The sequence below is a fragment of the Podarcis erhardii genome, assembly GCF_964252035.2.
Source record: "Podarcis erhardii genome assembly, chromosome: 13".
In the NCBI taxonomy this organism is placed as follows: Eukaryota; Metazoa; Chordata; class Lepidosauria; order Squamata; family Lacertidae; genus Podarcis; species Podarcis erhardii.
In genome coordinates, this window is record NC_138502.1 from 42,895,017 (window position 1) to 43,036,718 (window position 141,702).

Here is a 141,702-nt window from a genome sequence, read left to right on the forward strand (position 1 = left end):
GCAGGTGAAGGACTAGACCATGCGAAAAATGAACATATTTTAGCTGCAGTCCATTCATTTTCAGCTTTGTATTCTTGTTGTAAGACATTCCGTTGTTGCGCCCATAACCTAGGCTCAAGGTGCCCTTTAGCTCCGTGCTTTCCCACCTCAGTTTCTAACACTGCATGCAAGCAGCTCTGTGTTCCTCCCTTGTTTATCATCTGGTCCATCCCCTTAGCATGCCAAAACCCTCCCTCATCCCTGTGCACAAAAGATGACATAAATGCCTCATCCCCAACTCTGAAAAGAATGGTGTGTTTTTTAATAATTTAAGGTTTGTTTTCTACAAAAAACAACAACAGAAAAACAGGGGTGGGGAGCCCAGAAAACATTACGCTTTCTTTTTGAAAAGATATAAACAAATAATGTGGTTGGCGCATGACGGACCTCCAACTCTTTGGAAAATTCCCCCTTTCTCCCCAAACTACTAGCCTCCCGGGGAATCCAGGGCAGGCTGCCAAGATGCTTTCTTACTGCCCATGGCATGTATCATCCCTATTATTTATTCAATTTGTATACTACCCACCACCCGAAGATCACAGGGCGGTTCACAACATAAAAATACAAAAACGAGGGCACAAATGCTCCACAGTTCATAAGTCCAAAAAGCAGAGTCACCAAAGAGGAAATTGTCTGATTTGCAACCTCGCATTGCTCCGAAACAGTGTCCCGGGGTGGCAAAAAACTGCGGTGCAAAATGTCTGTATCCCCCAGAGATGATCTCACACCCCAGTTTCTCAGCGCTTCCTCTTGCTGGTGCGAAGGGCTTTTTTGCGCTTGAGAATCATTTCGTAGAGTTTCTCCAAGCCTTGCTGGAGGCCCTGTCCACTGACAGCGCTGCAGCCCTCGATGTGGTTGGAGGTGGAGGCGCAGAGTTCGGGCAGACCCAGCAACTTCTCCACCTCGGCTACCGAGAGGGCCTGGACCACATCTTGCTTGTTGGCCAACACCAACATGGGGACGCCCTGGTTTTCCGAGGAGCGGACGATCTTGTGCAACTCCACGCGGGCCTCCTCCAGCCGCTCGGCCTCCGAAGAATCCACCACAAACACGACGCCATCCGTGCGGCGCATGTAGGATTTCCAGAGGGGGCGCAGCTTCTCCTGGCCGCCCACATCCCACACCTGGAAAGTGATGGCGCGCGAACCGCCCAGGGGAACCCGGATCTTCTCCATGTTGAAGCCCTTCGTGGGTGCGCTCTTGACAAACTCCTGGAACTTCAAGCGGTACAGCAGCGATGTTTTGCCGGCTGCATCCAGCCCAACCACCACCACATGCAAGGCCTGCAAGTGCGGCATGAATGGGGGCACTGGGGCCAGCTGGTTCCCCATAGCCCTCCGGAGCACAGCCAAACTTTGAAGCGTTGCCGGTGGCCGGATGATTTTTCCGCTCACAGCAGTTGTGGAACTGTGGCAACAAGACACAGAGATACAGTTAATGCAAAATACAAACCCATGCGCACATACTTTGCGTCACTATGGGCAATGCTTGAAGATGAAAGCATTCCGGGGGTGGAATTGTTAAAGACATGCTGATCAAATAAACAGGAGAAATTGGAACATTTACTGTCTTTTGAGTCGATTCTTCAGATGCCAAAGTACCGTAATCCCTCAGCTAAACATCTCAAATTCCTCGATTCAAGCAACACTTTCACAAACCCTAAAGAAACCTCCTTCGCAGAAAAGCTGAATTCACAAAGAGGACAATCGATCCGGAGAAACTGGTTTTCAGAGAAGCTGAATCGTGCCTATTTGCAGATAGCTGGTAACTTTCCTTTCCCTTAGTTTATTTTAAAACATTTACTTGCTACTTTTTCTATGTTCGTTTCAAAAATAGTCAACACACTAAAAAAACACACACTGTAAAATACTACATCAACAACAACACCACAGCCTGTAACAGCAAGGAACAGCACAATGACAACATCTCTATAAAGGACAAGAGAAAGACACTAAGTTTAAAAGACTAAAAAGTTTTTTGTTGTAGAGTGGTGCCCCGCAAGACGAACACCTCGCAAGATGGAAAACTCGCTAGACGAAAGAATTTTCCGTTTTGGAGGTACTTCGCAAAATGAATTTCCTATGGGCTTGCTTCGCAAGACGAAAATGTCTTGCGAGTTCCTGCGGCTTCCCCCCCCTTTTTCTAAGCCGCTAAGCCGCTTATCCGCTAAGCCGCTAAAAGCCGCTAAACCGCTAATAGCGCTAATCCGCTAATAGCCGTGCTTCGCAAGACGAAAAAAACGCTAGACGAAGAGACTCGCGGAACGGATTCTTTTCGTCTTGCGAGGCACCACTGTAGTTTTAAGTAAGAAGTGAGGAAGCTGTAGAGAGGTGGTTTTTTTTGTATGCGTGTTTTTAAAACACTGGGGCCACTACAGAGAAGTCTCCGGCGCTCATGTAGCCTCAAAGTAAGAAGGAATCTGAAGCAGTGATTTTTTAAAAAAATATTATTATTATTATTAGATTTTAAGTGTGGGGAGGGAGCTATCCTCCCCCCTCAAAGACTTACAGTCCTCCCCCTCAATACCTTTGGATTACTGGCCAAGGATAGAAGCAGTATTACTTTAAATAGGCACCATGACTGGTGGCAGACAGCGCCTAAAGAGGTCCTTTGGCCAGGATTTTGTGCTCAAAAACTCTCCGAACATGGGACTCTATTTCAGGAAGAAGCAGCCTCCCAAAATACAACCCTCTCGAATGCTGCAATATCAACTGAATGTTTACTGAAAGGTATACACAAAAAAGTGCTGGGCTGAGCGCAGTTTCTAAACATGAGATTCAGTCGTGCTCAAGTCAAGTTATGGCTGGAGGTTACAGGGGGGAAAGATAATTGAATATATTCTGAGGACTCTTGCATGTTGTCCCTTCTAGACTGGCCTATACCTTGTAAACAGATTTTGGCGCTTGATGCCCTTGAAGGATATATTTATTATTCCTCCAAGTGTGCAGACCACCCTTTCCGCCAACACAATATCAAGAGTTGCTTCCAACAGAACATAAGAAATGTAATAAGCAAAACAAAAATAAAGAAGTATCAAAACAATCCAATTAATAAAACGGTAACAGAGCGACAATATGAGGCGGATGGACCAGAACAGGCAAGCTATTAAGTCACCTTATTTCAACTACCCTGTTTAAAAAAAAGGGGGGGGGCGAGCAAGGGCAGACGGTGTCGAGTCTGTAGAAAGAGAAGCGGGGAAAAGCCACCCTCCGATTCGGAAAGCCGTTTTTTCCCAAGCAAGCGGACGCCCCCGCCCAAATCCTCCAGTCCCGGGAGATTAAAAAATGCACTCTGTACATGCTCAGGGACACCCTCTCCTACCGAGTTGCGCGTCTGCACCGAAAGCGGGCCGAACTGAGAACCGGGGAAGCCTAGAAGGGATCGCAGAGATTCGCGGGAGAGGGAAACGCACTCTGTACATGCTCAGGGTCACCCTCTCCTACCGTGTTCTGCGGCGAAAGCGGGCCGAACTGTGAACCGGGGAGGCCTAGAAGGGATCGCAGATTCCAGAGATCGGGAGAGAGATTACCTTCCATGGGGATTCCGCCGCCGCAGCAACAGCAACAGCAGCACTTTCGCCGAGAAGCCGTGCGCAGCCCGCGCTCTCCACGCGCCCAGCTCGCCCGCGGATGCCTCTCGCCTCCCGGGAGAGGAAAGGCGAGGCCAGCTGGGCGGCGTCAGCGCCCCCGAAGCCAACCAGCGCCCGAGATGCGGCTGCGGGGAAGGCGCGGGGGAGGCTTCCTGGAACGGGCCAATCGGGAGCGCGCCCTCGACAGCGCCGCCTCCGCCTCCGCCTCGGCACTGCAAGCGCTTTCTTCTCCAAAGGCGCGCCGTGCGCTCGCTCCCTGGGCACGGAGTTTTTTGCGCGCGCGAGCTGCGATCCAGGACTTTTCTTTTTTGCAAAAAGGCAGCCGGGCTTGCAGCAATCTGGAGGCATTTTCTTTATTATCATTACAGTATTATGATTTGTTACAGATTTTGCATGCTTCCCGTCCCTGGCGGCTCACGACACAGAGCGCAAAATGCGTGGTGGATAAAACAAGAACGAGCTCGGTCCGTGGACGCCAGACGCTTCATCTCGGCGTCGAGGGCAGAAAGATCCCCGTGTTGCAGAGGGTTGGACTAGGCCAGATGAGCCTCCCTTCCAGCTCTACGATTCTGTGCAAAACAAACCACAAACACGTTGAAAAGGACATGGGATGTCAACCAGCCAAAGGCCGGCTTTGAGTCCTTGTCGGGGGAGGGAAAGGCTGGATATAAATAAATACACATTTCTTGCATGTAGAAAGCAAGGGAGAAGGGGCCGTCTCCTTTACAAGCTAGCTTTCTCCGCGCGGGGACATGCAAAGGCAAAATTCTAATTTTTCCCCGGAGCCTGCTTTTCAGCCCTGCAGCAATGAGATCTTCCCCCACGTTTTTGTTTTTTTGCTTTTTCTACGACTATCGCTCGCGCACAGGATAACTGCAACCAGCCCGCCGCATTTTGCACTGACTTTTGCATTTTGCTTGCAAACTTCCCAGATTCTTGCTTCCCTCCATCCCCGGGCTTTCGTTTGCTGCTTTTCTGGGTCATCGTTTGCCTGCTCTCCCGCTCTTTCTGGGCGAGATCTTGCAAAAAAAAAAAAAAGCTTTCCCCTGCATGGGTGCAGCGCCTGGCACGCACCCCGGGATGCTAAATCAGGCGCGCGCTCCCAGGACGCGCCTCCGCCAGGCAAGGACTGGGAGAAGCAGCGCCTGGTTTCTGCCGCCCCCTGGCGGCCAGGTGCGGCAGCGGGCGGCAGGTGGGGCGCCTCCGGCGGCGTCTTCCCAGTTGCCCGGGCATCGCGGCATTGTGTGACCCGACGAGCCTCGGCGACGGTGCCACCGTGGCTGGCCGCGGCTGCAGGCGGTCCGGCGGGCAGCACAATGGCGGGCGCCTACCACTGGGAAGCGCGGCGCAGGCAGATGCAGCTGGAGCGCAGATGCTGGCAGATGCAGGTACCTGGGCAAGCGAGGCGAGGGGAAACCTAAGGTCCAGGAGAGTCGTTTAAAGGGGGGGGGGGGCAAATAGTTTTCCACTAGAGGGTGGGAAAATGTGGGGCACAGGAGAGAATATGATGGGAGTCACAAAGCGCTGCATTATCTGGTTGGTTGTTGTTGTTCATCTAGTTGCAGGCATGCCAACTTGAATACAGTGGTACCTCGGGTTACATACGCTTCAGGTTACAGACGCTTCAGATGACAGACTCCGCTAACCCAGAAATAGTACCTCAGGTTAAGAACTTTGCTTCAGGATGAGAACAGAAATCGTGCTCCGGCGGCGCGGCAGCAGCCGGAGGCCCCATTAGCTAAAGTGGTGCTTCAGGTTAAGAACAGTTTCAGGTTAAGAACGGACCTCCAGAACGAATTAAGTACGTAACCAGAGGTACCACTACACAGTGGTACCTCCGGTTCAGAACCTGAACCCAAGGTACCTGTTCTTAACCAGAAACTGTTCTTAACCTGAGGTACCACTTTAGCTAATGGGGCCTCCCGCTGCCACCGCACAATTTCTGTTCTCATCCTGAAGCAAAGTTCTTAACCCGAGGTACTATTTCTGGGTTAGCAGAGTCTGTAACCTGAAGCGTCTGTAACCTGAGGTACCACTGTAATTTTTTTTGGGGGGTATTGTAATAATAATAATAATAATAATAATAATAATTATTATTATTATTATTATTTATTATTTATACCCGGGCATCCCCGGCCACTCTGGGTGGCTTCCAACAAAATATTAAAATACAATAGTCCTTCAGATATTAAAAGCTTCCCTAAACAGGGCTGCCTTCAGATGCCTTCTAAAAGTCTGGTAGTTGTTGTTCTGGTGCGAGGGCGCTCCACAGGGCGGTGCCACTACTGAGAAGGCCCTCAGCGCTGGACCTCTGTGTCCGGGCGGAACGATGGGTGTGGAGATGCTCCTTCAGGTAAGCCGAGCCCCACATAATTGATCACAAGACATGGCACATGCACACCATTTGAATGGCAACTTGGGAAAGCGGCCCCCCTCAAATATTTTAGGAATGTGACGAAGGGACCTTGGACCCTAGGAGTTGGATTCTGTGTCTAGTTGTTTTCTCAGATCACCAGCAGCTGCCCAAGATCTGCAAGGCTTTCAGCCTACACAGCCACGTGGTCCTTTCAGTACCTCAAGCACAGACTCCCATATGAACCAGCCCAGACTCTGCAATCACCATCTGAGGCACTTCTTATGTGCCTCCTGCACGAGAGGTCCAGAGGGTGGCAGCATGAGAGCAGGGCCTTTTCTGTGGTGGCTTCCCACTTGTGGGCTGTTCTACCCAGGAAGGTCTGCATTACATTACATATATTTAGGCTCCAGGCAAAAGCATTCCTCTTCTCCCAGGCCTTCGGCCAATTTAACCATCTGTGGCCTTTTAAACTGGGGTGGGTATTGTTTTGTTTGTTATTATGTTATGTATTTTTGTGTTTTTATACTGTAAACTGCCCTGTGATCTTGGATGAATTGCAGTGGATAAATTGAATAAATAACAAAAACAACTAGAGAGGCCAAGGGATTGGCTAGAGGACCTTGTGTCAGGAATTCAGCCTACACTCGAGTAGGACTCTGGCAGAGACACATGCCCAAATGGCATGTCCCCTCCCTCCTGGTCGATCGTTTGGGGGCTTCAAAAGCTTTCTTCAGCCCGAACATCACAGCGACTGATGCCAGCCGACACCGGCACACTTAGGGATCTGCAGAGTTTGTGCAATTTGCTCATGACAGACCTCAGCAACTCAGCATTTTGGCTAATCTACTTTATTTACATATAAACACACACAGAGCACTGCAACATGGCTCCCTCTCTCTCTAGCATCAGACAGCAAAGAGAAAAAGAACAAAGGACAATAGTCCCACTTCATGGAACACAGTAACACAAACATCCTGTCTCCTTCACTTCCCACTCTGTGGAGTCAAAACATACACCGTTGTGTGATAGACAACAATCCTATGACTGCAATCATAGATCAGGAATACTAACACCTTGTGCATGCATGTGAGGGAAAAGTGGGGAGGCCCATAGTTTTGTCTGCAGAGGTTTTTCAGGTCCAATCCTTGAATAGTCTTCAGATCGGACTGCGAATGACTCTCGTCTGAAAACCAGGAGGGCTGCTGCCAGTCAGTGTAGCCTTGGAGCGTGCAAGTGGAGCATAGCAGAAGATGGGAATTGAGGAATAAGGAACTAAATTTGTGGGGTGCAGAAGTCAGAGGGGAAGGGAAGGGGTCGGAAGGACAGGCAAGGGAAATTTTGTCCATATATCAGCAATCGCTGCATAAATCATCAAAACTAAGGCAACATAAAAAGCGGAAGCAGATGAGAAAGCAGAACAGAAAGGGAGCCTTGTATAGAGAAGCTTTTTAATGTTTAATGTTTTATTATTTTTTTATATAATAATAATAATAATAATAATAATAATAATAATAATAATAATAATTTATTTATACCCCGCCCTCCCCAGGGGCAACCAAATTAAATGGGCAGGGTAGAAATTAATAATAATAATAATAATAATAATAATAATAAGAAGAAGAAGAAGAAGAAGAAGAAGAAGAAGACAGGTAAAGGTAAAGGTACCCCTGACCATTAGGCCCAGTCATGACCGACTCTGGGGTTGCAGCGCTCATCTCGCTTTATTGGCCGAGGGAGCCGGCGTACAGCTTCCAGGTCATGTGGCCAGCATGACTAAGCCACTTTTGGCGAACCAGAGCAGCGCACGGAAACGCCGTTTAATTTCCCGCCAGAGCGGTACCTATTTATCTACTTGCACTTTGACGAGCTTTCAAACTGCTAGGTTGGCAGGAGCAGGGACCGAGCAACAGGAGCTCACCCCGTCGCGGGGATTCGAACCGCCAACCTTCTGATCGGCAAGTCCTAGGCTCTGTGGTTTAACCCACAGCGCCACCCAGTCCCCCTTAATTAGACAGTTACCCAGGCTGAAAAGGGAGAAATCCAAAGGGATGTTGCAGAAGGAGAAGGAACAGGAAAATGCACACCTGGTCCAGGATGGGCAGGTATTAGCCAGGGAAAAGTAACATGGCAGTTTTCACTTTGCGTGTCTGTGGTTGCATGCAGGCGAGAGGCTCCTATGGAGGACAGCAGCCTGACCATGTTTTGAGGGATATCCAAGCAAAATGCTCAATCCCGCCGCCCTCTAACACCGTGTCTCAGACTCCAGTCTCCCAAGGTAAGGGGAAGGGTGGGAAGCTGTTACAAGAGAAGGGGGTGTTCAGAGATGCCTTGTCCATGAACATCACCTACCTAGGCTGGCCCCTGGACCCAGTCTCTGGAAAGGAATATCTACGGTATCTCAAACCCTCGGTGAGTTAGGGGCTTCCCCTGCATGCAAAGGCAGGCTCTGGCAAATTGAGCGGACAGGACCAATCGTAGGCCCAAGAAGGTGGTTTCTGTACCTGCTGCAGAGGGAAGTGAGGGACAGGTGAGGCTGGTCAACCTAGGAAGGCAGCCCATCTAGGAGAAGGAAACCTCTCTTTAAAAAATATTTTTTTATTTCATTTTTATAAACACGCAACAAACATCAATTCAAAATCCAAAAACAGATTACTCTGAATCTCCTGACTTCCCCCTATCCCTTCCATGGGTCCTAATGAAAATAATTACAACTGCGTGTCAATATTTATCCAAATATTTTTTGTCCATATTTTCTGTTACTTTACAAATGTGATTGAAATCCTGCCAGTGTTTTAACCTGCTTGCAGTGGTCTCGTATATAAATTATAAACTTTTCCCATTTTTTAAAAAAAGTTCTTGATTTCTGAGCTTCCCAGTTAATTTTGCCATTTTGGCATAGTCTATCATCTTGAAGCGGCTTAGTCATGCTGGCCACATGACCCGGAAATTGTACGCTGGCTCCCTCAGCCAGTAAAGCAAGATGAGCGCCATAACCCCAGAGTCGTCCATGACTGGACCTAACGGTCAGGGGTCCCTTTACCTTTTTATAACAGAAGTAGGAATGTGATTCTTATATTAAAAGGTCCTAAACTCACTTTGCCATGTGGCCTACTGCAGCACACTTCGAATGTGTTTGGGGTGTGTAAATTAGCGCCTTAATTTGGGTACTCTTCTGCCACGGGAAAGAATTAGTCAGTGCCTTCCATCTGATAACCATTCTTCAAAGAATACAGTTCATTCTGCCCGACATTAACCCCTTATGCCTTTCCTTACTTTGAAACTAACCTGGCTTCCACACACAGAAGATGAGCTGTTAACAGATCCTCAGCCCCATTGCGACTGAGCTTGAGCTTTGAAATATTCATGCACTGAAGGTATTGGAAAATCAGGTGTAAGCTAACCTAGCCGTGTACCCTCCTTTGAAAAACACGGGTCAAATTACAAAGGTTTGTCGCGCTAGAAAACAGGCGTTCAGTGGGACTTGCGCAAGCAAGTGTGCCCAGGATTGCAGCATGGGCGGTCTCCACAGGTCCGGCTACAATTTCAACATGATTCGGGGGATGAGGGCACTCAATCAAGTTCCACTAGAAGCACTGCTTGTGGTTTAGGGATGGCAGCTTCTTCTGCAAATTCATATGTTGCCAAGCGAAACCAACAAAATATCTCGTAAACAAAACAAGCTCTTCCTGCAAACATCCGACCTGTCGGAGCTAAAGCGAGATGCCAAAATGGGTTGGGACAGTGGCTCCCAAACTCATTTCCCCACGGAACTTGCCGTACATCTTGGAAGACCAATTACAGATTTTTCTGCCTGTTGTAGCAATTGTAATGGACAATGCCAAATGCTGTATGGTTTTTAATTGTATTGCCAGTGCTGTTTTTCCCAGGGGGGAAAACAAAGTGTGACACTTACTTTAACAACTTCATGGTGAGTATCGGCACCTATTTTTCTAGAAAAAAAAGCACTGGGTATTGTTATTGCTTATTTTATTCATTATGTACTGTATTTAGCTGTATTACAACTTGAATTTTATGAAATTCAACTTGTAAAAAAATCCATAAAATTCAAGTTGTAATACAACACAGTACAATACCAGAAGCAGTAAAAATACAAATAAAATTCAGTATCACTATTTACCACCTTCCATCTTTAGCCACAAATCCAGACATGCCGTGGACCGTCTGAACGAAGCTTGTGGACCATGGGCATGATACCTTGGTTTGAGAGTAGACTGAAATTAAAAGTGTGCGAGTCGTACCAAACTCATCAGGTGCAGGTACCTTGTGCGAGACGTCCTTAAATCAAGAGTAGAGAGCTTGTGGGCCTCCTGGTGGTGGACTACAGTTCCCGTTAACCCTGACCATTGGTCCTTCTGGGTGGAGCTGATGGGAAATGGAGTCCAACATCATAAGATCTGCAGGCTTCCCATCACTGCTTTAAATCTCGGAAGGTATTGCAAGACAACCTTGCCATTTATAGGTTTCAGGTGCCCAAAGTGCTTCCTGCAGACATTCATAAGATCATAGAATTGTAGAACTGGAAGGGAACCCAAGAGTCATCTATAACAACAACAACAATTTATAAATTATATCCCGCCCATCTGGCTGGGTTTCCCCAGCCACTCTGGGCGGCTTCCAACAAAATATTAAAATACAGTAGTCCTTCAGATATTAAAAGCTTCCCTAAACAGGGCGTCTCCTAAAAGTCTGCTAGTTGATTTTTCCTTTGATATCTGATGGGAGGGCATTCCGCAGGGTGGGCGTCACCACCGAGAAGGCCCTCTGGCTGGTTCCCTGTAACTTGGCTTCTTGCAGTGAGGGAACCGCCAGAAGGCCCTCGGTGCTGGACCTCAGTGTCCTGGCTGAACAATGGGAGTTGATACCTGAACGCTTCTTCAGGTATCTAGTTAAACTCCCTGCAGTGTTTGAATCCTGCCCACAGCCATCCTTGGGTGGGCTTGAACCACCAACCTTTTGTTTAGTAGCCAGATGCACAGGCCCATTGCATGGTTCTTTACAACAGCCCTGTGAGGTAGGTGTCATCACTTTATGGAATAAAGGGAAGCTGATCTGAGTATGCAGTTGCTAGGTCTTTCTTCCTAAGAGAGGCTCAAACTTGGCTGCAATCCAGAATGCCTTCCTTCCACCCTAACCAGCTTGTGGTTGCTCGGTCCTGAGAGATTGGGAGTCTGTGCCGTCATAACATGTCTCAGAGCTTGGGCCCTGGATCCTATTAAGTTCCTCCAAATGTATACAACTTGGTTTTCTCCTTTTAATTTCTCACAGGGGTCCAGGCTGACTGTTGCCTGTGCAGAACAGACCATGTGCCAAATCAGAGTGGCAAGCTGTTGAAAAGATACTCGGTGAGTCAAAAAGGGAAAAGCGGGGAGTTAGGAATCAGTGGGGACGCGGGTGGCGCTGTGGGTTAAACCACAGAGCCTAGGACTTGCTGATCAGAAGGTTGGCGGTTCGAATCCCCGTGACGGGGTGAGCTCCCGTTGCTGAGTCCCTGCTCCTGCCAACCTAGCAGTTCAAAAGCACGTCAGAGTGCAAGTAGATAAATAGGTACCGCTCCGGCGGGAAGGTAAACAGCGTTTCTGTGCGCTGCTCTGGTTCGCCAGGAGCAGCTTAGTCATGCTGGCCACATGACCCGGCTTCCTCGGCCAATAAAGTGAGATGAGCGCTGCAACCCCAGAGTCGGTCACGACTGGACCTAATGGTCAGGGGTCCCTTTACCTTTTATGAATCAGTGACCTCTTGGCTGCAACCTTTGGGCAGGGCAGCCTGTTTTGAGTGCAGCTGGCAGTGAACCTCTCTGTTACTCACGTTGTTCTGCTCACTGAACTTTGTGGTCTTTTCTATGCCTTGAATGGCCGTTCTCGTTCTGCTCATTCCCATCCTCGCTCCCCCTTCAGATATCTCTTTCCTAATGGTTTTAACACTGGCATATTAGCAATGAATTCCTCAACTACATAGATTTAAATAAAACATGCATTCTACATAGAATCATTGAGCTGGAAGGGCGCCTGAAGATCACAGGCGATCCAATCTGCAACCTTGGCATTATCAGCACCAACTGATAGAACCGGACAATGAAGTTCTCAAATGTTTTGCCAGAACCAGCCTGTTGGAATGGAGGAGGAAACATTGTGAAATGCGTGGCTTTGTTGTTGTTGCATTCGATCCAATACTGATGTCCTCTCTTTTCTCTTTTAGACTACAGAGTATATACAGCAGTGGTAACAACTGAGCAGCTGGCAGCAGCAGGGAGAAAAGCTTCCTCTGCAACTTGGACCTGGAAGGAAAAATGGTGTCCATTGTATGTGCTGTAAAAGCACTTTTTCCGGGGCAAAACACAGAGTTTAGTGGTTGCACCCATGGGTTCTCCCACCCTCCCTAACCATAAAATGAAAGCTTTCCAGAGTCATAGACCGAAACCACACTCCTTTATGTAGAACTGAGCATAACTAAAGTTATTGCAGAGGGTTGGACTAGATCACCCAGGGATCTCTTCTACATTTCTGTTGTTCTATGGCAGGCATAGGGCCATAGGCAAACTCTGGCCCTCCAGATGTTTGGGACTACAATTCCCATCATCCCTAGCTAACAGGACCAGTGGTCAGGGATGATGGGAATTGTAGTCCCAATAATAAAATAAAATAAAAATAATTTATTTATACCCCACCCATCTGGCTGGGTCTCCCCAGCCACCCTGGGCAGCTTCCAACAAAGTATTAAAATACAGAGGTCTGTTAAACATTAAAAGCTTCCCTAAACAGGCCTGCCTTCAGATGTCTTCTAAAAGTCTGGTAGTTGTTCTCTTTGACATCTGGTGGGAGGGCGTTCCACAGGGTGGGTGCCACTACCAAGAAGGCCCTCTGCCTGGTTCCCTGTAACTTGGCTTCTCGCAGGGAGGGAACCGCCAGAAGGCCCTCAGGCTGGATGGTGGGGGTGGAGATGCTCCTTCAGGTCTACTGGGCCGAGGCCGTTTAGGACTTTAAAGGTCAGCACCAACACTTTGAATTGTGCTCGGAAACGTACTGGGAGCCAAACATCTGAAGGGCTGGAGTTTGCCTATGCCTGTTCCATGGCTTTCTCAAAAACGTTTGTTCCTCTTGAAACTTTGAGCCGCTGCACAACCTTAAATTGGGGTGGTGTTGGGTGGATCACAGTATTCCTAAAACTGCAGAGACCACTGCAGCAAGTTGTGGCCAAACAATTGCCCAGCACTATCTGAAAGGAAACTAGATTTAAACAGGGGGAAATATCACTGGCAGAACAAGAGCCAACTGTCCTCCTTCCTTGGGAGGTTTGAAGAAAGGATTAGAGAGGAATCTAGTGGAGACAATTTGGTAGAATGTGGGTGTCGCTGCTTAGGGAAGGAATTTAGGTTGCTTGCATCCACACTAGAGTCCTGCTGAGGCATTGCTTGTCTGTGATTAGATGGCAGTGAATTTGAAATACAGGTTCTGCACATTCCTTAAGGTAATGCTAGTAACCCAGTGATACTCATTCCCCATGACAAGGGTTCTTCTGTATTTACTTACAACTAGTTCCCATTTATGAAAGGTTCTCTGAAGAGTTTCCTGTTGGGAAGCCCTCCTGTTTTAGTTGCTTCTGGTTGATTGAAGCTGGGGGATTAACACTGAATAGTCCCTCAATTCCTCCAGTGTCACTTTTCGTGGTTGGGGGTAGCTTTGATGATTGAGTTCCTCATTTTAACCTTAAAAAATAGCCTCATTTTGGTGTTAAAAGAATCACCCCACTTTCAGCCACAGGAGCAGAAACAGACATTGGGGGCATTAAGAGGCTATTCTTCACTAATCCTGCAGCCTTGATCAACCAGAAGCAATAAAACACGTAAAGGTAAAAGGTAAAGGGACCCCTGACCATTAGGTCCAGTCGTGACCAAATCTGAGGTTGCGGCACTCATCTCGCTTTATTGGCCGAAGGAGCCGGCGTACAGCTTCTGGGTCATGTGGCCAGCATGACTAAGCCGCTTCTGGCGAACCAGAGCAGCGCATGGAAACGCCGTTTACCTTCCCGCCGGAGCAGTACCTATTTATCTACTAGCACTTTTGACGTGCTTTCGAACTGCTAGGTTGGCAGGAGCAGGGACCGAGCAGAATCATAGAATCATAGACTTGGAAGAGACTACAAGGGCCATCGAGTCCAACCCCCTGCCAAGCAGGAAACACCATCAGAGCACTCCTGACATATGGTTGTCAAGCCTCTGCTTAAAGACCTCCAAAGAAGGAGACTCCACCACACTCCTTGGCAGCAAATTCCACTGTCAAACAGCTCTTACTGTCAGGAAGTTGTTCCTAATATTTAGGTGGAATCTTCTTTCTTGTAGTTTGGATTCATTGCTCCGTGTTCGCTTCTCTGGAGCAGCAGAAAACAACCTTTCTCCCTCCTCTATGTGACATCCTTTTATATATTTGAACATGGCTATCATATCACCCCTTAACCTCCTCTTCTCCAGGCTAAACATGCCCAGCTCCCTTAGCCGTTCCTCATAAGGCATCGTTTCCAGGCCTTTGACCATTTTGGTTGCCCTCCTCTGGACACGTTCCAGTTTGTCAGTGTCCTTCTTGACAGTTTGTCAGTGTCCTTCTTGAGCAACAGCTCACCCCGTCGCGGGGATTCGAACCGCCGATCTTCTGATCAGCAAGTCCTAGGCTCTGTGGTTTAACCCACAGCGCCACCCACATCCCTTTAATAAAACACGTAGGACCTGCAAAAAGGGAAACTTTTAATTTAAAGCGTAAGAGCCCCCCCCCCAAAGCTTCCTCAAATCTTTGCCACTCCACATAGGACAGTGCTGCAGTTGCACATTTTATTGCAAAAGTAAATAGAATCTGTTGCGAATCATGGCTAAAAAACATACAAACACAGGGTTGCAGAGATTTGCACCTCTGGACTCTCTGTAAAATGTAACATAGCAAAAGTCATTTCACAGAAAAGGGCTGGTGTGGAAGAAAGCTTACTTAGGGCATGTACACGTGGCAGTTTAAAGTGGACTCAGGCCATCCCATGTATGCAAACTTCCATACCATCCATGTATCGTCCTCGTTCAAGTGGCTAACCTGCACTTTCCGCTCCAACTAATTTGGATTTCTCCAATCTGGATAATTCGGTGAAAGAAAACAATCCAACGTAAAATGACTTGCTACTTGAACGGGGATGCACCAAAGCAACATGTGTGGGGACTTGCCACACTAAGTGCACTCTTAGGACAAAATGCCCACTTCTGTTTTGCTCATCAGCTGAGCACAGCCCTGGCCATTTCCCCACCAGCTCACAGTAAAGGCTCCAGGGTGTCTACCTCCATCCGTCGCTGCTGAAGGCACGTTTGCAGTATTTGTTGTTTTCAAAACGCTCATTCAAAAAACCACGATGTATTAAAATAAAAATGGCCTTTGCAGGCACAGGAGGCAGGTAAGGAAAAGTGGGCGGCGGGGGGGGGGGGGCGGGGCGGGGCGGACAGGCTTGCACAAATCACTTTCTCTGTCCCGCCTTAGTGTGTTGTGCTTGTGTGTTAAATGCACAGTTTTAGGCTCTTCTCTGAGCTGACTCACAGCACTCTGTATTGGGAGGGTTTGCAGATCGGGGGCACCAGTACTTCCACCTGCCTGGCCGTTATTAGGCCTCATAAGGTGGTGGGCTGCTGGTTCTCTACCTCAAAAAACACTTTTCGAGGGATGGGAGAGCTGCTATCATGCACAAATCTGGTGGAACAAAAAAACAACTTGTATTTCAAAAAACATTAAAATTAAAATCTGGCTCGTTTGCTACGAAACATCGGCTAGGGTGGAAGTTTGTTGCCATGCAATTAGAGGCAAAACAGGTAAACAAATACCTGCACACACACCTACAATGGGTCTCAGATTTCCAGAACTTGCAGGAATCAGGAAAGTTCCAATTGAAGGGAGGAGGCAACACCACACAGCACAAATGCATCCAGTCAAGCTCTGCCCAGTGCGGAAGGGAAACACAGATTTAAATTTGTGGGCAAAAGTGCACACAAAAAAAGCACACTGAAAAATCAGATCTATGCAACTCACATGCACATTAATGCCCTGGTGCAGGCATAGGCAAACTCGGCCCACCAGATGTTTTGGGACTACAGCTCCCATCATCCCTAGCTAACAGGACCAGTGGTCAGGGATGATGGGAGTTGTAGTCCCAAAACATATGGAGGGCCAGGTTTGCCTATGCCTGCCCTGGTGTGCACACAGCCTTAAGAGTATCAGACATCTTTCTTCCTCATCTACAAAGTTCTCTTGTGCAATAATTTCAACTCGCCACCAGGCAGCACTGCACACACACAGCCAAAAAATTCTTCCATCACAATGTGTAAGTAAAGAAGCAACAGCACACCGCCTCCAATAACAATGCATGAGACTATTTATTCTGGAGTACTTTTTTTGAGAATTGTGCAATCTGACAGAAAATGGAGGTCAGCATGATTTTATTATCTCCCCGACTCTGCCCAGAAGAGAGAGGGGTGCATTTAGAAAGACAGGATTTGAACATGGAATAATACATTTGTGACTTCCAAAACCTTTGTGTACTCTTCCTCCGCCTCCGCCTCCGCCACACATTGCAAAGGGCTGATCCAATGGTCAGGAGGAGGCCAGTGGGATGAGAGATGAGTAAACATACAGCCTCATTTAGAAGCAGTGTTTGCCTGTGCAAGTAAAGAGTGCAAAGTCCATAGTTCTCTGCTGCTTAGCGAGGGAAAATTGTTTTGAACACGACAACATCAAAGGTAAACTTCAGCCTTCCCATAAAGCACACACTTGGCACTTCTTCAGGCCAGAAAACATTTGTAGAAGATCAATCCAATCTGGCCAGTCGGTGTTGGACGCGCACAGCCCAAAGCTATGCAAATTCCAGCGCAAAATCCCAAAGCTCCAGCATGCTTTTCTTGGATTCTATCTTCCACAATCAGATGCATTTCTGCTGGTCCCTCAAGATATATGCTGTTAAACAGCATCACCCAAATCTCTATATCCTGATGAGGCTGCCCCTCGTCTTAGCAGCAGAACTAGCAACACTGAATGAAACACCTTTCCCTTCCTGACCCCACAGTTTACAGGAGGGATGAAAATGTTGCTGCTGCTGCTGCTGCGATTTCATTGCAGAGGGCGGAAGATGTGGCAGACAGTTTCTCCTCCGGGAGTTCACAGCAGCTATGGGGAACAGGAGGAGCCGGACATCCCAGGAAGCATGACATTACCTCTGCAGTCCACATACTGGTAGTTTTCAAAGGCCAACTGCTCCGAATGAGCAAGGTATGAGCAAGTCACAGTACCCCTGGAGAGGGAGAGAAAGACCAGCTCAAAATGTTTGCAAATTGACAGCCGTTATGACTTCCCCAAGTCTAGTTCCCAACCTGACGCAACCCACCACCTCCATCTTTCCAACCACAGCTTAATTCAAGTCTAGAGTTCAGGCCCAGGACTGTACAAGATACAGAAATGATTCCAGCCTTTGCCCTTTGGGCTTATACAGTGGTGCCTCGCAAGACGAAAAGAATCCGTTCCGCGAGTCTCTTCGTCTAGCGGTATTTTCGTCTTGCGAAGCAAGCCCATTGACGGCTTAGCGGATTAGCACTATTAGCGGCTTTTATCGGCTTAGCGGATAAGCAGATAAGCGGCTTAGAAAAAGGGGGGAAGGAAAAAAACCCCGCAGGAACTCGCAATACATTTTCGACTTGCGAAGCAAGCCCATAGGGAAATTCGTTTTGCGAAGCACCTCCAAAACGGAAAACCCTTTCGTCTAGCGGGTTTTCCGTCTTGCGAGGCATTCGTCTTGCGGGGCACCACTGTATTCTACATTAGATAAGCAAGGAAGAGATGGGAGTCGGATGCAAGAGACTGACAATGAGCAGTAAGGGGGAAAGCCAGCCGGCAGGCAACACAAGAGCAAGCAAGGGGGTAGATAGGTTGGTTCTGGGAAGAGGAGAGTCGGGGACGGGGCTGGCCTTCAAGCTCAAGGGGGTCCTCAAACAGTGCTGGATCAACGGGCAGATTAAGTGGGAGGAGCTGCAATTTTTTTTCCACTTTGGGCTGAAAGGCACAGTATAAATACTTTAAAATGAACAAAACGGGGGCCCGATGGCCAAGGGGCTGGAGTGCAGCAAACGGGGTTTGTGTTAGGATAGTTCCATTCCACCTTAAAGGGTCAGGCATGATTGTTGTGTATCACATGCCTGTTTACTTCCAGTTCTGGCTGGGAACTTCCGTTTTGTATATAGCTTTTGTTCCGGCTGTTTTCCTGGACACGGAAGCAAGCAGTCATGTTTTTCCTTTGTTCTGATCTACGTTGAATAAAGCTATAAATATGCTCTCCTGTCTGCATCTTTCGTTGTGGAGACTCTGCTGAAAGGGTGTGAACGGGTCTTGGAATGTCTGTGAGGCTCGTGTCGTTAATTGACTGATGCTATTCCACGGGAGACTGGTGATCGTCCGGAGACGACTGGGGGCCTGCCTGATGCCTCCGTCTCCCTGGCAGTATCCCAACAACAGGTTATGGGCCCAGATTCACAGAGAGTAAGACTGTTGAAGACTGCGAGAGGTATGTGGAAAAGCGAGGCTGTGGAACGCCCTCCCATCAGATGTCAAAGCGATAAATAACTACCTGACATTCAGAAGACATCTTAAGGCAGCCCTGTTCAGGGAAGTTTTTAATCTGTGATATTTTAGTGTATTTTTGGTTTCTATGGAAGCCGCCCAGAGTGGCTGGGGAAACCCAGCCAGATGGGCGGGGTACAAATAATAAATTATTATTATTATTATTATTATTATTATTATTATTATTATTATTATGGTGGGATTGAAAAGAGGGGGAGAAGAATGAATCAGGGTGCCAAGGAGGAGAATGTTAAAAGACTGAAAGCTGGTAGAGCCAGTGCAAGGACTTCTGGGGAAGGGTGACATGATCTTGGGACCGAGAGGGAGAAAGTGGAGCTTAAAAGATGTAATGAATTGACTGGTGGCGGGAAGAAAATGCCCAGCCAGGTGAAGGGGACTGTCATGGGGAAATCTATGCTACTGGCCGGAGGAAAGCACGGAGGCTGGAGCAGGGAGCAGGGCGGGAGAGGGAGAGCAGAAACTCGTCAGATTACTGTCAAGGAAATGACGCTTACTGTATGTGCAGGAGAACATTGTGAACTTTTATTTTGGACCACGTGCAAATGTTGCTGAAAGAGAAGGGAAGATAATTAGTTTCCGGCTGCTTATGCCAACGCTTTGCATGCAGAACTTAATGGGGATGGGTTTTTCTGTCTCTTGTCACAAACAGGCCCATATCCTGCATGCTGAATTTCACAGGTCCAGTCCTCAGCAAACAGGTGGTTGGAAAGAAATACTGACACCCCAAAGCTAAATCCACGTGGTATTGATTGGAAATGTGGCAAGAACAACGCAGGAGGCAGCAGTTAAACGTTGCTGGTCTCTGCAGACGCTGTGACTCTCCAGTGGTTAGACTTCATCCCTGGAGGCACACTCCATTGTGTCTTGAGACGGGCAGATGCCAACCAACAGTCCTCAGCATCCCCAGTTTAAAAATATATTAGGAAGTAGGAGCTGCTGCCAGTCAGGGCTGGACTGGATGTATTCGCTATAAAGGTAACACAAGTGTGATTGAAGTTCCCAGAGTCCCTCGCAATGGTCTGTCTCCAGGTTGACACTAAAAGTCAGTCCCTCGATTACTGCATAAAACTACAACTCAAGTTCTGAAGCTGGGATATTTCTATAATTGAGAAGCACACTCAGCAACACAGACAAGCGATAGATGCATAGTTCTTTGCCGTTCTAATTTTCTGCCTTAGCTCCCCCCTCTCCCATATGCACTACACAGTTAAAGCAGTGATTCAACAATCAATTCCTCTCTCCAAGGAGCTCTGGGTCTGTGAGGGGAACTGGGGGTCTCCTCGCAACTCTCAGCAGCACCCTTAACAAACTACAGTTCCCAGGATTCTCTGGGAGAAGCCGTGACTCTTTGAAATAGTATGATATGGCTTTAAATGCATAATGCAGGCGGGATCTTAAGTGTGTCCTTTGTAGCTTCTCTAACAACTATCCTAGCTCTCTTATTATAGATAGAGATATACCGTATTTTTCGCTCTATAGGACGCACTTTTTCCCCTCCAAAAATGAAGGGGAAATGTGTGTGCGCCCTATGGAGCGAATGCAGGCTCCTTGGCTTCAGCAAAAGCAACGCGAAGCCTCCAAAGCGCAGAGGGAGCGCTCCCTCCACGCTCTGGAGGCTACAATGTTGCTTTCGCTGAAGCCTGGAGAGCGAGAGGGGTCAGTGAATTTTTTTTCTCTTGTTCTCCTCCTCTAAAACAAGGTGCGTCCTATGGTCGGGTGCATCCTATAGAGCCAAAAATATGGTAGATATAGATATAGATACCTAAGCATCTACTTAGTGCCTCTTCCTTCACTGTAACCCACTAAACAGATACTAAGCCATCTGTCTGGATCTTGGGCATTACTGACAGGCTTCAACTGGCTTAATTTGAAAGTCCATTTTAGCTGTGCTGCATTACTGTAATGGGGACACTATGCATTATATAACTCAACAACAAAAAAATTGAAACATTTGTTTAAGAAATTGTAAGTTATTCACACTTAAAAAGCAGTCAATTTGTTCAATGATTTTTTTTAACAAAGGGATCTCCTTTAGGTCTGAAACATATAAATTTGCCAGCCACAATTGGTTAAAGTCATTATAAAAAAATTTCCATCAATTGACAGCATAACTTGAATTGAGATTCCCCCCCCCCAAAAGTGCAGGGATAGATTTCACAGACATACTTACTAAGTGTTATTATCCATGATTTTGCTCGAGACGCTGTAATGCATCTACAAATAAATAAGAAAGAGCGAATTAATTTGGGCTGCTTGTCTACTGCTTCACAGTTACACACACTTTAGCACGGTCCTCACCTGAGCCCCATGTAAAGGTCTGATGTCCAGCTGTGTCGTCACAGTGTTTTTCCCAATCACCAGTGCCTTGTGCAAGACTTCGAGAGCAAGCTGAGACACATGCACAGTGTAAAAGTTGTTGTTTGTCACATTCAGCATATTCTAGAGAGAGGAGGACAGGTAGGCAGTATGAGTTATGTGGGATGAGTTGACATCATGGTACATGTGTGTCCATCTGTTCCGCGACTGGATATTTATCCCATAATTAGCACCCTGCTGCTGTTGCTGCTGCCCTATCCAAATATATGATGCCATAGGAAAAGCCGAATGCCCAGTCTGTACATTAGATAAACACACAGGGGCAGAGAAGGAGAATTGAGGCCTGGAGCAAAGGGACGTCTGGATGAAATATGACTAAGGAATGGAGGAGGGCTTTCACAATGGATCCAGAAAGTATTTTGGACACATTGAAAAGGAAGATGCTAAAGATCAGGTGACCCATCTGATATGGTCTCACCTGTTCCGTGAGACCAGGGGTCAGCAAACTTTTTCAGCATGGGGCTGGTCCACTGTTCCTCAGACCTTGTGGGGGTGGTGGACTATATTTGGGGGGAGAATAAACAAATTCCTATACCCCACAAATAACCCAGAGATGCATTTTAAAGAAAAGGACACATTCTACTCATGTAAAAACATGCTGATTTCCGGATCATCCACAGGCTGAATTTGGAAGGCGATTGGGCCGGATCCGGCCCCCGGGCCTTAGTTTGCCTACCCATGCATGAGACCAACATGAACCAGCTCTGCGCAGTACAAAGCTCTGTACAGAACATGGAACTGGCCTTGATATTTGGACTAGGTTAAGCCCAGTAGAAGATTCCTGTTAGGTACTACTTGAGACCCTATCCCCGATCCTAAGGAATGACTGGCAGGAGGGAGAGTCAATGAAAAGACTAGATCAGAAACAGTTTCAGGTGTAATAAACTTCACTCTTTTTGTATAAACCAATCTGGTGCCCTCTGGGTCTCTTGTACTCATCCAGCACAGATTGATACAAGAAAAAATGGAAATGCGTTTGCCCATAGGATGTTGCTTGCTGCTGCCCACGTCTGTATGGTGTGCCATGTGCGTTTGAGTGTCATGTGCTGAGTACAGTATAAGAACTAGACCATGGGTAGGCAAACTAAAGCCCAGGGGCCGGATCCGGCCCAATCGCCTTCTAAATCTGGCCCACGGACGGTCCGGGAATCGGCATGTTTTGTGGGGCATAGGAATTTGTTCGTTTTTCTTCTTCAAAATATAGTCCAGCCGCCCCCCCCCAAGGTCTGAGGGACAGTGGACCGGCCCCCTGCTGAAAAAGTTTGCTGACCCCTGGACTAGACAAAAAGGCGGTTTTAATTTTTCCTAATCTCATTTACAACAGGCTCCTTTAGTCACCTGCTTCTTTGTTCCATAGATAAAGCCTTAAATTAAGGGCAAAGTTGAGTCCCACAACCTGCTTTGAACGTCACTTCTCTGCCTTGGAACATGTGCGGTGATAAAGGATGCCTCTTTTCATAGGCATAATGGATTTTTCCTCTGCAGTTACAACCAAGCTGTTGAGATCCGTGATCAAGAAGCCCCTCTAACTCAAGAAGATGCATCTTCCAGGCAGCTCTGAGCCCAGTAATTGTATTAACAACAGCAACAACAACCCCATAACAACCCACGCATTACATTAATCACAATCTCAATTTAAGAAGAAAATAGAGAGATTTTGTGACATCAGTGCAATCCAACCCCCAGGGACTCACAGTCATATTAAGGGTGATGCTGTAAGTGGAATTGTCAAAGGATATAGATGAGAAATTCAGTCCGGCAGGGACCACCGCAATGGAGCGTGGAAACAGAAAATACATCATGAGGCCTGTCATCAGCAGGCAGATGGCCACTGTGAGACATACGTACAGCTTCCTGAAAAAACAGGAGAAAGGCAGATTAGCAGTAGCTGAACCGCCACAAAAGAATCAGATTGCTGGCAGCAAAGTTAGGAAAGAGACGGCGGGAAGAAGGGCAGGGAGCACCATCAACAAAGACACAGTGAACTTACGTTCGCCTGGGCTTGAGACGCTGGTCTCCATATGGAATGAGGGCCACCAGCTGCTGTTCCTGCTCTGGAATGGGAGTGAAGGAGGAAGGGAGAGAGAGAGAGAATAAGCAAAGGTCTGGAAAACACCACTCAATGCAGGGGAGCACAAATCTGGTCTCCAATGAAGAGAACCGTACAGTGGTGCCTCGCAAGACGAAATTAATCCGTTCTGCGAGTCTCTTCGTCTAGCGGTTTTTTCGTCTTGCGAAGCAAGCCCATTGATGGCTTAGCGGATTAGCGCTATTAGCGGCTTTTAGCAGCTTAGCGGATAAGCAGATAAGCGGCTTAGAAAAGGGGGGGGGAGGAAAAAACCCCCGCAGGAACTCGCAAGACATTTTCGTCTTGCGAAGCAAGCCCATAGGAAATTCGTTTTGCGAAGCACCTCCAAAACGGAAAACTCTTTCGTCTAGCGAGTTTTCCGTCTTGTGAGGCATTCCGTCTTGCGGGGCACCACTGTATGTCTGGATCAGCTAGTTGTACAGGGTGGTGCCTTCAAGAGCTGCTTGTTGGCTTCTGGGAAAGATCTGGCCGGTCAGTCTCGGAAACAGGATCCAGCGGGGCTCTTCTTACATTAGCTTTGGAAGAACCTGGGCAACACAAGGTCTGGAGCTGAAACTTACCCCGGGGGATCCTCCCGGTGCCCTGGCACGTCGGGCAGGTGACGGAGCCACGGCTGGCAGCGCCAACACAAGGAGCGCAGGACGCCTCTGCAGCATTGCCTCCGTTGATTGTACCATAGTAGGGTGCTTCATCCTCATCACCTGAACTTTTCTCCCGTAGCGAGTCGCGCTCTCCTTTTTCTTCTTCGGCCTCTTCCTTGCCGCAGAGTTTCCTCAGCCACGAGAGGACTCTGTCCATTGTTCAGGGATGCTGTCTGACAAAGAGACTTTAATAAATGAAGATCTGGGGGTCTTGTGCAGGGGTCAGCAAACTTTTTCAGCAGGCGGCCAGTCCACTGTCCCTCAGACCTTGTGGGGGCTGGACTATATTTTTTTTTTGGGGGGGGGGGAATGAACAAATTCCTATGCCCCACAAATAACCCAGAGATGCATTTTAAATAAAAGGACACATTCTACTCATGTAAAAACACGCTGATTCCTGGACTGTCCGTGGGCCAGATTTAGAAGGTGATTGAGCCGGGACTTCCGGGTTGGCGCCATTGCCGAATGGCGGACTCCCTCCGAGCTCCGGAGGGAGCCTGCTCGGCAGGGGCTGGGTCCTACCGCGCCGGCGACGCGGGGACCCTTAAAAACCATGGGTGCTGAAACCCATGGACATGGTGACTCGGCTGGCACCTTTTGAGCCCCCCCGAACCGCGAAGGAGCCTTTTTAAAGGCTGCGGAACGGGTGACAGGGGGGGTGGTGCTTTGAGTCCTCCGCTTCCCCTGCCGAGCGAAGCCGCATGCCATTCGACGGAGAGCGCTGACTTCTTCTATTGGAAATTTGGACTTAAAAGCATAACCCGTGAGTAATCGGAACTTGGATTAAAAAAGGCGAGAAATTTTTAAAGAATTCGGAACGAGCGGGGGAGGCGTAAAAAGGAAGTCAGCCCCCCCGCCCCTGTTGTAGAGCAGCTAAAGTAAAGGACTTAACATCTAAGATTGAGCGCAACCCTATTTTGATAAAGTTATGAAATTTCGCGATGGAAAATTATAAGATTGAGCTGGAGGAGAAAAGTGGAATTTAATCAAAAAGCAAACCCCCCCCCCCCGGAACCTGGGAGCGCTTTAGTTAGAGCGGCGGGAGAAGACAAGGAGAGGTTTTGACAGCTGTCAAAGAGCTGTCAAAGCAGAAGAACAAAAATGAGAACTTTGTTACGAGGACTTTGCCGGTTATATTTGTTACAAATTGGATACAAAATGTTTAAAACAAGGAATATTAAGTTACTTTGACTGGTGGACGTGATCTGGAAGGGAACTGAGTTATTACAATCCACCTAGAGGAGCCGAGGGATATTACAAGTTGTTGGCATCGAATTTGACTGAACTTTTTATCTCCTGGGAAACTGCAGAAATGGAACACTATTTTGGCTACAGAGGTTTTCACACTAAAGTAGACAATAGACTTATCTATTGAAGAATGGAAGGGACTTGGCATCATGTTTCGTTCCTGAATAACAGAGCCTCTGCAGTGAAACTTAGAAGCTTTTGGAATTAGAACATTTGTGCAGGAAAACAGGAAAAGAAAGAGGAGAGAGATTAACAAGAACAACAAGAATAATAAGAATTGGACAAAGTTGGAAGTGGGAACATTTGGGACATCCAGATTTGAAAGGTTTAAGAAATAAAATTGGAGTTTTTACTCCCAAGTATATAAAAATCTGGATGGAAAAAATGGGCCTTTTTGAGATAGACTCCTTCCAAGATTGGACATTTAAAATTAAAGAAGACTGGTAAAGGACTATGGTTTAAATAAATGTGGGAGTTCCAGGAAGACATCAGATGTTGATTAATATGGGGAACGCAACCAGGAAAAGGGGGAGGGAAATTTGGAATCCAAAGGGTGTAAAATCATATTTTATTTTATTATATTTTAATCTATTATGTATATTAAAGGGGGGAACGCGTGGAAGGGAATAGGTTGATCTTAGGAGATGGGAAAATATTTTTAAATTGGGTTAATGATAATAAGGTTAAAATTTGGGATAATAAATTGCTGAATTTATTTGTAAGAATTGGAATATAAGAGGGGGAGGGGAGGGGAAGTCCTGGAAAGATGTTACGGAAAATAAGATCTTAAATTTGGATGTTTTGTTTTTTTTATATTGTTATAATTGGAAACTTTTAATAAATATTATTAAAAAAAAAAAAAAAGAAGGTGATTGGGCCGGATCCGGCCCCCGGGTCTTAGTTTGCCTACCCATGGTCTTGTGGGTCCCCAAAGGCAGTACTTGATTTCTTAAATGAGCCTAAGGATCAAGAACATGTGGAAGGCATACACAAATTACATTCCCCAGCAATACCTTTCCCTCTTTATGACTACTACTACTAATTTTATTATTTATGCCCCACCCACTCTGGGCAGCTTTCAACACATAATAAAATGTCAAATGTTAAAACTTCCCGATAGAAGGTTGCCTTCAGATGTCTTCTAAAAGTTGTATAGTTATTTATCTCCTTGACATCTGCTGGGAGGGCGTTTCAAAGGGAGGACGGCACTGCCGGAAAGGCCCTCTGCCTGGTTCCCTGTAGCTTCACTTCCTCTCAGGGAGAGAACTTCCAGAAGGCCCTACTCCTGGAATGGTTTACCTCAGGGATGGGGAACCTGTGCTCCTTCAGGTGTTGTTGGACTCCCAACTCCCACCAGTTCCAGCTAGCTTAGTCAGGGGTCAGGGATGATGAGAGCTGTGGTCTAGCCATGTCTAAAGGGCCACACATTCCCCATCACTGATATACATTCAAACATGTTTGGCTCTTTTGGTTACCATATTTGAACTGCTGCTGTTGTTAATATTTATTTATTTATTTATTTGATTTATAGACCAAAGATCCCAGGGAGGTGTGGCTGAGGCAACCCGGGACTCAGCTAAATTGGTAAAGAAAAAGTGTTTTGCATGTGTTGTATATGCGATATAACACTGTGACACCAGATGGCGGTGTAGAGTCCCATTTCCCCCCCTACCCGATTTCCCTGTATGAGTTTACAACGTGTTTAACTGAATCACCTCTTAGACATGTCTAGATCCAGCCTCAGTCAGATGGGTGGGTATAAATAATAAAAGTATTATTATTATTACAACCTTAAGAACGTGATTCACGCAGCATAACAATCAAAACATAATACACATAATGATAATAAAATAACCACAACAACAGCCCCCCCTGCCCCTATTTAGTAGATTATTTAATGGCCAAAGGCTTGGGTAAAGAGGAATATATTAACAGTTGCATTTTCCCTCTGTGCCATTTTAGGAGGGTGAAAATTGCAATTTTTTTTTTCAGTGAGGGGGTCTTAAACATAAGTTTTTGGGAGTGAGGCACTTGAACCTGCTATTATTTTTGTGAATGGACAACAGTTAAATTTGCAAGTCTACATTTGATGAAGAAGCACATAAAGTTCTTTGGGAAAACCAAATAATTATAATTTCACCTTCTGAAAATGTCAGGTTATGCTAAATAACAACAACAACAACAACAACAACAACAACAACAATATATAACTGGAAGTACTTGGCAATCATTTTAACAATTTTCTATGCAATTTCGCACACATTTCACTCACCAAGCAAAACTGAATTATATTAATTTAACCAAAATACACCTTGAATTCCCATGTCATGTTACAACTTTTGAGCACCCCTCATTTTTGGAATTTGAAAAATTCAACATGCCCTACTCTGTCATATTCAAACTCATCTCCTTCTGCCATTCAAACTTGTCTCCTCCTTATCTCCCATTTCCTTCAGACTTGTAAGTTCAAAAGCAATGCTTCAGAGAACTGAAAGCAGTTTGAAACCAGAGCCGTAGTTAGGTGATCTTGCGCCCCTGAAAGAACCGTCCAGATTGCGCCCCCTAGACACAGACAAATGAGCTCTTATTTCTGCCTCTCCTCCAACCCTCCATCCATTAAATTCAGCCTCTATTTAGTGCAAGAGGCAATATTATAGTTCATGTTCCAGTGATGGAGAAACACTTAAGGAGGGTGAGAAGCAGGGCCAATAGGGGGTGTGGCCTGGGGAGAATCTCAAGGGCCAGAGAGGAAGTCTTAGAGGGCCACATTTGGCCAATGGGCCTGAGGCTCCCCACCCCTAGGGCATAGACTCATGCCACATTTGCCTCTAGTTAGATACAGCATCACAGAATTGCAGAGTTGGAAGGGACATCCAACGGTCACTAGTCCAAACCCCTGCAATGCAGGAATCTTTTGCCCAACGTGGAGCGTTCCTGTTCAGGGTGCTAGCCAGCCAGCCAGCCAGGTAGCCAACCCTTCCTTCAGGAAACCATAAACTGTAAGAAGTTCAAGCAGGGCTTCCACAATCTTCTGTTTTTCTTCTTCAGCTGACATTTAACGTTTCGTTGCGACTGAGTATGCTCAGTCTTCATGTTAGGCTTTTTAAAAACTTTTTTTTTTTTGGTAGTTCTGCAAACACAGAGGTTCCCCCTAAAGCATGCTAATTCATCCCTCTTGTTTCTCAATTTCTGTCAGTGCTTGCCACCTGAGTTTGCAGAGAGGCACTTATTATTTATTGTTATTGTTATTTATAAAATTTGTATACCACCCTTCATCCATAGATCTCAGAGCATAAAAAACACAAGGTTAAAAAACAACATATGTAATAAAAGCACTAACAAAACAAGCCAATAACCAATAGTTGTTTTCAGCAGCAAATTCTGGAGATATGGCTTAAAAACAGCTGGCTTCATGGGCATAGCCAGGAATTTTAAGGGCGCGGGACAGGACTATGTTGGGGGGCAGAACTGATGTGATTGATATTTGTATTGTTTTACTTGATAAGGAGGGGCAGCTGTCCCCTCCCTGCTGCCCCATTGGCTAAACCCATGGCTGGTTTCTTTCAGCAACTGTGTGAAGGGATAATCAACCTAACTTATTGGAAGGAGCTTGAGGCGGGCAAAGTTCTTACCTGGGAGATGGGGAGCCAGAAGCAAGGAAAAATCACTCCCAGAAGTCCCTACTTAGGACAAGTATCAGAGGTAAATACTAGCAGACTCCCAGAACAGGCCCCAACCAGTGTCAGATGTTTAACATTTCCTCTAAGGAAGTCCTTTCAATGCCACGAATCATATCTAGGGGAGGCAAAGTAGGAATGATTGGGGGAGGAGGAGAAAAGAAAATTGGGTTGCACGGGGAGAGAAAGGGGAGATACAAATTTGAGAAATCATTTATCACCAGGTTTCAAACACTGCTGTTGAATTCCCACCTACCCTCAGAAGAGGAATCGTGGTACCAAATAGTATGGGAAACAGCCCTACTAGAAAAATTAATCAATAAACTGAAACTTCTGACATGGGGACAAATAGAAGAAGACACCTTCACCCCGGTATGGCTCCCCTTTATCACATACACAGCCCAACAAGACAAGGACAAAAATTCAAAATTTCAAAAGACAAGGACAAAAACTCAAATTTACCAACAAAATAAACATATATTCTACTGATTCAAATATTTTACAAACATTCCCAATCATGGAGGCTACTAGATACACAGTGTTGGAAACTACAAAGTGTTGACTTTTGACTTAGTGAACTATAACTTTTGACCTTAACATTAATTAGCAGTGTTTATCTTTCATAGCTGTTACAACTTCAGATATTAAACTGTTAATCTGATTTTGACCTGGGCTGATTGAAGCATTTGCTTTGAATCAGGTTCAGTGATAACAAGGCTTAGACAAGATAGAGTTCTGCTCCATAACCTAGCCGACCTGTGGTTTCCTCAGCCTTCTATAAAGAACGAAAAGGAAAAACTGCAGACTCAATATGAGCCACAGCTCACAAAACGTCACAGTTCAGAAAAGTATCTCTCAACCTATGCAAAGCTTTCCCCCAGTTCCAAACTTGTGCCTATCTATTCTATTTTAAAAGTGTGGATTCTCAATACCTCTGCCTAGCTGAGAGCAGGGTTTAGTACTGCATATCTGGGATTAGAAAAGGAGCAATTCTAGATAAACACACACTTTTTATAAACTGACTACAGGAGAGATTCAGCTCTTTTAAAAGGGGTAGGCTTCATTCACACACAAAGGAGACTTATCCCCTTCTTTGTGTTTTAATGGGCTGAGCTGTTTCTTCTATTCAAAACTCAAGATCACCTAGAAAGGTAACCCAGAAATACAGGTTGCACATACCTCACAGGATGAGCACTGAAAGCAGCATTGAAGGCTTGGGAGTAGTGCTGCCAACTCTTCAGTCAACCTCTGTCACTGTGCCTTTAACAAACAGATTAACGAAACATTAGCAGGTGGCAACACTTCATCCTCAAATTGAGAAGAGTTTTAACTACTGATTTCACTACAATTTAGATTAGCTGCTGTAAATAAAGCCCAGGAACATCCCAGGCTGATGAATTGGCAACCCTACTTGGGAAGATATATACCAGGCATGTCCAACAGGTTGATCGCGGGACCCATAATAGGAGGTGTGGCCCGTTGACGTTTATTTCCTCCCCAGCAAGGAGGCCAAAGAGATGGGCTCATTTTTCTACTGGCTGCTGTAGCACTGTGTGCTATTGTCAGCGGTGGACAACTCTGGTCAACCCTCCCCCCCAAAAATGCCAAAGGGTAGATCACTGCCTTTTCTATATACTGGGAGTAGATGGCGGGGAGCTAAACGTGGACAGAAAAGCAAAGAGTGACCAAGTCTGAAGCTTGTTTGGAAAGATTAAGGAGTTTTGACTGGCAAAAGTAGCTTTAGATGGGGCCGAGATTACCTTCCTGCCTGTAGTAGTATAAAACCATAGAAATGTACAGTGGTACCTCAGGTTAAGAACTTAATTCGTTCCGGAGGTCCGTTCTTAACCTGAAACTGTTCTTAACCTGAGATACCACTTTAGCTAATGGGGCCTCCTGCCGCCGCCGCACCACAGGAGCACGATTTCTGTTCTCATCCTGAAGCAAAGTTCTTAACCCGAGGTACTATTTTTGGGTTAGCAGAGTCTGTAACCTGAAGCATCTGTAACCCGAAGTACCACTGTAGTTGGAAGGGACTCCAACCCCCTGTAATGCAGGAATCTCAACTGGCTGAAGCCCCACTCAGGAGACCAACACCCAAATAAAGAAGGCTGGCTTACTACATTTTGAAGTATTGCACAGTACCCTGTAAAAGAGAAGGCCTAGGGCTCCATAACACCGATGATGATGATGATGATGATAATAATAATAATAAATCCAACCCATTTGACTGAGTTGCCCCAGCCACTCTGTGGGTCTTCCAACAATGAGGGAACCGCCAGAAGGCCCTCAGAGCTGGACCTCAGTGTCTGGGCTGAACGATGGGGGTGGAGACACTCCTTCGGGTATATTGGGCCGCGGTCGTTTAGGACTTCAAAGGTCAGTACCAACACTTTGAATTGTGCTCGGAAACGTAAAAAGGTAAAGGTAAAGGACCCCTGACAGTTAAGTCCAGTTGCTGACAACTCTGGGGTTGCGGCGCTCATCTCGCTTTACAGGCTGAGGGTAGCCGGTGTTTGTCCGCATACAGTTTTTCTGGGTCATGTGGCCAGCATGACTAAGCCGCTTCTGGCGCAACCAGAGCAGCAAACGGAAACACCGTTTACCTTCCTGCCGGAGCGGTACCTATTAATCTACTTGCACTTTTGGCGTGCTTTCGAACTGCTAGGTTGGCTGGAGCTGGGACTGAGCAGCGAGAGCTTACCCCTCGCGGGGATTTGAACCGCCGACCTTCTGACTGGCAAGCCTGAGAGGCTCAGTGGTTTTTTAGACCACAGCGCCACTCTTGTCCCTCTCGGAAACATCTTTCAAGACTGGTGTTATGTGGTCTTGGTGGCTGCTCCTAGTTACCAGTCTAGCTGCCGCATTCTGCATTACTTGTAGTTTCTGGGTCACCTTCAAAGCTAGCCTTGCAGTAGTCCATGAGGGAGATAACCAGAGCATGCACCTCTCTGGCGAGACAGTGCGCGGGCAGGTAGGGTCCCAGCCTACGTACCAGATGAAGCTGGTTGACAGCTGCCCTGGACATAGAATTGACCTGCGCCTCCATGGACAGCTTTGAGCACAAAATGACTCCCAGGCTCATAGCTGTCAACCTTTCCTTTTTTTGCGGGAAATTCCCTTATTCCAGCACCGTTTCCCGCTGCTATCCTGGATTGTTAGATGTCCTGTAGACTGTCCCTGGGACAGGTGAGGCTGCTGATCCCTTATTTTCGAGGCTGCTGATCCCTTATTTTCAAATCTGAAAGTTGACAGATATGCCCAGGCTGCGCACCTGGTCCTTCTGGGGCACAGTTGCCCCATTCATGACCAGGTAGTCCCCCAAGCCCAGAAACAATCCTTCTGTCTTGTCAGGATTCAACCTCAATCTGTGACCCGCCATCCATCCTCCAACCGCATCCAGACAAGCACCTTCCCTGCTCCACTCCCTGCTTGGTTTCCCATTTGGCTCAACCAGGCCATCTTGTTGCCAGTTCAGAACTTTGCAAAATGGCCCTTGTTCCTCTTCCTCGCAAAATGCCACCTTAGGGGCCAAGGAAGGGCGAGCCCGACCTGCGCTTCCCCGGCGAGCCAAGACTGTGCTGCAGGGAAGGGGGCTCTTGGGTGCCTGTTTGGGGAGGGATCGGGATCCTTTCCCCAGACCCGCCAGGCAGGCGCTTTCAAGGGTTGAAATTTGACGCTCCGGTTGCTGAGGCGCGGAGAAAGAGGAAATGGCAGGGCAGTCGCAGCAAAGAAGAAGAGGAGAAAGTGGCAGCAGCAGCAGGGGAAGGGGGCGAGGGGCGAGGGGCGAGGGGCCGGGGGTCGCACGCGGCCCCTCAGAGGAGACCCAAGGGGGACACCTGCTCACCGCGCCCCGCCTGCAGCGTCCGGCCGACTCCGGAACGAAACGAAAGCGAAAAGCGGCGGCGCCTCGCCCTCCTCCGGCCACCGAGCGGCTCCACCCCCGGCGGGCATTTCCCGCCCGAGAAGGGGGCGATGGCGGCGGTCCGCTCTCGGCTTTCCCCCCCCCCCACCTCAGCGACTGATTTTAGCCGGTGCTTAATTTCAAATAGATTGGGACGGGGGGGTGGGGGGCCGAGCTCGGACCCGGCCCGAAGCCGCGCGCCCCGAAAAAAAAAGCATGGCTAGTCCGGCCGTCTTGAAGCGCCACGCCGCTGGCATTTACTCGCGAGTAAGCGTGGGGAGTGGGGCTCTCGGCGCCCTTTACTCGGAAGTAAAGCCTCCCGCAAAAGGCGTCATAGCGTTATATTCTCTCCCGGTCCATCAATGGCGACGGCCGCAGCTTCGTGGGTGAACCGCCCCACGGCTTCGAATAAGTCGGGGTTCGAAGATGCGTGTTGTTGCCCTTTCCCACGTCATGGTTGGTCAGCATCTGCTAGCGGCCCTAGGCTGCGTGAAGGTTGGCGCGTTTCGAAAATGCCTATACTCGGTTTTTAAACCGTCTTTTGCATTTGAGGTTCGCTTCTCAACTTGTAACTGAGGTAATGGCCTGAAGTGTTCCAGGTTTAGTTTTTCACTCGCTCCCCCCCCCCCCCACTTTGCTACTATTTATTTTTGCGCTCAATTCAGGACATAAAACCCCTTTCCTCGCTCCATTTATGCTCCTTCCAAAGTCCTCTTTTTCACCTGGTGGGCAGCCATGACAACTGGGCAAAGCCGTCCTTCCAGTTGCTCTCACTGCTCTGAGAGGAAATTGAGCAATCCAGACTTTTCCATGGAATTTCCTCATTATGTCTGCGCCTCCTCAGCCACAAACCAAGATCCCCATTGTTCTCCCTATGGTGAAAAAAGCACAACCTGTTTCCCATGACCATGCCACTGAAGCACAGTTTTACAATATCTAGATTTAAGGCGATGAAACACCAGTAGCCCAACTTTCCACCAAAGATCCCTTCCGCCAACAGAACATAGTGAAATTGGTCATCGACTTATTGAGAAATCCTACTTTGTCGAATTGGGGTTACGCCCAGGACAGTGTGCCAAGGACGGTAGCTCTATTTGTGTTTATTATTATTATTATTATTCTGTGCATGCCTTGCAAAAAGATATATATATATAGAAATGCAATCAAGGAGTACAAAAATTGGAAAGGTTTGCCAAGGAGGACATGGTTTCCTTCACCACATCCATAACATTCATGCGGTACTTTTACTTTTTCATACCATAAATAAGTGTGCCAACCAAAAATATTATCATGACCTAAGTCTAGAATATATGAATTCTCCAATATCATCCATTCTTTCAAACAACAAAGACAAGATGCTTCGTAATATAATCTCATATCTGGCAGGGAGAAACCTCTCTCTTTTGCATCTCTCAATGTTTTATATTTTATTCTTGGTTTTTCCCCCATGCCAAATATATTTAGAAATACCTTTTTGCCATGTATTGAAACACCTTGCCAATCACCGCAATTGTTTGAAAGAAAAATAACATTCTAAATAATACATTTATTTTTATGGTCGACAGACTCGATACTGCCTAATAGTGAAAGATTCATTCTGTTTCAAATAACTTTCCAGCTTTTTAAATACTTATACAGATTTATATTATTTGCTGTTACCCATACGCCTAAATACTTAGCCTTCCTTTCAATCTTTAATCCAGACGCACCTGGATTTATTTTTACTCTCGTCATTCATATTCTTAACCAAGAGTTTGGTTTTATCTTTATCAATCTTAAGACCTGTTATCTCACCAAAATTTTTTATCCCTTGTAATACTTTCGTGATTGACTCTATTGGTTCTTCTTCTGATATCACCACATCATCTGCAAATGCTTTTAATTTATATTGTCTCTGTCCCACTCATCTACCTTTAAAATCTTGATTACATCTTGTTCTTTGTGCCAATACTTCTAAAACCACTGTAAACAATATTCATTTAGACACAAGCTAGGTGGGAGAAATTGCAGGGCATGCTATGGCAGAGAAGTCCCCAAACCTGTCCGCTCCTGATCTTGGGAAGCAAATTCATCTCACCAGACACGAATGCTTATGAGAATTGCTTGTTCTGACAATTGCCCAAGTCCAGGCTATTGAGGGCTTTCAAAGGTCAAAACAGCACCCAATTATGTTTTGTAATTTTATTACAAGTAAATAATAATGACAAAAAAAAGGTACCCCACCCGGCTCCTGAAAATAATAATGCAAGAGTTAATAACATTTTGCCCAAAGATTACTATGTGTGCCTGGCAGTTGTAAACTAGGCTTACCAATAAACATGTACCAAATCTCAATAAAATAATTGCTTTTGTTGTCCCTTTGAAGCCTGCGTTCGTTTGGCAAGTTTCTCCATCGGAGCAATGGACCAAATTAATCGTTTCTATTGGTAAACTGCCCAAGCTCTTCCAGTTGTGTGCATCTGGTTCCCTCGCTGCCACCGACAGAAATATAAGAAGCTCTTTTATGTGGTTAAGTCTCTGTTCTCCCCATCAAAAAGCCAGGTAATTATTAAACACTTGTGCTATAAAAATTGTCCCTTGGTTTGCTTAAGACAGTCAGGCATGGCCGCCAAACTTTCTGAAGAAAAGGAAATACGAATTGGCCCTGCCATGTAGCTTGACCAAATGCAGCTAGGAGCTAGGTAAAGTCGTAGATAAAAAAATTGTAGACTCGCCCATGCTGGCCAGCTTCTATTTTGATTTGAAATGTTTGTTTTTGGGACTTCTTAGAAGGAGAATTGGGGATGTGTGTGCCAGTCCTCAATGGCACCCACCGGAGAGGTGCCAGAAATGTGTCCCAGCTGAAAAAAAGCACTAGGCCTACTGCCATTGAATATAAACAAGTGTGCCTCACTCGAGAAGCCCTGCCACCCCAATTTTACTTGCAATTTTTCATTTCAGTGGAAGTTACTTTTCTCGAAATAAGGTTAAGAATGGTTTCCCTCATAAACCCCACCCAGCAAGGAATGTTTGGTGAGCTAGTTTTATTTTCATAAACGCAAGGATGCTTATTTAATGTATACTTTATTTTAACATTTGTCACACCCCAAAGACTGTTCAAAGTGTTTATTCTAAGCAATATACAAAGATCTTAATATTTGCACTTTTTAAAATTATCATCCATGCACCCCTCTCATAAAATATATGAAGCCAACAAAAGAAAAGTTCAGCTTTTATGAAACCTAAAAAGAAATATCTCTCTACCAGGGTTAACAAGAGGTTTGCCAATAGGATTGGTAGCAATAGAACTAATTCAAGTCAAACAATATGATCTACCTAGGAATACCAAGATTCTCACCCATCAACCCAAAGCAAAATAAGTCCTAATCTGGAGATCTCTGATCAGAGATATGTAGCTTTCCATGCACAAGTTAAATGAGGGTGGGGAAAGGCAGTGCACTGCAGAAGTAGGTGTTTTGTTTCGTTTTCCCTCTTCTAAAGCAAAAAGGGGTCTGAATCGCTTCCATCATTTCTGAATTTTCCCTCCCAATCATATTAGCCCACAGTTGCAGGAAAAAACAGGCCTGTGTTTACCCCAACACACAAAAAACAGGTATGGGTTCAGCCACATCTCCAAGGGTAGGTGTGTCTTTTTTTAAACGATAGCAGCCATTCTTTTTATATTGTTTGAAAAGTCAAAGGAGCACCTGAGAGCTAAATAATCCAGTTGGAATGGGCACACATCCTGTTTATTCAATGGGGTTTGGGCAGAACTTCCTTCTGTCTCTTTTCCCTGATGGGATGGGTGAAACTTCCTCCCTTAATGCCATCTCTGATCCAACATTTCCTCATGTTCTTTTATGCTCAATATTATGCAAATGCATATTTAAGGGCTTTATTAGCATGTTTAAATTGAATCGTTTGTTAAAAACTGTGCATTCCCCCCCCCCAAAAAAATTGGTCCACTGGCTGGGCAGGGTGGGTCAGAAATCTTGGATGTGAGAGTCTAGTCATCTAAACAAGAGGGATGGGTCTACAAAAATAGTTTTGTGTCGTTTCCCCCACCAAGCATGTCTTGACCATGTGTCAATCAAATACTTAAGTTATAATAGCTATTAATAATACCTCTAAAGATTTTCACAAGAGGAGCAACTGCTCTTTGTTTTGGTATTTTTATGGCGAACCACCCACCCAGTCTTGCTACCGACTTTGCTCCTTTCATAGTCCATTTCACTCCCAGTAACTAACAGCAAACAGCAGCATTTAGGTTTTGATGGGATTGGCTAAGAATGCCAACAGCTAGACTATGACGAATGCATTTTAAGGTAGCATCTGCAAAACACAACATGAAAATGCTGGTGGAATTATTGCTCCAACAAAATGCAGGATGATTCCAAAACTAGAGGACAAACGGCTCCACCACCGCCTTCATGAGAGGACAGAATCTGGAAGAGCTGGTCTTTAGTTTAGCTCCACCGCTGCCACCACCAGATGGGCAGGAACAATACAGGAAGGCCCCTCAAGTCTCTGGTTCTTGCTTGCTTGCTGCTCATGAACGAAAGCCCTAAAATTCTTAGGAACACAGCTCACTTGTATTTCGTGTGTACATTCACCTCTTTTTACTACAACAAAATTTGGTATTATGCCAGTTTGGGGAAGGAACAACCCTTAGTGTTTTAAAGAAATCCTAGCGCCCGAGTCATTGGATACTGGTGGTAGTGGTGGTGATGAACCATGATGCAATGGGAAACCGAAGCCAAGCCATCTCTGCTGTGCTGGAACAGAAGGGAGCTGGGAGCTGCTGGTGCCATTTACTGCTCAGGTTTTAATGAGCACGGTGAGGGAAAAGGTTCAATACTGGTTTTCGTACCAATCGCTGTGACTCAGTTGCAGCAACTCAGTGACAACTTGGGACATATCACAGTTGTGTTTCCGTAGCAGCCTGAGGTTAAGGTGCCTGTCGCAGAAGCCCATCTCGCTCAGGTTGGCTAGGAAGGGGTTCATTTGCTCCTCGGTGGCCACAGGAAGAGCCTTGAAGGATGGAAGGAGGAGAACGATCAAAACCAGGAAATGTGCATGCTTACATCTAGGGTTCACTGCCAATGCTTTTCCCAATCTGTATGCATGAAATAAATCCCCACCTTCCACAGGAGAGGATGTTATCTTGGCAATTATTAATTATATTCATATCCCACCTTTCCTTCAGGAAACCCATTTTCCCCCATTATTTTATCTTCACAATGGACAAAATACTCTTCCCACTCACTCCACAGTCAGCAGCATTTCAATAACAGAAGGCTTTCACATCACTCTGGTGGGTGAAGCTACCACCCCTATTTTGATCCTGCCTATTTCTGCAGCACTATGAGGGACGCGGGTGGCGCTGTGGTCTAAACCACTGAGCCTCTTGGGCTTGCTGATCAGAAGGTTGGCAGTTCGAATCCCTGTGATGGGGTGAGTTCCTGTTGCTCGGTCCCAGCTCCTGCCAGCCTAGCAGTTCAAAAGCACGCCAAAAAGTGCAATTAGATAAATAGGTACCACTCTGGCGGGAAGGTAAATGGCGTTTCTGTGCGCTGCTCTGGTTTCAGTGTTCCGTTGTGCCAGATGTGGCTTAGTCATGCTGGCCACATGACCCGGAAAAACCGTCGGCAGACAAATGCCGGCTCCCTCGGCCTGTAAAGCGAGACGAGCGCCGCAACCCCAGAGCCGTCTGCCACTGGACTTAACTGTCAGGGGTCCTTTACCTTTGCGATTTAAGGGATTTCTGGAATCCTTGCTGCCCTCCCCATCTCCCCTCCTCTCTGACTGCATAGAGCGGGTGGGAAGGTAGCTCCACCTTTGCTCACACAGCCAAGTTCCTTTCCCAATCGCTATCTATTAATTTTTAACAGGACGGAGGACTGCGTGTGCTTGCTTCTCCCACTGCCCAGCTGTCGTCAAAGGGAAGAGAGAGCACCTGTCAACCAGAATGCAATGGGAGCGAGTAAAGTTTTCCACTCTTGTTCTGGAGAATGGTGAGACACAGGAGGCTAGTGGCAACCAGTCCAAAGAACAAAGCAGCTCATGGCTGCAGTCTGACAGAACAAGGCAGGTGACTGTCCCAATGAAATGATACAGCACCAACTTTCTGGAGCCAAGGGCCATCTGTGTGATGCTGCAGGTCTTCTGAAACCATTTCAAAATGGCTTCTCCAGATGGGCAAGGCGCATGTGAGCATTCAAGGGAGCGCAAGATCCCAATCCTTGTTTTAGGAAGCTACCCTCCTCCTTGCTTTTCCTGATAGCCCATGGTTTCCAAGGAATCCACAACTACAAGGTTGAGCTTTCAACGTTCTGGAGATCAGAGCATCAAACCCTTCTGAGCCATCCAGTGCTGATTTGAGACACCAGCAATTGACCTCTTTGCCGACCTGCCCAACTACAAACTTCCCTATTTTCTGTCCAGGTTTCAATCAGAGGAAGTCTAATCTGACTATGGGGACATACTCCTTCTTGTCATCCCAGTAACATTTAAACGTGAAATATTTATCTGGTGGCCAGTATCCTGCTTCTGGACATAGCAATCCCTGGTGCCACATGTTCTCAAGTTCATTTTGCAACCACAAAAGCTAGAACCCTGTTTTCACGTGCACGTAACACCAAATTTGTACTTGCAGTGCGACCATGGAGAGACAAAATACGCAAACTCTGCTCCGATCCCTTTCTTGCCCATTCCAGAGGGAGCATTATGAACCTAAGGAGCTGCCTACCTGCTCCACGGTGGGTGGTCCAGCAAACAGCGCCTTGTAAGCAGAGGCAGCCACTGACAAGGCCCCTTTCACGAGGTCACCAGCAAGGCTGTTCCCATGGGTGTGCCTGCAGAGTTAAATTGCAAGTAAAGGACATAAATAACAAAAGAAAAAGAACTGAGCGGGGTGTCTTAACGGGGCACATGCTAGTGTTTGGCTTAACGGTTAGGAAAATGGGATGCACTGCTTGGGCCAAACCTTTCAGGAAAAGAGAATGCTAAAAGGGAGGATTTCTGTCTTCTGTGCCTGAGCCAAAATAAATAAATAAAAATTCTGTACCAAGAAAACCACGATCCTGTCACTTGACCAACAACTGACAATGTGTTATACCAAATAAGCCTACTGGCCCATCTAAAGGTAAAGGTGAAGCTACCCCTGACCATTAGGTCCAGTCGCAAACGATTCTGGGGTTGCGGTGCTCATCTTGCTTTATTGGCTGAGGGAGCCGGCACAGCTTCCGGGTCATGTGGCCAGCGTGACTAAGCCGCTTCTGGCAAACCAGAGCAGCGCATGGAAACACTGTTTACCTTCCCGCCAGGAAGGTAAACTATTTATCTACTTGCATTTTGACGTGCTTTCAAATTGCTAGGTGGGCAGGTGGTTCATCTAGATCAATATAATCTACAGTCATACCTCATGTTTGCGTACACTTCAGGTTACGTGTTTTTGTGTTGCGTCCCGCGGCAACCCAGAAGTACCGGAACAGGTTATTTCTGGGTTTTGCCGCTCGTGCAGAAGCGCTAAATCATGCTGTGCACATGCACAGACACAGCTCTTCGGCTTGCGTCAGTTCCGTGTTACAGACGGGCCTCTGGAACGGATCCCGTCCGTAACACGAGGTTCCATTGTACTTAGAATGGCAGCAGATCTCCAACCCTGATACTAGAGCCTTTTACAAGGAGATTCCACAGAATGAATACAATACAGAAAGCTTGCTGATGGTTTTATGTCTGGATGGAACAAGTGCCCAGGAACCCTTTGCATGCCAGATTCAAAGTTCTAGAGAAAAGGGGTTGGGTATTAAATGAAAAGAAGTAATCGTCCTCTCTGAGATTTCACAAGGCATTTCCCATTCATTTTCATGCCCATCCTAGCAGCCATATTAGCTAGAAGCTTGCCCCTTATTAAAAAAAAACAAAAACTATTGTGTTCAAGTTGCTGAATTCCCACTATGGGCCAAATTTTTGTTAAATTTCAATCCTGCCTTTCTACCAAAATGGTGTTCCGGGGAGACTAACCACAATAATACAAATACAACAAAACAGCAATAAGATGCAATGAAAGAAACAAGGCAGGTAAAACCAAAAAAGATAGTCAGATAATACCAATCTATTTGCTACTGGTACAAGTCCACTTATGAACAACAGTCATCTCTCATAAAAATGTCACTGCCAGCCTACGTACTTGCACAGTGCAGTTTGCAACTCAATGAGCACACCTTGCCTAGCATAAATGAAGTTTACACAGCTGTCAGTAGGCATTTTGGGTAGGAGTGGGAGGCGATCTCAAAGCATACAGAAACAGACACTTATTTTTCAGTGAGAAATAGGACAAATAGGACAGATACCACTTGCCAACTAGATCACAACAAAATCCCAGCCTGACCCAGCTTCTGTTACCTGGAGAACTCTGGACATGTTGGTGTGCTATTTACATTCCCTGCAGGCGGAGGTTCAGGAACATCTGCTCCTTGGACCACTAGAAGAGAAATATTTGGGAGCTTGAGAGCAGGAACTGGCAGGAAAGAACCAAATAGCGACTATCAGAGAAATTTAACGGGAACAGCATTACCCTTCATTGAATCTATTTAATGAAAGCAGCACCTTTCATTGATTTGCCACCACCCACCTTGAGGCTCTGGAAGAGTTAAGAGCAGTTGCTTAACAGCTCTGGAAGAGTTAAGAGCAGTTGCTAACCAATTATCAGCCTGTAAATCATAGCACAGTACCTTCTCTGGTTTGGTCTGGAACCCACCAAGAGGCATCCTCTCCACTGGGAACACTTGTTTCTTGGGAGCTGTTGCTTTGGGGTGGGGCCAGAGATCTATTGTTAAAAAATGGAAGAAAAGCAGGCATGTGGGAAGGTGTAGTAGCCAGAAACTGTAGAAAAAGCACACCCACCAAGCCTGAGCTACGCTACACATTCAAGCCATTTCCCTAGTAACACACCCTACTTAGTTTCGCCTGAGTTTTGATTTTTGTGCTTTGGTTGGCTGGCACACTAGGCCCAAACTCAGCAGCCGACCCCTTTTATATCTCCTTCTGAAGGTTGCTTATGACTACACAGATAAAGAAGTCTTAGCACACTTTGGCTCCGGGTCCACTTGGTACCTTGCAGGCTGTGGTTCCAGGATCTGAGGGGTCAGAGGCACCTCGTCCAGTGTCTGCGAGGTGGTTAGCATGTCGTTGATACTGTGAGCTGAGGGTTGGTTCTCTCCCGCAGGACTTGCCGAGGCCTCGGCCACTTTTTCCAAGCTGGGCTGAGAGAGCGCAGAACTGTACATAGACTCGCCTAGAGGGCGGCTGGTGTCAAAACACTCAGGGAGGATGATGATGTAATCCTCAGAGGAGGTAGAGGATGCTTGGCTACAGACTTCATCCTTGGCATCATCCTCGGCCTCTCCATCACTCGATTCCGCCCCGTCTTGCAGCAGGAGTTCCTCTAGGAGAAGCAGCGGAACAATTTGATTACAAAGACTACTGCAGCCCCTTTCTATTGATCCAACCCCCTGCAATGCAGGAATCTTTTCCTCAATGTAATTTGTTTTGCCCTATTGGGCACCATAAAACTAAGATATTCTCCACAAAAGCCTTTTTGTGTGACTGAAAAACAGTCCTGTCGCCTATAGCTCACTTCCATAGATCAGCCTAAGCAATGCGCAGCTGCAAACAGAAGCTGGGAGAAATAAAATAATAATAATAATAATAATAATAATAATAATAATAATAATATTTTATTTATATGCCACCCTCCCCAGCTGAAGCTGGGCTCAGAGTGGCTAACAACAGTAAAATAATACAGCATTCTAAAATCAATTCATTATAAAATCAGTTCAAATGAAATTAATGGCAATCATTGGGCTAGAGTTCTGTGAGGATTACTAAAGGAGGGGGTCAGGTTGTGCCCTGGCCAAAGGCTTGGTGGAACAGCTCTGTCTTGCAGGCCCTGCGGAAAGATGTCAAGTCCCGCAGGGCCCTAGTCTCTTGTGACAGAGCGTTCCACCAGATCAGAGCCACAGCCGAAAAAGCCCTGGCTCTGGTTGAGGCCAGCCTAACCTCCCTGTGGCCCGGGACCTCCAATATGTTTTTGTTTGAAGACCGTAAGGTCCTCCATGGGACATACCAGGAGAGGCGGTCCCATAGGTATGAGGGTCCTAGGCCGTATAGGGCTTTAAAGGTTAAAACCAGCACCTTAAACCTGATTCAGGTTTAATGGAAGAGCTCTTAATCTTGGCTCCTAAGAAAGGTTTCACCACCCCCACTATCATGCTCTGCTTTGAACTTATTCCAGCTTGAATTTATCCTTCTTGAGCATGGGGATCTATTATAAGTTTTTTCCTCCCATGGGGCAGAGAGACTGATACTGTCAGTCCTGGTCTCTCTTTCAAAGAAGCAAACTCTAGCCACTTCTCCTTACCAAACTCAGGTTCTTGGGCCACCTCCATGCCTTGATTCTTGGACTCTGGTTCCTGTAGTGTTGGAGAAGGAACATTTTCTATCCTAACAGGGTCCTTGTCCTGTAGTGCTTGTAGAGAACCTAAATCAACAAAAACACAGGAGCCGATCAAAATGCGAGGTCGGCTTAAGCTTTTTCTGTACATGTAATGCGCTCAGCAAGGTGACAATTTAAACACTCACTCTGCAACGATTCCTTCCTCTGTGGGGGACTGTGGTCAGGCGCAGCATCCAAGGTGAGAGAACGAATTACTGTTTCACAAACAAACTGGGTCCCACTCATGTCTTCCTCTCCTTCCTCGGAGTTAGCCGGATTCTCAGCTTTCCCTTTCCCTGCCTGGGCATCTGTAGGATGCAATGTTCTCATTAGCACTCGCCGCAAGTTTTAGAACTCAAGCAGCCCTAGAAGCTGGGGGCTTGATCTTCATCCTCAGTAACCAACCCAAATTATTATACAGAGACTTGAAACAATGGGAGCCCAATGCAGTTCAGATCACCAGATAATTGGGAAGGTCCATTATTTCAAAATAACATATGAAGGCAACTAAGCAAGGGCACAATTTATTACTGGGTGCGGATGTCAGCATTCTAAGAATCTCAGCTTTCATTTTTGAAAAATACATATGCTCTTAGGACTTATGGAAGAGCTGAAATAGGCTTCAAATTACTTGAGCCTGGTGAAATCTCAGAGACACAAGACAGGCTAAGTAAGACCTTCTAGTCTGGCAGTGCATGAAGCGTAGCTTATTGTCCCTTCCTGTAACCAGAAGAAATGTAACACGCCATTTCAGGCTTCAAATTTACATGTTCTCCCCCTGCTCTCTTCCTCTATCTGGTCCCGCCCAGCCTTCTCCAGCAAGGAACTACTGTCATGGGGCAGCAGTGACATGCACCAAGTCATGTCTGGAAGAGCAAGATGCCACCTGAAGGAACAGGATTCCCAAAACTATTTTTGTGGACTGCCTCAAGTGTTGTGAAGGTGCAGGAACTAAAACCTGCCTGAAACTGTTCCAAATAGGCTGAAAGTGCTAGGGGTGTCCTTTAATTACTTATTGGCAAAAGAAATGCACCACACATGCGCGGTATGGCAACACAGCTCAGATTGAAGCTAGAAGGGGTTACAAATTCATCGCCTTTGGGCGCCCATGATTCGACTGGCCGGCAGTCTCGGACAGAACTATAAAAACCCTAAATGGTATCTGCTCAGGCAAAGCAATCAGGGAGTCCAAGGCAAGCAAATGATGGCCAAAATCAGGGTACAGTCCTCAGCACAGCTTCAAAGCAGCACAGACGACCTCAGACGCAGCTGTGGCAATACAAGAGGGAATTGCCAAAAGAACCTGCCCTGGTCTGCAGAGGAGTTAGTGCCAGTTCCAGGATGGTGGAAGCTTGGGACCTATTGGTGAAAAGCTCTGAGTGGACCAGCCTTGTCTGCCTCTTCTCTACCACTGAAAGGGGCAGGTAACAAGCAAGAACCGCAAGGAGGAGGAGCAGAACCAGGAGTCTCTGGAGACTGACAGAGGGGTCCCTACTGAAGCACGGGTCCCGACAGGTGCCCAACGATGTCAGCTCCTCCTCCTGGCCCTGGATGGAGTGCTAGACCCGCATCTCTAGGGGAGACGGGGCAAAGATGTGGCCATCACAACAACCACCCAAAGACCTCCTGGGGTTGGAGTGATGTTTACCTCCAGGAGTGTTGTGTGGAACCTGCTCCAGTTCCTGCACTATGTTAATGTCCAGCAGTTCAAAGGAGAGCAAATCCTAGAAGGGAGGGAGGAAACGAAAGCATTCAAGTTAGGGGATAAAAGGAGAGCAACAGTCCATCTCTCTGCCACGCCTAGTCAGCTAGACACCAAGTTTTATTAAGTTTAAGAGAAAACAGCCTTGCCTCTCTGCAGAATCTTTGGTGTTGAAGGGCAGAACAAATGCGGAATTCATAGATTTTCTGTGAACCCTCCCTGGCTCTAAGCTTGGCTTGCACCTGACATTTTACCTGAGCTGTGAGCAGGTCGACAGACGGGATGTAGAACTCTCTAGCGCTGAGGATGCTCTTCAGCTTTGGTGGAGCAGCCCGACCAGCCACACCTCCCGTCATGGCACCATCAGCAGTTTGCAGAGTTTGCCCCTTGAACTTTGAGGGTCTTTCCTACAAGGAGAAAGAGAAACAGTGAAAGGACCACGGAGGTGACTCTTAAGGCGAACAGCCTCATCCTAACTTAGGGCAACTCCATCTTTTTACTGTGCCATCAACATACATGACAGTTTCTTGGGCACTAGAGTTCCATTTTGTTGCTTATGCTTCCTGGGGAAAAGGGTGTAGAGGGAAAAAAAAGAAGAAAATGCTTAATTATGGGCTGTGCCAAGAGACCAAAGGAATCACAGGGACTAACGACCTTCCTCTCAATTCTCTATAGCTGACCGCACAGAATGTTTGCAGGGTCTTGTAAAATCCTGCTGGTGGAATGAATACCATATAGAAAGCAAGATACAGAGTTTTGTTCTTTTCCCACAGAAAAAGATGCATCTTTCCCATCTGTTCAATTACATTCATGCTCCACTTAGGAACACGGGAAGCTGTCTAACTACCGCAGTGCTGCCTACAAAGACAGGCATCAGGGTTTGCAATAGAAATCATTCCCAGCCCCACCAGGAGGCAACAGGAACAAAACCTTGTGGGGCCAGTGCACACCACTGTTATCTACTCTTTGCTCAAAGAGAATGTTTTTTAATTCAATGAAGAAGGGAGACCAAGAAAAAGCAACACAGACATGTATATGTATGAACACAGTTACTACATGGATGTCACAAGCCATATCTCTGCTGCTTGGGAGGCCCAACTTGCCATTGGCTAAACTGCTATGACATCACTGACTTGACTCAGACTTTCTAATCTTATTTTCCATATACAGTGGTACCTCGGGTTAAGAACTTAATTCATTCCAGAGGTCCGTTCTTAACCTGAAACGGTTCTTAACCTGAGGCGTGCTTTTGCTAATGTGGCCTCCTGCTGATTTCTGTTCTTATCATGGGGCAAAGTTCTTAACCTGGAGCAACCACTTCCTGGTTAGCAGAATTTGTAACCCGAAGCGCCTGTAACCCGAGGTACCACTGTATTCAATAAATATTTTTCCACTCTTCTTTAAATATATGAAGTATGGAAGGAGAAGAAGGGAAGTCATTGGATATTTTAAAGTTTGTAAAAGTTTAATTTGAAATGAGAGAGAGAGAGTGGGGGGGGGAACAGGGGTGCCTGGAGGCATGGTGGCTGAAGGAAGGTAGTTACATGAAAGTTTATGATATACACAGCAGCACCTACATTATATTGCACCACATACTATTATTAGTGCAAATACAAATGCAGTGTATTGCAGTGTATTTCAGCAGTGATTTGTTGGCAATAATTCAAAAAGTCTTAAGAGGAAAGTAAGCTAATTTAGCCGAGGAACTTGAATAAACCTTGTTGCTGAAGGAAGGAGAGGGGAAATATATATGCAGAAAGCAGAGAAGCAGAGGCCTGAGGAGAAAGATCTAAGGGAAGGTAGTAAGCAGAAAGCAGAGCTGGGGGGAAACAACAACTGACACAGGCTCAGGGATATAAAATAAGGGCCTCACCTCTTTCTTACAATGGGAACTGCCCTTCTGGAAGAAACTGGACACCAGTTTGCTACTTTCTGGACAGTCTGTGTTGCAGGAGGAGTCTACAACAATGCTGCACCAGATCCGGGGCCCAAACTGCTCCCCTCTGTGCGATAACCGCCAATGAGACGTGTAGGTTCCTTCCATTGGAGGAGCTACAAACTCCACAGAGACAACCCCCTCTTGCCCAGGCAGCAAGGAGGGCACAAGGACATCCTTCTTGTCTGAGGACACCAGAGTTAAGTTCCCCCACATGAATTTCAGCTGAAAATGGAGACAGAGAACAAAACAAAAGGCCATTAACTTCTTCCTCGTCCCAACCAAGCATGTGAAGGGAGCCTCATTCACCGCAAGTATCTTTCGGCAACAAAAAAGCTTTTTTTTTTTTTTAACTTAGCTTCCCCCCAGATTCTGTTCTAAGGAATTAACTAGACAGCTTTGGAGACAAAAAATCCTAAAGGCTAGCAAACTAAGGTGGCAGAGGGACTAAGGCTGTTCCCATATTGTTTTGGGTTAACTTGCTAAATGAGGGTGGGCAAATATCTTTTAAAATAATGCGTGTCCCAACCTAGGGCAGGTTAAGTTTGGAGTTCAGAAGCAATGTGTGCACTGTGGGGCAGTTAGAGCAATTTTATCTGACAGACACATGGTCTCCTACTGCGCCTTCCACACACACACACAAAAAAAACAAAAAATCTGCTTGTCAATGCTTTCACCGTGTTTCTTAAATCAATCCTGTGGCTTTGGATTTGCTCAGCAGCAAAAATGAACAACTACGACAGGGATGGGAAAACTGTAGCTGTTAGGCTATAACTCCCTCCAGCCCCAGCCATAATGGCCAATGGTCAAGGATGATAGGAGTTGTAGTCCAGCAACATCGGGGGGGGGGGGAAAGGATGGACAAAGGCACTTTGGCTTTGCACCTTTAGGAGTCTGCCCAATGCCCCATGTCGGTTGTTGGCTGGCTGAGAATCTAAACCAAGTCCTCACCCAAATAATTTACAGGCAGTGATAGGCAAAGGATGGCAACAGAGCTCTGTACTGAAGCCTGTGAAATAATAAGAAAGCAGTACAGTGGACCCTTGGGTTACGCTACCTTTGAGTTACGTAACTTTCGGGTTGCGAAGGCAGCAAACCCAGAAGGGTATACTTTCCGGTTTCGCTGCGCGCGCATGCGCAAAAGCGCTCTGCACACCTTGTGCAGAAGCACTCTGTGCGCCGTGTGCATGCGCAGAAGCGGCGCCTCATGTTGCCGACTTTCTGGGGTACGTATAGACCCCCGGAATGAATTAAGTTCGTATCCGGAGGGTCCACTGTATGTTGTGCTTCTGCAGGGTGTCTTTCTGTTGATGCTGAGTAACCAAAAACAGCACCTACAAATCTGGGCTGAAGAAACTGTGGGGACTAGGGCATCGCTTGCAGGCAGATCTCAGCTCCAGCACATACCTTAAGCACTGGAACGCACCTTAGTGTCAGAGCTCCACTCCATGTTGCCAGTGTTCCTCATGCGCCAATGTTTGATGAAGGTCGTCCTTGGGTGCAGGCGAGTTCCGTCAGGAAGGTTCTCATCCACAAAGGCAGCGCTCAGCGTTGGGACAATGACTGGGCAGCCCTGGAGGGGACTGCAAAGAGAGGGGAAAGTCAGTACAGTTGCTTATCTCTGAGAGAAGGAAAGTTCACTCCCTCCGCTTATGGGAGGCAGATCTACAGTAAAGTTTAAAGGATCTGCATTTAACAGAAGTTCTCAGCGGCAATCTACCGCTCTCTCAAGCGGAGTGTTCTGAAGGAGCGTCTCCACCCCCATCGTTCTGCCCGGACGCTGAGGTCCAGCGCCAAGGGCCTTCTGGCGGTTCCCTCATTGCGAGAAGCAAAGCTACAGGGAACCAGGCAGAGGGCCTTCTCGGTAGACCTACATTGGCTCCCAGTACGTTTCCGAGCACAATTCAAAGTGTTGGTGCTGACCTTTAAAGCCCTAAACGGCCTCGGTCCAGTATACCTGAAGGAGCATCTCCACCCCCATCATTCTGCCCGGACGCTGAGGTCCAGCGCCAAGGACCTTCTGGTGGTTCCCTCATTGCGAGAAGCAAAGCTACAGGGAACTAGGCAGAGGGCCTTCTCAGTAGTGGCGCCCGCCCTGTGGAACGCCCTCCCATCAGATGTCAAAGCAATAAATAACTACCTGACATTCAGAAGACATCTTAAGGCAGCCCTGTTCAGGGAAGCTTTTAATCTGTGATATTTTAGTGTATTTTGGGTTTCTATGGAAGCCGCCCAGAGTGGCTGGGGAAACCCAGCCAGATGGGTGGGCTACAAACAATAAATTATTATATTATTATTATTCTGGAGAGGTAGGTCTAAGAAGGGACTGGGGATCTTGAACAAAGGATCCTCAGCAGCCCAACTTATAAATCCCAGGGGCGCTATCCAATGCATCTGCTCCGCAAGTGCAAGCAACTTGTGCTAGTGGAATGTACTGTATTTTTCGCTCCATAAGACACACCCTTTTCCTCCTAAAAAGTAAGGGGAAATGTCTGTGCGTCTTATGGAGCGAATGCACTGGTTGGCAGAGGGATACCTCGGCTACTGCTGCAGTTGCGAGTTAAGGGATGCCTCCGCAGCTGGAGCCATGGCTCCCGTCCATCGCTGTGAAGCCAGCAGAGCAAGAGCCGCTGCACAGCTATCGTTCTTGCTCTGCTGGCTTCAGCAAGAGCTGCACAGCGCTTCTTGCTCTGTTGCCTTCACAGCGAAGCGGGAGGAGGGACGGATGGGAGCAAGCAAAGCGAGAGCCGCTTACATGGCTTCTGTCCCGCTTTGCACAGCTCTCACTTTGCTTGCCCATCCCTCCTCCCGCCTCACTGTAAAGCAAGCAAAGCACCTGTCCCAGTGTCTCCTCCTCCTCTTGCTCGCCGCGCTTTACAGTGAAGCGGGAGGAGGGATAGGCAAGCAAAATGAGAGCTGCGCAAAGCGGGACAGAAGCCATGTAAGCGGCTCTCACTTTGCTTGCTTTAAAGCAAGAAAAGGGAGAGCCGCTTACATGCTCTGCGCAGAATATATTTTTTTCTTGCTTTCCCCCTCTAAAAACCTATGGAGCGAAAAATACAGTAACTTTCCCCTCCTCTCTGCTGTAGCCCCATGAGTGCCTTGAAGATCAGCTCCACAAGACTGGGGCAGGGGGTTGGGGGAAGGAGAGGAAACAAGAAACACCACTGTGCTAGCAGACCTCTGCCGGCTCTGGCTTTGCATATAACCCCAGGGTTCAGGGAGTCAAATAAGTTACAAGTGTTGGAAATGTTGCAGAGATTCACAATAGCCCATAGCTTGGCTAGGGCGCAGCACCCCCTAGAAGTGCTCCAAACATGCAGATAAAATTGCCTCCCCCATGCGGCCCAGTCCTCAGATTGCTTACAGAAGTGTGTTGGGCTGCAGGCTCTCCGATTTGGCAGCTGTCAAGCCAGCATTTTCCAGAGCATGGACAGAGTTCCACAGATGGATCTTCCGGTGCAGCTTCAGCTGCTTCTTGAGTTCCCGCACCTCAGCTTTGCGTTGCTTCTTCTCTGCTCGCAAGCGCTGCTTCTCTGCCTTCAGAAAGCGCTTGTCCATCTGTTTCTGAAGCCTGTGCAGGTCGAAAGCGGAGACTGGTTTGCTTACAGCAGGATCTGCACACCTAAAGCCAGACCCAGGCTGTTGGGGGGGGGGCAGGCGATGGCTGTCAAGGCCATTTCCTTCAGCTGGGCTAAGCGTGACATCCAAAAGTCCCCCGGGTGCCAGTGGGGCATCTGACTGCAAATTCTACGCAAAAGGTAAGGAACCTGTGGTGGCCCTTGAGATGTTTGTAGGACTTCAGCTCCCATCAGCCCCAGCCAGCAAGGCCTGTGATTAGGGACAATGAGAGTTGGGAGCCCAATAATCTCTGGAGGGCTACAGGTTTACCATGCCTGCTCTACACAGTAGGCTCCTGGGTGCCTACTGGACAGAGGAAGAGTAAGAACTGCTGGGCCTCTCCAAACACTCTGTTGTAATACCAGCTCCATCAGGCTCCTACCCTCAACTTAGCAGCCATTTCATCAGGAAATGCTGGAAGACAAGCAACGTTTGGTTCCCCCTCTCAGTTAAAAATCTCTCAATTCCAGCTGATTGTTCTGCATCCTCCTGCCTCCCTATTCCTTTTGTGCTGGGCAGTTTGGACTGCAAGTCTGAAGACAGGAATTGTCTTTGTCACTGACATTTCTAAGTTGTTCTGGGAGCCTTAAAAAAAACCAACACGTTGCATTCCTTGCATATTGTACACAGGTAGGCAAATGAAGCTTGAAGACAAAAAAGCCACAGAACACAGGATGCCAGGTGGAAACAAAAATTTACATTGAACTCAGAACCAAATCCTTTTCTGCAGGTCTCTGGGTATCCCTCTATTGGTTTTCTTGTGTGCTTATCCACTACCAGCACACACCCCAAATATGTAGGCAGATCCAAGGTTTGCACAACATGTTTGCACATGGTTTGCAGAACATGGGCTACTTACCTGGCTTGTTCCAGAGTGGCGAAGCGAGGAGCGAACTGCCCAAGATTATATGTCTCTGAGATACACAATACTGGCTTCCTCAGCTTCAAAAGTACATGGTTAGGGTCGTGGGCATATGTCCCCATTTCACATGATTCACAGATGCTATAGGATGGGCACACACTGTCAAGAGAGGAAAGGCTATGAGATACCCAACAGCTTTTTCATCTTTTACTAACTGAACTGGTTAAATCAATTTGTGTTAAGATGTGATTACAAATGTGAGAAAAGCCTGAAATAAAACAAAATAAATTTTAATTCTGTTAGCATGCAGGCTAAAAGATTTCACTTCTCATAAAATGTTACCTTGCTTGTGAGCTATTCCACCATCCTTCCCGCCCCCAATTGGCTGAGCTTTTGTACTGCCATGACATGTTCACAAACATTCTAACGGCTTAGTGTGAAGGTGCCAGCGACAGGATTCTGAAAACACTGCAGCTTTTGAAAGGGAACTGAAATAGAAGTTTGGATGGGAGGCTGGTGGCTGGGAAACTGAGTGGGTAAAGGACCCAGAAAGTTGAAGAGAAACTGACCCCTGAAGGATAACCAATTTTACTACCAGACGATGGTGGTGGAGGTAAACAGCAAAGCTCTTGACTTTTAGTAGCCCTGCAGTTGAGATCCGTTGTTGTCTACATCTCCCTTTCATGGTTGCCAAAATGAAGAAGCATCAGGAAAAGACAGACAGCAGTAAGAGAATTCCTCAACTTGCTGATGTAGCTTGATTTGCCTTTCTTAATGCAGATTTTTTAAAAAAGTATAAAAAACTAAGAAAGGCAAATAGGTGAAGACAACAAATTTTTAAAAAGGGCAGAAGTGCCAATGAAAAATGGGATTTAAAGGTCACTGGATTCCCCTCCCAATCTATAGAACATGCTTCCAATATTTATCTTGGATAATTTGGTCATAAGGACTAGAACTCTGACTTTTTACATAACTACACACACACACCCTTCCTTCCTTGCCCCTTGGAGTCTCTGGGTGCCAATTTCGGACATTCTGGACACAAACAACCAACACAGCTGTACAATTAGCATTTTCACCCTTCTGCCCAAGTCCTACCTGCACTGGTAGCGAATACCCACGATAGAGGCCTGACAGTTACTGCAGGAGAGAAGCCAGTCAAAGGGGTTTCCTTGCACAGAGGGGCTTGCAGGGGTGTGGGGCGTGGCGCTGCTCAAGGAGCTGGGGAGCTGGCCAGAAAGGAGGAGCTTCTCACTCAGCTTCTGTTCAAGCATTTCAACGGTCTCTTGAACCACTTGCTCCCGGAACTGGAAAGGGGAAAAGGTGCGCCATAAGCAAAGTCTCCTAGATTTTCTCTAAAAGGTACTTCTGCTCCACTCCCCTGTCCCAGAACAGGTGCATGGAGAGATACGCTAGGACTGGGAAGCCATACGAAGGCTGATGACAACAAAATAGTATTGGCCACAAACACATACATTGTTATGGAATCCAGGACAATCGCCATATTATTAATAATAATAATAATAATAATAATAATAATAATAATAATAATATATTTATACCCCGCCCACTCTGGGCGGCTTCCATAGAAACCAAAAATACAGTAAAATCACACGTTAAAAACTTCCCTGAACAGGGCTGCCTTAAGATGTCTTCTGAATGTCAGGTAGTTGTTTATCGCTTTGACATCTGCTGGCAGGGCGTTCCACAGGGCGGGCGCCACTACCGAGAAGGCCCTCTGCCTGGTTCCCTGTAGCTTTGCTTCTCGCAATGAGGGAACCGCCAGAAGGCCCTCGGCGCTGGACCTCAGCGTCCGGGCAGAATGATGGGGGTGGAGATGCTCCTTCAGGTATACTGGACCAAGGCCGTTTAGGGCTTTAAAGGTCAGCACCAACACTTTGAATTGTGCTCGGAAACGTACTGGGAGCCAATGTAGGTCTTTCAAGACCGGTGTTATATGGTCTCGGCGGCCGCCCCCAGTCACCAGTCTAGCTGCCGCATTCTGGATTAGTTGTAGTTTCCGAGTCACCTTCAAAGGTAGCCCTACGTAGAGTGCATTGCAGTAGTCCAAGCAGGAGATAACCAGAGCGTGCACCACTCTGGCGAGGCAGTCCGCAGGCAGATAGGGACTCAGCCTACGTACCAGATGGAGCTGGTAAACAGGTATATGCTTTTGATTACCACATGCACTAAGTTTGGGAGTTGGATCTGCCAGCATTCCCCACAAAACTCCTCCACCCATTACAACACTTAAGATCAACTAAGTGCCCTCTTAACAATATGAGCCAAGCATTGGATATTTATCCAGACTGCAATTTGATGTAGTGTGGTGTCAAATTTCAACTTGTGGGCCAAGCTCCATTATGTTAAGGAAGCACAAGTGTGTGTTTGCGTGTGGAAATCTGTGGTTCTCATGGTCTGCTTGAGAAACCCTCCAATGACCCCTTCCCCAAGGTCTGAAAAGACAAATAGAAATCTAAGAGCGGATAGGAACTCACCCTTTCCAAATAACTGGTGAACCACTCAGGAGGGGCCTCACTGGGATGCTGCTCACTCTGGGGACACAAAAGGGGGGGGGGAATGCAGCCACACAACTTATCACACAACTTCTTTGTACACAGTTCATAATTATTTTGAGACTGAGCAAACAGCGACATGCATTCTTTGAAGCAGGACAGAGTGTTTTTCCTCCAAAAGAAAGATGCACACCAACTCCCTGTTAGGAATAGGAGTTTCATTCTTCTGGCAAAGCAGAATGTAAGCAGCACCTTTCTACTTGTGGAGAGCAGTTCCTGAGCATTTGTCACATTTGTTCAGTTGCCTTAGCTGCGGAAAAGCCAGAGGCAAGCAAGCATCTCCCACTACTTCTCAACACCACAGCTTTGAGTTTACAGAAAGCAGAATATCTGCTTGCCACTGCTGGCGAGGGTGCAATGTGGAGCTGTGTTATAACTATCTGTTGGAAGCGCATAACATGTTGATATGCTTCTAGCGCATCAGGTAAACAGGATGGCTCCAGGGGCCCAAGGGACACACATCTTTTGTTCCTACCTGTCTCCTCTCATTCTCTCTTCCAGTATCTCTGTCCTGAGCCAAGGTCCGAGCAAGCATGGAATAGTGGGCAAGGGGCTTCCTCTCATTTCTGGGGCTCTGGGTTTTCTCAGCCTTCTCGGGGGCTTGCTGTGTAGGCATGCCCAGAGGAGCGCTTATTTGATAAACATTCATCTGTAGCCGATTGCCTTGTTTCACTGCAATCTAAAGAAAGAGCTTGCAATAAATATACTTTTACATGCACTCACACTCTCCCATGAATCCTGTGCAGGGCTTTCTTAAAGAGGCAAAGCCAAAAATGAAAATCACATGCGAACCTTGAATCAGTCAATCTTATTGTTCAGGGGAAACACAGCTGTTTGGAGTTAGAATAAAATGCACAAGCACACAACCTCAGAAACAGAGCAAACAAGAAGTTCTGAATCTGAGGCTGAGGAATGCTGCCTTGGTTTCTTTCCAAAGGTAGCTGGTAAAGTCAACATGTAGAAATGAACCCTAGGAACAGTGTCAGGAAATGAAAAATATCCATCAAAAGCAGGGGCCAGGATCAAACTAAGGTTAACTTCTAGAAGAGAAAGGCAAAATTCAGACAGCGCACCCACAAGACCGCAAGTCTCTTTATGGGGCAAATTGACAAGCCAACAATTCTGCCTTGATGCACATCGCCTTGGCCAATTCACTTTTCTCGGCTTTAATTCTGCCAGCCTGTAAAATGGAAACAGTAAAAAGGATCTCTCACACAGGGTGGCCTGGAGGGTAAAACACCCACCCACAAAAAATTAGCTTCAATGTATTCTGCAAATCCAAGTGCTATAGGTAAGAGAGAGGCCTTGAACCTTGAAGCACGACAGGCAACCCGCATAAGAATGTCGGGAAAGGTGATGTGATCAGAGTTATATGAGAAAAAGAGGAGCTTAGCGGATATGTCCTGAGCCAACTGGAGAGCCAACTGGGAGTGGAGTTACAGCACTCCAGCAAAGAGGAGATCAGTGCACAGACAAGTGATCACGAAAGTGTAGTGTGGATTCGCAAGAACTTTACAGCACCCTGGAATGCACCAGTGTGTGTTAAGTGTAGCCGCTTTTACCTACACTGAAGTACAAGTAACATCGTGACTCAAGCACCATCTTCTCAAGCATGCTTAATATTACAGGAACAGTCCTGCGAGGCTTAACATGACAGACACAGAGCAAATATTTGATCTACAAAATTGGGGGGGGGGTTATATGCAACCTTCAGTGCAAGGACTTTTGGCTGTCCCTGCCTCCTCCTCCTTTGCTAAATTTGTTGGTGCAAACAGAAATCCTTGTGCCAAAAAAATGAGTGCACTAGATGTCACGCTGGGTCCCACCCCCTGCAGATTTCATGCAAGGTAGGCCTATTAGCATTACACTAAGCTTTGGCTAGAAAAAGAGTGTCTCACAAGCAGAAGTACCAGTGAAGGAGGCCTTCAAACTTTGCCCCCGCCTCCATTCTGCTTCAGATATGAAATTTATGTGGGAGCAATGCTCCTACAACCGAGAAATAACAACATCACTCCCAATGAGCTTAAGGCACAGGGTGTTAATAGAACCACTAGTAAAACCTGACAACCCTGAGAAATGTGGAAGGAAGAGATTTCCACAGATTCTTCCCACACCAAAGAATGCCCAGGATTTTGTAGCTGTACTGTTTCAAAAATAGCCATAAATGCTGATCACATCCGTTACCTTAAGAGCTTCTTCGTATTCCTCTGTAAAGAGAGAGAAAGCCACAGTGAGTTCTGTTGTATTCAGACTTGCAATAAAAGTCACCTTTGCACATTTTATAAATCAACATCTACATTAATCCTATGCTACGTGAATGTATTGTATGCTACTCACTAGGTTTCCTTCTGGCCGCTGGGTTAAACCCCGTTTCCCCCCAATTCAAGGCCCATTCAAGGATGTGAAAGGGAAATTCCTACATTCATTCTGCAATGCATGAACTTAGGGACTTATTTAATGCTGACTGCTATCAATGAAACCACAACCCATGTCCTGAGTTTCAAATCTTATATGCAAAAAAGTTTCTAACTTGAAAAGAAAATAACCATTGCAGTGTCCTGGATTGTGTGAGTACAACATGTTTCAGCTTTCCTCCAGTCTGGGAAGTATTCAGGTTTTATAGCCTCTGAGTCAGTGAGGCCCAAATATTTATTATTGCATGCCACCCCTATTTCAGCCAAACGATGCATGAGACTTCAGGGGTTCCAGGAGCTTAACCAAGGTCCATGTTTCCTTTTGAGAATAAGACACAGTGCCGTCTGGGGTGTCTTTATGATACATGGTTTGTTTACGCATACATACAAGCTGGAGTCTACAATGGAGGAAGTTCGCAGCAGCAAAACATGCCAGGTTATTCCATAGCAGCAGCAGCAACAATATACCCTTCGATGCTTTAAACTGGCAGCCAGTAGAATTAGACGTTTCAATTAACACTTGTTGATTGTGTATCAGGACAGTAATCCTAGCCAACTTCATAAATCTGCCTAATTTAATTAGTGTTTACCTATGCTAACTACTGGTGCTTGTAAGCGAGTACGTCACACCTCCCACGATTGCTAATACATACTTGGGTCTGGCCATTTCCGGTCTCCAGCTCTAATTCAATTCTAATGTTTATTAAAAGCCAAGCATTTGGCACTATCAGACCTTGAACAGTGTAAATACTTGAGCCTAACTGACTCACAAGGGCATAAAAAATGTTATAGGATGCTAAGAGACTAAACAAAAAACCTGACACTTGCCTATTGCCTGCAAGTCCTGGTCTCATTTGCTACTGGCTGTGCTGCTGTGATGTCATTGAACAGAAAGGAATCAACTGTTTTGTATGAGCGGAGTGGAGTCAGAGATGCAAAGTCAGCAAGGAAGGGTATAGGAAAGACAGGCAGTAAAAAAAAAGGCTGTGTGGAGAGCCCAAAGTAGTAGAGCAGGAACTGGATGACATTTTAATTTGAGCAAGCCAGTTAAATCTTTGGTTGCTAGTCTTAAGTATAATTACATAAAGGGAACCAGGAACACTGCAGTGAGAAAGGCTACTTCCTATGTGTACAGAAGAACTGCTAGGAAAACCCTACAACTTCACTAAATGCAGACTTCTTTATGTGGTGAAAGTGAGGCATGTTCTCCTGTGCATAAAAAGTGCAATACTATTTGTACCCAAATTTCCCCCTACAGGATATAAAAATGCAGGCTTTATTCAGAGAAATGTATACCTGATAATCCTCATCAGATGTTAAAAGCAAGCAACAGAAACTCACCTGCGGTATTGACAGACACCTGTGAAAAGAAATCAAGCACAAATGAAGGCTTATTCCCTGTTGCTGGTCACATTCACCACCCTAAAATTAAAAGGGGATTTCTCATCCAGGATTTCAGAGCAGTTGCCTGGCTTCTGTCACCACTCACATTGTTTCTAGCCACTCTCCTTCATATCACTAGCTTGCTTCCCTTCTCCTTACCACCCTACAAAGTAGGTTCATATTTTAAGGCACTGTTCAGCCCAGTAACTCCACCCAGGCTATGATTCAGGAGATTAGACCCAGGGCAACAGATACACACCAGACAGACTTTATTCAAGTTTTATACGCTGCAAATCTCCCACTAACCCAACACAGAAAAGCTTTTCATAATCCACAACACTCTTCTTGGGCAGGACTGTTACAGACTTCACTTCTGAAGTTCTCTGCACAATGACAATGACACCAATTAGCTTAATAACTTACAAGAGGAGACCCAGCCTCTCCTCAGCCCAGCAAGATTTCCTCATTTTGGAATTTTGCATGTCAGTTCTCAGCAACGGAGAAATGTGGAGAGGCAGGTACCAGAATGCACTGAACACAAACAGACTGACTTCCGGTAAAAATGAAGAACTCATCTCCCTTCTCCTGGGATAAGCAAGACCAGGCCTATTGGCATTAGAGGGTGGTGTTCGGTTTGTGACGTGCAACTGATCCAATGTAGACAGAAAATGTCATACAGTGGAAAAGAGCCAGTACACCTTATGCAACAGGAATATCACAGCAGATGTTTTAAGACTACAACTCTCATCATCCCCAACCACTGGACATTATGTTCTAGGGCTGAAGGAGCGTTGTGGTTCAACTGCACCTGGAGAGCTACATGTTCCCCAGTCCTGTTGTAGGCAAATTTTGTTTCAGGATAATTATTCTCAGACTCCTTTGAATCCCCATTCTGTTAAAACAGGCTTCACGACTGAGAAAACCCAAAGACTAAATATTACCCAATACAGAACAAGCGTGCACTGATGAGAAAGGAAGCTATTTTGTAAGAGATGAAAGTTTCTTTATAGGGAATTGATGGTGTCAGACTCCGTAAACCTTCCTCCCCAAACTTTCACATTTAAAACAGACCCTACACAGGAACTGTGGAGATAATGTACCTCGTCTTGATCCTCATCTAGGTACTTGATCTGGATATCATTCAGTTCAAATGAGACTTTCACCTGCAAGAGAATGGAAGTGCAGTGAACTAAGCTGCTATGCCTGGGGTCAGCAAATTTTTTCAGACCTTGTGGGGGGGGGGAGTGAACGAATTCCTACGCACACTGGGAAGAATGGGGCTGGGGAAGGGCAGGCATAATAAAATTAAATAGTGTGCATTAAAGCGGGGTGGGGAAGGCTCCTCAACAAACAAGCTCACACACCACCAAGCTGCTCATCCTTCAGCCACCCCCCAACACACACACACACACACAGACCCACAATCGCCCCATGGAGAAAAGGGCAGCAAGTTCAATATGCAGAGAACGGCCGATGGCGGCTCTAGAGAAGCAGCACCGGGGGGGGGGGACTGGAAGAAGAGGCGAGGGGGGAAAGTAGTCGTCCTCCCCACCCCCCTTCTCGGTTTGCCGCCTGCCTCATTTGCCGAAGGGCTGGCACCGGTGGTGTGAAACAGGCTTCCTCCCTGCCTAGACAAAGAGCCGTCACCGCTTTTCGTTAAGCGGGTAGGCAGAGCGAACATGTCTGCTCTGCTCTCCCGCCCACAGCGGCACCAGGGCGGCGGTGGCGGGAGGAAGATTATTATTACAACTATTTCGCCAATGGCCTGGCTTGGAGGGAGAACAAGAGGAGAAATGTTGGTGGGAAAGGAGAGAGAAAGAGAGGGAAGAGGATTTTTGTCCTTCCACCAGCTACCTCCACGTGCGCGCTCAGCTTCTGGGGGCACAAAACAATACAAACACTAATAATACTATGACTAATAATAATATTTACGGGGTAAGCAAGCAAGCAAAGGTGTGTGGAGGTGTGTCGCTGGAGCCGCCCTGGTGGTACAGGGCTGCATGGCAGTGGCAGTGCCAGCCAGCTTGGCTGCCTGGACGGAGCTTCTGCAGGCGATGGGAGGAAGAGCTGACCACTGGACAGTTTGCTTAGCAGCCCATCCTCCCTGCCCCCAGTGCCCAGGATTTCATCAGATGCTGCTCACATGCTTTTAAGTCTATCCTTGCAGCCATTAGGGCTAGAAGCAAGGCAGTAGAAATAATAGTAGATTCTCAAGAGTGCTTAATTCTGCACCCAGTATGAAATTCCAGAGAATCTGAGGACTAAGTAATATTCCAAAAATATTTGCCAGACTCTCCAGAGAAAATGTACCTTGCACCAATCATGTAATGCTCCACGCACTGCAAGCCAGTAGTGTACAAGCAAGGTAAACACCTGTGTACAAAGGGCAAAGCAAGCTCACGATAAAATCCAGCCAAACTATCCTTCGGCCAAGAGGCAGAGTAAGTGGGCAATTATTTTACTTTGTGGCAGACAGCAACACTGGGTTTACATTCAGCCAGGCTTCTCTTTCAGCAGTAGAACTGCAGAGATCTGTGCACTTCCTGCCATTTTCAGTACTAGTTGCTCATCTACAGTGGTACTTTGGTTTATGAACTTAATCCGTTCTGGAAGTCCGTTCCTAAACCAAGGCGTGCTTTCCCATAGCAGCGGGGGACTCAATTTACAAATGGAACACACTCAACAGGAAGCGGAACGTGTTCTGCTTCCGAGGCAAAATTCACAAAACAAAACACCTACTTCCGGGTTTGCAGCATTCTTTAACCCAAGTTGTTCATAAACTAAGCTGTTCTTAAACCAAGGTAGCACTGTATTTCAAGCAGATCTGAGCAATGAGCTCTGCTTTCTAGCAGGTTCTCCCTTCAAATAAAAGTCCATCCTGTTGGATTGCAGCTCAATCCTCATCTAGCTCCTGATGAAGCTACTACCAAGTTCCTGTGTGCCAGGCCTCATTTGTTTGTTCCCATGGAGCTTACAGAACACAAATGACATTCAGAAATGGGAACTCAACTTACACTTATGGCTACCATCACCAGGGACTCACCATCTTTGGCAAACCTTGGTAAGCAAGCTGAAAGTGGTGTTGCCCCTTCCTTGTCACTGAGTCTCCACACAAGGTCAGGGACAATCTGATACATTAGGTTTGAAATGGGAAAGTTTTGATGAGGGGTTGCTGGGTTGGCCACTGTGTGGCTGAGGCACTTCAGCCATGTCAGCAGGGCAGCAGCCAAACAGCCTTTAGTATTCTTTCCTATCTCAAGAGTTGGTAAGCGGTGGGAATCAAAAGCCAGACAATTCTCACTCACCTCTGCAGATCCTAATTGGGAAGAAGGGTCTGGGGTTTATCATGCTTGCCAGAAGGCAGTGGCAAGCTTATCATGGCTAGGGGTGGGTGATATCTGGTTTTCAATATCACTATATATCACCAGCTAAACATTGTGATATACCAACATATCACAATGTCTAAAATAAGGATGGAGCCATGTAGAAGCACCGGCTAGCTTCACAGTTTTTCCCCACTTAATTTTGCATAGCAGACACACACAACATGATTTGCAATATATTGCCAGGTCAAAAATATGAACCCAATATAATGATATGGATTTCAAACCAGTTTTGGATGCTACGTCAATATAATCATCCAACCCTAATCATGGCAAGCAAAAATGTGGAAGTCTGATAACCAGAGTTAACTTTCATTCTATATATAAACTTTGAAAATTCATCTACTTTTTTGCCTGCGTTGTTCAGTGTATTTCAACCATCAAAGATCCAACTCACCATGGCTTCCACATCAGCCCATGTGGTATTAGATGAATCTGACACAAGGAAGCTCTGTGTGTCACCTTGGAAGGTCACACTGAGATTTACCTGTGGATCCATGCCGCAGGACTACGGAAAGAAAATGAAAGCAATTAAAATCTAAACTGCTTGGATGCTTTGAAGTGAATGCAACTACCCCCAGAAAAAGAGGTGCTGGGGCTCTGGTTTACTTGAATGTTTTTCTTACTGCTCCTGAAGCCCTCCCAGTTCCACCCTGTCCCCCCTGCCAGCCAGCCAAGCACCATGATTCCCCAGTGCTTAGGCAATAACACTTGTATCTGCTCATAGCTTCTCTTTTAATATTACAACAGTGAACTTTGACTGGGTTGATTTACTTGTAAATAACTTTTGAAAAGTTGTATGTAGTGTAAAATAATAAAGTAACACACTTATTCTGTCTCAAGTGAGGCTATCAAGAGAAAAAGTTGGTTTTACACCAAGCTATTTGGTTTTAAACAGCCCAGTATTTAGGTATTGCCACTCACTCAATTTATTTTCTTTTTTTACAGACACCGCCCAGATTCATTCTAGATAATCTCTCAACAGCTGTTTGCATGATTTAGTGCTTCCAGTCACCTGACTCTAATTTTCCTAACGTCATAAACAAACTAGACCATATACAGTAGTTTACTAAACACCACCCACTAACATTTCTTACTCCTGTAATCATGTCCACCCAGTACCTCATCTTATTTAAAAATAAACAAATCCAACTACACTTTTAAGAAATTCAGATTAATTACAACTGAAAAACAGGGATTTCAACAACAAGAGCCGTGTCTTGCTAATGCAAATAATGAACATTTTGTAAAATACTACTGTGTTATGCCAACTGTTTCCAAGATCAGAAATGCCTTTTACTCCAGCCATCAACCCACTATTTAAACACTTTCTAACACCAGATTTCATTGGGGTTTATGTACATCTACCTCTGTTGACGTTCTTGCTATTGTTTTTCTCTTCATATCATCTGTTTCGACAATGGCCCTCTCCTTTGCCCTCCCCTCAACCCTGTTGAGCACAGACTGTACTACTTAGTTCATACACAACCCAATTACAGGTTATATGACCCACAGACTGAAGCCCAACCTGTTAAACAAATGACACAGCTAAGATAAAAGGGGTGGAGAGAAGTCCTGCAATAGCTGAAATACAGATACAACAATGCAGGTACAGATGATGTTTTAACTGGAACACTACAAAGATTCCCGAGGGGGAACCATCTTGGGAGTAAATCCCTGGGCACAGGAAATTGCATTCTTACAGGGAGCATACCGGAAACTCGGCTACCCAACTGACCTAGTTGCCTGTGTTGGCGAGAGATTGCCCTGAAGCGAAAACAACACCAACAACCCTGAGTTTAAAGGCCGCAACTGCCACACACTATACAGTACTTGCCTGATGGGAGAAAACTCCAAGACCATAACTGAGACAAGCAGTGCTTGGGGGCATTAGGATCAAGCAGCATTAGCCACGTATTAGGAAATGGGAGATATATTTTTTGGGTGTGTGTGTGTGTGTGTGTGTATATATATATATATATATATATATATATATGTATATGTGTATATGTACATATATGTATGTATATGTATATATATATACACAGACACATATTCATATATATATATATATATATATATATATATATATATATACACATACATACACACACATATATATATGTATATGAATATATATATATACGCACACATATTCATTCATATATATATATATATATATATATATATATATATATACACACACATATGTACACATATACATACATCACACACACACACACACACATATATCTATATCTATATCCAGTGGCGTAGCGTGGGGGGTGCAGGGGGGGCCGGCCGCACCGGGCGCAACATCTGGGGTTAGGGCAAATCCATGGGTTAGGGGGCGCAAATTACTTGCCTTGCCCCGGGTGCTGACAACCCACGCTACGCCACTGTCTATATCTATATCTATATCGAGCCTACCACCACTAAACATCCCTTTCGGCTTCCATGGTGTTTCTGGGCTGCATTTGAACTAGGTTGGCAGGCAGCAGGAGAGGCGATGCTAGAATACTCACCCAGCTGTGAAATTTTATTAATAATAATAATAATAATAATAATATCTAAAATCGTATACTGCCCTTCGTCCGTAGATCTCGGGGTGGTTCACAGAATAAAAACACGATACCGAAACACAAAATAAAAACACAAAGTAACTCTCCCCCCCCCCCAAGAACATATTTAAAAGGTGCAGAAATGAAGGCAGGGAAGCAACTTGGGCTCCCCCCCCCCCACCGTCGCCTCAGAGAGACAATCTTTTTTACTCGCCACCGGGCACGAGAGAGAAACTAACCCCATCATAACCACAAAGACCATAGTGTGGGGGTTGTTGTTGTTTACAGAAGGGGGGGGGGAGTATGGACTGCTCTCCCCTCCGCAGTCCCCAGCCCACCGAAGCGACCCTGCCTCCTTCGAGTCGCGCCGCCGCCTCACGACAGAGCGGCCCTTACCGTCGCGCCGCCGGGTCCCCTGGGAGCTGCGCCCGCAGCTGTCTCGACAGCGAACGCTCCGGCGGCCCCTTCTCTCCGCACCTCCTCGCGCCCGCCCCGCGCTGTGACGTGGGGGAAAAACATGGCGGCTCCAGCCGAGGCTGAGGCCCTCGCAACAGCGGCTGCCGGGAGGTGATTGGACGCCGCCCAGCGCCGCTCACGCCGCTCTCTTCATTCCATTGGGCGGCCCGGGTAGGCGGGGTTGGTGGGCAGGGGGAGGGCCTGGGAACCACAACAGCGGCGGCGGCGGCGGCGGCCGAAGGGGGCGTGACGCATTCGATCGCCCCGAGATGGCATTTCCGGGTTTGCGAGGGAAGATGCCATTTTGCTTTCCACCCCCCCCCCCGCCGCCTTGCCCGCGCGCCTTCAAGTGCGTTTCCGGGGGGTGACGTAAAAGCGGCCTGGAGCCCTTAGGGAAGAAGGCGGGGCTAATAGCAATAACAACAACAAGAAATATTATTAATTATTTAATTATTATTTGTATTAATTATTATATTATAATAATAATTATAATTATTATAATATTTATTATAATAAATTATAATAATAATTATAATAATTATAATTATAAAGAAGGAGGAGTCTCCCTCTTTGGAGGTCTTTAAGCAGAGGCTTGACAACCATATGTCAGGAGTGCTCTGATGGTGTTTCCTGCTTGGCAGGGGGTTGGACTCGATGGCCCTTGTGGTCTCTTCCAACTCTATGATTCTATGATTCTATAAAATATTTATTATTGTTGTTATTAATAATAATAATAATAATAATAATAATAATAATTTATTATTTATTATTTATACCCCGCCCATTAAACATTAAAAGCTTCCCTAAACAGGGCTGCCTTGAGATGTCTTCTAAATGTCAGGTATTGTTTATTTCCTTGACATCTGATGGGAGGGCGTTCCAAAGGGCGGGCGCCACGACCTAGAAGGCCCTCTGCCTGGTTCCCTGCAACCTCACTTCTCCCAATGAGGGAACCGCCAGAAGGCCCTCGGAGCTGGACCTCAGTGTCCGGGCTGAACGATGCGGGTGGAGACGCACCTTCAGAAAGAAACTGACTTCCCACCACCACTTCCACAGTGTTTTCACGGGAGTTTCCTTTCCTTTTCGTAGTTCAACTAAGTCAGGCTACACAGACAGAACGGGCAGACAATACCAACAAGTGGGTTATATTCCTGCATTACAGCGGGTTGGACTAGACTAGATGACCCACAGGATCCCTTCCAACGCGACGCTTCTGTAAGGGAGGCGTCTATTTCCCGTCCCAACAATGAGGGATGGGCATCATGGGAGTTGTAAGGTAAAGGTACCCCTGCCCGTACGGGCCAGTCGTGTCCGACTCTAGGGTTGCGTGCTCATCTCGCTCTAGAGGCCGTGAGCCAGCGCTGTTCGAAGACACTTTCGGGTCACGTGGCCAGCGTGACGAAGCTGCTCTGGCGAGCCAGCACCAGCGCAGCACACGGAAACGCCGTTTACCTTCCCGCTACAAAGCGGTACCTATTTATCTACTTGCACTTAAGAGTGCTTTCGAACTGCTAGGTGGGCAGGAGCTGGGACCAAATGACGGGAGCTCACCCTGCTGCGGGGATTCGAACTGCCGACCATACGATCGGCAAGTCCTAGACACTGAGGTTTTACCCACAGCGCCACCCGCATCCCTTCATGGGAGTTGTAGTCTCGCCCAAAGAGCCGGAAGTGACAGCTTGTTCCTCGCATCCTCTTAAAACTTAACACCCCGAAGGTGGACGAAGAATTAATAGGGGTGAACCAGAAATAAGTTTCCCGCTTTTTTTGGCGGGGGGGAGGGGGAGGAAAGCTTATACCAGTGCTCCCTCTCGGCCTCCATTCAAATCGTAAACATTAATAATAATAAGTAAAAACAAAACAAATTCCTTCCAGTAGCACCTTAAAGACCAACTAAGTCAGTTCTTGGTATGAGCTTTCGTGTGCATGCACACTTCTTCAGATACACTCCAGTGTATCTGAAGAAGTGTGCATGCACACGAAAGCTCATACCAAGAACTGACTTAGTTGGTCTTTAAGGTGCTACTGGAAGGAATTTGTTTTGTTTTGACTATGGCAGACCAACACGGCTACCTATCTGTAACTAATAATAAGTAAAAATAAATATGCCTGTTGTCTTTGTCCATGAAGTTTTCTTGGCAAGGATACGGCTGAGAGAGCGGCTGCCAGTCCGTGTAGACCATGGGTAGGCAAACCAAGGTCTGGGGGGCCGGATCCAGCCCAATCGCCTTCTAAATCTGGCCCACGGACGGTCCTGGAATCAGTGTGTTTTTACATGAGTAGAATGTGTGCTTTTATTTAAAAGGCATCTGTGGGTTATTTGTGGGGCATAAGAATTTGTTAAAATATTAAAAGAGAAGCTATGAGTAGATACAAGTGTTATTGCCTAAGCACTGGGGAATCATGGTGCTTGGCTGGCTGGCAGGGGGGACAGGGTGGAATTGGGAGGGCTTCAGGAGCAGTAAGAAAAACATTCAAGTAAACCAGAGCCCCAGCACCTCTTTTTCTGGGGGTGGTTGCATTCACTTTAAAGCATCCAAGCAGTTTAGATTTTAATTGCTTTCATTTTCTTTCCGTAGTCCTGCGGCATGGATCCACAGGTAAATCTCAGTGTGACCTTCCAAGGTGACACACAGAGCTTACTTGTGTCAGATTCATCTAATACCACATGGGCTGATGTGGAAGCCATGGTGAGTTGGATCTTTGATGGTTGAAATACACTGAACAACGCAGAAAAAAAAGTAGATGAATTTTCAAAGTTTATATATAGAATGAAAGTTAACTCTGGTTATCAGACTTCCACATTTTTGCTTGCCATGATTAGGGCTGGATGATTATATCGATGCAGCATCCAAAACCGGTTTGAAATCCATATCATTATATTGGGTTCCTATTTTTGACCTGGCAGTATATTGCAAATCATGTTATGTGTGTCTGCTATGCAAAAAAATATAGTCCGGCCCCTCCACAAGGTCTGAGGGACAGTGGACCAGCCCCCTGCTGAAAAAGTTTGCTGACGCCTGGTGTAGACAGTACTGAGCCGATAAAGCAGCTTAGCCTCCCTTAATCGTTGCTCAGAAATTGAGGTTAAACACAGCGCGATTCCCTCTGCTGTCATTCCCCGCGCGGCCAATTGGGGAGAGAGTGATAGAGTGGGTGAGTGGGAAGAGTGGCGTTCTGGTTCACGTGATCGCGACGGATGCGGAAGCGAGGAGATGATTGGTTGGCGAACAGGTTGCCTAGGGGACGGTTCTGAAAGAAGGCGCGAAAAAAGGGCCAGAGAGACGGTTAGAGGACGAGAGCGCGCGCGCGCGTGACGACTGACTGAGGGGACATTAAGCGTGAGGGAAGAGAGCGAAACGGGGTTTGGCGTTTCTCTTGAGGTAACTTTAAATGGGGGTTTTTTAGGGGGGGGGGAAGCGGCGGCGAGAGAAGGCTAACAGCGTCCGGGTAGCCGGCGGGGGAAATTCCTTTCGGGGCGCAGTTAGTCAACGTGGCTTGAAAAAGAGAGTTATCTGAGCGGACGGGGAAAGCTTGTGAAATGGGAAGGGCGAGTTGCGGGTCTTGTGTGTCTTGAAGACTCGGAATTGCGCCCAGTTTTTAAAAGAAGGTCGGGGGCCCAGCGGTGTTTTCCTAAATTAAAACCAAGGACTCGCTTCATGAAGCAATGTCGGTCAAATGGCGGCTATTTTATTTATTTTAAAACGTGTTTCTTTTTTTGGGTGGGTTGTTATTGGGTTGCTGTTTTTTATTTTGATTATTTTGTGTTTGTACATTCTGATTTTTTTAAAAAATGATATTTTATTAAGTTTTACAATAAAAACACTACATATACAACAAATAACAAAACACAAAAATACAAACAACATACAGCGAAAAAGAATGGAAAAAAAGAACATAGAAAAAAAAGAAAAAGATTAAAAGGTTAACATGTAAAAACAACAACCTCTTTTCAAATTCTTACCATTCATAAACTTATTTTCCAGACTTCCTCACACCTTCCTTTCTTGTATTCCAAATTAAAATTAATTAGCAAATTCATTCTTATTAGTTTTATCCTTAAATAACTCCTTTCTCATATTATACTTTCCCGATTTTCGTCTAATATCAATCCCTTCTTTCATATTATTGTTTAACCTTTTTTTACTAGAACCCCTTCATCTCATTTCAATGTCTCAACATTCAAAAATTTTGCAATGTTTTTGTAAATAAATTTTCAATTTCTTCCAATCTTCTTCCACCAACTCTTCTCCTTGATCTCGTATTCTGCCAGTCATTTCCGCCATTTCCATATAGTCCATCACTTGCATCTGCCAGTCTTCCAAGGTAGGTAGATCTTGCGTCTTCCAATGCTTTGCAATAAGTATTCTTGCTGCTGCTGTAGCATACATAAAGAAAGTCCTATCCTTCTTTTGCACCAATTGGCCGACTATGCCCAGGAGAAAGGCCTCTGGTTTCTTCAGGAAAGTATACTTAAAAGACCTTTTTCATTTCATTCTAGATCATCTCCCAAAAAGCCTTAATCCTTGGGCATGTCCACCAAAGGTGAAAGAATTGTACATTCTGATTTTGTTCTGTGAATCGCCCTGAGACCTTCGGGTATAGGGCGGTATATAAACTGAATAAATAAATAATAGATTTTTATTTATAACTTTTGTTAGCCGCTTTATCTCGCCTGGGGCAACAAAACAAACCAACATTAAAGCCCAGGGGTTGGAGGGGGGGAGAAGTGTATTAACCATAGAATTGTAGAGTTTGGGAAGGGACCCCCGAGGGTCATCTAGTGCAACCCCTTGCAGTGCATTAAAAACATCCCACCCACTCCTAAAAGGCCACGGAGAGTTAAAGGTTAAAAAGGAAAGTCTTTGCCTGGTGCTTAAAGCTAAATGAAGGCGACAGGCAAGCAATAGATTTCCGAATCAGTGGGTGTTTACTTCTCTTCTGTTTATGGTGGGTAGCCAAGTTTTTCTTGCTTCGGTTTTCTCCAATAGGTGAGACAGGGTGGGGTCTGGGGCGCATAGTTTCTTCCGGCCAGCATTCATGCCTTTTCCATTACCCTGCAACTGGTTAGGTGTATTTGTGACCTTTCTCAGGCTTTCCTGCTGCATCCTTAAAGGTAAAGGGACCCCCTGACCATCATGGGTAGGCAAATTAAGGCCTGGGGGCCGGATCCGGCCCAGTCGCCTTCTAAATCCAGCCCGCGGACGATCCAGGAATCAGCATGTTTTTAGATGAGTAGAATGTGTCCTTTTATTTAAAATGCATCTCTGGGTTATTTGTGGGGCCTGCCTGGTGTTTTTACATGAGTAGAATGTGTCCTTTTATTTAAAATGCATCTCTGGGTTATTTGTGGCACAGGAATTCGTTCATTTTTTCCCTTCAAAATATAGTCTGGCCCCCCACAAGGTCTGAGGGACGGTGGACCGGCCCCCTGCTGAAAAAGTTTGCTGACCCCTGCTTAAAATGATGCCATTGCCCCACCCCTTCATCCATTTATAAGAGAAAGGGGTGTTAGTTACAAGGAAAAAGAAGAGTAGTCTGTAGTGCAACACACTTCTATTGAAGATGAATATTTCAGTGCTACACGGTTTCTACTATATAGGAACAAATGTATATGTTTATTATCATTCATTTAATCATGATATTAAAAGTTATTAGTAACATTCAGGGTATGTTGATAGCAACAATAATCCTTCTGTGAGAAAAAGTGTCCAGTGATCCTGCTGATCCTCGTTTGTTCACCATATATCTACATAGCAAGTAATTATGCTGTGAGTGAAACATACATATGATCAGGTTGTAAGGTTGCAGTTGTCTGTCTACTTAGCAGAGAGTAACTTTAAACAAAAAGTAGCCAATGGGTTGAACTGAAATGTTACTGGATTTGCAGAATAAAAGTCAATCTTACTGGTTCATCTGCACACTTACTGTGGGTGTAAAAGTCCTCTGAACTCAATAGGCCTTATTTCCAAGTCAGTCTGGGCTACCCATTTAATAGAACCTTAGGTCTGAAACTGTAGTTTAGGCCTAGAATGCTAGCCTATTTTAACATGAAGCATTTTAATTTTTGAAGGTGTAGAAGACATTATGGATTCCTCCATTCCAAGCATTGCAGAGGTTCGTGGTATATTGCTGGCTATGCAGAAGAACTTGGAATGCCCAATATGGTATGGAAAAAAAATTAGTGTCCCCTTGGTTTCTGATTCAAAATACAATATCTAAAGACTATCATTAGAGCTACTGTTCTTTGAAACATGGGTGTCACAGGGAACTATGGTTAGTTTAACATCTAAAGCAGAAGCTTTCAATCTTGTGAAAGAGGACTGGGAAAATGAGAGAATGTGAACTTCATGATTTCCTGTTAGGTTTCAACTGAGCCTGTATCTTTCAGATTCTTTTTTCTCAATTACTCTTTATTAGTTTTATATATGACATCCAAACACCACAAAAAACACAGTAAGCCTTCTGCCAGTTGCAAATGAGTAAGAAGCAGGGAAGGAACATCTCCATTGCCCAATCAAGCTTTTTATCTTGAAAGTTTATAGTATGTGTGAAGTGCTTTTTCATAGAATGCTCCTGCCAGCTTGCTGTATTTGTGCCACATTGTTCAAAATTGACCTTATATGAATGTGTTCCTCCTTTGGCTTATTTCAGTCTCTGACCTCCTGTATCTCCTTATGGCACATTTGCAGTATTGGTTTGAACCAGCTGAATTGTCGTAGGAGTCCTCTGAGGATTGCTGTAAATATCACTGAAGATGCTAGGAATTTTTTTATTGGAGATCTCTAATTGCTTTAAAGAATTACTAGGATTCATTGCATGGGAATTTGCAGCAGTTAAATAAGCTTGAAAATCATTTAGGATTCTAGTATAGATGTGTTATAGCAGGCTTTGGTCAGGTAGAATATAAAGCTATGGTTAAATACTATATGCATTCATAGTGATGTGCATAGCTAAGAGTTGGGTTTGCTATTTTTGCATTGTAGAATGGTGTCTGGGTCTGGTGATTTCCTCTCCCCCCCCCCCCACTGCTTTGAGTTTGAGTGGGTCAGCTTGCATGATGCTTGAGTCCCTTGCAATTGCTAGGGGCCTGGACCCAGCAAGGCTTAAAATCTAATGGGGGATTTGATTGTTAAGTAGCCAGACCAGCTTCTTGGTGAGTGAATGGGCCTAAGCATGGTTGTTAAGTGTAACAAAGGAAGTGGCTTTGTACCAGAGGACAAATGAGTGAGCCCTCTCCTTTACCTGGCTGGTGATGAGAGGGACAATTGCCAGAGTGGTATATGAGAGAACAGCAGCTAGAGAGAGTCATGCTTGATTTCTGCTTGAGTCCAAGGTTGTGACTGGGAGAAGCAATAGCTCTTGGAGTGTTAATGCTGTGAGCCCCTCAATCTTGGGCTCAGGTTGCATGTGTGTAAATAATCCATATGTCACAAAGACACTACAGTCTCCACCATCCCTCATTCCAAGGAAACTAAATCCTAGGAACCCTGGCATCTCACACTGCTGGGAAATTGGGGTGACATGCAACACTACGCTGGTGCTAAATACTTGTTGTCACGGCAGCAAACACTTGGGGGCACCAAAATCAAGGACATAAGTGTTACACTAGAAAATGCAGTCCTAGCATCAGACCACTCTAATATGCTTCATGCTTGTTTTATTATGTGTATTGTATTCTCATGGGATCTTTGAATGAAGATCGTTTTGGTCCAGAATGTTTTATAAAACCAAGCAGATACTTGTCATCCTGACAAGACAGAAGTACCGTCATGCGGGCACGGGGGAGAGCGGGTGTGGAGGACTCCCTGGTCCTGAATGGGGTAACTGTGCCCCTGAAGGACTAGGGGTCATTTTGGACTCACAGCTGTCCATGGAGGTGCAGGTCAATTCTGTGTCCAGGGCAGTTGTCTACCAGCTCCATCTGGTGTGCAGCTGAGACCCTACCTGCCGTGGACTGTCTTGCCAGAGTGGTGCATGCTCTAGTTATCTCCCACTTGGACTACTGCAATGCACTCTACGTGGGGCTACCTTTGAAGGTGAGCCGGAAACTGCAGCTAATCCAGAATACGGCAGCTAGACTGGTGACTAGGAGTGGCTGCCGAGACCATATAACACCGGTCCTGAAAGACCTACATTGGCTCTCAGTATGTTTCCGAGCACAATTCAAAGTATTGGTGTTGACCTTTAAAACCCTAAATGGCCTCGGCCCAGTGTACCTGAAGGAGCATCTCCACCCCGATCATTCAGCCTGGACACTGAGGTCCAGCTCCGAGGGCCTTCTGGCAGTTCCCTCCCTGAGAGAAGTGAGGTTACAGGCAGAGGGCCTTCTTGGTTGTGGCACCCACCCTGTGGAACGCGCTCCCATCAGATGTCAAGGAAATAAACAACTACCTGACTTTTAGAAGACATCTGAAGGCAGCCCTGTTTAGGGAGGTTTCTAATGTTTGATGGTTTATTGTGCTTTTAGTACTGTCGGGAGCTGCCCAGAGTGGCTGGGGAAACCCAGCCAGATGGGCGGGGTATAAATAATAAATTATTGTTATTATATTATTATGATTTTGAGAATCAACGCAGCTTGTCAAAGATGTTCAATTAAGCTCAGTTCAGATGTTGTGGACAAACCAAAGACTGAGCATCAGACTGAGGTGTGGTAAACCTGGTCACTTCCTGATTTGCAACAACCAGTTTTCCATGATCTTCAAATCAAGCAGACTGTGGTCACTGATAACCAGAGTTATCTCCAAGTCAGAATTCAAAAACTGGTTTGAAGTTAATGTGTCAAATTCTGGTTATTGCAGTTACATCACAGTAAATGCTAGATAATGCAAAACATGAAATGGAAGAGGAAATTGGTATATGCAAGGAGAGGATGGGCACATGACCTTCTAGCACATTCCTGATGGCCAAATTATGTTATGTCACAATTGAGCCATACCCTTGATTTTTATATCAAAGCAAGAAGACATTCTGTTATCCTTTATCAGACAACTGCAAAAAGATATAATTCAATACAGTACCAAAAATACAGCAGTAGTACCAAATTGGGAATTTGTAAGTATGACCTGGAAGTGTGTGGGATGTCTGTGTTAAGCATTTTGCTAAAAGAGCAGATGGTTCCTGAAATGGATATTTATTATTAAAGCTGGGTTGTTTCAAAAGAGCGAAAAATCATCATGGGCAGTGTTTCCAATATCTTTCTTAAGAGCCTGAAGTAATAGTTAATTCTGAACCAACTGTGATGGGGTGGTGGGGGTTGTCCACAGATGTATTACACTTACAAGCTCCCTTAAAGGAATAACCTTATGGCACTTTAAATATTAACAGATATGAACTTTTGTGGACTTCAGCCCACTTCATCAGGTGTTTAGTTAGCAGAAGTATATACAGTGGTACCTTGTATTACAGACGCTTCAGGTTACAGTCTCTGCTAACCCAGAAATAGTACCTCGGGTTAAGAACTTTGCTTCAGGATGAGAATTGAAATCATGCTGCGGCAGTGGGAGGCCCCATTAGCCAAAGTGGTGTCCCAGGTTAAGAACAGTTTCAGGTTAAGAACGGACCTTGAGTATGAATTAATTTCTTAACCCATGGTACCAGTGTACATAAATGGTTATAGGAGGTGGGGGCAGGCAAACAGTGGGCCCAAAAGGTCATGAAATGCAAAAAAAAAAAATACAGCCTGTGAAATAATAATAATAATAATAATAATAATGATGATGATGATGATGATGATGATGATGTATTATTTGTACCCCGCCCATCTGGCCGGGTTTCCCCAGCCACTCTGGTTGGCTTCCAACAAAGATTTAAAATACATTAAAATGTCACACATTAAAAACTTCTCTAAATAGGGCTGCCTTCAGATGTCTTCTAAATGTCAGGTAGTTGTTTATCTCTTTGACATCTATTCAAAGCTCAAACATATATACAAGATAAACAGAGTGACTTCAATAGCAATATGTGGCATAAAACTCAATCTAAATTTGCTCTACTGATTTCCTAATGTAGCGGGAGAGAGAGAACCTTAACTTCAGTTGTGTTCTAAATGGCTAGAATCAAACTTGCTGACAGACGTTCAGAAGTTTCATGCTGGCTTTTTTTGTTTGTTTGTTAAAGAACTGACTTTCAAGACAGTATCAGAGTGGCCTAGGAGAGGGGTTCCTAATTGGTGGTCTGCAGACCCTAAGGGGTCCACATAACCCACATAGGTAGTGCTAGAAACTTAAAGAACAAATCTCAGAGTGATTTACAACACAGTAAAACATCAAATAAAACAATCTAGACTAAAGCAAATGCAAGCTTCAAGAAAAATATACCAGATGCTTCTCTAAGTGACATTTTGCTTTCTCCAGTCACCAACGTGGCATCCAGGAATGTACAGTATTGTTGGCAGGTAATGGCATGTTTCATGATCGTTTTGTGTTGTTTAGTTTTTGAATTTATGAGCTTCTGCCAGTAGACTGTTGCCTGAGTAAATATGGGGACAGAATTGGCATCTAGATTTGTTGCAGGGCCTAATCCCAGGGTTGTATCACATGATAGTTCTACTCGGAGTACAGCCGTTGAAGTTAGTTGGTCTTAGTTGGATACAATCCCATGGTTAATGTCTCTGTTAATGAGTTTAGGTTAGGTGAGTTATGAGTTATGAGGTTAGGTGGCTATCTCTATGCAAGGACAGCTCTGTCAACTGAGGGTACAATTCATGCATCTGTTATGTTTTAAGGTGCTGCAAGATTCTTCTTTTGTGTTTGCAGAGAACCGATTCCATGTTAATATGATAGAGCAGTCTGTTCCTATACAGACATTGCATTGAGGATGCCATATTTGAAATGGGTAGTTTGGGTGCTTTATTTTTTTACTCTGCTTAATCAAATGCAAAAATATACTATGGCTTTACATTTTATTTTTTAAAACAAAATATTAATACAGTAATTTTACATGTTTGGCTTGTGTAGAAGTATACAATTACAATAAAGAAAAAGTGTTTTGTGGTTTGTATATTATTTTGATGCCTATCATTCTAAAAAATTAGAAATGACCATTGTTCTAAAACCTTGTTTGGTTGTTCATTATAAACTCATCTAAAGCACTTCATTTTAATCATAGTTATACTTGACTAGATTATGTTAAATCAGTATACTATTGATGAAGAGTTGCTTTTATTCCATTTTTTGCAACAAAATGGCTGTCAACAAATTCAGTCCTGTTTCTTGGCCCTATAGATATGTTGAAATCAGAGATTTAGGGATATATAATGAGTATCCTGTAATTTTATTGGTTGCAATGTGAATTATATTCCAAAATGACTGTTTTTGGTCTTTCCCAAAACATCTACATAAAATCTGATTTTGAGGCTTTGCATCTCCAGCAATTATTGTGAGTTGTTACTTACATTTTGAATTGTGTGTACATATATGTATTTATGTAGTGCTGGGTAACATTGATATTGGATATTAAAAGCAATTTCTTTAGAATCCACTGATATTAGTTTAGGTGGCATTTTAGTTCATAGGCATCTCTATTAATCTCTTTCTGGTTCCTGGCCTATATCTCTCCCTCATTTCCTTATAAATGTGCCAGATTTATCTTTGAAACCTGCTATTATTCTATAAAATTTGCCTATTGGCCCTTTTATTATTTGAGGACATAAAGAGAATTGTATTTGTTTTCTAGTTTTGATTCTTTATATATATTTTTTACTAGCCTGGAGGTAATGAAGGAGCCAGTCTCAACAAACTGTGCCCACATCTTCTGCAGGTAAGCCCTTTTTTCAGATTTTGTATGTAGAAGTTTCAAGAAATAGTTGTATGGAAATTACTAGAACCATGTTGCTTACATGGTACAAATGTATTTGGCAACATACTTTCCTCCTAGAAAGGTTAAGTCATTAAACATGCTTATCTAAAAGTTGAGTCAAGCCAGATTCCTTTCACTCCGTGTGGTACTTTGATCTCTTCCAATAATATAATAATCATTCCTCCTCTCCCCAACTTATACAAACCACTTCCTCTCCAAAAATCATTTTGGAACAATCTTAGTGATTTGTAAGCTTGTTATATCTTAATCTCAGCTACCATACTGGAAAAATTCTTGTTGTTATTTCTGATTCATACTACCTATAATTCACTGTGACTCCTTGTTATGTTTATGTTGTGCCTGTAAATTACTGCACAAACTTTGAATAGTAATATTTTTTTAAAAAGCCATAGAATCATTTCTACAGTAATTCCTGATGGAAGGACTTGAGATAAACAAAAGCTAAGAAATTATGTAAAGGAGGCAACATTTTGCTACACTGGTAAGCATGGAGAGCTGGTATATTGATTCTTTTCCTTCCTTGGGGTCCAGTTGAGGCAGAGTATGGAGGATCACATGCCTCTGAAACTGTTGTGAGTAAGCAGTTTGTTTTGGTTCAAACTGGCAAAAGAAAGCAGTGGTGGTAACTGAGCTTGACAGAGGTGTGTGTACATGGTGGTCAAGCCAACAAGAGCTTAGTAGGGTGCCCCACACTTCAGATAAAGACCAGTATTCACACCTAGACTTCCTTTTTCTTTTCTAGTTTCTGCATGTTTAAGCTCCTTAAACAGAAGAAGGGTGCGGTACGGTGTCCACTTTGCAATGCCAAAGTCACCAAAAGGTAAGTTCCTCATGACAAAATTTAATTAGAATAGGATGAAACAACTATGCAACTAAGCACACTGCGGTGCAGACCCAGGATAACAGTTTCAACAATAGGCAGATAACTAGAGCCTTCTGCAATGAGAACACACCTGTGGAAGAACTTTTTTTATATATAAATATTTATTAGTTTCAAAATTAATACATTATAACAGAAAAGAAAAGAAAAGAAAAAAACAGGAATACAAAAATACAAAAATTAAAAACAATTTAGGAACAAGAAAAAACAAAAAAACCCCATATGAATTCCATTTACATATTTTCTTTTACCTTACTTTCCAGACCTCCTCATACCACCCTTTCTTATATTCCAATTCAGATTGTTTGTTGAGCAAATCCTTTCCATTAGGTCTTACTTATTTCAAATCCTTATTTTCTATCTCTTAAGCATTACAGCTGAAAACCACTTAGTTACTTTCCAACATCTCTCTAACATTCCTTAATTTTACAGTGTTTCTGCAAATAGTCTTTAAACTTCTTCCACTCTTCTTCCACCGACTCTTTTCCCTGGTCTCGGATTCTGCCGGTCATTTCTGCCAAACCCATGTAATCAATCATCTTCATCTGCCATTCTTCCAGAGTGGGTAGATCTTGTGTCTTCCACACCTGTGGAAGAACTTTCAATGCCTGAAGAGAGGCACAGCTATGGTTATCTCCCCAACCCATGGCAATTAAGCTCAAAAACTGCTCCTGTACATTTTTCAAATCTAATTAGTGCCGTTGTGAGTGTATAAATACCTTGGTGAATGAGTCTTGTTAATGTGTGGGGGAGTGTGGATAAACAGGGTGGCCCTCCCCATTTTTGCATTGGCTCCACCCACCAGCTACACGTGTCTCTTGGGCTGAAAACAGTTCTGCATCTCTACCTAAATTTTGATCAGGACCCTGTTGTTTTTATTATGGCTTGCTGTTTTTACACCAAAGGACTCTTGGAGTAAATGGGTATGAAACAGCAAGTGCAATACCTACTGTCTCTTGGGTTATTATAAAGTGAGTAATTCTTTAATTAGACAAAAGCCTGCAGCATCTTAGAAATTCAAGGATCTACTGCTTGGAAACCTTTCTTATTACTTATTCCACTTCCCCAATCCAGTCCCCTGAGCCCTGTCTCAGGTGACTGTAGATAAAAACGTCTATTTCATCTTCTTGACTACATATCTTTGTTGTCTTTATTTTTTTCAGAAGTCTATGGGAAGATGTCCGATTTAAGCAAGTAATCAAAGTGGTGCTGGAAGCCATCCGTGCTTTTGAACATGATACAGGGCTCAAGTGTAGGTATTATGTATCTCCATGAACTACTGAGACTTGCTAGGCTGGGGGAGGGCAAGCTGGGTCAGTTAGAATTCCGCCCCCCCCCCCGTCTTCTTGTGGTGCAGAACTGCACAACTGATTTTCTGCATCCTTAAATAAATCCCAAGATGATAGTTTTGCCTTATAAAGTTCTAAATGATTTGGTCTATACTAGTTCATCTTCTGGCATCCTATCTCAACCTCTAAGACAGGTGGGGAAACTGTCTCAACTTGAATTCCCATCAGCCCTGCCAGCAAGGCAAATGGTCAGGGATGATGGGAGTTGTAGTCCCAACAACATTTAGAGGGCCACTCCCTGCTCTAAGGTGTCAAACAGTACCCTTTGAAATGCATATTTCTTACCTTGGCTTCATAGAACCAGATTGAATACAGGACGTGGCCATTTTAGGTGTGTCCAATTGACACACAATTGCTGACACATGAGTCCTTGTGGACCTGGAAGAAGGCAGAACGGGGGCAGGGTGTACTTATATGTTCTCCGCTGACATGTACAGGGGCCGGGAATAGAACCCCCATGTGAAATGGTTGCTGCTTGTTGTGGGAGAAGAAGACATTAGTCTACAACCTTGGAGCCCTTCCTCTTGAAGTAGAGCAAAGTTTGAGCCTGGGTGCCTTCCAGAGATGATATACAGTGGTACCTCGGGTTAAGAACTTAATTCGTTCCGGAGGTCTGTTCTTAACCTGAAACTGTTCTTAACCTGAAGCACCACTTTAGCTAATGGGGCCTCCTGCTGCCGCCGCGCCACTGGAGCACGATTTCTGTTCTCATCCTGAAGCAAAGTTCTTAACCCAAGGTAATATTTCTGGGTTAGCGGAGTCTGTAACCTGAAGCGTATGTAACCCGAGGTACCACTGACCACTGTAGTACCTTTGTATTTGGACAACTGTATGATAACTAGGAGTGAGTAAGCATTTTGGTTTTGCAGTGTTTTAGAAACAGGAGTCTTTTAAAAATCTATATAAAATTATGGTAAATGAAGCTTGCATTCTGCAAATGTTACATATTGCTTGCCCCCAGTGGAAATGCCCCCCTTCCCCAAATCCAAGTCCAAAGGCAGCAGAATTCCAGAACCATAATGTTTTATATGCAGCTTGGCTTGCTTTGTGCTGCAAAGCTCACCTCTTATTAAGAGGTTGACTTCATGTCCCAGGTTTTTGAGATGAAGGGTTTGCTTCTTGATTATCTTAATCTTCTCAGTTTCAGATGATCTGTGTTTCCCTAAGAAAGCTTTAGAAGATGCTTCTGCTTCTGTTTCATGGAAAGAAAAACAAGTCATTGATTGCAAAGGCTACAGGGACAGACTGAAGAGAGTGAAGGAAGTGAAAAAGAGAAATGCTAGCTTGGTAACAGTGTTTTCTCTCCTTTTGCCTGCTATCCTAATGATATTTAAAGAGCTATCCAACCCCTTGAACCACTATGTTGGAGAAGGTTTGGTGAGATAGAGGTGCCTCTCCGTGGCACTGCTGGTGAGGAATGCCCTGATGTGCCCACCCAAATGGTGGGTATGTGGAAACTATGACTGGCAGTAGCCAGTGGAAACCCCCAGAATGCCTGGCAGTAGCCAGTGGAAACCCCCAGAAACCCCAAATATTGTGCCTGGACTGGCACAATATTTGCTGAATCCTGAGCTGGCTCTGTTGCCATTATGTGATAGCAGCAGACCTGATCCAGTCCTCTTCATTGTGCCAGCCTGATTGCTCATGTAGCAAAGAGGATTTTCCTTTTTTCCCCCCCATCATGTGGCTGAGTGCAGCGTACTTGGGGTTATCAGATGGACTCCCATCTGGGTGTTGACCAAATACAGACCCGCTTAGCTTTAGCAAGATGGCTTCAAATTGATTTGCTTAGACTATAAAATTATAAACAGCACTTGAGTTGGACTCCGAGGCTGTGAAAAGTGCTAGTATATAATCACTCCCTTTAGAATAACTATTTATTTTTTAAAAGCATCTGAATGAAAGCTGTTTTTATTGCTTTGGAGTATTGAAGCTATAATGCATTTTAATTGTCATTGAAATTACCGCTGTGAGGGATATTTTTCCATGCTAATGTGTTTCAGGGAAGCTTCAAAGAGTAACTGTTAAAAAGGGACACTGCAGACTAAAGCAGAGGTTTGTTATAACCGAATGGTTTTGGCATTGCAGTAACCTTCAAGAAACTGGGAGATAAAAGTTAACTGGTCACCACAATTAAATTTCCCTTTTTGTTTTCCCACTCTGCCTTTCTCTGGCTCCTGACCTGCCTTAAAGTCAGATCTTGTTGGTGGCTAATCATGAGTGCCATTGTCTTAAAGGTAGGCACATCAGTTAAAGGGGAGGAACCCAATCCACATCGAGGCAGCTGACCAAGGAAATATAAGAAAATTGCAATGGTTTGAGTAGGCTGATTAGCCCATAACAAAATGAAAGGGAACACTGGTGTAGATGGGTAAGGGAAGTAAAATAGGACAAGTCTGGCAAGCCAAGGGAAGAGTACTCAGGTGAACAGCTGGTCAACTAAATATCCAGTAGAGGTAAGCTTATATTTGAACTTCAGAAAGCTGGCCTAGAATCCTATTAAGACCTGAGAAATAAGTAGAGGAGCTGTGCAAGGTGGAGCCAAAGGATGTCTGAGGCACACTTATTCTCTTTTGGACCTTTGGGCACCAGCAACACTTGACAAGGAGGAAGGAAACTTGGCATGATCTGCTATATTCAGATATCCTCCCATCACCATTATTCAGGTTAAAGTGTTGCCCATAATAAGATACCTCCTATAGATTAAATAGCCTTATTGGATTGATGCAGCTTATTTCCCTCGTGCTGCCAGGCCTAGACCAATTCTGTATTTGTCTAGCCATCTGCAATCCTCTAGTCAAGGAATATTTCGGAGGTCTCACCCAACCAGGCTTGGTAATTTAATATAGCTATTGACCTTAGTATAGATCGCAGTGTTTTTCTTTTTGATGAGTAGAAAATGTTTCTCCCAACCCTAAGGAGGCCAGCACTGGTGTTCTACATTAAAGTTTTCATTCAAGATCTTATACAAACTTGTATCAGTATAACTTGTGTGTGAGAGGGAAACCCTCCTCAAGCATTCACTGCCAAACTTGCAAAGGGGCCTGTGGGAACAGGTGGGGCTCACTCAACTCCTCAGTGATGCCCCATGTGCTGACAGTGCTCCTGCTCAAGTCAGAAGGGGACCTTTTTATGCGTAGAGTAGTAAATGCCTCAAGAGAGCTAGAGTTTCTTCAACATCAGATTTTAAGAGTTCTGTGGTTAAAATAATTATAATTTTGTTATTTGTACCTCACCCATCTGGCTGGGTTCCCCCAGCCACTCTGGGCGGCGTACACCATATATAAAAAATTGTAAAACATCAGTCATTAAAAATTTACTGAAACAGGGCTACCTTCAGATGTCTTCTAGAAGTCAGTTATTTCCTTGACATCTGATGGGAGGGTGTTCCATAGGGCAGGCACCACTACTGAGTAGGCCCTGTAACCTCACTTCTCTCAGGGAGGAAACTGCCAGAAGGCCCTCGGAGCTGGACCTCAGTGTCCAGGCTGAATGATGGGGGTGGAGACGGTCCTTCAGGTACACTGGACTGAGGCTGTTTAGGGCTTTAAAGGTCAATACCAACACTTTGAATTGTGCTCAGAAACGTACTGGGAGCCAATGTAGGTCTTTCAGGACCGGTGTTATATGGTCTCTGTGGCCTCTCCCAGTCACCAGTCTAACTGCCGCATTCCGGCTTAGTTGCAGTTTCCGGCTCACCTTCAAAGGTAGCCCCATGTAGAGCACATTGCAGTAGTCTAAGCGAGAGATAACTAGAGCATGCACCACTCTGGTGAGACAGTGCATAGGCAGGTAGGGTCTCAGCTGGCATAACAGATGGAGCTGGTAGACAGCTGCCCTGGACACAGAATTGGCCTGTGCTTCCATGGACAGCTGTGAGTCCAAAAAGACTCCTAGGCTGCACACCTGGTCCTTCAGGGGCACAGTTGCCCCATTCAGGACCAGGGAGTCCCTCACACCTGCCTGTTCTCCCAAAACAGTACTTCTGTCAGTCAAGATTCAACCTCAATCCGTTAGCCTCCAACTGCCTCCAGACACTACCACAGGACATTCACTGCCTTCACTGGTTCTGATTTAAAAGAGAGGTAGAGCTGGGTATCAACCACATACTGGTGACCATCCAGCCCCAACCCCCTGGTGATCTCTCACAGCGGCTTCATATAGATGTTGAAAAGTACAGGGGGGACTCAGTTTTGTGATGAATACAGGGACCTAAAGACTAGACTGCATCTGGATTGCATGTTAATGTCTGTAGGCCCCTAACAGCATCTTCTGTGCTTCCCTTAGGAAGGTGAGACCTCCAACTTGCCATTAGATGGTGGAACAAGGCGCTCCCTGAGAAAGAAAAGCAATTCCAGTAAAGCTGCTGTGTTTGAAATTGGTAAGTGTTTCAACAAATGGGGTCAGTCAGAATAGCAGGAGTTAGAACAATAATACTTATCTGTTGTCATCTGCTGAAAGTAGCATCTTTGTATCCCTAAACGTGCCTGGTTTTTTTTTGTTTTACTACTTTTTCTTCAATAGTGTCCCCTTTTTTGGTAATTACGACAAGGAATGGTGAATCTTGGTGCGTCCTAAAAGAAGAATTGCTTACTGCTCTAACTTGTCCCAGATCGCCTAGTGGACACAGCTGAACAGGGTTTGAACTTACTGCAAACATACTGTAAACAAGTATGCTCCTGCATGCTGCTTAATTGCTCCCACACTGGTTGCTTTGCCTGGAGCTGGGGAAAACAGTGAGGCTTGGCATAACAGTATGTGTGAACCGAGACTCATGATTTGTTTCTCTCCAACATCTCTTGAGTGGTAAGCCAAGAACAAACCTTGGCTTCCACTTGTGGTTTGTTTGGGGAGAAACTGAACCATAACCTCTGATGTTCGTTCCTGTTCTAGGCAGGTCTAGTGCAAAGAAGGGTGATGCTTGCTCAGAGCAAGCCATGGTTTATTGCTTATTGTGGCATGCAAGCCACTCTCTGCCTTGGTTTCCCAAGACCAAATCCTGCCCAAACTTAACTTTCTGGGCCCTAATCCAGGTACACTGTTCACATTCCAGTGGACTGCCTGCCAGCATATATTTTTTATTTAAATGTTTCTATGAGCTGTATTGCTGATTCAGTCAACCTGGATTTTACGGAATATTTGAGGGAAAGCATTAGGTTCTGCACAGAGTGGCTACGATCCTGCTAAACCTTAGCCAACAATGCTAATTGTGGTTTTTGAATCCCCTTTTTGTCAAAATTATAATAGTAAACCTTGTTCATTTAAGGATCAGACTCTTCTGAAGATGCATTTAAGAAGACCGATACAATCAGATGGTGAGTAGAGCCATCAATTTAAATTGTCAGTACCTTTTTGTTTACAGTATTCATCCCCCCCCCCCCCGCTGCATCTTGGTGGTACACTACCATGCTTTGCAGATGTTCCTTTAATACTTACTAGTGCTAATGGCCCTCTGGATCTGTGAATTGCAGCTGTGCAGTACAGGTAAGAGGAAAAAACAACTCTCATGCCTTGTTACTCTGTAGCATCCTATGAAGATAAGTGTTCTGCAATGGCTGTTTCTTGGTCTTCTCTCTGATAAGTGCTTACACTTTCTGTGTGGAATGTTTACTGTTCCTCCACCTCCTATTCTCTGGGCTCTTTATCGATATGTGAATGGAAGGAAAGGTGAACAGGGTACAGGGTGGTATTTTTCAGAAAGCTTGGTTCAGCCCAGGGACAACTGGCTATTGACTTCTAGTTTATTTTGAAGACCCAGAACCTGTGAAGTAGATCATTAATAAATTTATTGTTCTAATCTGCACTTATATCTAGGGCTCAGAAGATGGCACTAAGTTAATTATAAATGGCAAAAAAAGAAAAAAATAGATAGCATGTACTTGCTTAATCACAACTACTTGTTCAGTGCAAGATTTTAAACTGTCTTCTGAATCCCTAGTGCAGTGGAGCAGCTCCTGGGGGTGTTTCTGTTTGACCCAATTTAGACATGTTAAAAAATAGTTTGTTTTTATATCAGTGAACCTTGGCCTCACATGAGGGGAGGAGATTTAAAGCTTCCATTTCTTGTTAGGAACAAAGCATAGTTACTGCTTTGGCTCAACTTAAACAAATGCTGATTTGTTCAAGACAGTTTGTCAACAAGGCAGGGTGTTATTTGTGTGATAACTTGCCTTGCTAACAAATTTTGGTTTGAACAAACCACCGTTTTTCATTCAGAGCAAGCAACGAACAATGGTTTGTACTTAACCAGGAACAGAAGCATTAAGTCTTCTCTTACACACAAGTGTGTTATCCTGCTTCCTGTGCTTGCAACAAACTATGGTTTGTTGCAAGTAAATTTGGTCTATTTGTCTGAGATTTTTAAAATTCTCAACAGGGCTCTTTTGGTCAAACTCTTTTAGTCAAACTCATGATAGAACATAAATAGGATTTTGTTTAGTATATGAATGACCCCCCCCCCCACAGTATTCTGGGCCAAGGAAAGCAGACATCTGTTCTCAATATGAATTATGTATCATTTTATATATTTAGTTTTCCATCCAGTTTAGAGCCTTTTGAGGATGAAACTGTGCTGTTTAACCATGCATCTGGTCTTACATATGAAAACTCATGCCATAAGAAATTCACTTTATAATTTTAAGTTTCATGCTGCAAAGCAAAGACCACCACTGGACACACATCTGGGGTTGCTAACAAAGAAAAAATAGGGCCAGTGCAGACCCTGCTGCCCATCAGTTGTTTGTTCCTTGCTCTGCTCGTTCCAGGAGTTGTGGGAAGGTGAGTAAGTAGCTCTCTCTCAACCTACCACCCCCAAACCAAGGGCTGGATCCAGAGTAAGTTAACTGTACTTAGGTTCCCCAGAGTAAGTTAACTGTACTTAGGTTCCATAGATTCAATGGGAACCAAGCACAGCAAGAGAAGAGTCCCTGTGAAAAGGCCACAATTACTACATTTCTTGTTAAGTACAAGGAACAATGGCAGAGATAGCGTATGCAGTGCATTCCAATGTTCCAAACTATAACTCCCATGATCCAGGGAAGTCAAAGGGAAAGTACCAAATACATTATATTTCAGGCCACCATCTTTGAACCATAAATTCTACTCACAATAGTGCAGGAGGGAGAAACCATTTAAAGGCTACCTTAAAAGAGCTCCACACTTGCGGCTGTTCTTCCCTGAATGTAAAATGATTTTCTTACTACTTCTACGGTTTAGTGCAATTTAAACTTTTGTAGGTCTTCCTTGCTTTAATCTGAGGCATAATAGGGTTGCCTTGTCCAGATCTACAAATCTGGGAAGCCTAATTTGCATAGTATGCCTTTTTGCTAAGTATGTAAATGCCCTGCTTTTATGTAAAAATGTGTTTTTAAATTGAATTATAAATATTTAAAATTGCAACATGTTTGCATGCAACTCAATGAAGCACAAGGCTCCTGCAAGCAGTTGAACACTGAATTTGGGCTGGAAGGGGCTCTGAGGAGGTACTGGAACTTGATTGACCTGAGGTGTATCGAGTTGCAACTAACTTTAATTAAATCTCCCTCTGCCTGGACTGATTGTCTAAACAGATAGACCTTTACAGATTTTTTTCGTTGGTGCTTTTCATGGAGCTATTGCTATAGAGGAAGTTTATCTCTTTCCTTTCCCCCTCAGATGCTGAATAGAAATGTAGTGACTATCCCATAATGCAGAGGTACTCAACATGGTGCCCTCCGTAATTTTTAGACTGCAACTCCCATCAGCCCAATAAGCATGGTCAGTGGTCCTGGATCATGGGAGTTATAGTTCGGAACATTGGAATGCACTGCATATGCTATCTCTGCCATCGTTCCTTGTACTTAACAAGAAATGTAGTAATTGTGGCCTTTTCACAGGGACTCTTCTCTTGCTGTGCTTGGTTCCCATTGAATCTATGGAACCTAAGTACAGTTAACTTACTCTGGGGAACCTAAGTACAGTTAACTTACTCTGGATCCAGCCCTTGGTTTGGGGGTGGTAGGTTGAGAGAGAGCTACTTACTCACCTTCCAGGAGTTTATCTGTTATGCAGTGTTTCTCAAACTTGGGTCCCCAGCTGTTGTTGGACTACAACTCCCATCATCTCTAGCTAGCAGGACCAGAGGTGAGGGTTGGTGGGAGTAGTAGTCCAACAACAGCTGGGGATCCAAGTTTGAGAAGCACAGCTTTATAGGCTAAAAAAAAATCAAAATACTATCTCACTGCCACCTGTTATTTGTTTGTGTGGGAATTACTTCTGCATTGGAGAAAGGGTCCAGTGGCAAAATGATGAAAAAAGGGGCACTGAGTTCAGAAACTAGTGCCTGAAGCACAGGTGCTTAGTTGTAGCCGTCACATGTGTGATGATTATCACATTGGGAGAGGCCAACCAGACCACCTCCCGTTGCGACAGTCGCCTGCCAGGCGGCACAGCTTTGGGAGATGTTGCGCAGGGACTTCCCGCCAGACCTCCTCTGCCCCCTCAAAATTATGGGGGCTGAGCCCCATCGCAGCAGACATTGGGGGGGGGGTCTGTAGAAGCCTCAGCCCCATAGAGTTGGTGCACCTGACCTGAAGGAAGATTGGGTGGAGAAGACGGAGGCAAGGAAAAAATGTAGGTGGAACAGGCAGGGAACTGAAAAAGGAGGCAATGGAGCAAGTGGCGATCAGAGAAACTTGTGCACATGGCCAAGGGTTGATTGCCGAAAATAGGCAGGTGATTGGGTGGGAAATTTAGAGTGGCATTGTGAGGACTGAACGTGTCATGCTGATTTGCTCTAACAGGGTCAATTTGTGAAGGATAACAGGACTGCATGTGCTTCTTATGGCTATCTTGCTCCCGTTGAGGATTAAAATTTGACTCTGTTGCTCCCATGGCTTGTGAATAAAGATCAGAGCCACACAAATCCAGTTCTGCAAAGCACAAGTTATTCTACAGTAGCTTGTCTCAATTGTAGCAAGGTCAGACTTTGCAGTTGCAGCTCTAGTCAGTGAGACCTTTGCTACTGTCTCTCCCTGCTGAAGTGTTTCAGTGGATTTTTTACTTTTCTTTTTTGCCACTGTTGTTGGTGCTGTGCATGAATCTTTAACATCTTTTCTTTGACACTCAGTGGGGGTAGTTGCATAGCTATACAAAATTCATAAACATCAGATCAATATATTCCTACGCTACAAAAAATTCTTTTAACAGTCAGGGATGTCAAAGGATAATGCACACTTTAGACCAGGTGTGGTTAACCTGTGGCTGACTATTGGTCATGCTGATTGAGGCTGATGGGAGGAGTAGCCCGATAACCTAGGAGACCCATAGTTTATCCACCTCTGCTTTAGTCACAAATAAACTCTCCCCACTCAAGCAGCCAATATATCAAAATATTGTGGCGTATCATAAAAGCAACCAAATTCACCCTAAAACCAACAAAGCTAAAAGAGAAGGACCAGCCTACAGGACCATTTAGCAGGTACATACAGTTTACTACAGCACAATAGAGCTCTCATACCTCTCAAAAAATAAATTTAAAAAATGGCCCACTGACCACAGTTTAGAAAGAGAGTAGGAAAAAAGGAGATACATTTCTCACTACTTCTCCAAGTAGCATGTTAAAAGGAGCAATGGATTCTGGTGGTAGCTGTTAATTTATAGCTCAGCCTGCAGCATTTATGACACACATCTGAATTGAGAGGGTGAAGGAACTACAGCCTGGGCCACTCACTGGGCTTCAGGCAAGTTGTCTTGTGAGTCAGCTGGTCTTCTCAGATGCAACAGGAGAGATATGCCAGAGCTTGGAACTAGTAGAGTTTCTTTTCCCACTTCTTTGTTCCTGTGCTTAGTTGGCATCTGCCTCAAGACTTCTTTAGATGACCATCATGTAATGGAAGATAGGTCAACTGCATGCTGCCTGGTTCATCCAACAGCTGTATTATTGGAAATTTAAAAGGGATGGGCCAAAGAGAGCAACTCTTGCCAGCTCTTAATTGGTTACAGAAATCCTGGTACCCAGTGGAACAGCTGTAGTTGCTTGGGAGATGCCATATGTCATTCCCACCTTCTGTTGTCCATCTTTCCTCACTTCTGGATTTCCTGAAACAAATTGGAAGAATGGGGCGGGGGTGCGTGCATGAAGTATGGACACAGTATAGAGGCATTGTGATTAAAATTTATTTATTGAATTTTTTACTTGCCCTTCACAAGGTCCTAGGATGCTGTACAGCAATTTAAGACACAACTTTATAATTTAAAACAAATACAATCAAAAGAAAAGGACAGGTTGTAAACTATATATATCTTGAGTGTCAAAGGCTAGGATAGAGAGATGCGTCTTCAGCATGCAATGAAAGCTACATAATGAAGGTGCCAGATTCATATTTGTGGGGAGGGCATTCAATAACTTGGGAACTCTCACAGAGAAAGTCCTCTTCTGCCTCCTCTGATGATCTTAACAAGTGTCTGCAGGGAAGGAAGTGGTCTTTCACATATCTGAGGCCTAATTTTAAGACTTTGGATAATAATGTGAGCACTTTGAAGGGTTCGTTCTTTCCTGTCCTTATTTACCTGAACCCCTGTACTGGGGTTGTAAACCCTAATGGCAGGAACTTGGTTTTAAGAGTTTGTTTGCAGTTCATCATTTGGTCACCTGGGCATTCTTGTTTCATTCTTCTTCTTCACAGTGTGAGTTTAAGACGTAATTATCCAGCTCGAGTTGATGAAGGGTGTGCCAAGAATGAAAGCCCAAGCCCTTTTCACATGGAGTTTTCTGAGCTGAGTGCTGAAGATGAGACACCATTAAATATCCTAGGTATGAGGATTTTCTCTCGATGGCACCTGAAATAAGAATCCAAATGCCTAGGCATCATGCAGGCTTAGTTCACCACTCTGGGGGGTTTTACTTGTGTCTTGTGAAATTCAGCTAGCACGCTTTTCTTGGGCCTGATTTTTACGACTTGCTGCATTCTCACAGGGAGTCCCAGCACCTGATCACAACTCACTTCTCAAAGAAATAGCCTCCCTTCTGGGAAGGGTTAGGGTAGCTCAACAAGGAACTCTGTTCCTAAGAGAGTGGTGACAGGGCTTGGACTAGCTTAATTGGTGGTGAGAAAAGGCAGCAGTTAAGAAAGGTAGCTGGTGTAAGAGGCAAGCCAATTCCATTTCTAAACTTTTGTATTTTCAGGTGTATGTGATTATTTGGAAGAACTTGGAAACACAGAAGGAACTCTAGCCAGCACTCGAAAGTTAGAAATTCCTGAGAAGAATGCTACTGTGGAAAAGAGTCAGGGTTTGTCTTCTCCAGATCCCTGCTTGGGTAAACCTGACAGGAACTCCAATTCCATGCCAGAGGGCAGTTCTTGCTCTTTACTCAATATGGCACAATTGGCTGATGAAGCCACAAAGCCCACTGCAGATAAACAGGCTGGGCATGATGCAGGAAATGTTAATACGGGGCTGCCTTCTGGAAATAAACATGTCCTGTGTGAAAATGAGGAACAGCTACTGCAGTCACAAACTTCCCCTGAACGTCCTCTGAGTCAAGTCTCTGGGAAGAAGCTGATGCGGAGCATCCAGAAAGTCAAAGCATGGCTGTCTAAAAGCAAGGAGGATCTTTCTCCAAGATCCCTGCAAGATACTCACACACAGGAGGTGGATCAAGATCCAGACTTGTCAGATGGAGACTCTCTGGTCTCCCAGAAGACTGAACAGATTGGATACCAGAAAGTCTTCACAGTGGAATGTGAAGGTGATAGGTCTTTGCCCAAACCAGTTACCTCTAAAGCTGAGGATAAACTATTTGGGAGAACGTACAAGAGGAAACGCAAATCAACCCCTCTTTGGAACAAGAGGGAAACAGTTTGTATCCAAGCAAAGGAGGGCGTTGCTAAGAATACAGAATCCTGTGATGCACCTGTAAAAAGATTATCACGAAAGAGGAAGGCCACATCAGAATTGCTACCAGATGACTTCATTAGGAGGCAAGATGTGGAAGTAAATAGTAGGAGGCCTGGTGGAGATGAAGATACTGCTTTGGAAGAAGGTGGCCAAGCTCCTGCTCTTGTAGATAATAGCCCTGTGGCAGATCAAAAGGAAGTTGAGCTGCTGACTGAATTTCCTGTCAAGGAAGGGCTCTCTGTTTTGGAAACTGATTTAAATGCACCATCTCAGAGTATATGCCAGAAATCACCAGAATCAAACCTTAACCATCTAAAGAAGAAAAGTAACACTTTGAGCAAGATACGTAGACAATTAATCAAGCCTGTTGGCGAATTGCAGTTAATGATGGACAGAAGCTCCAGGTCCCCTGAGAAGGCAAAGATACAGACTAATGATCAGTTAAGGGAAGTTGGCACAAGCCAGGTGCAAGTCAGGCGGAGCAGAAGGCTTCAGTTGTCGACAGAAGATGCCTGGAGGAGAAGTGAGCCAGTAAAGCGAGGAAGGAAACAGTTGGATAAGAGAGAAACAAAGAAGCGTAGGTGGTCTTATGAAGAAAACACGCCAACGCCTTCCGTAGCAGAAAATTACCCCAATGTGTTGCAGGGCAGGCTCCAAAAGGGCCTGTCTTTGTCAGATACCAGCCTGATGGACGTGGAGGGGGATGCAAGTAAAGCTTGTGCTAACCCTCCAGCTTCTCCTCAGGTAGGTGTTGAACAAACCACAGAGGGCAGCAGTCCTTGTTGCATTGTTCCCAGTGCAAGTTCCCAGGACAGCTGCTCACTTCTGCATTTTGCTTCTCCGGAGGTGGAGCAAACCACTTCTGAGGACAAACAGCTCACAGTAGCCCACCAGACGGAGAAGAATGTGTTATGTACCCAGAAACCAGAGGGGGATGAGTTTTGCACAGGGGATATGAAGAGAAGCTGTAAACCCCCTGAAACGAATGATGAAGCTGCAGGAACTTTGGAGGTGAACTCAGAAACTGAGGACAGTGAACTGGATACAAACTTCATGCAGAAGATATTCAATGGCTGCAAACGCCAGTCATTCTTGTTGCATCCAGTAAAGGAATCTGCTGCAGAAATTCAAAAAGAGACACACATTGGCTTGGGGGAAGATGGCAAGGTTGACTGTTTGAAGAAATCAACTTGCATCAATAAATTTTGTGAGGAGAAGAGAGGTGCTGCTGCCTGTGAGGTGAACAGCTCTGTCCAAAGACTGGCATCTTGTGCTACTGGTTTCCTTGATCACGAGAGGAGAACTGAGCACCCCCAGCTTGCCTCACAAACTGCGTTCCCAGATCATCCATCCACACCAGATCAATTAGCCACCAAGAATCCTGACAGTCCCCAGCAAAGTCAAAAGCCAGTAACTAAAAAGAGTATGTCCCCTCAAATTAGGGGAGAAGTTGCAAACTCAAATAACAGCAGCAGCAGCAGTGGAAGCCCAAATGTCTGGAGAAATGTCATCATCCACAGCACCAGTTTAAGTGTCATTAATGAGACACGTTCTAGTATAGACAACTCTGAAGAAGCAGAATCTGAAAGCACTAAAAACAAAGGGCTGGCATTAAACTCTCAGCCAGAATTCATGCAGCCATGTCCTGTAATTTGTCAGCTACCACATTCTGAATTCAGTGGTGAAAAGAGTAGCCCCATGGAACAAAAGCAACTGCATAGTGACACAGAAGAAGCAACCAATAATTGCAATACAGGCACTCCTAAGTGCTTGGTTCACAGTAATAATTTGGAACAGTGCGCTGAGGAGGAGTACCATGGCTTTGAGGTGTCCTCGGAGACACCAGAGGGCTTGCTAGGCCCTGTCATCAGAAGCATAGAGGGCTCACCTAACCTTGGGGAAATAGAGAGGAGTGATAGCTTGGCCATATCTCCTGGCACAGACGAGCAAACCCCACTTAAGGGAGACCTGGGTAGTGGCAACAGAAGAAGTTCCAGGCTGAGCCAAAAAGGCCTCGTTCGCACACAGCAGAGATGGGCACGGAAGCTGCCATCCTCGGAGGAAGATTCTAGCGAAGATGAAGAGTTGCCATCTTTTCAGGCACTGATATTTGGTAAATCGGCAAGCACACCGCTAGAACCATTGAAAAAGAAAAAGACATTGGGAGGGATGCCAGCGCTGAAGAGCAGCAACAAATGTAATGTAGAAACCAAAGATGAGCATGTCTGTCCAAGTCAGGATTCGGAGTGCTCTATGAAGCTGTTTTCTTCCCAGTCACACACAGCTGAGGATTTCCGCAGCAGGCCTCATGACTCAAGACACTTAACTCCAGCTCCCACTTCTAGAGAAAATCTGGAAAGTCTTAGCGGGAATAAAAAAGCCACTCAGCCCAGGGATGAAGTCTCAAAAGATGCTGGACAACAGAAAGATGAACAGCAAGAACAAGTGGATTCAGAATTCAATTTAGGTACGAATACATGTTATTTAAAATTTATGCTATTTTGAATCCCCTACCTTCATATTGAATCCTCTCCCTTTTGCCTCTTATTACCAGTTCAGCTGAAAATGAGGTGTTTTTACACTACAGTGTACTGTTTTATGAGTTAGCTTGTGTCTGCAAGCCATAGGCCCATATATAGAAACAGCTAAGGAGGCGATGGTACCTCTTTTGATATATCCAGTTTAAGGAAGAATCCTGTTTCACTTGAAAGTCTTCATACTGCATTTTAAATGCTAACTGAAATGGAGGTTCTTGTCTCCCCCCCCCCCCCGTAAGTGTGTTTACATTACACTATTGCCCCTCTCCTGGGTTTTCTGAATACAGAGAGGGGATGCACATACCAGACATTTTTAATATTCACTACAGCAGTCACCAGTGTACCTATAGTGCTGAATAAAGTATAAATTGGCCCTTAGACCTTTTACAACAGGGATGGGTAAGATGGGGAACCTCTGGCCTGCAGGTGATACTCGCCTATTCAGCCTGTACTTATCACCCTGCTCTCCTGTATTACATTGGTTTTTTAAAAAATCTTCCATTGGTGCCAATAGCATATTTTTTTAAAAGCTTAATTGTTGCATGGAGGGCATGGCGAGCAATTTCCAGTGATGGTTGAAGCTGTTGAGGTAAGGGTTAACCTCCATGTACTGTTCATATATATTCAGTGTTCTCAGTGCCTAACATTGAATAATCCCGGGTGCATAAACATTTGTCCCTGGCACCTAGGAATTTGAAATATTTCTCCAGCCCTGTCACTGTATCTTAACTGCATGCTTTGAGCCCAGGCTGTGATTTTGTAGGAAGCTTTCCTAACCTTCTCCGTTCCTTCTTGTTCTTTTAGCCAAAGCTCCCCTCTTCCTTTCTGGGGGTGGTTTATGTTGGGCACATCTTTGTATCAATAAATAAGAAGCCTTGGCTGGGAATTATCTCCGTATGCTCTCCAATATTTTGTATGAGAAACAGGGTTCTTATCTTTTGAAGGTGAAGAGACCTTGGACTATGACAGTGAAGCTAGCTGCTTGGGAGATTCATGTGGCCTATCTTCCCAGAGTGAGATTCTTACCACACAGGTATGAAATGGTGCAGTTTCAGGCATGGCTGTGAAGGACTAATGCAGACAAGCTGCAGCAAGGGAGGATAAGATCTTGGGAGGAGAGAAGTCTTGGAAAGCTAGTGGTATACAGGAACCACATGTCATACTGGGAACATGGTTGAACCTTTGTCACTGGAGGCCTTTAAGAGCTGCTTGGACCAGCATGGATTAATGAGCTAGAATCAATCCATGTTATTTATTGTTTGTTTCATAACGTCCACTTTTTTTCAAAAAAGCATTCTAAAACAGTTTAAAGCATTTTAAGTTATCATTAGTAACATTATTTCATCCAATGATCTTTGGGTTGCCAGGAATAGTATTTTTCCAGCCACCAAATACATGGTGGATAGGAATGTTTTCAAAGTTAATAATGTTGGAGGTGGGTGCTCCTCACCAGGGTAGGCATTCTACAAATGGGGAACCACTACTGAAAAGGCCCTGTCATAGGTCAGTTTCCAGTAGCGGCACCACCAACAAGGCCTTATCTGCTGATTGTAGGGCCTGAGTTGGTTTATATGGGGGGAGGTGCTCTTTGGGGTACTTGGGCCCCAAGCCATTTCAGGCTTCATAAGCTACTGCTAACACATTGAATTGGGCCTTGTAGCTCACTTGCAGCCAGTGCTGTGCTTAGCAACCACATTCTGCATTGGCAGCAGCCTCTGGATCATCTTCAAGGGCAGCCCACCTTTCAAAATCCCTAGTGCTGCTGTGGGAGGCACCAGAAAGAACTTCTTTGTGGCGTTTGGCTCAGCAGCAGGTGCTTGGGAACCCCGCTGGCTTCCTTCTCTCATGTGGTGGGCAGAAGAGGGGGATGAATCTCCTTCACTGGGCATGAAGCATTGTCCCACTCCTACTCCTGCAGAAGGGAAAGAACGAAGCCAGTGATAGTTGCTACTGCTGGGGGTGTGGGGCGTTGCTAGCAAAAAGCCTGCAATAAAGTTCTTTTACAGAAATATTTCAATAAGATTTCTGCTACCAGCTCCCTTGCAACTGCTGCAGTTGTAATGTATACTTCTGCATGCATTCAGCAAGCTGACTTACGTACAAAAGAGAAATTTCCCAGTGCTGCAAACCTTTCTCCTTCAGCTGAGGAGGGTATCCTTGTGTGGCTTACTCCTCCTGCTAACTCTAGTCAAGGTTTTCGTTCTCATTAAGTTGCCTGCTCTTCTCAAGTAGAAGGAACTCCTCCTAGTCCTAAAACTTCCTGCTCTGATACAACAAGTCTTCATTAAAGCTCTATTCTTATTCTGTTTTTTACCTTAAGCTTCTGAAGGTTCTCTTCTCCCCCCCACCATGCTTTCTGAATTATAATGGTGCAGAAGGAAGTCAGAACATCATAAAACTGGCTGTGCTCCATGCTGCCCTCGTGGATCTTTGGGATCTGTGGTTTGAGTCACAAGAAGGGTGCCTCCTCCAGCCACCACCGGTTCAATGGGAAAAGTCCACTGTGGAGGGGAGGTCTTTATTATAATAAAACAGACATACAAACTTTTGATACCAAGTGGGCCACAAGAGTACTTTGACACGAAACCTATTGGTGGTGGGGGGTGGGGAGAAGAGGCCAAAATTTGATGCACACACTCCCCCAGTACCCTTGCGCTGCCTTCCAGAAACCGGGTAAGTGAGGTGCTGGGCTTTGGGAAGGAAGTATGAGGCTCTGACAGGGTCCTAGAGCCCTCCCACCTCCTCCCCAAAGCTGGGAAAATGCTAACTGCGCTTTGGGAAGGAGGTGGGAGGACCTTAGGACCCTGTCAGAGCCCTCATGCCTCCTTCCCAAAGCCCAGCACCTTGCTTAACTGGCTTTTGGAAGGCGGCACAAGGGCCGTGGGAGAGGGAGGCATCCAGTGTTGCTAGGGATGATGGGAGTTGTAGCCCCAAAACATCTGGAGGGCCAAGTTTGCCCTATGCCTGCTTTAGTGGGTATTGGTGTCCTACTCACCCAGGTATGGTTGTTTCACTGCTTGTGGTCAGGCTGCGAGAGACTCCCAGGGCTTTCAGTCAGAATAAATTGAGCACTGAGGGTGTCCTTTTCTCTTCTTTTCCCCATCGAACTTCTCTGTGCCCTTGCTTACACCTTTGTATTGCACCACAACGTTGCCTTAGATGGGATGCAAGGATACTCTCTCTTCACTGAAAAGAGATAACTTATCATGGGCAAATCCGGTGTTCTGTTCTCTCGTCTGCAGCAAAAAAATGCCATGCAAAACAGCTTAAAGAAACTCCAGCAGAAGATGGCTATTCTTGAAGCAGTTCTCAAACAGGGAAGCCAGAGTGCTGTCCGTGAAGGATCACTGCTTCCTGGTGAGGAAGGTGATTTCACTGGAGGACAGACAAAATCAGCAAGGGGTGAGCAATGTAGTGCCTTCTATTTTTTCTCAGGAAGATTGCCTGGGTATTAAGAATGCTTTCCTACTTCTTATCAAACACCTTGAAATAGACCTGTGTCTTATTTTCTATTTTCAAATATTGCATTATGATTTTCATTGTAAAAGTCATAAGCTACTGACACAAAGAGATGCTAAACCTAAGTTAATTACTCTTGTCAGCAGTTGACTTTGCTAACAAGCTACTTTGAATAGGAGATAACATTGAACTACCAGTGTGTTGTCCAAGTGCACAACAAAACCCTACCTTCATTGTTTTATTCAGTGTTTCCCAACCTTTTTTGGGCAAAGGCACACTTGTTTCATGAAAAAAATCTCGAGGCACACCACCATTAGAAAATGTTTAAAAAATTAACTCTGTGCCTGTATTGACTATATATACAGTGGTGCCCCGCAAGACGAATGCCTCGCAAGACTGAAAACCCGCAAGACGAAAGGGTTTTCCGTTTTTTGAGGCACTTCGCAAGATGAATTTCCCTATGGGCTTGCTTCGCAAGAAGAAAGCCTATAGGGAAATCTCCGAGGACCTCTTTTAAATGCTGGCGGTGGGGAGCAAAGCCCTGGACCTCTTCTGAAGGCGGGTGGGGGGCGAAAGTCTTTGCTCCCCTCTGCCTGCCTTCAAAAGCTGTCCGGGACAGCGGAGAAACACGCTGCGTTTCTCCGCTCTCCCGGGAAGGCAGGCAGGGGGGAGCAAAGACTTTCACCCCCCGCCAGCCTTCAGAAGAGGTCCTGGACCTCTTCTGAAGGCGGGCGGGGGGCAAAAGTCTTTGTCCCCCCTGCCTGCCTTCCCGGGGGCTTTTAAATTGCCCCGGGACAGCGGAGAAGTCCTCCGCTGTCCCGGGGCGATTTTTAAATGCTGGCGGTGCACTTCTTGCAGCCGGGTCCCAGGCCCAAGCTGGGCGGGCGAAACCCCGACGGATGCCGGCCTGAGGCGCGCGTAACCCTGCCCCGCCGCAGGGTTGAGGCCTAGCCCTCCTCCAACTGCCCTGCTCCCCGTGCCCGTTTCCTCCGAGGTAAGTGGCTCCAGTGGAGCTGCCTCCCGCCGCGCGCGGACTGGGCGCCCCGACCGCCCCTCTCCGCCTGCGCTCGCTCCTCAGCCGGGCCAGCGGAGCACCGCCTGCCCAGCGCCCGCCACCCAATCGCGCGTCCTGGCGGCGGGAGGAGGGGGCGGCGTCGGCGCCCGGAGCCTGTGAGCCAAGGCGATGTGGGCCGGGCCTAAGCGCTGCCTCTGCCGTCGTTGCTGCCGCTGCTGCCGCCGCCGCCATAATGCTTGTTTGCTTTCAATGAGTGTGCCCTCCCACGGCACACCAGGCAACGTCTCGCGGCACACTAGTGTGCCGCGGAACACCGGTTGGGAAACACTGGTTTTATTGACTGTTATACATAGTGGCGTAGCGTGGGGGGTGCAGGGGGGGCCGGCCGCACTGGGCGCAACATCTGGGGGGGCGCGCTTGCCGCCTCCGGAGTCGGCGAAGAGCCTCGGGTGCAGGCTGTAGCAGAGCCCCATGTCTTGTGGAACCGACGAGCTGTGCGTGCGTCCGGGCTGAAGGCGTCCGGCAGGCAGCAGCTCTCAGCATGGGCCGCGGAGGGCGCGCCAGGCAGCTGCTCCTCACATCCCCACCGCTGCTGCAGCTGCTGGGACATGTTGCATTTTCCTCGCCTCTCTGCCCTCCAGGCAAGCGGCGTCGTTTGGGCGGCAGCGCCAGCGGCAACTCGCCTCAGATCACCTGACACGGACCCGCCGCCGTGGCTACCTTACCGTAAATACCCCAGCCCAGGCAGCAGCAAGAAGCAGCTGGCAGCGGCGGCAGGTTAGGGGTTAGGGGCGCAAATTACTTGCCTTGCCCCAGGTTAGGGGGCGCAAATTACTTCCCTTGCCCCGGGTTAGGGGGCGCAAATTACTTGCCTTGCCCCAGGTGCTGACAACCTACGCTACGCTGCTGGTTATATAGTTCAAAAAGTGTTGGATTTGCTTCTCCTCCCCTTCCCTGAATTTGTTCTGGGGATGCAGAGCAGATTTGGGTCAGCATAGGGGAGGAGAGGGAACTAATCACATTGTTCTAGAAATGTGCAACTATTTGGTTTAGTGCCACTCTCATGACGGATACCTCTGCATGAAGTACTGGAACTGGGAGTTCTTCTAGCGGAAGGTGAATTGTGCATCTTCCACCAAGGTAAAGCAGTCCTCCATATAGATCCAGCTTTTAGTTAAAAAACCAACTCCGTTTTCACAAGATTCAGGAACCCATCCTTCCTTCTTTCTTCCTATTCTCATCCAACCATGCCCCTTGAACTGGACCAGTTTGCACTGGTCACTGCCAGACCTTCAAGTTTTATATTGTCAGAACCAAGTCCCTGCATCAACACAAGTTCCTCTTTGTGTCCCTTCAATAAATTAGGTCTTGAGAGGGGGCTGTGCCTGGCTTCCTCAGTCAAATGGCCCTGGGAATGTTAGTCCTAGTTCAGTCTTCCAGCAACATTCAGATCCCAGAGAGTATCCTGGCTGACTCTTGTCGGCAGTGCTGTCTTGCTACACGGTTGCTTTCTGAAAGAGAGAGCATTGCTGGAGGAGATATGCCTGGTCATTGGTGCATACCTTTGCAGTTCCAAGTTTGCAGCAAGGCCTACAGCTGACTCTACTTTAATGAGATCAGTTCCATTTGTCACATGGTTCTGCTTCCTGCCACCTTTCCTAGGCTCAAACTTCCCCTCTTCCCAACCCCCAAAGAGGAGGGGTACAAGCCTGACATGCAACAAACACGAATCTATGGTAATCAAACAGCTTAACAGCCTATTAGCTTTCCACAACAAGCAGGAAAGTTTCCAAAGCTAACATAGGTACGTGGAGTAAACCCTGTATCTCTAGCCTACAATGTACAGTGGTGCCTCGCAAGACGAAATAAATCCGTTCCGTGAGTCTCTTTGTATAGTGGTTTTTTCGTCTTGCGAAGCAAGCCCATTGACAGCTTAGCGGATTAGCGCTATTAGCGGTTTAGCAGCTTTTAGCGGCTTTAGCGGCTTTTAGCGGCTTATCAGCTTAGCGGATCAGCTGATAAGCAGCTTAGCGGCTTAGGAAAAGACGGGGGAAAGGGGGAAAAACCCACAGGAACTCGCAAGACATTTTCGTCTTGCGAAGCAAGCCCATAGGGAAATTCGTTTTGCGAAGCACCTCCAAAACGGAAAACCCTTTCGTCTAGCGGGTTTTCTGTCTTGCGAGGCGTTCGTCTTGCGGGGCACCACTGTATAGCACATGGCCCCTCAATGGTCACAGTTCATTCCACAACAGTGATGCGACTTCAGCATGCAGCACAAATGCTCCATTGGAAGAGTTTTAGCAGGGCCACCTGGACCTTGGCCTCTTATTTTGTTAAGCATTACCAGTTCAACACAATTGCTTCTGCTGATGTGGCTTTTGTAAGAATGGTGTCCCTACAGACCCTTTGCCCTTAGACCCTGAGTAGTGAGGGGAAAGACCAGGATATTGGTACAACAGTTGAACATTCCAGTTTAGGTATCTTCCTCCACTAATAGAGAACAGAGCGCTGAACTTACCATGGATATTTCTTCTCATCAGTACGTGGAAGGATATCCAGTTGTACTCAGGCTCACCTTGAAGTTCCCTTGCTGGTCATAGGGTAGATGAGGGGTGATGCATTTGGCTTCCGAGGCATACAGTTCAGCTTGGTTTGAGTCTGGGGGTCCTTTTCTCTCCTTTCCTCCTCTTTCTTCCCCCCTTTTTTCTAGTACTGTAGTGTTTTTACAGTTATGGTGGTTGTTAATGTATTGGCTGTACCATGTCCTGAAACTGAGTTGGGGGTCCTGGTCTCAGCAGAAAGGACAGCACCAAGATTTTCTTAGTTCTTCCTTTGGAATGAGTAAGAGGAGTAATCTCCATTCACAGTTAAGATGAGAAGGAACCTTCTCAGCAAGTCCAGTGTTGTTTGCCCTCTTCTGATCTGTTTATCCTTCCTCTTTAATTCCAGAAACAAATGTTTCTTCTGTCTGTTAAAGCACCACGCTATAGTTTCTGCTGATGATGCAATACAGAGTTAATTTTGCATTTTTACAGAGGAGTTTATGCATCAGGTTGAGCTCTGTTGCCATGGCATTGGTTTTAAAATGCATTCCCATCCCCATATTGTTGTGACAGTGTATCACATTAGCTTGTTTTCTTTAGCTAGATAAAGCCCAGAAGCTACCTTGGCTTTGCAGGGGATGCCCTTCTTTTGGAATTGTGACCTGGTGTACTGATAAAATTTGTAATAGAAATGCTACTCCAAGAAAGTGTACACATTCATTCAGGGCTTTTATTTGCTACTCACTCAAATTGTTCCTCTGGGCAAGGAAGGCCAGTTTAATTGCTGCATCAACAACACACCCGGGTCCCTCTCTTAGACTAACTTCATAACCTTTTGCTGTTGCAGGGTCCCAGGTGCTTAATCTTTTGACACCCTATGGAGGCAAACAAGGGCTATGGCTAGTAGGCATCATTGCCTTCTGCAAAAGGGTGGGCAAGCGAAACAGAGCAATGCTAATCTCCACCAGGCTTCAGGTCAAAGGTTCTCTTGGGAGGTCTGTGGGGGAGCCAGCTGTAAAACACCAGCAGTAGAAAGCAACAGAGCTACTTCCAAGAGGAAGAATGAGGCCCATGCCAAATGAGCAAGATGACCCAGAATTTTAAGGCAGCTGAAACGTTTTTAAAAGTTCAGAGTAACTGTCATCTTAATGAGCTGATTGCCAAAGGGTATTGCGATCTGCATTCGGTGCCAGTGATTCTGTAGAGTATGCTCATCTTTGCACGTCTGATCTATCCACATTTTTCAACCGCCTATTTGCAAATATGGCTCCTTCAGACTTGGTTATACGGCTGTAACAATTAGGGGTGGACAATAGTGATTGCTGAGTTCACTGTCAGTTGACTTCTCAAAAGTCCTTAAGAAGATTTTGCCTCTTTCAGTTCTACCCATACACATAATAGCCAATGAGGACTCAAATCAGGACAAAGATTCAAAACTTGTCATTGCTTTGCTTTGAAAAGGGCATCACACAACAAGAAGCTAACGTTGGGATTGTAGTGGATAGCTTGATGAAGATGTCGATCAAGTGTACAGCAGCTGTGGAAAAAGCAAACTCCATGCTAGGAAGCATTAGGAAAGGAATCGGAAATAAAATGCCAACATCATAATGCTGTTATACAAATTTGTGGTGTGACTGCATTTGGAGTATTGTGCCCAACTCTGGTTGCCTCACATCAAAAAGGATATTACAGAGTTGGAAAGGGTTCAGAAAAGGGCAAGCAAAGTGATCAGGCGGATGGAGTGACCACCATAAAGAAAAGTGGCAGTATTTGGGACTTTTTAATTCAGAGAAAAGGCCTGAAAGAGGTGACATGATTGGGGTTTACAAAATTACGTACAGCATGGAGAAAGTGGAAGTTTTTCTGCCTCTGTCATAACACTAGAACTTGTGGGCGTTCAGTGAAGCTGAACATAGGAAGATTCGGGATAGTTAAAATAAAGTACTTCTTCACACAATGCATAGTTAAACTATGAAAGTCACTCACACAGAAGGCAGTAAAGGCCACCAATGTGGATGGCTTTAAAAGCAGATTGGACAAATTTGTGGAGGAAATTGGGAGTAGGGTGGGCTTTTCCTAATTCTACAATAAGGGAGAAAGTTGATTGATTAATTCCCCACCTACCCCCAGACATTCAACTAGCTCAGGCTTGTAAATGTTAATTTGCCTTTGCACTTAATGGCAAATAAGAATATTTTCCAGCTGACCGGGCATGACTGTATCTGTAAACTGGAGGAGCTGTTCCTTTATCTAATTCATGCTCTTGATATGCAACAAGTGATTATTTTATGTGTGACTAGACATGCTAGTGAAAGTGATGTTTGTGGGCTAGCAGATTTTGTAGATTCATTTTAAGGGAATTTCCCTTAAAACAGGAAAAAGTTTTCAGCTATGAGTTTGAAGGAGCAATTTATGGGATTTACCTTTCAATCTTTGACACAATTGGTGGTGTTCAACTTTTATTCAGAGTAGACCTTAAGTTAATGGACCTCACTTAATCCTATTCATAAATTTCATTGGATGTATGGGTTGTTAGGGGGAGGGTAGTACCTCTGGTGAGGAACACATCATACTCCTCCTGGGGCAGTTTGTCCACCTTTGGTCCCCACCCTGCACTCAGCTCTCGCCTGTGGCTCCTAGAAGCTGTCAACAGGAAATCCTGGGTGAGTTAGGGACTTCCCCTGCATGCAGAGACAGGCTCTGGTGGATTGAGTGGTTGAAACCAATAGTGGGTCCAGTGGTCAGGAAGGCAATTTTTGCACATGCTATAGAGGGGAGTGAGGGGGCAGGTGGGGCTCAGCCTGGGAAGGCAGCCCATCTAGGAGAAGGAAAACTCTGATTTGAAACCTCTGATGTCCTGTGGGGTATCCCCGGGAGAAGAAAACGCTAAGGAGTAAACCCATAAGATTGTTGGCTGGTGCCTTGTACGCCTCCTTTAGCAACTCCTGCAGCCAAGCTGTGCCAAATGTATTGCTCTACTTTCCTTTGGACCACATCAGTGAGACTGAGAGGAGGGACGTTGTCTGGCCAGCCGAAGGACCTTTATACACACCACCCAGGCTTAGCCAAACTAATGAAGAAGTTTGGCTTCACCCCTGGAGGCACACTCCATTTTCTCTCGAGACAGATGGATGTCAAAAAACCCCAACAACAACAACAACAACGCTGAGTAAAACTGAATTGAATACCACCCAGTATCTTTAACATAAATTGCAAAAGCGATTAGCAACTTCTCGAATGGCAGTCATGAATCTGCTGTGCTTTTCGAGTTTATTTTCATCCCAATCCCCCAGTGATTCTAGGGACAGTCTTTCTGGGTTTAGAAGCCCACTGCATTTAGACATAAACAAAACCTTATCTTAGTGTGAGAATAATATGCTGTTCCTGATGGAACTGGTTTGCAGGCGAATGTTTTTGCAGCAATTTCAAATCCAATCAAAGCCAAATCCTTAGATAGCTATAAATAGCACGTTTGAGTTTTAAGTCGGTGAAATCGATTAATTAGCTTCCTCTGGGCTCGGAAACAGACTGAAGACAACTTAATTAACAGAGCCCTTGTTTGGGCTTTCAGGCCAGTATAAAGTATTTTGGGGCGCCTCATAAAAGCTTCAACCTGATTACATTTATTGATGGCTTGATTACAAATTACAGCGTCTCTCCTGGCTATTAAAAAAAAACCTTTTGCCTCTTTCTAATCACTTTCTGGGGAGAAGAGATATATTAAAGCTCTTTTGAGACACCATAAATAAGAAGCTTTAAAAAAAAGTAGTGAAGAGAACGTTGCCTCAGGCCTGTTCTGCTCTTTCCATGTTTCTGCTGTTTTATCATTAGTTCCACCAAACGCATCACTTGACACCTTGTGTTTTTTCCAATGTGATTGAATATTCAAAGTATAATTTGAGTATTGAGTCGGTAGTGTATTATATACTGATGCAGGACTGTGAGTGTTTTATAGACCGTTAAAGATGCAGCTACTCTCCAGAGTCAGGAACTAATACGGTTCTACATTTTATGATGAATATTTCATAATAAATTAGCAAAATACTAAAGCTGCTTTAGAGACTGATGTCACTTCAAGTTACTGGCTGAGAACTGTGTCACTAACATTTTATTTTTTTTCAAACCTGGAGGGTTGAGGCATTGGTCTAGAATCTAGACCAACTCACCTAAAAACAGAGTACCCTATACTAAGTCTATCTCTTATTCACCCTTATACACTTCATAAATAGCTGTGGGATAGTTTCTCAGTAAAAGTTCCAAAGATCTCAGAAGCCTATTCCTCAGTAACTCAGAGCAAGGCTTTCTTTTAGTATGGCTGCCCCTGTTTCTGTGTAATATCTTTCCTGTTAAGATCCAGCAGATGCCCACTATCTGCATTTTCTGGAAACATTTTTGTTCCAACAGACTTTCCTGGCTGGATAAATGGGTTTTTACCAGGGGAGTCTACTTTGTATGGTTTCACTTTTGTTGTTAATGTATTTGTTGTTTTTGTGTGTTTAACTTTCTTCTTTATTCTCAATGTTCATCACCTTGGGAGTGGTTGTCTATAAGGCAATTAAGAAATCAGTGATAATGATAAGTATATAATAGGGTTAAAAACGTGTCCATCAGTGACAGACATGTGCAGGCTCCCTTCCACCCACTCAGCCTTCTGCAGAGCTGCCAAGAATGTTCACAAACATTTTAACTCCTCAAGGGTGAAACTATCAGGAATAGAATGTAGAGAATATACAGTGGTGCCCCGCAAGACGAATGCCTCGCAAGACGAAAAACCCACTAGACGAAAGGGTTTTCCGTTTTTCGAGGCACTTCGCAAGACAAATTTCTCTATGGGCTTGCTTCGCAAGACGAAAACGTCTTGTGAGTCTTCCGATTTTTTTTGCTTTCCCCCCCTTTTTCTAAGCCGCTAATAGCCGCTTTGCCGCTAATAGCCCTAATCCGCTAAGCCGCTAATAGGGTTGCTTCACAAGACGAAAAAACCACTAGACGAAGAGACTCGCGGAACGGATTCTTTTCGTCTTGCGAGGCACCACTGTATTGCTGTTCCTTAAATTACATTTAAGCACATTTATTTTATGAGCCTTTTCTCTAAAGCTTCTTAAGTTTCTGTAAGATAATGTTGAGGTCTACATACTACTTCTGATGACCATATAATAAAGCTTTGCTTGCAGCTCCTCTATAATGCTTGGTATATTTGTGTTTCTTAAAATAAAATGCAGGCACTTATACTCTAAAAATTTCATAAGTACCTAGACAATACAAACTGTCAGCTAATACTGCATGATAATATTTCATATTCTGAAAGCATTGCAGTAAATTTAGGTATGATAAGAAAGGAAGTGTACTTCTGGCATCCATGGGACCTTGGAAGTATGTTAGGCTGATAATGACTGGTCTAAGTGATGGATCTTTAATCCATTCCAAAAATGGAAGGAAATGCTTTTCTAATGGATATATTTTCTTCTTTTTCAGGAAGTAAAGCAGATTTGAGTTCTGAAAGTAAACAAGGCCTCCAAGGTACCTTTTCTACCCCTGTGAGAAACTTGCAAGGGACTCCAGGGTCCTCAATGTCTAAAGAGCAGATTTCCAGCCTTTTGGCCACAGAGACAGCAATGGGGCCTCCTGCTGCCACACATGATGCAGGAAGACAAAGTGCATTGAGGCATAGTGCGCAAGGAAGTCCAGTCTTCCCCTTGTCACGAATCACACATTGTAGCACAAGCAAAGGAAATTCAGAGAGGCCATTTCTGACAAGCAAGAAGAATATGTCTCTGGTGGCCTCGGGTCTGAACCAGGGCGAGTTGGTAAGCACTCCTTCAATGGTAAAATCAGTATGATTCATATTTAGGGCAAGGCTGCAATTCAAATCCTGATCTTTCTCAGTTTCCATCTAAGAAACTACTCAAAACCATGGAAATTTATATCTAGGATCTGGTGCTGAGAGACCATGCAGCCTGCTTTGAGAAATACTATTGACAAACTCTCAGTCCATTCTTATTTTTTAGCAGGTCTGTAAAAAAATTGATAGCTAAAGAAGCCATAATCAAAATATTTCTTAGCCAGCTTTGACAGTACAGAAAAGTTATGTAAAACTTTTAGACTCCAATCTAAAATTGCTGTAGTAAACAGGACTTTTGGGTTTTCTTTCCTTGTTTTAGGGAAGGGAATTGCCACTACTTCTACTATGGAAGAGTAGCATAATACTTTTTATTAGGTCCAACAGAAGTGGCCTACCTGGGAAATGAGAGTGGTAAACTTATGGGAGAGTGTCATTTCCAAGAACCAACTACTGAAAGAGACATTAGTGAGACCTTTATTTTTTAAAGTGCTTAATCTCACTTTATTCAATAATTTCTGGCCAGACTCTAATGTTCCATTCTTCAGCAGCATTCTTGAGAACAGTAGCATCTCAACTTCAGCTTTCCCAGACGGTATGGATTATCTAGATCAGGCTTCCTCAGCCTCGGCCCTCCAGATGTTTTGAGACTACAATTCCCACCATCCTTGACCACTGGTCCTGCTAGCTAGGGATCATGGGAGTTGTAGTCCCAAAACATCTGGAGGGCTGAGGTTGAGGAAGCCTGATCTAGATGCATATCATTCTGACATTAGGGTTCCATCTTGTCCCCTATGCTATTTAACATTGACATGAAACTGCTGGAGATGTTTTGGAAGTGATGTCACCAATATATGGACGGCACTGAATACAGTGGTGCCCCGCAAGACGAACGCCTCGCAAGACGGAAAACCCGCTAGACGAAAGGGTTTTCCGTTTTGGAGGCGCTTCGCAAAATGAATTTCCCTATGGGCTTGCTTCGCAAGACAAAAATGTATTGCGAGTTCCTGCGGGGTTTCCCCCCTTTTCCCCCCCTTTTCCTAAGCCCTAAGCCGCTTATCAGCTGATCCGCTAAAGGCCGCTAAACCACTAATAGCGCTAATCCGCTAAGCTGTCAATGGGCTTGCTTTGCAAGACGAAAAAACCGCTATACGAAGAGCCTCACGGAACGGATTAATTTCATCTTGCGAGGCACCACTGTAGTCTCTCCCTTTCCATTTTCCCCCTCCCCCATTCCACCACATTCCAGGGGGACTGTTGTAGTTACATACCAAGAATGGGTAGACTGTCTCTCCCCAGGTATTGTTGGACTCCGCCCAACAGCCCCATCCAACATGGTCAAGCGTCAGGAATGATGGAAGCTGTTGTCTAACCATACCTGAGGGGTCACAGGTTCCCCAATGCTGTTCTAAACTATGGCCTGTAGTCAGTAATAGGACCGCCTCTCCTGGTATGCCCCGCAGAGGACCTTAAGGTCCATTAATAACCATAGTTTAGAGGTCCCGGGCCCTAAGGAAGTCAGACTATCCTCCACCAGGGCCAGGGCCTTTTCAGTGATGGCTCCAACCTGATGGAATGCTCTGTCCCATGAGACTAGGGCCCTTCAGGATTTAACCTCCTTCTATCGGGCCTGTAAGAGAGAGCTATTCCAACTGGCCTTTAATGTGAATTCAGCCTGATCTTTTATTTCCCTTCTCTTCCCTTCCCCTCCCCTTTTATGAAGATTACCCACTCTGAGACCCCACAGCTAATTCTCCCCTGACCACCTCGCTGGCCCAAGTAGGACTAATTCAGCCAGCTAGCCCTGGTGACTATCTAATGCTTATTAGATGGATTTCCTCCAAATTGATTTTTTTGAACTTTAGATTTTATTGTTATTCATGTTTTTATACTGTATTTTATTCTGCTTCTACAATTAAGTGTTTTAAATTTGTTGTTAGCCGCCCTGAGCCCGGTTTTCTGAACCGGGAAGGGCGGGTATAAATAAAAAATTATTTATCATTTATTTATATGTGAATATGGTTGAGAGAGATACTAATGGAAGCTTAATCCAAACAACAGAGAGGCGACCCTGATCCATAGGACTTCTGATCTGGGAAGAGCAGCTCAATCTCTCTTGAACTGGGTAGCACTCTCCTTGAAAAGTCAGGTTTATAGTGTGAGGGTACTTCTGGATCTGGCCATGAACCTGGTTGCCCAAGTAGCAGTCATGGCGCAGAGTCTAGGTAATCTTAGTTTTAATTATTGTTTTACTGTGGTTGTTTTAATGTTGTAAGCTACCTTGGACATTGTTACGGGAAAAGGAGGGTGTATGTTCTTTTAAAAGTTCTTAGAGGCTCTATTGAGAAGACAGCAATATCTAATGTGTTGATAAAATCAATAATTTCTAACTCCAATATTTGCTTTATTTCTAGCGACTAGTACAGATGTTTGCCAGGAAAAATGAGAGCACGTGGTCTAATAAGATTTCTTATGAAACAACTCATGTAGTAATGAAAACAGGTGAGTTGAGAACCCAGAGGAGAACTTTCCCATCTGCATTGCCACATAAAGTAGATGAATAGGTAGGTATGCCATCAAGACTGCCAGAGTTCAATTTAATAATTGCATGAAGAGAACCAACAACTGTTAATTATGATTACGGTGGTGCCTCGCAAGACGAAAAGAATCCGTTCCGCGATTCTCTTCGTCTAGCGGTTTTTTCGTCTTGTGAAGCAAGCCCATTGACGGTTTAGCGGATTAGCGCTATTAGCAGCTTTTAGCGGCTTAGCGGATCAGCTGATAAGTGGCTTACCGTCTTAGAAAAAGGGGGGGGAGGGGAAAAAACCCGCAGGAACTCTCAAGACATTTTCGTCTTGCAAAGCAAGCCCATAGGGAAATTAGTTTTGCGAAGCGCCTCCAAAACGGAAAACCCTTTCGTCTAGCGGGTTTTCCGTCTTGCGAGGCGTTCGTCTTGTGGGGCACCACTGTACTTATTGAAACTCACAAGCTCAGAGATGGTTTTTTTCTGATTACCAAATACTGAGCTTCCCAGATACATGTGGCTAGCCACTGTTGAACACAGAATGCTGTATTAGATGTCCCCTGGCCTGAGCTAGCACAGCAATGTTGAGGAAGTGTTGAATGGGGCTTTGAACGTTCTGAGTCAAAATCCAAAATTGACCTTTGCTGCTATAGTTTTGTTTCCTGTTCCTTGTAGATAGAGAGGACTGCATACTCTTTGCTTTGGTAATTCAGCTTTTTAGGTGGTGGTTATTATTATTATTAAATGCAAGTTTCTATCCCACGTGGCTTGCAGAGATAAATTGCAAATGCTGACAAGTTATAGGAAACTCATGGATAGGAAAATAAGCTGAGCAGCTTTCTAGTAGTATAGTTTCTTGTCTTATCCTGCGGCTAACAAAATATATTATGTCTCAAAAACAAACACACATGCTGTTTTATTTCTTCATTTTTTTCAGATTGCCAAGGGTAGCTTTCCTTGGTGCATAATTTGGTTTTGTATCACCACTGAGAAGGTGACAGTAATGGATCAACCAGGTAATTCCTGGAAAACAAAAAGAGAGGGAGACTAATGTCCCTCCTCCGCTTTCCAAAAAGCAGTTTAGATCTTGAAAGGTGCTATAGCCTGCTTGATTCATCCTGTGAATCTGCACGACATCCTGGCATGTACCTGGCAGAACTTTCTAAGGGTTGCTTGCCTGTCAGACTACTTGGGCATGATCCAAAGAATTGGGCCCTTGATTCCACATGCCATCTTCCCTCCCTCTGGCACCCTTTCCCCTGTCACCTAGCAGTCTTTTGAAGGTACTACTCAGCATGAGGATCTGCTGTTAAAGGAAGAACCATTTTTTAAAATCCCATTGGACCTACCCCCATGCCCCTTGGGGTGCCCAAATAATTTTATTTGAATGCCACTTTTCCTCAAAGGAGATCCTGCTCAAAACAGCTTACAACAAAGAAAACAGGTGTGCATTTCAAACAAACACTACAAAAACAGTTTCATGATAATATAGCAAAACAATAGCAAATATAATAACATGCCAAACAACCCACCACATTTCAGTACAGTGGTGCCCCGCAAGACGAATGCCTCGCAAGACGGAAAACCGCTAGACGAAAGGGTTTTCCGTTTTGGAGGTGCTTCGCAAAACGAATTTCCTATGGGCTTGCTTCGCAAGACGAAAATGTCTTGCGAGTTCCTGCGTGTTTTTTCCCCTTTCCCCCCCTTTTTCTAAGCCGCTAAGCCGCTTATCAGCTGATCCGCTAAGCCGCTTAACAGCTGATCCGCTAAGCCGCTAAGCCTCTTATCAGCTGATCCGCTAAGCCGCTAATAGCGCTAATCTGCTAATCCGCTAATGGGCTTGCTTCACAAGACGAAAAAACCGCAAGACGAAGAGACTCGCGGAACGGATTCTTTTCGTCTTGCGAGGCACCACTGTACTATAAATAGAACAAGATTACTTAAACAGCATGCAGCATCCACTAGCAAAATTAACAAGGGAGCTTCACAGTTTCACCTTAGTCCTAGAAACACATCTCCCACGGTGTTGCTCACAGTCCCTCTCTTGCAGAAGCTTCTTACAAGGTTTCCAAAGGCAGGGCCGGGCCTAAGCACTAATGGAGATCTCTCTGCTTAATCTTCAGATGAGGATCTGGTTTGCGAGCGGACCCTGAAATACTTCCTAGGTATTGCTGGACGGAAGTGGGTGGTGAGCTACCATTGTAAGTGTGAACATTCATTGAAATATCTCTATTCTCTCCCCTTGCACTCTTGGCAAAGTTCAACGGAATAATCAGGCAGAGGTAACAGGTTCTTGGCCATCAGTCCGCTCAGGACAGGTTGTTCCTCAGCCCGGGTACTGCCACAGGGAATTTAATGTTTAGGATGCAAAAGCCAAACTAGATATTTGGCGATGTCCCACATTTTTGAGGGGTTTTTAAAAGTTCAAAGCGGTCATTGGGAGGCCAGATGGGGGAGCAGCGGCAATCTTTCTCCACACCACAGGAATTGTATTCCTAATCTAAATTTCTGCCCCCCACCCCAGGCTGCTGTTTGCATGATGTGGCCGAGGGAGGGTGGAAACATACAAGTGCCATAAAGCTTCTGGTATCTTTGTGGCCCTCTGAAAATTGTTGGGTTGCCAACTCTTGTCATCCCTGACCATTGGCTGTATCTATGGTGTCCAACAACCTCTGGAGGACTGCATGTTTTGAATTTGCCCACATTTTATCTAGCTTGGCCCCAAAACATAAGCTACCTTTTTGGTGTTTTTAGTCTGTCTGTCTCTTTATGCAAAGTGTAGGCTCTGTATTTCCCACCCCACTTGCATCATCCAAGTGTGGAGTTTGGCACTGGGCAAAGAATTCACCATCCTGAGAATGTCTGCTTTTAGCAGATGTGGTCAGTAAATATGGACAGTGGTGAAATCAAGGAGAAAAGATGCTGGCCACAGTGATCCATGCTTGACTCCAGGCTTGACTCCTGTAATTTGCTCTACACGGGGCTGCCCTTGAAGCTGTCCCAGAAACTCCAGCAGGTGCAGAATGCTGCAGCGAGGCTCCTCACGGGGTCTCTGCCATGGGAGCATATTCACCCAGTGCTTTTCCAGCTGCACTGGCTCCCGGTGGAGTACAGGGTCAGATTTAAGATGTTGCTTTTCACCTTTAAAGCCCTTCACGGCCTAGGACCCTCGTACCTACAGGACCGCCTCTCCCGGTATGCCCCACGAAGAGTCTCAAGGTCCATATATAGCAACACCCTAGAGGTCCCCGGGCCTAAGGAAGTTAGATTGGCTTCAACCAGAGCCAGGGCCTTTTCAACTCTGGCTCCGGCCTGGTGGAGCGCTCTGCCTCATGAGACCAGGGACCTGCAGGATCTGATTTTTTTCCGCAGGGCCTGTAAGACAGGGTTGTTCCGCCTGGCCTTTGGCTTGGAGCCAATTTGATTCCCTCCCTCCCTCTTTCTTTTTTCTTTTCCTTTCTCCTCCTGCGATGAGGCTACATTTTAATATTTTAATGTTTCAATATTTTAATGTTGTATTTTAATTTTGTTTTTAAGTTGTAATCATTCAACTTGTTTTTATTATTGCTTGTTAGCCGCCCTGAGCCCGGCCTTGGCTGGGGAGGGTGGGGTATAAATAAAAATCATTATTATTATTGTTATTATTATTATTATTATTTGTGAAGTTAGGGATTCAGTGCACTTCTCCAAAAGAATGAACTATGGGAAACAAGCAAAGAGATGTAAATTTGATTTAATTTTGCCTAATTCATACAGGTCATTGAATTCTCACCCCCCCCCCACCCTTTGAATTTCTTTAAAGCACCAACCCACCTAGAGTTGCTCTTGGCAGGACCAGCCCTTGTTCTCTGGAAATAAGCCATAAACTGTTTCAGTTAGTTCAGCATTTGTATTCGTGAAGGAAATGGATTTGAAATCTCAAAGGAGTGGGGAGGATAAGGTTTCCAGCAGTGTACAGTAATACTGCCAGCAGGCAGTATTATTTAAACATGGGCTTGCTCTTTTGCACCACATTGATGCAGTATTTATTTATTTATTTTGTATCTTGAGGTAAGAACTGAAGAGTGTGTGGCAGGTGCTAAAAAGAGCTATTTACTGTATCATTATAATTAATAGTTTGCTTCTGCCTGATCTGTCCTAGGGGTTGTACAGTCACTGAAGGAAAGAAGAGTTCTTAATGAGGTATGTCTGGTGTCTGCTCTTTTGCTATTTTTTATATGTGAGCATTTTGCAGAGTACTTAGAATGGGGAAGCAGGAGGAAGGGCCACTACCGAAGGTGGCCTTTTGCCTTCTGTTCACCATATTGTTTGCTCTATAAGACACACCAGACCATAAGACGCACCTATGTTTTGGAGGAGGAAAACAGGAAAAAAAATATTCTGAATCCCAGAAGCCAGAACAGCAAGAGGGATCTGGCTGCTGGGGTAGACTCTTGCTGTTCTGACTTCTGGGATAGCCGCGCAAAGCCTCTTCAGGGCAACGGGATGAAGGCTCCCCCTGCCCCGAAGTGGCTGCCCACGGCTAAGCCAGAAGCCAGGACAGCAAGACGGAAGCCTCAACGCAAAGCCTCCTGAGCGAAGAGGCAGGAGCGCTCCCGCTGCTCTCAAGAGGCTTTGCATGGCTATCCCTGAAGTCAGGAGAACAAGAGGGATCGGTGCGCACCAATCCCTCTTGCTCTCCTGGCTTCAGCGATAGCTGCGCAGCCTGCATTCACTCCATAAGACGCACACACATTTTCCCTTTTTAGGAGGGGGAAAGTGCGTCTTATAGAGCGAAAAATACGTTATTTAAATGCTAATACTTATAAATAATTTATTGGATGCTTTAGCTGAGATTCCTGCATTGCCGGGGGTTGGACTAGATGTCCCTTGGGTCCCTTCCAACTACGATTCTATGGTTCTATGTTGGAAAAGGCATTTCCAACATTATACCTCCAGCATCTGTGTGAATTACACAATGCCTTCCCATAACTTATGCAGGGGTTACATTCCAGGGATTGCACCTGAAGCCAAAATCGCATACAGTGGTGCCTCGCAAGACGAAAAGAATCCGTTCCGCGAGTCTCTTCGTCTTGCGGTTTTTTTGTCTTGTGAAGCAAGCCCATTAGCGGATTAGCGCTATTAGCGGTTTAGCGGATCAGCTGCTAAGCGGCTTAGCGGATCAGCTGTTAAGCGGCTTAGTGGATCAGCTGATAAGCAGCTTAGCGGCTTAGAAAAGGGGGGGGGGAGGAAAAAAACCCCGCAGGAACTCGCAAGACATTTTCATCTTGCAAAGCAAGCCCATAGGAAATTTGTTTTGCGAAGCACCTCCAAAACGGAAAACCCTTTCGTCTAGCGGGTTTTCCGTCTTGCGAGGCATTCATTTTGCGGGGCACCACTGTATAGTGAAAACCCATTGGGTTGAATGGCAAGTAGGGTTCCAAATTCATTCTTCCCTAGAACCCTGCCTCTCCTCCCCTTTTTATTTTTTTGCCGTGCATATAAAGCTGAATGTACAAGTTACAGGGGCTTACTGCACTTGAAACACCAGTTTTTGGTGAATCATTCTCTAATTTGAATCTAAGGAATCATTCTGTCTAGATTCTAAAGCAATTTACAGTTGTTTAGACCTGTGGTTCCCAACATGGGGCTCACGCTCCACAGGAGGGCAATTTGATTTTTAAGGAGGCCAATTCGAGAATGAGTTATTAACAGTTAATGACCTTTTAGGCTTCCTCCATGTGAATAGGAGTTCACTTTTTGAATAATAAGAATTATATGTCACGGGGGGGGGGCGGGGGCATCAGGATTTTAGAGATGCTTAGGTGGGGCATGGCCAAAAAAAGGTTGGGAACCACTTGTTTAGACTGTATAGCATGTTCTGAATTTGTTCCATTCCTCTCTAAGCTCTTGAACTTCTACTTTTCAAGATTCCAGTGAACATTGTAAACAGTTCAGAGTTTCGCTTTCTGTGAAGATCCAGTTATTCATTCCAGTTGTGTCTTACTTTTTTGTGTCTCCTTTTTAAAGGAACATTTATTTGATTTTAAGTGTGCAATGTGAGCTGTTGTCTCTATAGCCCCCACCCTCCAAAAAACCCTCTCCTTCTGTCTTGATTTTCACAGAGAGGGTTCCACCTTCTATAGTGCAAGCATTCCTTTCCTGCCTCAGAACTGGCCAGACCAACCAGAGTTTCATTGTCATTTCATTTCATGTGTTTCGTTTTCCAGGAGGACTTTGAAGTTAGAGGAGACATGATCAATGGGAGAAACCATCAAGGACCCAAAAGAGCAAGGGAATCTCCCGTTGGAAAGGTGTGCATCCATTAACCATTATCATTTATACAAGGGAATATGTATCAGGCCTGCACAGTTCACAGGAATGTCTTGAGACTATGCCTCTCTCCAGCTCCTCCTAAGGTCCTCCCCACCCAGCAGAGCTTTTAGTGTGGTGGCACCCACTCTTTGGAATACAGTGGTGCCTCGTAAGACAAAAAGAATCCGTTCCGCGAGTCTCTTCGTCTAGCGGTTTTTTTGTCTTGCGAAGCAAGCCCATTAGCGGATTAGCGCTATTAGCGGCTTAGCGGATAAGCGGCTTAGCAGCTTAGAAAAGGGGGGGGGAGGGGAAAAAAGTTGGAAAAACTCGCAAGACATTTTCGTCTTGCGAAGCAAGCCCATAGGGAAATTCATCTTGCGAAGCACCTCCAAAACGGAAAACCCTTTCGTCTAGCGGGTTTTTCGTCTTGCGAGGCATTCGTCTTGCGGGGCACCACTGTATCCTCCCTCTGCAGATTAGGATAGTGCCAACAATTTGTTCTTTCAATTTGTACCCCTTTCAATACTTTTTAAAATTCAACAAGGTTTTTCAGGACAGCGTTGTTGGATCTTGACTATGCTAGATTTACATGTGGATTTAACATATTGATTTAATTTAGTGTTTTGTTTTTATTAATTTTTGTACACCGCAACAATATTTTTGAATGGTGGGTGGTTTATAATGATGTAAATAAGGGGGAGAAATATGAAGAATCTATGGCTGTAAGGTAAGTGCAAACAGGTAGATTATACCCTCCTGAGTAACCCTTACAGAAATGCTTAACGGTGCTTGCCTATGAGTGTGTGATTGACACTTTGTAATTCCTGAAAATGAAATACCATTGATAAGCATGTATGGTGGCTCTTATCTTTTTTTAAAAAAATAGTTATATTCAGAACCCTCTGACTATTAAAAACTAATAAGGAAGAGGCTGGCAGAATATAAAAAGTCATGTTGCCCTGTTGCTATAGAGAGAAAGTTAATTTCTAGTTCTTCAAGGAGCGAAGGAGGGTTATAATTAGGAGCTGATGCAAATTGTGTTTACGATCCTGCTGCAAAGCTTTGATTCTGCTTGGCTGAATTGTTTATTTTGCCTCCCACCCCCGACCTGAAGATGTAGTGGCCTGCCAGTTTGGCCTGTATTATTATTTTTTGTTGTTGTTGTTGTTGTTCTGCATTGCCTTGTCACCATAAAGACTGATTGGGATGGAAAGAAAAATGCTGCACTTTTAGATGGAGACAGAGTTTAGTTAAGCGCTCATCTTTTATCTAAATGCCTCGTGTTGTTTTTAACTCGGATCATATTAGCTGTACATACTCAGGTCTGAGCAGACCCCTATAACATAGTTCATACCCATATTGAGCTCCTTAGTTTGGGAGTTCATTGCACACCCCTTCTGACACTTTTGTTTTCCTTTCCAGCTTTTCCAAGGACTAGAAATATGCTGCTATGGGCCATTCACTGACATGCTCCCAGGTGAGGAGATAGCGATAAGGGAGAGAGGTTGATAAGAGCTTGAAAACAACCTAGACGATAGAAGCCACTGAGAATCCTTACTGGGGATGGAGAAGAATTGTGTTTGGTTTACATTTAAGCAAATGGGTCTAATCTGCACTTCTCAGACTAAAATACAGATTGGAAAGTTAATTATCTTTCAGGTGTCACACATATCTGACTGTTTTGATAGTTCTTGTCTCAACAAAAGTACCCAAAGGCATTTTAAAAAGCATTTCAGGATAAAATAATTTTAGAAATATATGCAGTGAGATGAATTCCACATTTAAATATTTATTTTGTGATAAAATACATATTTTAGTACATACAAATTCTGGTATTTTTTTAAAAAAAATTCTACATTAATCCAGAAATGGAATGGAACAAACATGAGTAAACACCTGTAAAATTGATATGGCCCAGAAAAAGACTGATCTGTTAATCCCTCTTCTTGAGTTCCTTTTCGTTGTCCAAAGACAAGGAATCTTGTAAAGTGAAGCAGGATTACTATTATCTTTGATCATGCTCAGTCACCGATGAAATTATCCAATATTGTCGAAAGAGGGACCGGACCATAGCACTCTGAGATTTCCTTGCTTGATCAGTCATTGTTTTGGAACGCTGGGCAAATGTATGCTCTGCTCATATTCTGCCCCAGGAAGAAATGATTTTGTGTCCCGAATAAGTTTTGCAAATTAATCTGCATCTCTTTCCTTATTTTGTATAACTTATTCTGCTTCTGGTTTTATCAGGCGGGGGGTGGGGGGCAGACATGAATTCAAGCAACGCTGCTTATGTGGTTTGAAATCAAACGGGGGGTGGGGGTGGCACAAAGGTAGCTTTTCCTTATGAGACTTGCTGCAAGCAGCATCACTGTAAGCCCTGCTTTAAGCAGGAATTAGCTGCATTACCTGACTGGGAACTCTGTAATGCAGCTGATCCGAAAGGAGCTTGCCATCACCACCAGTCAGCTAATGAGTGCTTACAACAAACCTTGCTAGAGAGGGCACTTTAAGGTTCCTGATTGTTCCTTTGCGGCGAATTGGGGCAAAACTGCCTCACAAGCTAAATTAAGACAGCTGCTGGGCCTGATTTGGCCTGCGGAGGTTCCCCACCACTGTCATAAGGAATGGCAAGATAAGGTGTCACAGCTCACACCTTTCCAGATTCATTTAAGCAGTCACGTCTTTGGAATACAACTCCTGAATCTCCAAAGTTTGATAAAAATAAAATGTCTGTATATCTCCTAACAGATGTGAGGAGTTATTTGGGGCTTGGAGTGTGTGTATGTTGGGGTAACCTGTTCTACCATTGTATATTGATGTTGTGTCTCTCTTTCCCTCTGGGTGGAAATTGCTTAGAACAATTGGAGTGGATGGTAGAGCTGTCCGGTGCCTCTATTGTGAAAGAACCTCGCTTATTCTCACATTCCACAGTAAGTGTGGGTTTAATATTGTGGGTACAGAGAAATGGGCCAATCTGAGTGTGTGTGAGAAACAAGACAGACAGAGGGAGAGCATTTCCATTTGCCCCCTTTAATTCCTTGGAAGCACTGATGAATTTGGCTTGCCTTGTTTTTTATTCAACTTTATCGACCCATGGCCTATGTTGAACACGGGTGTATGTATGGGGTTCTAATTGCATACAGAGTCAGACCAGCAGTTCATCTAGCTCAGTACTGTGCAGAGTATGTGAGAGAGAGAGTTGGGCAGCCGCACCAACTGTGGTCATGCCATACTTTGGCCACACCTGTGCAGCCCCTAAAAGCCTGGTCACAAGGAAATTTAACCCCTGACCTGAAGAAAGCTCCCCACCTTTGCTCCAAACATCAGTCAGATAGCAGTTTGTTTCCTAGCGCTGCTGCCAGGAATGTTTTAATCTGAAACATTGTGTATATCAGGTATGTGTAGTTCAGTGGCAGAATGTGACCTGCTGATTTTTGCTTTTCACAAGTCACACACACCTGACACTATATAGGACCATGACATCTCACTTGCTGTCCAAGCAAAGAGCTATGGACAATTTGATGCTGAGAGGACATGCATTCATGGGCATGTGTTGGGGGAGTGCAATTTTCAGTGTGCCCTTAGACCACCCCTGTGCGACCCTTAGCTTCAAGCCTGGTTTCTCTGGCACTGTCTTAGGCTCCTAACATATTTGCTTAATTTCTGTGTAGTTGGGAAGGTAGGGGGAAGGTTTCTCCTCAACTCCCTGTTGAGTTGGAATGCTGCAGCAAAGTGAAGAACAACCCGTCCCAACAGTATCTCTGGCTGCAGACAGGCAGGCAAATTTGATCCAGTGTATTTGATCCTCTTCCTCATTCTTCTCTTTTATCTTGCAACCCCTAGAACTCTACTGCTGTGGTGGTCGTTCAGCCCGAAGCTTGGAGCGAAGACACTGCCTGCCAAGGTGAGATTATCGTGCTGTCCATGCCTCCCAAGATAAACATAGGTTACAAAGTGTCCAATTGTGTACTGGTTTGGAATAATAAATACCAGCCACGACAGAATAAATGTCTAGAGGAAGCAGAATTAGCTGTGCAAGGCTCTGGATCAGGAGTTCACATTTGTTAGCTTGACTTTACTAGTCGGTAATAAATAATGCCTAACACCAACCCCCCATAGCCCTGTAGCACACACAAAGGGGTTTGGGGAAGAGGTGCTGGCTTCTCTCATTTGCACTAGTATATGCGGAAGGGATGCGCGTGGCGCTGTGGGTTAAACCACAGAGTCTAGGGCTTGTCAATCAGAAGGTCGGCAGTTCGAATCCCCGCGATGGGGTGAGCTCCCGTTACTTGGTCCCTGCTCCTGCCAACCTAGCAGTTCGAAAGCACAAAGTGCAAGTAGATAAATAGGTACCGCTCTGGCAGGAAGGTAAACGGTGTTTCCGTGCGCTGCTCTGGTTTGCCAAAAGTGGCTTAGTCATGCTGGCCACATGACCCAGAAGCTGTATGCCGGCTCCCTCGGCCAATAAAGCGAGGTGAGCGCCGCAACCCCAGAGTCGGCCACGACTGGACCTAAGGGTCAGGGGTCCCTTTACCTTTACCATGGGGAAGGTAAGAAACTGAAGCAGTGCTCCCTCTTGCCACTGGTCAGAAGAGATGCCTGTGTTTTACTTTCTCCAGACTGGGATCTCAAGTAACAGCTCCAGGCAGGGAAAGGGTCTATGTACTGCAGGCATCCTGTTCCCCAGAGAGCTAGAGTCATTTGGTGCCAGTAGGCTGGCAAGCCTATTTGTGGATACTTCCTGGTGCAACTGTAAAGTCTCACATTGATCTTATGTAGTGGTGATAGCTGGTTGTGCCCCCTAGTTTCCCATTTGTTTTCTGCTTGTACTTCCTAAAATGGCTTTGGAGGGAGACACAGCAAGGTTACACGAAGGAGAAGAAAACCTTTCCTCCTTCACTGGCTCACGTATACCTGCCTCTCTTTCCCCAACATGAAGGGCAAAGGATGTGGATTAGTGACTTAGATCAGGTCATGGGCTTGGCCCATGCTTACCCACACATGCACACTATCACTCGAAAGTTGCTTGATAGCTAAACAAATAGCTAACAAGTAATGTCAAGGGATGTTGCAGCAACAGTTCAAACCCGCTCACACGATCTGCCCCTTGTCATTTGCAGTTTTTGTGCGTCTGGCATTTTGAAAGGTCATTCATCAAAGATGCTCTGAAAGAAAGTGCATTCCTGAGCCCTCTGGGTAGAGAGAAGGGGAACAAGAGAGTGTGGACATTAAAATTCTCACAATTGATCTTGTATTGCAGGGATCCCACCGCAATGCAGTGCTACTGTAGTCTCACGAGAGTGGATGCTGGACAGTATTGCATGCTACCAACGCCAGGCATTTGACGAATACATCGTGCAGCAGGTGTGAAAGGATGGCCTTTTGAACACAGAATCTTCAGGAAAGGATTTCTGTGGAACTTTTGTGAAAGGCTTCCTCACAGACACTGTGGTTTCACTTGCGAGATAAATATTTCAGTTGGCATGAAAACACCCCGTCGCCCGCCAAAGGCAGAACTTAAAACTGTGATACTTCTATCTTTGCCGTCGTGAGCCAAGCAATAACGTGCTCTTCTGTGCTGTTGCAGATGCATTATTTACTATCCAATTGCTGCTTTGTTTGGGAGACTTTTCTCTTCATGTCTTGGAGATGTAATCGTTTGAAAGAGTTATATGGATCTGAGAGCTTCAATTAACTCAGGAGGATGGCAGTATTTTATCTGCTTGTTTAATGGGGTAGGGTGTTCACATACAAAGATGCACTTATGCTGGAATACTGGCATAGCAACATCTTCTAATAAGAAGCACAGTCAGACTGGAGATGGCACACACACAAAAACCACTTCAGTGTGCCCCTGCATCATAAGGAAGTATGTCCCAAGTCAAATATTTGTTTTGCTCAAAGGAAATAAATCTAGCATCTCTCTAGCAAGTTAAATGCAAACAGGCTTTGATCATTATATTCCTGGATCCACAGAAGACCCAGCCATTATTTTTGGGTTAGGATATTTGATCAGCCTACTTCTTCCATGTACCATGGGACAAAGCACCCCCTTTTTTAAAAACTTTGCTGGCTTACTTCCCACAAGTATGGAAAAGTGCCTTTGAAACAACAGAATATTTACCACTTCTTATTGTCAAGCAAACTGAGATCCATAAATAAAATTTGCTTGTTTACAGTTAAAAAGAGGGGTAGAACCCATCATGTTATTTTCTTTTTCAATTCCTGCCCCGCCGAGTTAGCTTTGAAAGAGTTACATTGCATAATGCATTTGGAGCAATCTTTCGATGTTCTGCAATTCTAAAAGCAAATAAGTCAGGTGCAGGTTTTGCTCACTCACACACTTCTGTGAGAGTCAGTTCCGACACAGAGCTGTAGTTTTCCCTTTTGGAATTTGTATTTCACCTATACCTACAAATATGGCTTAGTAGGAGAACAAAAAATATTCTAAAACTGTAAAAACAGCACATTGTACAGAGTGCCATAAACCCATGACAAAACAGTGCAGCAAGAAATAAAAAGGGTTCCAGTGGAAGAAAGTAGCAGGATTTTTTTTTATTTTTATGAAAAGTCACCACTCCATTCCTGCACAGGTTTTATCTGGCATGTAAGATCTGTGTAGAGCAGGTCCCCTTCTTGAGAGGAGGGTGGGATTCTTAAAGGTAAAGACACTGCCATGAGATCCAAACATTTGCTTACCCACCCTGTGCAGCAGGAGAAGTCATCTACAGAAAAGACAGCTCCCACTTGCTCAGGTCTAAGCAGAATGAGAGCCCTGCCTTCCCTCCTCCTCCCTAGAAGGGGACAGGACAGTGATGATGGAAGAAAGACTTGGTAGCTGGGTCCTCACCCAAGGGCTTGCTAGCTGACTCTCGTTTCTTTACTTCCACGGATGAGAATGGGCTCGCTCAGAAGCATATTTTACAGCGTGTTGTTTGTTTTAATATTTTAAATATTTCATGGTAGCTTTTTTATTGGCATTCTGTTTTTGCTAAGTTTGCCAGCTACCCTGAGGCTCTGGATCCAGCGGTTTTATGTTTTCAAATAATGTGAGCAAAGGAAGCTTGCATTCTGCCAGCATGGAAGCATGCTTGGGGTTGCTGCTCCCTCCACATCCAAGCCTGAAGAAGCAACACAACGTTTAAGCCTCCTTATAGCAAAAGAGCCTTGGGGCAACCTTACAAAAACACAACGAATCTGCCTGCACTCTACCATTTCAGTATCAATCACTTAGGCCCAAGCATCTTTTTTTAATAGATCTCTTTTTTTAATATTTATTAGGTTTTTATATATAAAAAAAGAAAAAAGAAAATGCACTTAAAAACCAAAAAAAAAAAAAAAAAATGAGACACATGAACCAAAATACACATACAACAAATCAGAAAAACAAAATACACATCAAACAGGTCAGAAAAGCAAGATACAGAAAAAATAAAATTCCTTCCAACAAAAAAAGTAAAAACTAAAAACTCCATCTTTTAAATTCATGATTAATTAACTATCTTTCTTGACTTCCTCACGCCTCCCTTTTTTGTGTTCCTCTTTACCCAATCTGATACAGCAAATCCTTACCCTCTTTCAGAACTCATTTCTAATTATTAAAATCATTCTATTATGTCTCCGATCTTTCCTCCTTGTGTTTAAACACCTTTAACATAATATTTACTTTTGACATAATAGCTTTTGTCTTTCACCCCTTTTATATTACATTTTTGCATATTTTTTCACACTGTATCTCTAATGCCTTATTATTTTCATATCCAACATCCTTTTAACATTCATAAACTTTACAGTGTTTCTGCAGATAGTCCTTAAACTTCTTCCAGTCCTCTTCCACCGATTCTTCTCCCAGGTCTCGGATTCTGCCAGTCATTTCTGCCAATTCCATATAGTCCATTACTTGCATCTGCCATTCTTCCCGGGTGGGCAAATCTTGTGTCTAGATCTCTATGTGCATACACAGAGTAGAGGTGTGGCATTTAATTGATAAACAAGTTTGGTGGAGTGGCTAAAATGGTGCACGTTTTAATTAGGCAGATGGTTGTTTTTTTTAATGTAATTTTTAATGCATGTGTTTATATTTTTAAAAAGTCACATGGCAAGCACTTTTTTTTCTCTGAAGCGGCAGAGTCCACCCAAGGCCTGGGAGGTGGAAGGTCCAGCTAGCCATCTGGGATCAGTGAGGTCATGCCCAATATGATAACTGAAAGCAGAGAGTGTCCATTGTAGACAGATGACTGTAAAGAAGCTCAAATGGAGCCTTAGTTCCAGGTGGCTCCACATCGGCCCTGACTATCCTTCTCATGCTCTAACCTTCGTGGATGAGGTCTGGCAGTCCTTAAAGGGACAGGCCTAGAGCCTGGAGCATATCCCCTTATTGGCTTCTCTCCTAGTTCCTGCCATGTGCTTTCCCTGTACAGGTAAGCAGGCATTGTGGAAGCTGTCTTCTCTCAGGGATGGGGAACCTGTGGTCCTGGAGATACTGTTGGACTATATCGCCTTGACCACTGGCCATGTTGCTTGGGACTGATGGGAGTCGGATACCTGGAGAACTGCAGGTTTCCCATTCCTGTCTTTAAAATATTATGCCTGTTATTGCTTATGTACACTTCTTGCCTCATACGCACATAGATACAGCATTAATTGATCAACTAAGATGGCTGCTCTGTGGACACTTTCTTGGGAGTTAGGTGCCATTGAAGACAACAGATTTGTTTAACTAGATGGTGGCCTTAACATGCAATATGTAGTGGGGCTTAGAATACAAACAGTGATTGGAAAATAATACACAATTACCTTGCAAAAGCTCATTGATTTATTTTTCTCTGTTAATTGCTTTCCTTCTTTAACCATTGCACCACCATTGATTTGAACCACAAACCTTTAAAGAGGTTCCTCACCTGTAGCCCTTCAGATATGGGACTCCCATCAACTCCAGCCAACATAGCCAGCAGTTATTTAAAAGAAATGAAAGTAACCCCCCGCACCAAAGCCACAGTCATGTATCCTGCACCTAGACCAGGTTGGTCCAGAATGTGGCAGCTAGACTGGTGACTGGGGGCGGCCACTGAGACCACATAACACCAGTCTTGAAAGACCTGCACTGGTTCCCAGTATGTTTCCGAGTACAATTCAAAGTGTTGGTGCTGACCTTTAAAGCCCTAAATAGCCTTGGTGCCTGGTGTGCTCTGGTCCATTGGGTCATGAAGAGTCAGACACGACTAAACAACAACAGCCTTGGTCCAGTATACCTGGAGGAGCGTCTCCACCCCCATCGTTCTGCCCGGACACTGAGGTCCAGCTCTGAGGGCCTTCTGGCGGTTCCCTCACTGCGAGAAGTAAGGTTACAGGGAACCAGGCAGAGGGCCTTCTCGGTGGTTGCGCCCGCCCTGTGGAATGCCCTCCCACCAGATGTCAAAGAGAAAAGCAACTACCAGACTTTTAGAAGACATCTGAAGGCAGCCCTGTTTAGGGAAGCTTTTCATGTTTAATAGACTATTGTATTTTAATATTCTGTTGGAAGCTGCCCAGAGTGGCTCGGGAAACCCAGCCAGATGGGCGGGATATAAATAATAAATTATTATTATTATTATTATTATTATTATTATTATTATTATTATTAAATGTGTGGCTGAGGGCTGCATGTGGCCCTCAGTGCCTTTTTGGGTGGCCCTTGGCAACTTTTGACGCCCTCAGGCTGCCTTTTCTGCTGCTCCAGAGAAGCGGACACGGAGCAATGGTTCCAAACTACAAGAAAGAAGATTCCACCTAAACATTAGGAAGAACTTCCTGACAGTAAGAGCTGTTCTACAGTGGAATTTGCTGCCAAGGAGTGTGGTGGAGTCTCCTTCTTTGGAGGTCTTTAAGCAGAGGCTTGACAACCATATGTCAGGAATGCTCTGATGGTGTTTCCTGCTTGGCAGGGGGTTGGACTCGATGGCCCTTGTGGTCTCTTCCAACTCTATGATTCTATGATTCCCAAAGCCAGGTAAGCGAGGCGCTGGGCTTTGGGAAGAAGGAGTGAAGACTCTGACAGAGTCTAGAGTCCTTCCACCTGCTTCCCAAAGCCAGACATCTCTCTTAGGTTCCCCAGCACCCTGCGCATGGAAAGGCAATGTGCAGCCCCTGGGTGCCATGCCAAAGTACTCTTGCAGCCCTTTTGGTATGAAAAACTGCGCTGCGCTGCCCTAGACAGTTCTGTTACGCTTCAGGTTGCAAGTGCAACTGTTCTCCAATGTTTCCTGTGGAAGGAGAAAGAGATGTGAAGTGGCCATTCTGTAAATGTAAAATGGCACTTGCGGTGATGGATTTGTCTGCCATTGGTTCCACTGGAACGAGAAGCAGATGCATCATTGCGTGTTTGACGCCCGCATAATGAAGGCAGATACTGCCTCACAAGAACTCATTAGCAAGCAGCAGAATCCGAAGCCCGATTGAATCAAGATTGTCCCCATCCACTGCCAAGAGCTGCAACAACATTTTTAACTGTCAAGTCAACCTCACCTTCTGACTGACAGCTTGCTTATCTTCAAAGTCCACATTGGCTTTCTGTTATCTGCCTTCCAGGAGATTATAGCTATCTGGGAAATGTTACCCAGGTAACATGAGGAAGCTGCCAGCATGCCCCATAGGAGGCACTGTGAAATTATCTCTCTGGAGAGGTGACTAGGGACGCAACGCCTTTGGAAAGGTAGTTGCAGCCAAGGCTGCGAAGGGGAACAAAAAAAGATCATTGCATGGCACTTCATCATCATCATCATCAAATAATTTTAATTATACCGCGCCCTCCCCGGCCAGGGCCGGGCTCAGGGCGGCTAACACCAAATACAAAATTACAATAAAACATAATAGAAAAAAAACACACAGTTAATTAAAAGACTGCTTAAAATACAACTTAAAATGCAGCCTCATCTTAGTTGTTTGTTGTTGTTTAGTCCTGTCTGACTCTTCGTGACCCCCTGGACCAGAGCACGCCAGGCACTCCTGTCTTCCACTGCCTCCCGCAGTTTGGTCAGAGTCATGTTTGTAGCTTCAAGAACACTGTCCAACCATCTCGTCCTCTGTCGTCCCTTTCTCCTTGTGCCCTCCATCTTTCCCAACATCAGGGTCTTTTCCAGGGAGTCTTCTCATGAGGTGGCCAAAGTCTTGGATCCTCAGCTTCAAGATCTGTCCTTCCAGTGAGCACTCAGGGCTGATTTCCTTCAGAATGGATAGGCTTGAGTAGATATGATGGTCATCTGAACTGAATTTGCCCATTCCCGTCCATTTTAGTTCACTGATGCCCAGGATGTCAGTATTTATTCTTGCCATCTCATCTTAGTAGTAGCCCATAAATCAACACCATAAAGGGAGGAAACATCAGATATTCACCCGAGCCAGCTATCCATGCTGATCCTACATGGGCCAGCAAAAAAGCCAAGGGAAAATTTATATACCAAATCTCATATAGGGGGTCAGAGTGAGTCTAAGCCGAAGGCCAGGAGAAACAGCTCCATCTTGCAGGCCCTGCGGAAAGATGTCAAATCCCGCAGGGCCCTGGTCTCTTGTGACAGAGCGTTCCACCAAGTCGGGGCCAGGGCTGAAAAGGCCCTGGCCCTGGTTGAGACCAGTCCAACCTCCTTGAGGCTCAGGACCTCCAAAGTGTTGTTATTTATGGACCTTAAGGGCCTCCAGGGGGGGGGGCATACCAGGAGAGGCAGTCCTGTAGGTACGAGGGTCCTAGGCCGTGAAGGGCTTTAAAGGTCAAAACCAGCACCTTAAACCTGACCCTGTACTCCACCGGGAGCCAGTGCAGCTGGAAAAGCATTGGGTGAATGTGATCCCGCAGCAAGGACCCCGTAAGGAGCCTCGCCGCTGCATTCTGTACCTGCTGGAGTTTCTGGGTCAGCTTCAAGGGCAGCCCCTACTTGGAATTTAAGCCTTGGCTTTTCTGTAGGAGAGTCATATTAATATCCATTTTCATATTGAAACAAAATTTTAAAAAATCCATCCAGTAGCACCTTAGAGACCAACTAAGTTAGTTATTGGTATGAGCTTTCGTGTGCATGCACACTTCTTCAGATACAGATATCAGAAGAAGTGTGCATGCACACGAAAACTCATACCAATAACAAACTTAGTTGGTCTCTAAGGTGCTACTGGAAGGAATTTTTTTATTTTGTTTCGACTATGGCAGACCAACACAGCTACCTACCTGTAACTAGAACTATGGGTGCAAAGGCTTTCCAAATCCCCAGGATTCATTGACAAGGACTAAACCAGTTTGTCTGTAATACAGGCACTGTTTTAGCTGCTCTGTCACCCAATAAACTACTGTACCAAAGTCACTGTTTGTTGTACAAAACTCACATGTACATGCACAAAACTCACATATTGGTACATTAAGTAACAGATATGACCTCCGCTATTTTTAAGCAGCATTTGAACATGGTTTGGCATGGAGTCTACTAGTTTTGAACACTCACTGTTGATTTTCGGATCCCTGTACCACACTCGAATGAGCTTCTCCATAGTCGTACAGTCTACAGCACGGAGGCGACTTTTGCATATAGCCCACAAATTCTCCATGGGATTTACGTCCGGGGAATTCCCTGACCAATCAAGTACCTGTATTTGCTGCTCTGTCATGAATTTCTTCACCACTTTCGATGTGTGACAGGGGGCTAGGTCCTGCTGCAATATCCCAGTACTGTCAGGACACCTCTTTTCCAGCTCTGGAATAACTCTCTTTCCTAGAACCTCAATATATTGTGGCGAGCGCATCATTCCTTCTATTGGCTGCAGGCTTCCAACATTGTAATAACTGAAACATCCTCAAAACATCATCTTCTGTGGGTGCTTGACAGACTGATCAATGTGGCATAGAAGACTTGCTTTGTTTCAATTAATTTGCACAAGGGTGTATTTACTCCACGGTTTTGCCACTGTTGCCTACTATTGTGAGAGAACCTGTGGTAAACCTTGGCAGAGAAGAAAACAAACCAAAAACAACAACTTATGTTTTCAGTGTGAAACGGTCTTCTTACTGCTTATGCTGGTCACCGCTCCCTGAGACGAGTTTGGGTCTTTAAAAATAGGTTCAGAAGGGAGAACTTGGGACAGTAATTTTCCGCTCCATGCTTGTCTGACAGGAGGATAGCGAAGGGAACATAGGTGCTGGAAATGCAAAGAGGTTGAGGGCACATTCTTTCATATGTGGTGGCCTTGTAAAACAGGGAAAGAGCATTGGGAAATGATACATCATGAATCGGAAAAATGTTCAAAAGTAAACCTCCCCCCCAAAAAAACCCACACACCCTGAGTCCTTTCTGTTGGGGATAATCCAGACTGAAATTCCCAGGTGTCAAAAAAGGTTATTTATGTATGCCACTACTGTGGCTCATGTTTTGTTAGCCCAAAAATGGAAAACGAGCAAGGTCCCAACCAAAGAAGAATGGCAACTTAAGTTGACAGAATATGCGCAGCTAGCGGACTTAACATATAAAATAAGAGAACAAGAAGAACATACTTTTAGAGAAGATTGGAAAACGTTTGTTGAATATATGGGAAATAACTGTGTACAACTGAAAATGCTGGCAGCATTAAGATAAATTCAACAGTGTAAATAAGTTTTGAAGGATGTAATAATGGAATACTGAATGGTATAGTTTTTGTAAAATGTGCAGGGATTTATGATATGCAAAATGAACCATAGAAAGAAGAAGAGAAGTCACCGATAGCTTAAGGATGTGAAAAATGAGTACTTTAAATAAAATTTAATAGAAATTATATATATATATAAAAAGAGAAGGGAACATAGGAGCCAACTCCTAGGGGCCGATACTTCAAACATAAAATATTTGAGGGGGCAACCCCCCCCCCAAAAAAAGTTAATGGGATTGCCATTCAGTTGGTATGTGTGTGCTGTGTCATGTGACTGATTGTGCAGGGTGGGGCTTATCTGCCCCCCCCCATATTTTATTCAAGTTGGCACCCCTGGAAAAGAATGTGTGTAGAAACTAGCCTACAGTACAAATACAAAATTTGCATTTATTGCTCCACCCACTTTCCTCTCTGTCTCCACTCACCACTGGCATGCATCCCTTGGAAAGTTGCTCTGAATCTGAGAGCCCAGAGGGGCCAGTGGGGTGTCTCCAAAAGAGCCTCTCTGCTTCCCCACCCCACCCCACCCCTCCAGGCAAGGCTTTGATGGCTACAGTTTTAAACCTTAGATTAGGGATTTATGGCAGCTCTAAGGAGGAAGAGAGTTAAATCAAGGAGTCAAAGTGACTGATTTCTGTACCAGGGCTTGCATGCTAATCCACGTTGCAGAAGCACGGGCAGTAGGTAGGGGGGAAATCCCTTTTCCTTGGGTCAGATAATGGCCAGGATGCTGGGAGTGTTCATGCCTCCAAAAATTACAGAGCCACAAGAAATTGCTTTGCTGCTTTGAGTAACATACGATGCTACATTGCATAGTAAAGTGGTACCTCGGGTTACATACACTTCAGCTTACATAGGCTTCAGGTTACAGACTCCGCTAACCCAGAAATAGTGCTTCAGGTTAAGAACTTTGCTTCAGGATGAGAACAGAAATTGTCCTCCTGCGGCGCGGCAGCAGCAGGAGGCCCCATTAGCTAAAGTGGTGCTTCAGGTTAAGAACAGTTTCAGGTTAAGAACGGACCTCCGGAATGAATTAAGTACTTAACCTGAGGTACCACTGTATGAGCATCTTGCTCAGGGGTCAGCAGACTTTTTCAGCAGAGGGCCGGTCCACTGTCCCTCAGACCTTGTGGGGGGCCGGACTATATTTTGAAGAGAGAAAGAAATGAACGATTTTCGCCCACCCACAAAGAGGCCTGAAGATGCTTCGCTTTACCTGTCCCAGTTGTCGTCCCAATAGCCGCAGCTGGGCTTCTCCGGTCAGCCAGGCTCTGTGACGGGGTAGGAGGCTGCGTTGGCCGGCGAAGAAGGAAGCAGCAGCCCCAGCGGAGGACCCACGGAGGGAGGGAGGGGAACCGGGGGGGGGTCAACAGAGCTTTTACCCACCTGTGCTGGTCCGGGGGGAAGGTTACCGTTGGTGTAGTCAAAGTCCGGTCCTGGGTCAATCCTGGAAACAGTTCCGAAGGAGCGGGGTGAGGTCCGAAGCAGGAAGCCGGGAGGGGACAGGAACACTGGAGGAAACAGGACTGGATGCTGGCCGAAACAGCTCATCATCGACGTTGCTCCCGCAACCTGGGACCGGGCTGACTGGCCTTTATCTTCTCTGAGGCCAGGGGCGGTCCCGGCCCCCAGGAGACCCGCCTCTCCTGGCCTTAAGGCGAGCACTCCTCCTGGGAGAAACCAGTTCCCTTCGCCTCTCTGCCCTGAGTCTCTGCAGCTCAGGAGAGGCTAAAGGGTTACTGGGCCCAGGGGGAGACTCACCTGCAGGCACTGAGTCCTCAACCACCTCTGGAGCCAGAGTGGATTCACCTGGTTCCTGCTCCAGAGGATCCAGCACAGGTGCAGGCGCTTCAGAATCAAGGCCCTGCCCCAGTTCAGCTGGCCCTGGAGGCGGGGACTCCTGTGCAGGCTGGGATTCCTCTGGTTCAGCCTCTGAATCGGATTCCCAGGCCATCACACCACCACCTGTTGCTGCTGCTGCTTCCCGTGAGGCACCGCAGAGAAGAAGACAGAGTATTAAGAAACCAGAGGCCTTTCTTCTTGGAATAATAGGTTTGGAATTGCCCCACAAAGATTGTTTTTGCATGCCACAACTGCAGCTAGAATTTTGTTAGCTAAGAATTGGAAATCACAAGAAGTCCCAACAGTGGAGGAATGGCAGATGAAGATGATGGACTTTTCGGAGCTAACCGACCTGACTGGAAGAGTCCGCGACTGGAGTACCAGGAGGAATGGATGAAATTCAAAGAATATTTAGTCAAATATGCTAAGATAATTTAATTGGAAAAAACTTGCAAATACCAGATAGGATTAGGATTAAATTATGTGATGTTAGAGAATAGTATGTTTAAAGTCAAAATGAAAACAAAGTAAGATGTTACGTGATTAAGTTAATGTCTTGAGAAAAATGGTTTTGGAAAACTGTTACAATGATATACACTGAAATTCAGCCAGGGGGATTTGAGGAAGTCACTTAACAATGTTACTAAAACTGGATCAAGTACAGTTAAGATGTATGTTTATTTGTTTGTTTAAAATTTTGGAAAACCAATAATTTTTTTTTGAAAAAAAGAGAAGACAGAGCCCCCTGCGAACCCGCAAGCGGTGGTCGCAGCCACCACAACAACCCGCCTGAACACCATGGGAGAAATGAAGGAGGCAGGCAGGCGGGCGGGCGAGCCGACTCCCGGTGTCGACGGCGCCCGCCGTGGCACAAGATTGTGCCGTCCCTGAGGAGAAATGTGCCGCCGTGTGAGGGAACGCATGCTCTGGCGATCCACGCGGCGATTCCCAGACCGTCCGCGGGTGGATCTAGAAGGCAATTGGGCCTGATCTGGCCCACGGGCCTTATTTTGCCGCCCCTGATCTTACTGATGGCAAGTTAGAGGTACTAAATAGCATAGCCTTGGGTACTTGGCTTGGGAAAACACCTAGCTATATGCTGGGTTGCAGCGGCGTAGCGTGGATTGTCAGCACCCGGGGCAAGGCAAGTAATTTGCGCCCCTAACCCCTAACCTGCTGCCGCTGCCAGCTTCTTCTTGCTGCTGCCTGGGCTGGGGTATTTACAGTAAGGTAGCCACGGCAGCAGCAGCGGCGGTGGGGCTGTGAGGAGGGGCTGCCTGGCGCGCCCTCCGCGGTGAGCGCTGAGAGCCGCTGTCTGCCGGACGCCTTCAGCCCGAACGCCTACAGCCCCCCAGATGTTGCGCCCGGTGCAGCTGGCCCCCCCTGCACCCCCCACGCTACGCCACTGCTGGGTTGGGGAATGTTAAGGAATTGCCTTGAAAGGCAACGAGAAGCATGGGTACCTTTAGGAATGGTGGGGTATCTTGATGCAGACCCTGAGCTAGATGTGAAGCTACAGGGAAGCTACAGGGAAGCAGGCAGAGGGCTGCTCTGCCTCGGTAGTGGTGCCCTCCCTGTGGAACACCCTCTCATCAGATGTCAAGGAGATGAGAAACTAACTTTTAGGAGACATCTGAAGGCAGTCCTGTATACAGAAGCTTTTTAAGGTCTAATGCAGGGGTCAGCAACCTTTTTCAGCTGTGGGCCAGTCCACCGTCCCTCAGACCATGTGGTGGGCTGAACTATATTGGGGGGGGTGTGTGAACGAATTCCTATGCCCCACAAATAACCCAGAGATGCATTTTAAATAAAAGGACACATTCTCCTCATGTAACAACACGCTGATTCCCGGACCGTCTGTGGGCCGGATTGAGAAGGTCCATGGGCCTTAGGTTGCCTACCCCTGGTCTAATATTTTATGTTTTTATACATTTTATACATTTTTATACCCCAGAGTAGCTGGGGTGACCGAGTCAGATGCTTAGTAGGATTCCTTCTGCATCTAGATCCAAAAAAATAACGAATGGTTATGTTGTTTGTACGTCTTTCTTGCCAAAGGTCCATCAGAGCCACGACACTGGCCCCCCTCACCTTAAAAAACCAGTGCCAAGGAACCATTTCTGACACATTTGAAGCAATGATAACAAAGTCAGCTTCTGACTATGCACTTGGACAGTGTAGACCCCCCCCCCAAAAATCATCAGATCTATTGTTCACAGAGCTACAGTTCACAGCACCCTTAACAAACTACAATTCCCAATATTCTTTGGGTGGAAAATGTGATTTACATGTGTGATGTGTGTGCAGCCAGTGTCATCTCCCAACTGCTTTTCCGCTTGGGAACGCTGTTTTCAAATATTTGAGCCGAAGGGCGGAGATTTCAGCCCTAGGCAATATGCCTGGCAGGCAGACTCGAGTCTCAGCACGGTTCTTCTAAGACATGAAGCCCTGGGAAGCAGGGACTGTCTCTACTGAGTGTGTGAATTGTCTCACAAACCAGGGAAAGCAGAATTCCCAGATGGAGCCCTCGCTGCTCAGTCTTCTGGGAAGGATGTATTATTCATTATTTTTACTTTATTTTATTAACTGAATTTATGTAGCCACCCCACAAGCATAAGCTCTGTGGGCGGCTCACAAAACAAACGCATCAATTAAAATGCAATATAAAACAGTAAACGAATTAAAAGCTGAAAGCACAGGATTGTGTTTGCTTACCCAGGAATGCTCGGAAGCCTCAGTAAAAGCCTGCCCGTAAATGTTACGGTCAGGTAGCTGGGGGAAAAGTGGTTGTGCAATTCAGCTGGTAAATTAAATGGCCTCTGGGTTCTTCCAATTCATTTTTCTAGCATTACAGTTTTGAATGTAAAGATCTGTTAATTTGCAAAGCTTTAGTGGAGGAGGAATGGAGCTCCAAGACTTTCTCTCTCTCTTTTTTTTTAAGAGCAGGGGTAATTGACAGAACCTCCCTGCTCTGGCAAGTAAATGAAGTGATGTTAATGAAGCTTTCAAATTTGTTTGTGACAGATTAGAACAGAGGAAGGCGGAGAATGTGGAACATCGTCTGAGCAAAGTCTCTTTTCCTTTCCTTTGATGGGGCTTCTAATTCTTGATGGTGTGAATAGTAACACTTCTTTACAAGATGGTTAGCATTTCCAATTAAAAGTTAAAGGATGCATTTCAGGCTTCCATAGATTCATTTGTTAAAAGTTCTCCGCGTTTCACAAGTTGAACCCTTTTAGTCGGAAGTCAGCAGAACTGGATTCAATGGTGCTTGCTCCCAGGAAACCATTTAACGGGTTGCAATCAGGCTGATCCTAATAAATTGGGTATTATGCTGTATATCGCTGCTGTGCGTGTTTGTCGACTCTCCTTGGGGGCATGGCTGTGGGTGTTGTTCTTGATAGCTACTGTCAGGCTACTAGCCATAATGGATATTGTGGCATGCGTTGTGGTCTAAACCACTGAGGCTCTTGGGCCTACCAATCGGAAGGTTGGCGGTTCAAATCCCCGCGACAGGATGAGCTCCTGTCGCTCCATCCCAGCTCCTGCCAACCTAGCAGTTCAAAAGAATGCCAGTGCAAGGTGATAAATAGGTACTGCTGCGGCGGGAAAGTAAATGGCATTTCCGTGCGCTGTGGTTTCCATCACGGTGTCCCGTTGTGCCAGAAGCGGTTTAGTCATGCTGGCCACATGACCCGGGAAGCTGTCTGTGGACAAACGCCGGCTCCCTCAGCCTGAAAGCGAGATGAGTGCAGCAACCTCATAGTTGCCTTTGGCTGGACTTAACTGTCCAGGGGTCCTTTACCTTTACTACCCCAGTCTCTGAGCGGGGCAAGTTTCCAGGGGTCCAGCTGCTCACTTATAGCATCCCTGTTTCCTTTTGGAAATGAGGCACAGCAGTGACTGTGATATATGTTTATGATATATATTTACAGTGGTGCCTCGCAAGACGAAAAGAATCCGTTCCGCGAGTCTCTTCGTCTAGCGGTTTTTTCGTCTTGCGAAGCAAGCCCATTGACGGCTTAGCGGATTAGCGCTATTAGCGGTTTAGCGGCTTTTAGCGGCTTATCAGCTTATTGGCTTAGCGGATAAGCGGCTTAGAAAAGGGGGGGGGGAAACCCGCAGGAACTCGCAAGACATTTTCGTCTTGCGAAGCAAGCCCATAGGAAATTCGTTTTGCGAAGCACCTCCAAAACGGAAAACTCTTTCGTCTAGCGAGTTTTCCATCTTGCGAGGCGTTCGTCTTGCGGGGCACCACTGTATTTGCACACAAATGCAACCCAAACCTATGATGGAGGGGTTCACGCACTGGTAGAGGAAGAGGGTTGCGGGGGGAGCGCACCGCCCCTGGCAGCGCAATCCCGGTGGGGTGTCATCGTAGCTGCCCCCCCTGCCTGCACTGGGTGCCACATCCCTGCGGGCGGCATGCCACACCCCCGGATGTGAGCCAGCCACACCCCCACCTGCTCTCCGCCACTGGGTTCACAGTATCAACATCCCAAAAGCAAACCCCCAAAGTGTCCCTGTTTTCATGGGACAGTCCTGGATTTACAGAAGCTGTCCTGGTTTCTGATTTGATCCCAGAATGTCCCACTTTTCCTTAGGATGTCCCTATTTTCATCACAGAAATGTTGGATGGTATGGAGTTATATGACCCCTGAGCCAAGGAGATAAGTAACTAGACAACCGTTAGAAGACATCTGAAGGCAGCCTTGTATAGGGAAGATTCTTAATGTTTTACAGTACAGTGGTGCCCCGCAAGACGAACGCCTCGCAAGACGGAAAACCCGCTAGACGAAAGGGTTTTCCGTTTTGGAGGCGCTTCGCAAAACGAATTTCCCTATGGGCTTGCTTCGCAAGACGAAATGTCTTGCGAGTTCCTGTGGGTTTTTTCCCCCTTTTTCCCCCTTTTCCTAAGCCGGAAAGCCGCTTATCAGCTGATCCGCTAAAAGCCGCTAAACCGCTAATCCGCTAAGCTGTCAATGGGCTTGCTTCGCAAGACGAAAAAACCGCTATACGAAGAGCCTCACGGAACGGATTAATTTCGTCTTGCGAGGCACCACTGTATTATGTTTTTATATATGTTGGAAGCTGCCCAGAGTGGCTGGAGTGGGGTATAAATAATAAAATTATTATCATTATTATGGAATAGGAAATGAGTAGGCAAACTAAGGCCCAGGAGCTGTATCTGGCCCAATCACCTTCTCAATCTGCTGCTCTGGTTCGCCAGAAGCGGCTTAGTCCTGCTGGCCACATGACCCGGAAGCTGTACGCCGGCTCCCTCGGCCAATAAAGTCAGATGAGCGCCACAACCCCAGAGTTGTCTGCGACTGGACCTAACAGTCAGGGGACCCTTTACCTTTACCTTTAACCAACTCCTGCCTTATCCTCAAAAGTAATTTGCCAGGAGTGGCAGAAGGATGTAAAAATAGCTCTACAAAACAGCTTCTAGATTTCCTCTCCACCCCCAACACATGGATAGGTAAGCTGCACATTCTGTTACATTGGGGCTGGCTTTGGCGGCCCACCCAGCCTCTGGGCACTCAGCGCCAGCCAGAGTGCATGCGCCAGACTAGCAGCAAGTAACGAAACAGTCCCATCTCTCCGTGAGTGACAGCCACCTGGGCATCGTGCCCTGGCAGCATGTGCCACGAATAGGGAGTGCGTGGGCAGAAGTGCTCAAAGGGGTACAGATGTACCAGGCTTCCAGCCAGCAGAGGTGGGGCAGAAAGTCTCGAGAATTAGGGAGGGTGTGTCTGCCCTTCAGCAACTCTCCTTGATTACCCCCCTTTTTTTTGCCAACCTGTCAACATGTTTTGTTGGACCAACTTACATTTATCTAAGTGTGGAAGCTTTTGAGTTTTAAAGAACTCTTTAATGTGCAGAGTTCTGTGAAAGCTGATGGCATACTCCTTAAGCTGGTCTGTTAACAAGACTCCTTTGCATTCCCTGTCACTTTGGTCCAGTACAGTGGTACCTCTGGTTAAGAACTTAATTCGTTCTGGAGGTCTGTTCTTAACCTGAAACTGTTCTTAACCTGAGGTACCACTTTAGCTAATGGGGCCTCCTGCTGCTGCTGCGCCGCTGCACAATTTCTGTTTCATCCTGAAGCAAAGTTCTTAATTTTAGGTACTATTTCTGGGTTAGCGGAGTCTGTAACCTGAAGCGTATGTAACCTGAAGCGTATGTAACCCGAGGTATCACTGTAATAGGTATGGCTGTTACTGGGGACGAGGGTGGCGCTGTGGTCTAAACCACTGAGCCTCTTGGGCTTGCCGATTGGATCCCCGCAATGTTCGGATCCCCGCAATGGAGTGAGCTCCCATTGCTCTGTCCCAGCTCCTGCCAACCTAGCAGTTTGAAAGTAGATCAATAGGTACCGCTGCTGTGGTGGGAAGGTAAACAGCGTTTCCATGTGCTCTGGTTTCTGTCACGGTGTCCTGTTGCACCAGAAGCAGTTTAGTCATGCTGACCACATGACTCAGACGGTAACGTTTTGATGGCAAGGTTGTTTGCATTTCTAATCAAAAGTTTAAAGGTTGCATTTTAGCTGGTTGAAGGTGTTTTTGTTGAAGCTCAATGGCTGAAGCTCAATGTGTTTTGCAAGCTGGGTCTGAGCGTTTTAACGAGCGTAGGAATTCAGGCCTCCCCAGCCAAACTGCAACAAGTAACTGCTACACCACCCATTGGAGATAATATGGGCAGAACTGTCAAGTTCCACTCAGAATATGCCCAAACTTCTGCATTTGACTCTGAGTATGGTAAGGTTCTGGGACGCGGGTGGTGCTGTAGTCTTAACCACAGAGCCTAGGACTTGCCGGACAGAAGGTCGGCGGTTCAAATCCCCGTGACGGGGTGAGCTCCCGTTGCTCGGTCCCTGCTCCTGCCAACCTAGCAGTTCGAAAGCATGTCAAAGTGCAAGTAGATAAATAGGTACCGCTCTGGCGGGAAGGTAAACGGCGTTTCCATGCGCTGCTCTGGTTCACCAGAAGCGGCTTAGTCATGCTGGCCACATGACCCAGAAGCTGTACGCCGGCTCCCTCTGCCAATAAAGCGAGATGAGCGCCGCAACCCCAGAGTCGGCCACGACTGGACCTAATGGTCAGGGGTCCCTTTACCTTTACCTTTATGGTAAGGTTCTAGAAAGGCTGTTCCGAACTCCACAACTCATCTGGGCTTTGCTACATACACATGGAGCTGTCTGTGAATGTTGTGACCCATCCATGCAAGTACTGTGAAACTGTATATATACATTGGAGGAGAATTAAGTACAGTGGTACCTCGGGTTCCATACGCTTCAGGTTACATACGCTTCAGGTTACAGACTCCGCTAACCAAGAAATAGTGCTTCAGGTTAAGAACTTTGCTTCAGGATGAGAACAGAAATTGTCCTCCAGCGGCGCAGCAGCAGCAGCAGGAGCAGGAGGCCCCATTAGCTAAAGTGGTGCTTCAGGTTAAGAACACTTTCAAGTTAAGAACAGACCTCCAGAACGAATTAAGTACTTAACCTGAGGTACCATTGTATGAGCATTATTTTTTCTTCTTAAGAACTGAGGTGCATGTCCCTGCCGCCCCAGGTCCTCACCTGACCCTTGGCTGAGTTGGCCAATGTTGTTTGACTCTCCGCTTCTGAGAGCCGGCATGTGCCAGAAGCATGTAATCTCTAACGGACGGTTGGAGTGCCACGGAACAAGCACATTTCCCCTCCTAGGGTGAGTCTGCCCATTAAAACCGCCTCTGTTTTGGGCCCTCTGGCATTTGACAGAGCAGCCCATCACAGTGCTGTGTTAAGCAAGCTAGGGAGCAGCTGGACCTGGATAAGGTAGTAAGCAACTGGTGTATTAGCCCAGTGGCAAGTTAAAAAGAGATGCTTCCTAGCAACTCTGCCGCTCGTTGCTTTTTCATGGAAGAACTTCCTTGCACAACAGGAAGAAATCAACAACCGAAGCCTTTCCCACCGTGATATCTCAATGCCTGGGAGCAAGGGGGAGAAGGGATGTTCACCTGCTGACACCTATTTGTGCTACTGCTGTTCAAAGCACAGAGCTGCAGCCTTTAAAAATAAGGGCAAGTGACCATTAGAGCTACTTACCCTTAAGTAAAGGTAAAGGGACCCCTGACCATTAGGTCCAGTCGTGACCGACTCTGGGGTTGCGGCGCTCATCTCGCTTTACTGGCTGAGGGAGCCGGCGTACAGCTTCCGGGTCATGTGGCCAGCATGACTAAGCCGCTTCTGGCGAAACAGAGCAGTGCACAAAAACGCCGTTTACCTTCCCGCCACAGTGGTACCTATTTATCTACTTGCTCTTTGATGTGCTTTCAAACTGCTAGGTTGGCAGGAGCAGGGACCGAACAACAGGACCTCACCCCTTCACAGGGATTTGAACCGCCGACCTTCTGATCAGCAAGTCCTAGGCTCTGTGGTTTAACCCACAGCGCTACTTGCGTCCCACTTACCCTTATTGGAGTCCAATATCAAGGGTGGGTAGGCAGAGGAACCCCAGCCCACATGTTCAGTGTGTCAGATATGATGGGACTTGAGATGTAGTCTAACAACATCTGGACAGAGCAATGTTGGCTATCCCTGATATAAATCAACAGTACTTGGAGTCTCACAGCTTTTCCATCCCTGCTCTAGCCCAATTGAAGTTGGTGCTCCAGGGCCTCATGTTTTGAAGGGTCTGCCCCTGTTTCTCCTTCTAGCCGGAGATGCCAAGGATTAGCACCTTCTGCGTGTAAGTTGTGTCCTGTGTGCCGTAAGCTATGCCCTGCTTGGGCAGTGTGCTTGAGTGGGCTGTGGCCTGTAAACTCCAGTCACTCTTGAATAAGACTGATTATCTGGACCCATTGCAAGAGAGGTCCAGGCGATGGTTTGGCACCAAGTTCATTTGGGCTGGCTAGATGGATTATCCGTGAGATAGAGAAGAACGTGGAGTGTGTGGCACTGTTCATTCTGCTGAGCTTCTTTACAGTTTTAGATGCTATCAACCTAAGTAGCTAGATGGGCTGAGTGGCTGTTTTCACAATATGGTGAAACTATTGTTCATTTCACAGTATACTATAGGTTAGTTTAAGAGTATAGAAACTCATGGCTATACTATCGCAGGGCTCTGTTTTGTCACCCATGCTATTCAACATATGCATGAAACTGCAGAGAGAGGCTATTCAAGGAGATGAGATGATGTGTAATCAATATGCTGATGGCATCTGGTTCAACTCCTTTTCTTCACATTTAGGTGGATTGTTGAATGCTTATCTGTGATCAGGGCAGGAGATGATTGGATGAGGGCTCTGAGATTGAAGCTCAGTTCAGACAAGGCAGTTGACGGGTGGTCCATCCACGTTCACTGTCTGGGACAGTGGCGTCCTCTTAGATCTGGTCCTTTCTCTGTGTGCCCAACTGGCTTCTGTGGCATTAAGTATTGTTATGAGTTAGCAGGTACCAGACTCCCCTTTGTTATGACTTTCTGGGTGCCAGACACTGAACCCCTTGATTCAGTTAAAATTTAAGCTAGGCCAGTTTCCAGAGGAAATTGCCTGGGTGATGGGCCATTAGAAGAACAAAAGGTAGGTGATGAGCCATTAAGAAAACAAAGCGAGGGGGCTCTGTGCCAGAAAAGGGGCCCCTCCCTCAACCCAGAGTTACTTAAAAGACAAAGGCGGAGTTTGAAGGAGAGTTTTAGACCAGGAGTGATGTGAAATGGGAAGGAAAATGGTGGTAGATTGTTAAAGGCTGCAATCTGGAGAGAGGGTCAGAGCACGATGGTTGATTTCTGTTTGAATCCAAGGCTGCAGCTATGGGAGAAGCAAAACCCACTTGGGATGTTGATGCTGTGAACCCTTCACCGCAGGTTCAGGTTATATATGTGTGTAAATAAACCATGTATCATAAAGACACCAAAGTCTCCATTGTGCCTTGTTTCCAAAAGGAAAAAAGAACCCTCTGCAATCTCGCGCTGCTCAGAGATCGTGGTGACATGCAACAGTACATTTCACCAGGTGAGGCTGGTGTATTAAATCCCATCCCTCCTGGACAGGTAGTCTGGTAACACCTTGATTCAATGAGATGGGTCTGCCTTTGAAGACTGCTTGCAAGCTTCCGTTTAAAATACAGTGACGACACAAAAGCTAACATCAAGCCAGGGAACCGGGGGCGGATGGAAGGCTGCACCCACTGCCTCCCAGGAAGACCATTACACCCAGTAGGAGATCACAGCCAGATATGCTTTCCCCTTCCCCTCCTTGCCAGAAAGTACACTCTGTTCCAGATGCCTGTTCTTCCAGGACTGCAGAACCAAGATGAAGAAGGGACACTCCAGCCCTATCTATCGGTTAGTGAGTGCTTGTTCAAGCAAGAACATTAGCAAAGGAAGGTGATCGGCCCAGCCTGAACTGGATAGCCATCCTTGTAGCTCTCCACTTTGTCCTGGTTGCTCTCCTCTGCGTCTTCCCCGCTCCTTGTGTCTCTCTTGTTTTTTTTGGTTTGCAAGGACGTGTCTCTGCCTCCCTCAATTGATGTGAGATGCTCTGGGAGCCAATCATGGTCTGGAAAGCAGGATGAAAACACAGCAAGCAAGCAAATATATAAATCCATAGGCTCCCTGAATTGGGGAATTGTTTGGAGTTTATTTTTTATTTCTATTTCTCAAGAGTTCCAGCCTAACCCATGCGTCCTCGCTGGTGCTCTGCACGGCATTTTGCACCCAAAGCCATTCCCAGCCTGCGCTTCTGAGGATCTGAAAAGAATGCCTTCTTCATATGCGAAGGCATATTTTGCAGAAGGCATATTTTGCAGGGGGTCCTCCTGCCAGTACGTAGCAGGAAAGCCACGCTGAGGATCAAACACTGGTCTAGGCAGGGAACCCAGGAAGGCTGGAGCCCCGGGAAGTCTTGGTCTGCTAAATAAGCACTGAGGCAATTCTCATAATGGTAAAGAGGTTAGGTGGAACATCTTGGAGCAGACTGCACTCAGAAATGGCTAAGCAGAGTATTCTGCAGCGTGCCACGGAGATATAAGCAATACATTGTGTGGAAATAGCTCAGTGTGTCTTAAGCAGCTGTTGCTGCCGTTGCTGCAGCCGCCGTGCTGTGCCTGCTCTCTCAGCCACAGCTGCTAATGAACTCCGTGCACTAAATAAATGCTCTCGTGCGCACCCTCCCTGGGAAATGTTGGGCTTGCAGCAGCGAAGGTTAGGAAAACGGTGCAATGCAGGCGGCCGTCAGATGCAGGGCCTGGTTAGCTGCACTTGTTCCACATTACGTCACCCTTTATACGGCAGCAGAAGCCGGCTGAGTGTCTGGGTGGCAAGGCTGTGTGAGGATTTGGGGCCCAACAACGGGAGGATAGATGGGGTGGGTTGCATGAATTGTGTTTCACCCGTGTCATTAGCCAGCCAAACAAATCTGTCACTCGCTTTTACCTCTTGTTCTGTTCTTGCGTCTGTGTGTGTGAGAGAGAGTTCATCTCTCGGTAGCTTCATCATCAATCAATGGCTTTTATTCATAGCAAGACCACAGAAGGGGTGCGATGGGAGACAGCTGCACCTGTTGAACTTTGTGCTGTCGTGCAGCTGCCAAACAGCGAGGAGCCTTGCGCCAAGGGGGTGGTAAAGGTAAAGGTAAAGGTAAAGGTAAAGGTAAAGGTAAAGGTAAAGGTAAAGGTAAAGGTAAAGGTAAAGGTAAAGGTAAAGGGACCCTTGACTGTTAGGTCCAGTCTCGGACGACTCTGGGGTTGCAGCGCTCATCTTGCTTTACTGGCCGAGGGAGCTGCCGTACAGTTTCCAGGTCTTGTGGCCAGCATGACTAAGCCGCTTCTGGTGAACCAGAGCAGTGCACGAAAATGCCGTTTACCTTCCCACTGGAGTGGTACCTATTTATCTACTTGCACTTCGTGCTTTTGAACTGCTAGGTGGGCAGGAGCAGGGACTGAGCAACGGGAGCTCACCAAAATTGTGGGGATTCGAACCACCAACCTTCTGATTGGCAAGCCCTAGGCTCTGTGGTTTAACCCACAGCACCACCCGCGTCCCTGTAAGGGGTGGTAAGCTACAGTAAATGGCTGACACTTTCAGTACAAGTCTTGTCAACTGGCCAGACAACCTGCTCTGATAGGTCATCACAAACTAAAAAAAGA

General features: G+C 45.6%; 5 protein-coding genes across 11 annotated transcripts; 2 read left to right on the plus strand and 3 right to left on the minus strand.

Annotated features, from left to right (window-relative positions):
- Window positions 1-278: 278 nt before the first annotated feature.
- ARL4D (ARF like GTPase 4D) lies at window positions 279-3,701 on the minus strand. The gene is made up of 2 exons (XM_081838294.1): window positions 3,569-3,701; window positions 279-1,446 (listed from the first exon to the last, which is right to left on the minus strand). Exon 2 carries the CDS (start codon window positions 1,368-1,370, stop codon window positions 777-779), a length of 594 nt encoding a protein of 197 aa, XP_081694420.1. The 5' UTR covers window positions 1,371-1,446; window positions 3,569-3,701; the 3' UTR covers window positions 279-776.
- A 1,162-nt stretch (window positions 3,702-4,863) lies between these two features.
- On the plus strand, window positions 4,864-12,411 carry CCDC200 (coiled-coil domain containing 200). The gene is made up of 4 exons (XM_081838344.1): window positions 4,864-5,016; window positions 8,148-8,259; window positions 11,271-11,347; window positions 12,201-12,411. Exons 1-4 carry the CDS (start codon window positions 4,945-4,947, stop codon window positions 12,225-12,227), a joined length of 288 nt encoding a protein of 95 aa, XP_081694470.1. The 5' UTR covers window positions 4,864-4,944; the 3' UTR covers window positions 12,228-12,411.
- A 3,965-nt stretch (window positions 12,412-16,376) lies between these two features.
- On the minus strand, window positions 16,377-33,654 carry TMEM106A (transmembrane protein 106A). Of its 5 annotated transcripts, none has more exons than XM_081838224.1 (10): window positions 33,304-33,654; window positions 29,857-29,937; window positions 28,633-28,795; window positions 23,672-23,925; window positions 23,013-23,076; window positions 22,717-22,876; window positions 20,945-21,085; window positions 20,817-20,860; window positions 19,141-19,194; window positions 16,377-17,306 (listed from the first exon to the last, which is right to left on the minus strand). In XM_081838224.1, exons 4-10 carry the CDS (start codon window positions 23,907-23,909, stop codon window positions 17,183-17,185), a joined length of 825 nt encoding a protein of 274 aa, XP_081694350.1. In that variant the 5' UTR covers window positions 23,910-23,925; window positions 28,633-28,795; window positions 29,857-29,937; window positions 33,304-33,654; the 3' UTR covers window positions 16,377-17,182. The 5 variants fall into 5 exon arrangements, with proteins under 5 accessions (XP_081694350.1, XP_081694348.1, XP_081694351.1 ...); XM_081838222.1 differs by having other exon boundaries at window positions 33,269-33,654; XM_081838225.1 differs by lacking the exon at window positions 33,304-33,654 and adding an exon at window positions 32,517-32,535.
- A 1,974-nt stretch (window positions 33,655-35,628) lies between these two features.
- Window positions 35,629-64,037, minus strand: NBR1 (NBR1 autophagy cargo receptor). Of its 2 annotated transcripts, none has more exons than XM_081837690.1 (21): window positions 63,893-64,037; window positions 61,333-61,443; window positions 58,653-58,715; window positions 57,511-57,529; window positions 55,940-55,962; window positions 54,231-54,434; window positions 53,678-53,734; window positions 52,278-52,486; window positions 51,177-51,338; window positions 50,064-50,270; window positions 48,123-48,279; window positions 46,634-46,921; window positions 45,015-45,167; window positions 44,707-44,782; window positions 43,205-43,366; window positions 42,984-43,103; window positions 41,678-42,008; window positions 41,296-41,390; window positions 40,967-41,045; window positions 39,309-39,414; window positions 35,629-37,591 (listed from the first exon to the last, which is right to left on the minus strand). In XM_081837690.1, exons 1-21 carry the CDS (start codon window positions 64,013-64,015, stop codon window positions 37,412-37,414), a joined length of 2,925 nt encoding a protein of 974 aa, XP_081693816.1. In that variant the 5' UTR covers window positions 64,016-64,037; the 3' UTR covers window positions 35,629-37,411. The 2 variants fall into 2 exon arrangements, with proteins under 2 accessions (XP_081693816.1, XP_081693817.1); XM_081837691.1 differs by lacking the exon at window positions 63,893-64,037 and adding an exon at window positions 63,858-63,863 and having other exon boundaries at window positions 61,333-61,444.
- A 3,171-nt stretch (window positions 64,038-67,208) lies between these two features.
- Window positions 67,209-120,272, plus strand: BRCA1 (BRCA1 DNA repair associated). Of its 2 annotated transcripts, XM_081837589.1 has the most exons (21): window positions 67,209-67,335; window positions 70,026-70,119; window positions 75,659-75,712; window positions 76,515-76,592; window positions 77,816-77,904; window positions 79,143-79,288; window positions 82,289-82,382; window positions 83,268-83,316; window positions 88,666-88,793; window positions 89,166-92,345; window positions 93,360-93,448; window positions 95,658-95,817; window positions 104,905-105,236; window positions 107,683-107,770; window positions 109,916-109,993; window positions 111,934-111,974; window positions 114,002-114,085; window positions 115,509-115,563; window positions 116,943-117,016; window positions 117,930-117,990; window positions 119,347-120,272. In XM_081837589.1, exons 2-21 carry the CDS (start codon window positions 70,040-70,042, stop codon window positions 119,454-119,456), a joined length of 5,070 nt encoding a protein of 1,689 aa, XP_081693715.1. In that variant the 5' UTR covers window positions 67,209-67,335; window positions 70,026-70,039; the 3' UTR covers window positions 119,457-120,272. The 2 variants fall into 2 exon arrangements, with proteins under 2 accessions (XP_081693715.1, XP_081693716.1); XM_081837590.1 differs by lacking the exons at window positions 111,934-111,974; window positions 114,002-114,085; window positions 115,509-115,563; ... (1 more) ...; window positions 117,930-117,990; window positions 119,347-120,272 and adding an exon at window positions 110,082-110,170 and having other exon boundaries at window positions 109,916-110,050.
- The last annotated feature ends 21,430 nt before the right edge of the window (window positions 120,273-141,702 follow it).

Excerpts from the sequence above, each read along its gene's own strand:
- ARL4D (XM_081838294.1), bottom strand. The coding sequence starts at position 1,370 with ATGGGGAACCAGCTGGCCCCAGTGCCCCCATTCATGCCGCACTTGCAG.
- CCDC200 (XM_081838344.1), top strand. The coding sequence starts at position 4,945 with ATGGCGGGCGCCTACCACTGGGAAGCGCGGCGCAGGCAGATGCAGCTG. Across the intron at positions 5,017-8,147 it reads GCAGATGCTGGCAGATGCAG|GCGAGAGGCTCCTATGGAGG; the intron begins GTACCTGGGCAA and ends GGTTGCATGCAG. Across the intron at positions 11,348-12,200 it reads AGCTGTTGAAAAGATACTCG|ACTACAGAGTATATACAGCA; the intron begins GTGAGTCAAAAA and ends TTTCTCTTTTAG.
- TMEM106A (XM_081838224.1), bottom strand. The coding sequence starts at position 23,909 with ATGGACAGAGTCCTCTCGTGGCTGAGGAAACTCTGCGGCAAGGAAGAG. Across the intron at positions 23,077-23,671 it reads CACCGGGAGGATCCCCCGGG|AGCAGGAACAGCAGCTGGTG; the intron begins GTAAGTTTCAGC and ends CTCCCATTCCAG. Across the intron at positions 20,861-20,944 it reads GACCTTTACATGGGGCTCAG|ATGCATTACAGCGTCTCGAG; the intron begins GTGAGGACCGTG and ends ATTTATTTGTAG.
- NBR1 (XM_081837690.1), bottom strand. The coding sequence starts at position 64,015 with ATGTTTTTCCCCCACGTCACAGCGCGGGGCGGGCGCGAGGAGGTGCGG. Across the intron at positions 44,783-45,014 it reads TCGACCTGCTCACAGCTCAG|GATTTGCTCTCCTTTGAACT; the intron begins GTAAAATGTCAG and ends CCTCCCTTCTAG. Across the intron at positions 43,104-43,204 it reads GAGGAAGGAATCGTTGCAGA|GTTCTCTACAAGCACTACAG; the intron begins GTGAGTGTTTAA and ends TTGTTGATTTAG.
- BRCA1 (XM_081837589.1), top strand. The coding sequence starts at position 70,040 with ATGGATTCCTCCATTCCAAGCATTGCAGAGGTTCGTGGTATATTGCTG. Across the intron at positions 76,593-77,815 it reads AATGCCAAAGTCACCAAAAG|AAGTCTATGGGAAGATGTCC; the intron begins GTAAGTTCCTCA and ends TATTTTTTTCAG. Across the intron at positions 115,564-116,942 it reads ATTCACTGACATGCTCCCAG|AACAATTGGAGTGGATGGTA; the intron begins GTGAGGAGATAG and ends GAAATTGCTTAG.